The sequence below is a fragment of the Acinonyx jubatus genome, chromosome D4 (genome assembly GCF_027475565.1).
Source record: "Acinonyx jubatus isolate Ajub_Pintada_27869175 chromosome D4, VMU_Ajub_asm_v1.0, whole genome shotgun sequence".
Taxonomy (NCBI): domain Eukaryota; kingdom Metazoa; phylum Chordata; class Mammalia; order Carnivora; family Felidae; genus Acinonyx; species Acinonyx jubatus.
Window position 1 is genome coordinate 38,094,092 of NC_069391.1, and position 116,846 is coordinate 38,210,937.

General features: G+C 38.5%; 1 protein-coding gene and 1 pseudogene across 1 annotated transcript; one reads left to right on the plus strand and one right to left on the minus strand.

Moving 5' to 3' along the window:
- Positions 1-1,132: 1,132 nt before the first annotated feature.
- Positions 1,133-116,290, minus strand: UBE2R2 (ubiquitin conjugating enzyme E2 R2). Its single transcript, XM_015073288.3, has 5 exons — positions 115,637-116,290; positions 32,676-32,762; positions 21,127-21,224; positions 6,969-7,103; positions 1,133-4,505 (listed from the first exon to the last, which is right to left on the minus strand). Exons 1-5 carry the CDS (start codon positions 115,811-115,813, stop codon positions 4,286-4,288), a joined length of 717 nt encoding a protein of 238 aa, XP_014928774.1. The 5' UTR covers positions 115,814-116,290; the 3' UTR covers positions 1,133-4,285.
- On the plus strand, positions 81,382-81,912 carry LOC106976100 (60S ribosomal protein L27a-like; annotated as a pseudogene).
- Positions 116,291-116,846: the final 556 nt, after the last annotated feature.

A 116,846-nucleotide genomic window follows, 5' to 3' on the forward strand; every position in this document is an offset into this window, starting at 1 on the left:
AAAGTTCATTTTGATAAGGCAATCTCTGTTTGTAGGGCCCGGTCAACAGGAATACTAGGGCAGGGTAACTTCTTTTCCAGACGTCAGCTGACATTAAAATAGGAAACAAAGGTAAGAACTGAGGATATTTTTCTCATGGCTGGAGGGAGAGTTTGGACAGCTAATCCTCCTTTCCATCCTGTGTCCTTCATCAACCAAAGAGAATCTTGATTAATAGTGAAGGGATGGGATTGAACAGACTAGTGAGTTGGGGTGGTTTGAAGTAGGTAAGCAGGTCCTGGGCTAAATACCTGCTCCACAAAGTCCCAAGCAGCCATTCACCTGGGGCCAGGATTCTAGTGCAGCTCCTTCCTCCTGCTCCCAGGCCATCAGGGAGGAACCAGGGCCATCCACCATTCCTGTTTCTGACACAAGGCAGGTCGCCCCACCATAGCACTACTATGCTCCAACGTAGAGGTGTTGCCAGAGGCTTTATAGCCTCCCATTTCATTCCTAAATAACCCCCTCAGACTAGACTAAGGAAGCAGCAAACAGAAGTGGTGCCTCAAATACTGGTCAAGTCAGTGTGCCAGAACCAGCCCAGGGTCAGTCTTCACCTTTTCTGCTTGTGGCGTCTAAAATCAGTGGTCATTTCATGAGTTGGGGGTACATGCTGCTGTTGCCCACAGCTTGAGCTCCTGACCAGGAAAAAGGTAAGTGCTCCACAAGTGAAACTAAACAGGGACTGTAATTACATGATATGATCTCCTGCCTGATTTCTGCTTATTAGCAGCAGGAAGTTCAAAAGACAAATGACGATGAAATCAAAATGCTTGCCTAAGGAGGGCAGTGGAAGCACCCTCATCCCTTCACCAGCCTATGTGTATCAGCAGGTTGTACCCTACTTAATAAGAATTAAGGTTAACAGATGTTTGTATCTCTAATAACCTTTCCTTAAAAAACTAGTAAGGACTGGGAATGTTTATTCTGTGAGGAGGTGAGTTGAGCAGAATATCCTAGAAGGCAGGTGAGTGAGATTCACTTTTGGTTTTTAATTTTTCAGCTGAGTCATGGGTGTAATCTTCAAGGGAACAGTGGAAATATTGAGACCAGCTTTTAGTTTTCTTTAACACAAAGAAAGAAGAGGGTCATCCCATGGGGAAGTAGCAATACAGGTATATTTTATTTCACATTTTATTAGTAGACAGATGGGCAGAAAAAGACAAAATAAACCACTAAAGGGGAAGTTCAACACAAAAATGCATCAGATAATCTTTTCTCATAAGTTAAACTGAAGAAAAACATCTACAATTTCAGCTAAGAAAACTATTAAAGTCAGGTGTGTCCTGCTGGTTTCAGAATAGTTGAAAATTGCATCTGAATCTTTTTGTAAATGTAAACCATTTTTCAGAATGGGAGGGGTGGGGAGTTAACTTTCAGTGGAGAACTACACACTTTCCCCTTCAGTCTCTTACTGCATATGTCCCAAACATAAGGAAACCAGCAAATAAAGAAGCAAGTAATCACCAGGGAAGAGGAAAGAAGGGACTACAGAAAGGTTTGGCTAATAGAAAAGAACTCTGGAATGATACGAAATAGAGGGGGAAGACTTTGAGAAGCAACAACGGAATCGTGATATTACTTTCTCCAACCAGCCTCAAAACACACAAACCTGAAGAGCATCCAGAGAGGCCTCCACTAGAATCAAAAGGAATCTAAAAATGCAGGATTTTGAATTCATGTCAACACCAAATAATCACAACTGTACTTACAAGGTTGTGGCCTGAGCCTGAGACCTCTACTCTCAAAAAGAAAAAAAAAATTACATGCTCAAGTTTTCTTTTGCCACAGGATGTGTTCTCAGGACAGAGCTCTGGAACCAGCATCTGGGTTTTACAGGTCAGTCTGAGTTCTCAGAATGTCTACCTGCTAGCCAATCAACACATGCCAGTCTTTTCTGGAATTGATTGTACTCTATCAGAGGCAAACCCAGCCCTCAACAGTAACACCCCAAAGGGCTGAGAGGTATGACCTCCACCTGGCTCTCTGGCTCCCTGAGTCAACGTGCAACAGAGGCCAACAGGGCCTAACGGGACAGGGCTGAGCAACACAGCACCTTCCGCAATGCCAAGGCACCTGGCCTGCCCTGACAGAGAAATGCTTTCGCGGTAAGGGGTAAAAGAAAAGCCTTATAGGGCTCCAAGAGAGCAGACCAAGCTACCAGCTGTAAACGTGTGTGGGGCTGATGGGGTAATCCGAGCATTATGAGACTTTGAGCTCCAGAAGATAGGCAGATTATAAGCATGAGGTGTTAAAAAGCTAGTTCCAACATCTTTCTATGAGAATGTGCGGCCAGTGTTTTGTCACAAAGAGCTGCTCTGTTCTCTGAATCTGACTGGAATCACTAGATTCAGGGGTGTAGGTAGTCCTAGCCCCATGGGGATGGGACAAGAGATTCTGGGACCAGGCTCAACACTGTCCCATATGAACCTTTGTATGTTAACATCCCCACTTAATAAATACCAAATCAAACTTTAGAGGCCAGAGAGGTCTGCTGGGCATTAGTCAGCAAATGTTTGGAGTTTGAAGAGCTAATGAAAACCCTGAGATCAGAAAGGAAGGAGGAGCTAAGGAAGTAAGCATCACCTACTCTGTTCTAGGATCCATCCTACCCCTGTCCCTCATCAACCCTTTGGTTCTTTCTGAGCTATGATCTGAAGAAGTTGACACCAGTGCACAGGGATCTGGAGGAGGATCGTAGCCAGTCTCTGCTGTATTTTCCTTCCGAAGTCTAATTTTACATTATAATGATTTTCCCCACTGAAAGAACACTGCCCTCCTATGAACTGGCCCACTCCCAAATGAAACAAAAATCACGGCCAAGTTCTGAAGTCCCTGGTTGGTGAAGGCTGATGGATCTCAATATTGATTGAAGTAACACGTGATTGAGACCGGGGAAGTCAAAGCTGCAGCACAGTTGGAAGATCTAGCGTTGCCCAGACACTGCCTGCAGCCAATTCCCTCGGCCCTGCTAAAAGAGTCAAGGCAGCCCAGGGCAAGCTCCATGCACAACTTCTGCTTGCCCTCCACAGCCAGAGTACATCGAAAGGAGAGAAAAGTCCAGGTCACATCCAACGAGGAAAGCAGAAACTGGTCACTCGTGTCTCCTATCCACAGCTATCACTATCAGCATAAGCAGCTCAATGAAAACCAAAATCTTAACACATGCACCTAGGATTAATACTGAGTAATTAAAACTGGCTACTTACACTCTCACCATGAGGGTTTTTTAAAAATCTTTGAGGGAAAGGCCATGTTCACATAAGATGTTTTTTTATCCAACAGTGGTCACCAGTAGTTTTGACTTTTTCTCCCCAGCAGCATCAACCAAAATTGGCATAGTGATTTTAAACTCCTTGTTCCCGATCACTAAGACTCCACACACACACACTAGTCTCCACTCTCTCCCCACTCCCTCGGGGTGGGGAGGGTAACAACTCTGTCTTTAAAATAAATAGCAATCAAGTGCTCAGTTCTATGTAAAGTATGAATATTTATTTCAGGCTTTAGATCCCAATCGATTCAAAAAACAAAATCTCATCTTTCAGAGTAGCTGAGGCCCTCTGCAGTGTTAGGATGATTTCCTGGAGGCTGAAGGGTCTCTGTGCCCTTAGGCACACACTTCATCAGGCTTAGCACAAAGTCCCTGATGCCCACTGTATCTCAGCCTTAAGATGGGAAAGGAAACAAAACTCCCCACCATGGGGCTGATCGAATGCACACACACTAATGTAAATGAGCAGCTAAATCTTGGCAAATTTGCTTTTTTTTAAGTTTGTTTTGTGGGGTTTTTATTTTTTTTTTCCATTTTCTTTTGCTACTCAGCATATGCAGCACTTGTGAACTTCCAATGGGTTCCCAGCTTTAAACACAAACGTCTTGATGAAAGACTAATTCTTCAAGAATCTAAAAACAGACCAAAGGTGTTTTTGCCGTGAACACTCTGTAGAGACGAAGTGAGGCGAAAGTTTGGGTTTAAAGAAGAAGAAGAAAAAAAAAATCAATACAGTGATGGAAGGGTAAAGAATGCAAGAATTCAGACATTCTGTGGAGGATTACTTTCTCTCCATTAAGAGGTCCATAAAAAGGAGCAAACTGAGATCCATAAGGGGAGTCAGCAGGAGCCGTGTTTGTTTTTCCCACCCCCGTGATAGGTTTTTGTTGAGGGGCCACTGCTAGGTCCCCACTTGCTCCCCTCCCTTTGGCCTGAGACGGCAGGGCAGTACAGGGGCACTGAAGGAGCACGTCACGACTCCTCATTCCCAGAATCATCATCATCGTAGCAGTCGGCATCTTCCTCCTCCTCATCTTCATCATCGATGTCATCGTCATACAAGTCGTCATAAAGCAAATCTGAGCTGTTGTCATTGGAAGGCACTTTAGTTTTGATGCAGTATTCCGCCAGGGTCGTGGGGACCTTCACTCCATCCTTTTCTGCTTCGGCTTTAGTGGCTGAAACCTGTTTCCTGAAGGAAGATGGTTTATGTTAGTCTCTATCTTGAAGATAGATTTTACAACTGGCCTTTCTTAATCAAGATTTTTTATGATTCAGGTTTCTGAATTTCAGTGCGTGCCTAAAGGCATCTGACAGATACTACACCACAGGTTCTCAGCCCATCAGGTACCATGTTGAAGAACACTCAAATAATAACCTTCTGGAGGGTATTTAGAAGTAGTGGATCTCAGATGCTGGTCAGCCAGGAGTCACCTCAGAGACTTTTTTCCCCTGCCTCGTCTCACACCAAACTCTATGCAACCCCAACCACTCTTCTTTATTCAATAATCCTGCCATTTGCACTTAAAGTAGATTCCAAATAGCCTATGTTAGTTTCCAGTGTTGCATGACAACCTGCCTCCTACTTCATTTCCCACCCAAAACATACAGGCCATCCCTGGTTTGTTTTTTTAGTAACTTGAACACCGCCTGTTCTGTGTAGATCACTTGCTCTTCTCCTGATTTACTAATTTGGCTACTTATGTCACTCAGATCTGTACTTAGAAATGGACTGTTCTAACAACCCAATTTAAAGCAGTCACCTAGTCATTCCTTTGCATTATGCTACTTAATCATTAGTATATTTTCTATGATCCCCATTTGTTAATTTTTCTGTCAGTTTCTTCCTCTTCCACCCAAATGTCAACTTCACTGGAGTGGAGACCTTGTATTTCTTACTTTTAAAAAAAATGTTTGAGAGAGCATGTGTGCACACACACATGCAAGTGGGGGAGGGGCAGAGAGAATCCCAAGAAGGCTCCACCCTCTCAACACCCCTATAGGTGCACTCATTAAATGGTGATTTGCTTACAAATTCTTATCAGTAAAGTGTGAGCTCCTCAAGGAGAAAGACTGCCTTAATGACCTAACAGTACCTGACATGAAGCTGATGTGTAATAAATGTGTTAAGAATTAGAGAATGAGATAAGCCCTTAAATTAAGAAAGCCTGGGTGGCTCAGTTGGTTAAGTGTCCGAATCTTGATCAGCTCAGGTTATGGTTTCATAGGTTCATGAGTTTGAGCCCTGCCTCAGGCTCTGCACTGACAGCATGGAGCCTGCCTGGGATTCTCTCTCTGCCCCTCCCCTACTTGTACACTCTCTCTCTCAAAAACTTTACATGTGTATACACACACACACACACACAGACACACACAGTCTACTCCAGCTCCTTTAAATCTCCAGGTTTTTACTATTTATAGTAATTTATCTTCACTCTTTGGTATACACCAATCACCTAAGTGGCTGCTAAAAATGAAATACACATGCCCAGATTTTATCCTTATAATCTTATTAAATGACTATGGATATGAAAGAGGGTCTAAAGGTGATTCTAGTGGGCAGAAATCGTGAAGAAATGCTGATCTATATATATTATTCAGCTATATTTTCTGTGCAGTTTTTTTTTATACATCACATGGCATTGTGCTGACTAGAGTTATAAAGAGGGACTCTATTTGTATAAATTCTAGTGCTTACTAAACTATTCACAGAATGTGCTGGAACTGTCCTTGGGGTTCTATTTTAAGGGTATAAAATCTAACAGTACTAAAGGGAAATGAATCTGTTGCAATTCAAGTACCAATTCTTGGGTACTGTTAAAACCTTGTCCTACTCAGGATATGATCGAGAGCTGACTGGTTGAGTCCCAATAACTTCTACTTTTTTCCCCTTTTTTATACAGATGGAAAAACTAAAGACCCAAAAAATTAACTGATAAAAAAGTCATATGAGGGATGGCGAGCTATAGGTAGACTCCAAATCTCTCACTAAGAAGAAGCTTCTAGGACTCTGTTCAACCATATACTATTGTTACTGATAATAATGATACCCAGAAGATACTTGCTGGTATGGTCAAAAGGGCCAGTAAACTATAGGGCTTCATTAAAAATTTTGAAAACGGGGGCGCCTGGGTGGCTCAGTCGGTTAAGCGTCCGACTTCAGCTCAGGTCATTGTCTCAGAGTTTGTGAGTTCAAGCCCGACGTTGGGCTCTGTGCTGAGAGCTCAGAGCCTGGGGCCTGCTTCAGATTCTGTGTCTCCCTCTCTGCCCCTCCCCTGCTTGTGCTCTGTCTCTGTTTCTCAAAAATAAATAAATGTAAAAATTTTTTTAACTTTTTGTAAACAAAAACATCTAGAATGTCTGGAAATACTTTGGGTATCTGCTACACTTAACGGACATGCTGAAAATACTGAACAGTGTCCCTAGAATGATTCAGAGGCAGAGTCTGCAAACTTAAGTGACTGAGAACCTGGAGGTTCTGGTTCCCAGGAAATCAGATCTGCAGCATTATCTTCCAGTGTGTGCTCCCTCAAATGCCAAACTCATTAGGCTCAGGCAGAAATATCTTCCCAAACAATATTTAAGTTTGATTTAAACCTTGGTTCTGTATGAAGACTTAAAGTAATCAAAAGGAAGGTAAAACAAAGCACCTTACCTAATGATTTCAGCATATTCTTTGTCTTTTCCTTTACTGTCCCTCCATTTCCTGAACATAACCGAAGCATCCACATTGGCTGGGGAGAAGGTGTTGGGCTCATTGAGCAATGAGATTACACTTAACAGGATAGTCCTAGAAATAGAAAAAAAGGGGGGGAGGGGATCAGCTACAAATACTCATGTTTACAAGATCCAAAAATATTGTGCCTTTAAATTTAAGACTATAATATTTGAGACCTTAGGGGAAAAGAAACAGAATTTTGTTTTGTTTTCAGTACTCAGCTGGTAGGCTGAAACAAGCTGATAACTAGGACACAAAGAGGAAATCTGCAAGCCTATCACAGAGGTCATGTGGCAGGGCACACAATAAAACTCTGTAGAAGACATGCACTGTCTTCAATTGGCTACATGTTCCAATCTGCTCCCAAAGTGGAAGCCTGAAAGCTTTTCAAATAACATTTTAAAAACTACAAATTAAGCGCAATAGGAAAAGAAAAAGCAAAAAATATTTAGCTTTAAGGCCATCCTTTTGTGGGCAAGGTTAAAAATGACCCTGCCCCACAAATCCACTTATCATGGCTGCTTAAGAGGATCTAAAAAAATGATAATACACACAAACGTATTTCCTTTCCATACTTAGGGAAGGAAGACACTTAAGCAGGAGAATGGAAGAAAACAACATCCCAGGCACGGAAGAACTAGTTTCTATTTACTAAGCACTTTGTGTGTGTGAGAGGCACCAACTGTGATGTTGGATGTGCAATAGTGAGCAAGTTAGATGTCGTCCCTTATCTCCCAGGGTTTCTACGTCTTGGAGTTGTTAAGACAGGCAATTTTCATCCACAGATAAAAACCAGACACTTTAACCACAGGGAATAAAGTTTCTGTAGAAAAATAACCAGACAAGGCTCCAAAAAGGCTTTAAATTATTCCCAAGGTTCTTTTCCCTACAAGCTACATGCATGTATGTAAAGAAAAATTGGGGAGGAAAAATTAATTTTGTATCTTTTCTCACTGGCGTGAGCTTATAGGTTACATTGTTGGAAAACAGTCTTTTGCTCCTGCCCCAAGCAAAAAATAAAGGGATTGATTCAGGCAATTTAGATGTTTGGTTTGATGAAACCTTTTCCTAAAAAGAGTAAAGAGTTTGTTATGTGATTATACAAGTGAAAGGCACTTTCACAGAAAACTTTCCCATCTAGTTAAAATCCATTCATCATACACACACCCCTTTCTATTAAATTAACTCTTTGCCCCTCCCCACAAAGATCCTTCTGGATTTCTTCAGTAATTACATTATAAAATAAAGATTACCAAAAACTTATCACTGCCAATGATGGGAAATGGACATAACATCCTAGAAGCAAGAAACAAACAAGGGGGTAGAACATTCCATAAGGATTGCCTCAGAAGAACATATCCAAAACCTGTTAGGAAGATAAGGACAGGACAAAGTGTGGTATAGAGAGGGGGAAAAAAGAGCTATAAGTGGTCTAGATCTGCACTGTCTGCAACTTCCTATGATGATGGAAATGCATAATCTTTTTATCCAATATAACCACCAGCCACATGTAGTCAATGAGCACTGTGAAAGGTAGCTTGTGCAACTGAAGAACTAAATTTTTGACATTAATTTTAATTAATTAAAGTAGTTATGTGTAGTTACGTAGTGGCTACCACATTGGACAAGACAGGTCTAGGTAAGTCGTATTAACTGAATTGGGAAATTTGTCCCATGAGTAGTTTAACCAAGTTGATTTCCTTATATCTTGTGTTTATTTTAATAATAAAATGTTAGGAAATACAATTTTTAAAATGGTGAAATATTCATTTCTATCAAAAAGAACTTCTAATACCATATACTTCTAAATGGAAATCCATGATGCTTTCAGAAGAAGTGTCAGGTACTATAGTGGACTATGAAAATAGTTTAACTCAGCAAGTTTTCACTTTCATTTTCATTTCTTCACTTACTCTGGACAGCAGGATCTTGTTTTTGTTTTTTAATGAGGAATCCACTCTGTTGGTTCTGGTGGGGTTAATGGGTTAATCTTCCCTTACTATCACGCAAAAGCTTCAGAGAAACAACCTACCTAACCACAGCAGCAGATTCTCTCTCTCATCATGATGCTGGATTTGGGGGTGTGCATGTAACCCAAGATGGGCCAATCAGAGCCTTGGTAGGGAACTATGATGTTCTAATAGCAGAAAGGCAATTTTTATTCCTGATTGGACTGACAATTGTGAGAATAAGGAAAGTCTAGAGCTGGTAGCCATCTATATTACCACGTGGTGAGAATCTACCTAATAGCAAGGCCAATACAGAGCAAAGCAGAATTGAGACTTTTAATCTCTAACAAAGATTCTTGATGCCAATTCATATGCAACACCCTAGTTATAGGTGAATTATATACTGTTTCCCATGGGATAGGTGGGACCTGGGATAACTTTAGCCTCTGTAGCAACAACATCTGGCCAAAGAAGTATCCTCAGTTTACTACTCTGATCTATAAATATAGTAATTTCATGTTTTTCTATGTATCATGACTGGAAAAGATCTGGAAGTAGTGTCATACATGGTCTAGCACTTGTACCAAAATAATTTAACACAAGCATTATATCTGTAGCATATGATAGACAACTCTGTTAAGTATTATTAACCCTATGTTTTTAAAATTTCTTTTAATGTTTATTTGAGAGAAAGCACAAGTGGGGATGGGACAGAGAGAAGGCCAAGCAGTCTCCATACTGCCAGCGCAGAGCCTGATGAGGGGCCTGATCCCACACACTGTGAGATCAAAGGGATGCTGGGGTGGCGCAGTTGGTTAAGCGTCCCAACTTTGGCTTAGGTCACGATCTCACTGTTCGTGGGTTCGAGTCCTGCATCAGGCTCTGTAATGATAGTGTGGAGCCTGCTTGGGATTCTCTCCCCCTCTCTCTGCCCCTCCCCTGCTCATGTGCTCTCTCTCAAAAATAAATGATTAAAAACTAGTATTAAAAAAACAACTCAGGAGATCAGACCTGAGCCAAAATCAAGAGTCAGAGACTTAACTGAATGAGCCACCCAGGTACCCCTAAATTTTTTTTAATTATCTTTACACTCATCATAGGGCTCAGACTCATGACCCCAAGATAAAGAGTCGCATGCTCTTCAGACTAAGCCAGCCAGGCGCCCCTTAATCCTATCTTTATAGAATGGAAAAACTGAACTGCTAAATCCATACTAGTAGAACATACAAAACAGAACAATTCTGCAGCTATTCCAATGGTTACGGTTTTTTGCTGCCATCTTTTGTGGTTAGTTTAAGTGTTAGAAAATCTTTATTCATATATTCTATTTTTTTTTTCAGAAGGAAAAAAGCAGAAGATAGAAAGGAAAGAAAGACCAAATAATGAAACTATCAAATTAATACAACACAATAAAGAAGTCATTAAAGCCCACTAAAGAGAGATTGTTTCCTTCAGATCATGAACAAATGGGATAGGATCTAGAAAACAACTACATTCTTTCAAAAGTCTCATTTTGTCTTATGTAAATTCACAGTTCCACATGAAGCTTTTTTTTTTTTTTTTAATGTTTATTTTTGAGGGAGAGAGAGAATGTGTGTGCAAGCTGAGGAGGGGCAGAGAGAGAGAGAGAGAGAGAGACACAGAATCTGAAGCAGGCTCTGTGTTGTCAGCGCAGAGCCCCAGTGTGGGCTCAAACTGAAAAACCATGAGAACATGAACTGAGCCAAAGTCGGATGCTTAACCGACTGAGCCAGACACCCCTGAAATTTTGGTTTTTAGATGTAACATGGAGTTGCGCTTGTCCATTTAGACAATCTGTGGCATTCAGACGTCAATTTCTTGGATTGGCAAGAGACTCTGAGGACCCATCCCCAGACTCCCTTCCTTCCTCCCTTTATGCTCTTCTCTACTGTAGGTTTAGAGGAATAGGTAGGTCTGGTTGTCCAAATTCAGAACTATAAATTTTTAACATGTGTTACAATAAAAACAGACCTATTCAAGTAATAATTTGGGATAAAAATGAGGAACAGCGTTCTTGTTTTCAATTATTGGTCAGTTCTCACGACCACCACCTTTCCCGGATTTATAGATACTCAAAGAAATAATGTGCTCCCTCCATCCCTGCTTTAAAAGCCAGGACAAAGGACTATGGTAGGAGTTTTTCAACACGGGATCTAGACCAAAACTTAAAAGTTCTAAAAGGAGAGACATGCAGACAAAAGGACAGGCAAAACCATTCCATTTTCTATAGTTTTCAAGTTCATACTTCTGATCTTTTAGGTTGTTTTACAATCTTTGTCAGATTCGACTAATAAATTAAAAATACTGTTTAAAAAATACTGTTTGAATAAAAATAAGCTTGAAAAAAAGGCTTTTAAATAATAAAAACACCAAAATAAAATGAAGACCAATTAAACACACACACACACAAACTACTAGCCAACAGCAAATTAGTAAGTTGTGAAGTTCTAGAGCTCAGACATGTTATAAAAACAAGAAAACTAAAGTAGTACTTAAGGGAGATAAATGAGAATTAGACATCTATGACCCAATGAACAATATTGTATTTGTCCCTTTTCAACATATAGACAATGGTCAAGGAGTTGGGTCTGACCCCCATTTCATAAAGTTCTATGCCCAACAGAAGACTTGAACTCACAACCCTGAGATCAAGAGCCACATGCTCTACAAACTGGACCAGCGAGGCATCCACTACCCCCTCACTTTTTTGACCTTTCTTTGTTAGCTACTATGTCACCACAAGTACAACTTTAGGAGGGAAGGCAGAAAACTGGCCCTAGTACAACAAATTAAGACCTGGCTCATGGATCTGCCTGCAAACTACAGAGGAAAAGTTTGGAATTTTGCAGGATTAAAGATTGGCGTTTTTCTTCAAGTATACATACATACCCTCTAGGCAGTATGAGGTAGAAGAGGTTCATTCTTAAAAGCCTAAACTTACCTTGACTCTTAAAACACATACACATGGGGCGCCAGGGTGGCTCAGTCAGTTAAGTGTCCGACTTCGGCTCAGGTCATGATCCCACAGTTCATGAGTTTGAGCCCTACATGGGGTTCTGTGCTGATAGCTCAGAGCTTGGAGCCTGCTTCGGATTGTGTGTCTCCCTCTCTCTCTGACCCTCCCCCACTCATGCTCTTTCTCTCAAAAATAAGCAAACATTAAGAAAAATTAAAACACATACACAGAGAAACAATGACTGATTGAGATTCTTAGGTTTTACAGATAATGGCCTAATTTGATGAAAATTGATAGGCAACTTTGGAGAAGGGAAGCCCAGTGCCTGACTCTTCTAGTTAACCTACATCCCTTTAATCTCACATTTATAGCATTTCAAAAGATGAACCCATAACACCAGAAGATGGCCCTTAGTTAAAACTCAGTCCTGGGGGCGCCTGGGTGGCTCAGTTGGTTAAGCAGACGACTTCGGCTCAGGTCATGATTTCGAGGTCCGTGGGTTCAAGCCCTGCGTCGGGCTCTGTGCTGACAGCTCAGAGCCTGGAGCCTGTTTCAGATTCTGTGTCTCCCTCTTTCTCTGACCCTCCCCTGTTCATGCTCTCTCTCTCTCTCTCTCTCTCTCTGTCTCCCTCTGTCTCAAAAATAAATAAATGTTTAAAAAAAAAATAAAAAAAAAACAAAAACAAAAAACTCAGTCTTGGGACGCCTGGGTGGCTCAGTCGGTTAAGTGTCTGACTTCAGCTCAGGTCATGATCTGGCTGCTTGTGAGTTCAAGCCCTGCATCGGGTTCCGTGCTGACAGCTCAGAGCCTGGGGCCTGCTTGAGATTCTGTGTCTCCCTCTCTCTTTTTACCCCTCCCCCACTCACACTCCATCTCTCTCTCTCTCTCTCTCTCTTAAAAATAAACACTAAAATAAAAATTAAAAAACAGTCCTTATTACATATTTTCAAGACGTAAGTGGGATTTGAAAAGGACATCATGGCAGATAAGTCTGTTATGAGTGGGAAAATGTGATAGCTTAGACGGTTACATATTACAAATAGCTTCTGTTTATGTCTCTAAAGCAACTAACAAATGTAATAAATGCTTCCTCCTGTGCAATCCTGGAACTGCTGCTGACTGATACATCCCTGCAAAAACACATGGTAGGAATGAGGGTCTCAGACTACACAAAAACACAAAGAACATTTTTAAAAGGACATTTTTAAAATACACAATATATATCATATGCACAATCTGAAACTACCAAGTTGAGTGCAGTGGAACTCAATGTACAAATATCAAGGGAGCAATAAATGAAATCATCCTGGCCCCAAATGGGACTGTCAGGAGCCCTAGGAACAGCAATGCTACAGCCATTTCCCCTCACCTTGCCTACTTTGTCATCTAATGTTTGGGACAGTCCTTAGCTCCCTTCCCTTTCAGCAGGTCACTGAGAAGATTAAACAGGAAAACATTCTATCCTATTCCTGACAGATGCTTCTCCATGATGTAGTAGCAAAGAAAACACTATGCAACCATCCTTCAAAAGAAACCAAACCTCCACCAAGATGACTTTCCTTATCTAAGAGCCTGCAGCAGGTATAGCAGATAGTTCTGGGGATGGTGCTTCAGAGAAAGCAGTTGTGAACTCTACTGTTTGACAGCCAACCCCAAGCAAAAGCACTCACTTGGTTCCAGACAGAGCATGGATTGAAGAATATTTTGTTTCTTACACCAAGAAGAAGAGGCATTGTATGGACTCCTAATTGCTGACATGTGGCAACATCAGGGGTCCCTACCCTCCCAACTCCATTCTTCGCTAATGCCTACTCCTTAAATCTTCCCAATTCCATAAGGAACTCTAACCTGCCTAAACTTAATCCTATGCACCTGGGTGTAATAGGATGTTCTCTTCCAGAAAGTGCTGGCTTTCCTCTATGCCTCTATGAGGAGGCAAACTACTGAGCCTTTAGTGGACACAAGTTGGCTGATGCTCTGGATCCCTATAATTGTAGTGATCTTTTTCCTACTTTCCCCTCTACTTTTACTACTCACTAGGTCTTGTGATATCTATTGAGTTAGACTCTTCAAGGTAACTGGGATGCTTTATTCCTCTTCAGGTTGCAAAAGCTTTCCATGTTTAAGTTTTCTAAATATGTTCACTGAGGTGGTGAATGAAAGACCAGTACAGGTGGTCATGAATAAGTCCAAACATATGTAAACATGGGACCGCTTTCAGATAACACTGCCATATAGCAGTCAAGACCCTAAAACAGCTGGAGCTGAACCTTATGCCACCTCCACTGCTGTCTTGCTTTGGCCTCCCATAAACTGGATATGGAGTGCAGAACCCTTAGTTGCACAACTGCTAACTCTAGAGAGTTTAGCAGCAAAGGAATATAAAAGAAAATCCTGAGCACCTCATATTTTGCCTCTTGATATTTCAGTGCGATACACTGACCTGTGAGAAATATGTACAATTGCTAGCTGAAGAACCCCCTTGCCTCACAGTAAGTAAGAGAGAAACAAAGGAAAAGGAAAAAAGTATTTCACACCCACTCATTAGGTAGAGCTTTCCTGACATTACAGAGTTCTGGGCACTGTCAGGTGTTCCAGGCAGATGAAGTTCCAATAATGTATGGAACCTACGTCTCCCTAGAAATTCACAAACACCAAAGCCTCTGTTCATTTTCCCACCCCCAAGATCATCACATTGAAGGAACGTCTATGATTACATGAGGCTAAGAGACAAAAAAAAAAGTCTGAGAAGGTAACTAAAGATTACAATCCATGGGCTCCTGGCTGACTCAGTCAATAGAGCATGTGATTCTTGATCTTGGGATTGTGGGTTTGAGCCCCACTTTGGGTGTAGAGATTGATTAAAAATAAAATCTTAAAAAGATATTCCAACGCAAATACCTTTTTGAGCTGTGTATGAAGATCAAAGGGGCAATCAAGAAAACTAGTCCTGGTTATAAAGCCTCTAAACAAAAAAGCATAAAAGCAGAGAAGGCAATCTCTGAGATGAAGTCTAAGAAATGCTTCTAAATTGGGGCTCAAGTGACCTGAGGGCCTAGAGAGAGAAAAAATGATGCTGCTCCCCAAAGTAACAACAGTAGTTTTTAAGAGGAAGATTAGTATGAAAGGAGTTTCCTGTCCCCAAAGGACTGAATCAAATGAAAAACAGGTCTACCTTGAAAGAAAAAAGGTTCACAATATTTTAAACTGAGACAAGGTGAATAATATATTGTGTACTTATGCAGGAGAAGGTAAAATATCTTGAATTCCAGTGGGTAATGGCAATATCCATTAAGGTAGTACTAAAATGAAATGAAAAAAATCGTTTGGGGCTTTATATTATGAAGAATGGGGATGCCTGTTTTCTCAAAGGGGGACAAGATGTAAGCATGTGATTCAACATTCAACCTCCAAAAGTAAGAATCACTTAGTACCATACAGCTAACACTTCTTTTTGACTAGGGTTACTACTAGTCCTGAAAAACAAGCACCAAAATAATACCAAAAGGACAACCCTGCATTTTTTGTTCAATTTTTCAACAAGTCTTCCAACATATTTACTTAACCCTTTTAAATACACTGTCAGTTTAATTACAAATGATGTGTTTCTTTTGAAAGCCTAACAGTCTCTTAAACAATTATGTAGAATGAAAGAGCTGAGAAATATGGTAGCCAAACATTTCCCCAGCAACAATAAATATAGCAAAATAATGTCCACAATATCATAATCCTTTGAGGAAAGAAAGTATGATCCTGAAATCTTATGCCCAAACTGTCACTTGAAGTATAACTGCAAAACACATATATGCACACCCATACACATAGCATGTAACATTTTGAACATGTAAGAATTCAGGGAATACAGGGGGCTCTAAGGAGCATTTTCCTGGAGAAATTACTAATGGACTAATTCAGCCAATTAATAGATCAAAGGAAGTAAAATAATGGACAGCAAACAGTGAATTCATTTAATGGCAGGAATAAATTTTAAAAACCAGGATCACGTTACAAAACAGTACAGACTATAAATCTTATAACCTTCTGATGATAAATATGTTCAAAAGTGATAAAGAAAAGGGGGAGAGAGGATGGGAGGTAAAATAAGTATACTGATTTCCTTTTCTTTTACTTGGATCTAAGTGTCAATATACCAGTTGAGGCTGAAAATAAGAGGTAAGTATAGGTTAAAGGAACAAATAATCAGCTAGAACTGTTGTATGGTGGTAAGGGATAGGAGGGATGAAGAAGTAGAAGTACATGAATTCTGCTAATGATCATAAAAGATCCTATGTAAAGCAGTAGACTTTAATATACTCATGCACCTGGGGGTATATCAAGTATCACATCATTTCTCCTTTCCAGCGTTCCTTTTCACAATTGCCCTTTACAAAAGAAGTGCACACTTTCCACATATCCATATATTCCTAGGGTGCAATGCCCAGTAGTAATGAAATGTAAGGGGTATAAAACAAAGAGAAATTTACAAATAAAGCCAACTGTTTTTCCTTTCACATAAATAATTTTGTTAGAAGTGTAGAGTGATGTTAATACAAGCATTTTGGTATGTGATGGGAGTACAATAAATTCATATGTATAGACTAGGGCTGCTGGAATTATATTTTCATTAAAATGAACTTACTATATTTTCATTAAAATGAACTCTGGGGACCTGGGTGCTCAGTTGGTTAGGTGTCCAGACCCTTGATTTTGACTGAGGTCATGATCTCATGGTTTGTGAGATCGAGACCTACACTAAGACTGCTTAGGATGCTAGCACTCTCTTCCCTCTCTCTACTCACCCCCGCCTCCCGCCCCACTGGTGCTCACTCCCTCTCTCTCGCAATTAAAAAAAAAGAAAGAAAGAAGCGGCGGCGGGGGGGGGGGGGGGGGGGGGGGGCGGCGCGCACCTGCGTGGCTCAGTTGGTTAAGTGGCTGACTTTGGCTCAGGTCATGATCTCACGGTTCATGACTTCAAGCCCGGCGTCAGACTCTGTGCTGAAGAGCTCAGAGCCTGGAGCCTGCTTCAGAGTCTGTGTCTCTCTGTGTCTCTGTGTCTCTCTGCCCCTCCCTGCTCATGCTCTGTCTCTCTCTCAAAATAAATAAACATTAAAAAAATTTAAAAAAAGGAGAAATGCATCATGCTTGAAGGAAAGTCCTATTAAAGTAAAGCATAAAGTACAAGGAGTATGTATTGATTCCTTATTTCATAGACATAAACTTATGGCAGGGCTCTGTGCCTGATCAATATGAGAATTAGAATTCAGAAGCATGATGGTTTCAAAGTTAGGTATATCAACATATTTATTTAATTAAAAAAGGGAGTCACTTCTTTTCTGATTTAAAAAATTACAGGCAAGATGTGGTGCACTCCAAGATATATCTATCTTCTCAACGTATATTGTTTTGAACAAGGTACCTAAAGGAATGAGTAATGAGCATAATCAACAGTAATTTGATATGCTTGAACACTCTTTGGTATACACTTTCCAGAAAGTGGGAAGGAAACTTGATAAAAACTTGTAAGAAATTCTTGTGTAGGGGCACCTGGGTGGCTCAGTCAGTTGAGCGTCTGATTTTGGCTGAGGTTGTGATCTTGCAGTTTGCGAGTTTAAGCCCCATACTGGGTTTGCTGCTGTCAGCGTTAAGCCCACTTTAGACCCTCTGTCCCCCTCTCTCTGTCCTTGCCCTGCCTGCTCTCTCTCTCTCTCTCTCAAAAAAATAAAACCTTTAAAAAATTTTTAATAAAGAAATCCTTGTATAAGTCAAGAAGTGTTTTTTTTCTGCTTTTAACCAAAGTAGAGTTCCTTATTGAGCTACTAGACTTTAGAATGATTAAAAATGACTAACAAAATGAATAAATAAATGGGGGGAGGGGAAAGATCAATCTCCTATGCAGAAGAATTTGAAATAATTTATACAGATATCTCACCCCCATGGAAGTATAATTTCTCATTCCTTACATGTGGGCTGCGCCTAAGACTTCCTTCCTTCAAAAGAGTATAGAATGGAAAGGGGAAAAACAAGTAACTTTATAGTGGAGAAATCTAAAAACAGTCTCAGCTAGGTGATGAACATTAACATCAATAGTAATAGGTCATGTTAATATTAGGTACCTTTATTACAAGGTAACAAAAATATATTTTACCTCTGTGGTCTTCATAACCCTACTCTAATAATCAGGAAAACATCAGAAAAATCCCAACTGGGGGACATTTTTATAAAATACCTGATTGGTACTCCTCAAAATTGTCAAGGTCATCAAAAACAAGAAAAGTTTGAGACTGTCACAGTTGCCTAAGGAGACATGCCTATTAAATATAACATGGTATCATGCATGAAATTCTAGAGCAAAGAACAACATAAGATAAAAACTAAGGAAATGTGAAAGAGTATGGACTTTAGTTAACAATAATGTATTAAAAGTGGTTCTCTAACTGTAATGAATGAACCACATTAATATCAGATGTTAATAATAAAACTGGCAGGTGCAGGTATATATGAGAACTATCTGTACTACCTTCACAATTTTCAAAAATCTAAACTATTCTAAAATTTTAAGTCATTTAAAGAGAAAACATCAATAACAAAACCACAATGAGATACCATGTCCACCCACCAGGATGGCTATAAAAAAAAAACAAAGATAATAACAAGTCCTAATGAACACGTGGAGAAATAAATTTTCACATAATGTTTGTAGGAATGTACTATTTACTGCAGTCATGTTGGAAAACAGCCTGGCAATTCCTCAAAAAACTAAACGTTGAGTTATCATATAACCCAGCAATTCCATTCCCAGGCATATATACCCAAGGAAATAAAAACATGTATATGTAAAAACTTGTACATAATGTGTATAGCAGTATTCATAATAGCCAAAAAATGGAAACCCAGAGGTCCATCAACTGATCAATGGATACACAAAGTGTGGTATAAACATTCAATGGAATATCATTCAGCCATAAAAAGGTATGAAGTGCTGATATATGCTACAACGAGGATGAACCTTGAAAACATACTAAATTAAAGAAGCCAATCACCATATACTGAATTACTATTCTTATAAAATATCCAGAATAGGTAAATCTATATAGACAGAAAGTAGACTGGTGGTTTCCTAGGGTTTCAGGAAAAAGGGGGAAGTGGGGGTTGAGTGATAATGGAGTGTAAATGTGAAGACGAATGAATTTCTTTAGAGGTGATAAAAATGTTCTAAAATTGGGGTGCCTGGGTGGCTCAGGTCATGTTCTCATGGTTCATGAGTTCAAGCCCTGTGTTGGCTCTCTGCTGACAGTTCAGAGTGTGGGGCCTGCTTCGGATTCTGTGTCTCCCTCTCTGTCCCTCCCCTGCTTGTGCTCTTTCTCTCGAAAATAAATAAAATATTTAAAAAAATTTTTTTAATGTTCTAAAATTGTGGGGATACTTATACAACTTTGTACTATATTACACTTAAATTGGGAGAACTGTAGGGTAATGGAAATTATATCACAATAAAACTGTTTTGTTTTTCTAAAGACTGACAACAGATCACTCCGTGTTTTTTGCCAAATAACTCAGAATTAAAAGGATTTAGTTTCACTGCCATATAAAATTTTACTCCATTATCATATGTAAATATGGTCTCTTAATCACTGCATCTAATATATGTTTATGTTACATATGTTTATTGTCACATGTGTATATATGCACATACACACATATATATGCTTGTATATACACAGGTATATATATTCTTGGGTGTGTATATTAGCATATATATTATTCATATATCATATATAAAATTGAAGCTACATTTCTTTTTTTATTAAAAAAATTTTTTTTAACATTTATTTATTTTTGACACAATGCGAGAAACAGAGTGCAAGCAGTGGAGGGGCACACAGAGAGAGAGACACAGAATCTGAAGTGGGCTCCAGGCTCTGAGCTGTCAGCCCAGAGCCCGACGCGGGGCTTTAACTCACAAACTGTGAGATCATGACCTGAGCTGAAGTCGGACGCTTAAATGACTGAGCCACTCAGGCTCCCCAAAGCTGTATTTCTGTCTCACTCTAGCAAAGTAATAATTATTCATAGACACATGGACTAATGAAAACAAATGTCCATCTACCTGATTTAAAAAAGCATTTCGAATAATTAGCAAATGTACATAGTAAATTGGAAGTGTATACTTACGTTGTTTTTAATCAACTGTATATTAATAAAGTAATTCAATATAGAAATAAGTTTAACTACAGCCTTGTCACAAATAATTAAAATATATTTATATACAGATTTTTATTGCAGAAAAATATAATGATAAACAATGTAAACATAACAATTACAAGTTAAAACTCATGGTTCTTTTAAGGGTTAGGTGACCAACTCCCACACATATAGACCGCTATAAACAAACAGATGGTTAATATCTACTTATACAGTTCAACAGATGGAATCAAAAGAAATATACAAGCCTTTCAAATCATTAAGAACCACCTACACAGTTAATAAAACAAACAAAAAACCCAGGTAAATGAAAGCTTTTTTTTTTTAATGTTTATTTGAGGGAGAGGGAGAGGGGGAGGGAGGAAGAAAGGGAGGGAAGGAGGGAGGGAGGGAGGGAAGGAGGAAGGGAGGGAGGGAGGGAGGGAGGAGACAGACAGACAGACACAGAATCTGCAGCAGGCTCCAGGCTCCGAGCTGTCAGCACAGAGCCCAACACGGGGCCGTGAGATCATGACCTGAGCCAAAGTTGGACACTTCACTGGTTGAGCCATCCAGGAGCCCCAGAAGCCCTTTTTAAAGTAGTACAACATAAAGTCATTTGAAGTTTGTAAAGACTTATATGATAGATTTCTCTGCAAAATATAGTAAGAACCCTAGAATAAGGAAGCAACTCATCCAAACATGGGCATCACAAGATCCAAAGATGCAGGATGGAACTTAAATAATGTTAAGAGGAGGAAGTCACACTAGAAAAATTCTTTCAAGACGAACATAAAGAAATGAGTAAAATATGCATTATTGCTCTGTAAATGGGACTCTTCAAAATGATGCATACATGTTACTTAAAGCTCTAGCAAAAAACAAAAACAACAAAGTACAGAAAGGATTCTTTTGTACTTGTTAAAAGATAATATCCAATCTTAAGAGCCATCTAAAAACCAGATTATTCCTTATGTAGCCCCTTACCTGACATTCTGAGTAGGATTCCACCTTTCGGAGGGCAGTTCTCCACTCTGTGGGTCATCTACAGGCGGATGAAGAATCGAAATGCATACATCTCCATTCTATGAGACACAAACATCACATTCAGAAAGTACTCAAAAATATGATATAAAAAAGGGACATCAGTTCTGCTAAATTTTCTTTTATTTGTAGAAAACTTGTTTTCTCATCATAAGGGGAGAAAACAATTCTTTTTCTTCATGTTTGCAATCAATGTTAAAGAATTATTAAGTGCTTTTTTGGGGCACCTGGGTGGCTCAGTTAGTTAAGTGTCTGACTTCGGCTCAGGTCACGGTCTCAACATTTGTGGGTTCGGGGCCCCGTGTCGGACTCTGTGCTGATAGCTCAGAGCCTGGGGCCTGCTTTGGATTCCGTGTCTTCTTCTTTCTCTGCCCCTCCCTCACTCACGCTCTTAATCGCTCTCTATCTCTCAAAAATAAACATTAAAAAAAAGTTTTAAAGAAAGAATTAAGTAGTTTTTATATTACAAATATTCATTCTGACTAATCTCCCAGATATATCTTAGTTTAAAAAGTAGCACTACTTATTTACTTGTTTGTTTATTTATTTTTATTGTCAATTTGGCTAATATACAGTGTGTACAAGTGTGCTCTTGGTTTTGGGGGTAGATTCCCGTGGTTCATCACTTATATACAACACCCAGTGCTCATCCCAACAAATGCCCTCTTTAATGCCCATCACCTAGTTTCCCTTCTCTCCCACCCTCCCCATCAACCCTGTTTGTTCTCTGTATTTAAGAGTCTCTTATGGTTTGCCTTGTAGCACCATCTTTCTAAAAAAACTCATTTAAAAATAGACAAACATGATGAACTGAGATCCAAGAGTCCTGAGAAGCAACAAAGTATATTTTCAGATACATCTGAACCTAAAGTACATAAAAAGAAACAAACAAATCCCCCTCAAATTTGCCTTGCTTAAAATCTGCCTAGAGAGATGCTAAAATCACCTGTAACATCAATCAATGGTTTTAATAATTATGGTTTATATAAACTAAAAATATGCCTCCCAACAATATAATTTTAACTCCCTCAGGATATGGATAAAACTCATCACTATGGTTATAATATTTTGGTTCATAAATTTAAATTATAGGACCTAATTCACATGTACATTTAAGTCAAACACATATGTATTGCCTACCATATGCATCATAGACTGTTTTTCAATAGAAAAGACAAGGCTGAGTAAGATATAGTCACCAATCTCAGTCTAACATGAAAGATAAAATTCAAAATTTTAAACAGAAATATAACTATAGAAAGTGTAAAAATCTTACGCATACAACCCAAATTTAGACACATACATAAAATACACAACCACATCAAGGTAACAGAGTATTTTTAAAAGGAGAATAAAATTTTAATAAAATCAATACCAAATACTAAATTCTAAAACTCTGTACTATCATTAGATGCTATGAGGAAGGTTAAAAAAAAAAAAAGAAGGCACAACAGAAATCACGAGAGAAACTAGGATATTAGTGTGGAAGAACAAAAGGCTTATTGTTTCAGAAAGCTTTGAGATGGATTTTGAGTAAGAAGTACAATTTTAACAACTTAAGAGAAATTTAGACATCAGTTAGCCTAGATAAATAAACCAACATCATAAACAGTAGAACAAAATATGCTTGGGTAGTTGTATTTGTTTTACGTTGCTACTCTAACAAATCACCACAAACTTAGTGGCTTAACACAAAACAAAAAAAATATTATTTTACATTTCTATAGTCAAAGTCTGACACTGTTCCAACAGGGCTAAATTCAATGTGTCAGCATTAATGCTCTGCTTCCTGAAGCCTGTAAGACACACTCTCTTTCCTTGCCCTTTCTAAGCTTCTAAAGGCTACCCACACTCCTTTGGTCTTGGCCCCCTTCCTCTAATCCTCAAAGCAAAAAGTGTTACACTTCTCTGAGCCTTTCTTCCATAGTCTATCTCTCACTCTCATTTTCTGCCTACCTCTTCTACTTTAAAGGACTCTTTGGGTTACATTGGGCCCACCCGGATAATCCAGAATAATCTCCTTATTTTAAGGTCAGCTACTGATTAGCAACTTTAACTTTTCTTTAACATATAAGCTAACATACCATAGGTTCTAGGGACTGGAATGTCCAGGGATATGGACATCTCTGAAGGACCATTATTCTACCCACCACAGTAGTGAAGAACCCACTGGTAATGAAATAAATATATGGTACAAAAATTAGACCAGAGGAATATGTTACTTTGTTCAGAGTTTAATATGTATATACATAAAATTTCTGAGTAGTGGAACAACATATATAGATTTCTACTTAGAAACAACAAATTAAAAGATGGGCATCTGAAGGAACCTGGGTCGATCAGTCAGTTAAGCATCCAACACTTGATCTTGGCTTGGGTCATGATTTCACAGTTTGTGTGATGGAGCCCCACGTCGGGCTCTGCACGGACAGCACAGAGGCTGCTTGGGATTCCCTGTGCTTTCTCTCTCAAAATAAATAAGCATTTGACAAAACCTAATATTTTCATGATAAAAACACTCAAAAAACGATAAACAGAACTATTAACATTATAAGGGGCATTTTTTTAAAAAGTCCACAGCTAGCATTATAGTAAATGGTGAAATCTTTCCCTCCAAGGATCAATAGGACAAGGATTAGAGTACCTGGGTGGCTCAGTCAGTTAAGCAAACGACTCTTGATCTCAGCTCATGTCATGATCTTACAGTATGTTAGATCAAGCCCCGCGTGGGGCTCTGTGCTGACAGCGTGGAGCCTGCTTGGGATTCTCTCTCCTTCTTTCTCTATGCCCTTCCCCGACTCATGCTCTCTCATTCTCAAAATGAATTTTAAAAACATTAAAAAAAAAACAAAAAACAGGACAATGGTAACTATTTTTACCACTGCTATTTAACACTGTCCTGGAAATTCTAACCAGAGCATTAGACAAGAAAAAGCAGTAAGAGACATACAAAGTGGAAAGGAAAAAGAAAAATTATTTCAAAAATGACAAAGAAAATTCCAAAGAATTCACAAGAAAGGCACTAAAGCAAGTAAACAAATTCAGCAAAGTTGTAGGACATAAGATCAACATTCAAATATCAGGTTTATTTCTAAATACCAGCAATAACCTAAACAGGATAACCTAAAAAGGATATTAAGAAAACAATTCCATTTATAATGGCATCTAAAAGAACAAAACACAACCTAGGAATAAATCTAACCAAGGAGGTGAAAGACTTGTACACAGAAAACTATAAAACACAGCTCAAGGAAGTTAAAGACCTAAATAAATACATCCTGGGTTCGTAAGTGGAAAGACTTCATGATAACACGACACTAACTATTCCCCAGTCTGATCTACAGTTTCAGTGGAATCCTAATCAAAATCCTGGCTTCCCCTTACCAGAAATTGAAAACCTGATCCTAACATTTATATAGAAATTTAAGGGATCTACAATAGCAAAAAACAATCTTAAAGAAAAAAAAAAAGTAAAATCAAAGACTCACACTTCCTGATTTCAAAACTTACTATAAACCTATAATCAACAAGACAGTTTAGGACTGGCATAATGAGAGACCTACAGACCAATAGAACAGAACTGAGAGTCCATAAATAAGCACATACATCTATGGCCAATTGATTTTTGATGAGGATGCTAAGTCCATTCTATGGGGAAAGAACAGTCTCTTCAACAAATGAATTGGGATAACTGAATTTTCAAGAACAAAAAGATGAAGTTGGATTCCTATCTCATACCATATACAAAATTAACTCAAAATGGAAGATCTAAGAGCTAAAATTATAAAACTCTTTAAAAACCAAAACAGGGGCGCCTGGGGGGGCTCAGTCGGTTAAGTGTCCGACTTTGGCTCAGGTCATGACCTCACGGTTCGTGAGTTCGAGCCCCGCACTGGGCTCTGTGCTGACAGCTCAGAGCCTGGAGCCTGCTTCGGATTCTGTCTCCCTCTCTCTCTGTGCCTCCCCTGTCCATGCTCTGTCTCTCTCTGTCTCAGAGATGAGTAAACATTAAGAAAAAAATTAAAAATAAAAAAAATAAAAAAAATAACATAGGAGTAAATCTTCATGATCTTGGATATGGCAATGGATTCTTAGATATGACACCAAAAGCATGAGCAATAAACCAGACTTTATCAAAATGAAAAACCTTTGTGCAAAGAAAATTATCAAGAAAATGACAAGACAACCTACAGATAAGAAGGAAATATCTCCAAGTCATGTATTCGGTAAGTGTTTAATATCCTTAATTATATAGAACTCTTACAACTCAAAGACAAAAAGATAAACTAGTCTATTAAAAAATGGGCAAAGGACGTGAACAAACATTTCTCCAAAGATGATATATAAATAGCCAATAAACACATGAAAGCATGCTCAACATCATTAGGGAAATGCAAATCAAAATGACAATAAGATATCACTTTACATCCCTTAGGATGGCTATAATTGAAACAAAAATGAAAAATAACAAGTGTTAGTAAGGATGTGGAGAAACAGGAACCCTCATCCATTACTGGTGGGAATGTGAAATGGTTCATCTGCTGGAGACCCGTCTGGTAGTACCTCAAAGAGTAAAATACAAAATTACCTATTTGATACCATAATTCTAGGTATATAAACAAGAGAACTGAAAGAAGGACTTACACAAGTACATATATACACACGGGCACAGCAGCACTATTCTCACATCCAAAATGTGGACAAAGATCAAATGTCCATCAATAGATGGATAGATACAATGGAATATCATCCAACCATAAAGAGAAATGAAGTACTGCTACATGTTACAACATGGAGAAAATTGGCTAAATGAAAGCCAGACACAAAAGGTCACATATTGCATGATTCCATTTATAAGAGATATCCAGAATAGACAAAATATATACAGACAGAAAGCTGGGTGGTCATTGTCAGAGACTAGGACTAGAGTGAAATGGAATGGAGAGAAAGTGCATTGTGCGTAAAGTGTTTTATGCAGGAGTGATGGGAATACTTTATAAATAGAGGTGTTAGCTGCACAACACTGGGACCACGTACTAAATGTCACTGAATTACGTTCACTTTAAACAGTTAATTTTTTAGGGGCACGTGGGTGGCCCAGTCAGGTTAGGTGACCAACTTTGGCTCAGGTTATGATCTCACAGTCCGTGGGTTTGAGCCCCACGTCAGGCTCTGTGCTGACAGCTCAGAGCCTGGAGCGTGCTTTGGATTCTGTGTCTCCCTTTGTCTCTGTCCTTCACCTGCTCACATTCTGTCCCTCTCTCTCAAAAATAAATAGACATTTAAAAAATAATAAACAGTTAATTTTTTAGAGTGAGAGTGAGCGGGGAAGGGGCAGAAAGAGAGGGAGAGAGAATCCCAAGCAGGCTCCATGCTGTCAACACAGAGCCCGACACAGGGCTTGATCTCATGAACCATGAGATCATGACCTAAGCCGAGATCAAAAGTCAGACATTCAACCAACTGAGCCACCCAGGAGCCCCTAAATGGTTAATTTTATGATGTGAATTTCACCTCAATAAATTATTATTTTAAAAAGGATGGGGGAAGTTCTAAGTCTCTAGAACGGCAGCTGTAAAACGTAAAGTGAAGGCTATCTAGCCTAGGCCCTCTCCAAATCCAATTAAACTGAAATCTCCAGTATTCTTTATTCGTAACAACTTCTCCACAGGATTCTGATATGAAGCCAAATTTGGGCACATCACTGCCTAGAAAAACCTTTTTCCTGTACCTTAAAGTTATAGAGAATGCATAAGATCTGCAAATCCATGAATATAACTACATAAATATATATTAAATCTTGCTTGTCACAGATTACTTACAAATCAGATCCCAGCTGGTAAAACATTCCTTCTGGGTGTGTCTGTGAGGGTGTTTCCAGGAGATGCAAGAATTTCTATCAGTAGACTGAGTAAGGAATATCCACCCTAACTGGAGTTAAGTATCCTAATGGGGCAGGCATCATCCAATCTGTTGAGGTCCTGAACACAACAAACAGGCAAAAGACCAATTCTCTCTTAACCTGGAACACTGGAACTCTGGGTTCTTGGGCCTTGGTATTCTAGGACATACACATGCAGCTCCTTAGTTTCCAGGCCTCTGGATTCAATCTGAATTATACTCCTGGCTTTCTTGGTTCTACAGCTTGCAGAGACTGTGCTATTTCTTAGACTTTATAACCATATGAGCCAACTCCTATAAATAAACCTCCTCTAATACATATCTCTATATATCCTATTGGTTCTGTTTCTCTGGAGAACCCTCGCTAACACAGCATTATTGTTGCTTTTATCTGGTCTTTTCTTAATGCTAAAATATAATTGATGACTAGAGCTTTACTGTAAAGGACTCTTGGATATATGCAGTTCTTTCAACTTTTAAAAAGCTGATTATAGGTCTCAACCATTTTCACTCCTAATGCATACTATCCATCTAAATAATTACAAAGATCATAAACTATGTGTAATTAGGCCCATTCAACACTTACAAAGCCTAAACTTTATTATTCCAAACAGTTATGGTTCTGCAGACTTGGCAAAAAACCTTATATAAGATACCAGACAGCTAGCCTGTTCTTTACTCAAGCCTTCTAAGGACAGAGAGATAAAGCAGAAGAGTCTTCAGAAACTAACCATGCTGGCACCTTGATCTTGGACTTCTAGCTTCCTATTCTGTGAGAAAATATATTCCTTTTCTTTAAGCCATCCCCTCTATGGTACTGTTATAGCAGCCCAAGCTAAGACAACATGACTTAGGAAAAGCATATTAAAACAGTAGGGTCTATTTTTAATCATTATTAAAACAATAATATTTAAACATACCATGCCCTAATGACAGTGGAATAGTAGCCAAATTGATACATCTTTATAATGCTGGAAGCTATACAAATTAGTATAATGATTTGAGAATAATCTGGGTTCTAGAATGAAGAATAACTCTTCAGAACCAGAACCATAAGTGAAACAGCAAAATATTTTTATTACTGGCTGTCAAGCAGACTAAAAGACACCAACATACATGAACTTTCATTTCATGACTGCACTGGTTGACATTTACCTGTGCACACTATATAGGAAAGATGACTTGTATACTCCTTCATAAAAAAAAACATCTGAAATCTTTATATTTTTACTTTTTTTTTAAATTTAAGTAACCTCTACATGCACCATGGGGCTCAAACTCATAACCTCGAGATCAAGAGTCACATGCTCTTCTGACTGAGCTAGCCAGGTGCCCCTATTATGTTTTTTAAGTAAAGCTTCATACTGTGTTTCACAACTCACTAGTACTAAAAAGATCAAATAGTGTGTGCTTTCCACTCAATTTTGCAGTGAATCTAAAACCACTCTAAAAATTAGTCTATTCTAAAAAAAAAATTATTTTTTATTTACTAAATTCTAAAGAACAGAGAGATTCTGAGTTGCCATAGCTGTAAAGTTCACAGTGCATTACAGGGTGTATGAAAGCCTCATTTTAATACATGGCCAGACAAATGGAGTTTGTTGGCTGTCTACTTCTGAGAACGCAGTTACATGTAACCATGAAACTATTTTTGAGTTCACTCAACATATTACAAAGCAGACAGGAGTAGATACATAGTAGTACAATCACTGATGACAAGTTCATATTAAATTTCCTTTGTTCTCCAAGTTCCCCCTTGATATTTATAAATTTCACAAATATGGCAATGATAAAGGTAATGTTAAAATAATTGAATTCATTCATATATACTGCAGCGTTTACTTCTTTTGGGGCCGTAGTAATGTGTACATTGATGTATTTAGCAAAACTGTAACAAAAGCTCTTGTGATTTTTAAAACTTCACATAATAGGGGCACCTGGGTGGCTAAGTCAGTTAAGTGTCTGACTCTTGGTTTCATCTCAGGTCATGATCTCACAGATTTTGAGCTCAAGCCCCACAGTGGGCTCTGCGCTGATAGAGCGAAGCCTGCTTGGGATTCTGTCCCCCTCTCTGCTCCTCCCCCGCTCACTCTCTATCTCTCAAAAATAAAAATAAACTTTAAAAAGTTATTTTAAAAAATAACATTATAACTTATTTTCTAACAATAATAGTCTCTACAATATTTATTTTTAATGTTTGTGAAGTTAATGTAGCAAAAACTTCTTTTAAGTTTATTTTTTTACTTTTTTTTTTAATGATTATTTTTGAGAGAGAGAGACAGCGTGAGCAGGGAGGGGCAGAGAGAGGGGGAGACAAAGAATCCAAAACAGGCTTCAGGCTCTGAGCTGTCAGCACAGAGCCTGACACAGGGCTCCAACCCATGAACCGTGAGATCATGACCTGAGCTGAAACCGAGAGTCAGACGCTTAACTGATTGGGCTACCCAGGAACCTTCCCAAAACCCTTTCATCAAGTCCCTTTTTCTGGCATTTGAATAGCCTTCTACTTTTGTATTTTTGATTGGTTTGTTTCACTGCCCCTCCCCCATCTCTAATTCTATTACAAATAACACTGCAGTAAACATTTTGATGACTACAGCAATTTGACCTCAAGGTCCACCACGTGTCTACCACAGGTGACAACGCAGGTAGGTGAGAGCAACAACCAACAAGAATATCCCTTTGGCCAAGAAACATGAGCCCCAACCTTTAGAATCACAAATACGGACATAGGCCCTCAAAAAGTTCAATTCTGATAATCATTTCCAAAGTGTAGCAAAATAAATTAACTTATGTGAGAAGAGTCTCTCTCTGTTTTTTAAAGATTTATTTTATTTTGTTTCATTTCATTTTAGAGACAGAGTGTACGAGCAGAGAGAAAGAGAGAGAGAGAGACAATCTCAAGCAGGCTGCATACTCAGTGCAGAGTCTGACATGGGGCTCAATCCCATGACCCTAAATCAAGAGTTAGACGATCAACCCATTGAGCTACCCAGGCACCCCAAAGATTTTATTTTTTTACGTAATCTCTACACTCAAAGTAGGGCTTGAACTCACAACCCAAGGATCAAGAGTCACATGCTCTGCTGACTAAGCCAACCAAGCGCCCTATAAGTCTCTTATGACCACCATGACTATATCAAATTAAATTCCTAACCACACTTTATCACTTCTTTAAAAAGAAAACATTAGGGGCTCCTGGGTGGCTCAGTCACTCAAGCGTCCAACTTTGGCTCAGGTCATGATCTCATGGTTCATGGGTTTGAGCCCCACGTCAGGACTCTGTGCTGACAGGTCAGAGTTTGGAGCCTACTTCAGATTCTGTGCTTCCTTCTCTCTCTGTTCCTCCCCTACTCGTGCTCTGTCTCTGCCTCTCAAAACTAAATAAACATTAAAAAAATTAAAAAGTAAACATTTGTGGCATGGAAAACAACTGCATATTTATAAGATACAAATGAATTATTTTCCCATTGAAAATTTGATTATATGAAAAAAACTTTTTAAAAAATAATGATCCAATGCTAAGTCTTGAGACAGAACTAAATAGTCTACTTTAATAGTGAAAAAATAGTCGAAAGGGAAGGTTACATACACTTTATTCCTTCACAGTTTTGAATCCTTTTCCTTGTTTTTTGTTTCTTTTTTTTTTTTTTAACATTTATTTATTTTTGAGAGACAGACGCAGAGCATGAGCAGGGGACAGTTTGTTAGCACAGAGTCCGACGCGGGGCTCGAACTCCTGAACTGCAAGACCATGACCTGAGCTGAAGTCAGACGCTCAACCGACTGAGCCACCCAGGCGCCCCTTTTGTTTCTCTTTGAGAGGAGTTTGGGATTAGGTAACTTCAGAATGGAAACAAGTGAACACATGGCTTTTAGGTGAATTAGTTCTTAATAGCAAAACAAAAGCTTGAGTCTTCTCACTTCACTCATGCTATATAAAATCCATAAATACTACATGGACAGAAACACAGAAGTATTTCTACTTGCGCTGAACTCGTTTTGAACTTCTTAAACAGTGAATTGTTTCTATAGTCTATCTCCTACAAGGGGTAACTCTGTTATACAGAATAGTATTAAGGTATTCACTATTGTTTATAAATATTGTGATTATCTCAAATACTAAAGACATTAAAGAAAACAAATTCTGGGAGCTTATTTCTGGAAATGTAACTACACATCACCTTTTGAGCACCAGTTTGTCTTGTTTAAAGAAAAGAAAGGCAAAGATAATGCCTTGAAGAAAAAGTAAATTGTGTAAAACAATAAAGCTGCTTGCTCCAGTGTGCTGATTTATATGGAGATCCAAATTCAGGGTTCAGAGCTCTAGAGCAAGTTCTTCATTTCTTGCCTACAGGCATTATGTTGCTCTGTTTCTGGAGCAAAGGAGCGTCCCAATATCCACCAGAGCAAAAGAAGGGACTATATGACTAAGGCTGCAAATTTTAAAAAGGAATTTTAATGCATGGTCCACAGCTTCAATAAAGTAAGACCACCTCAGAGCCTTAATACAATGAAAAAGATTACAAAATGGTAAAGGAGTGGACTATAAGGATATTTTAGAGGTCCTTTACATAATGATCCTGAGAAACAAAATGCATCATTCCAGCATGGTTATAGATTAGCCCAAAGCTAAGTGTCTTTCACCAACAAAACTAGAAATCACTCCCTCAGGCATGTGAAATGTTCCGTAGAAGAACCTCACCTTGGATTTATTCTAAAAGAGGTTCTCAACTGCTCTGAAGCAATTACTAAAAAGAGGCCAGTCCAAATGTAGTAGGATAAATTCCCCTGAGAAGCTCAATCTGTGATCATAGCAACAGGTAACCCTTGCTGTGAAGCTAGAGGATAGTAATTTGTATGACTTTATACACTAAATTTTTAAAATGCCAATCTTAACACCTAGGCAGTATAATCTTAGGAATAGCAACAATGATTCAAAGTCTCAATCTTAAATATAATAGGGGTCCCTGGGTGGCTCAGTTGGTTGAGCATCAGACTCTTGATTTTGGCTCAGGTCATGATCCCAGGGTCATGGGATCAAGCCTCACATCAGGCTCCATGCTGAGGATGAAGCCTGCTTGAGATTACCTCTCTCTTTCCCTCTGCCCCTCTCCCCTGCTTGCATGCCCCTCTCTCTTAAAAAAAAAATCTAGGGTTGCCTGGGTGGGTCAGGTGGTTAAGCATCCAACTCTTGATTTTGGCTCAGGTCATGATCTCACAATTTGTGGGTTTGGGCCCCTTGTTGGGCTCTGTGCTGTGTCAGCATAGAGCCTGCTTGGAATTCTCTCTCCCTGTCTCTCTGCCTCTATCCCAATCATACTCTTTCAGAATAAATAAGCTTAAAAAATTTTTTAAGCTTTATATATATTATATATAAACATATCTATGTGTAGAATACACCGGTATTATGAAACAACCTTCAATTTGGAACAATTAAACTAGAGACTAGTAACTACAAGTGGGGAACCATGAACACTCCCTTGCGGCTACAGCATAACTACCACAGCATACTGAGATGCATAGGTTATTTTGCAGGACTGTATCTAAAAAATGAATCTTCAGAGAAATTCACAACATATGTCTCTTACCTCATAAATGTTGGGGTGCCACATTTTGGTCAAGAATCTGAAGGTAGGTGGTGAATACGGGTAGTCAATAGGAAATTTAATATGCGCCTGAAAAGGAAAAAAATGAAATGCTAATAAATGAGACTATAGGTTTTTCATCTGCCTAATAATTCACCCTATTATATCCCAGTGAAATTAAACTTTCTATGGAGTAAACTCTTAGGATTAACAACTACTCATATACATTTTGTTAGCCCCAATGTCAGAGTTACTATTAATGTTCTTATAGCGTTTTTTCAAATATTCATAAGAGCTTATATTAAATCACCCAAACTCAACAGTCAAATAATTTTTCATTACATTAATATGAGTGAAAAATAGTAATAGGTACAGGTATGTCATACTAATTGCTACATTTATTTTTAACACAAAAAATAACTAATACAACCTTATGGTACATAATACAGAACAAAAATCATTTATAACTCACCTGATTTAAATACTACCCAGAAATAATAAATGCTAATATTTTGATACAGCTCCTTCCAGCAGTTTTTTTGGTATATACATGTTTGTTTCTTTACAAAACTTATTTTCAAAAATTTGAATATACTGAATTTTATAATTTTTCCCCATCCGTATCATACATTTTCCTACAAAATAGTCTCTAAATAGATGATTGTTAGTATCTGTGTAACATTCCATCATATGGATATTAGATAAATCATTTTAAATAAATGATTTCTGTATTTTGGGACATTTGGATTGTTTCTTACTCTTTTGCTATTATAAATAACTGCAGTGACTATCCTTGGCAGTATACCATATTTCAAATATGAAGAAACCCAGAAAGACACTCATTTAACAGTACAGTAAAAGAGCCTGAGAAAGAGATAGAAAGGACAAGCTAAGACTAAATAAGCTACAAAACCCAGTAATCATAGCAAGTCAGGACCCTCAAAAATTCTTCTCTTGATAAAAGCAATAAGAAAATTGGCAAAAATTTTAAGACTCAATTCTTCAGAATGTAGAAAATAACCAAAGGTTTGCAATAATTCAAGGAGACTCTATTCAAGAAAAAGAGCTGACCCTCAGTAAGAACATTGGAACTTTGTGGTGTTTTAACTTGTCCCAGTCCCATGACCTGCTCTCCAGGAGCTATGGTAATTAAAACTAACATATCACATTCAAAGTGAAGACAAGCAGTCACAGAATGTGCTGAAATTTCTTCCAAGCCTTAATCCCAAAGAACTGTCACTACCTGACATTTTTGATGGTTCCCTAGAAAAATTCACTTGCAAGACTGTCTACGTTTGACCTGATCTATAGCTTGGGCAGTGTCAAAATAACTTTCCATGGGTGTGTTTGCTAACAACAACGACAGGCAAATGCTGAACTTTAAAGCTGCTTGTTAGGTCAAACAACAGACTAACCAAAAAATTTAATGAGAAAAGCAAGGACAGGGGCGACTAGATGGCTCAGTCCATGAAGCATCCGACTTTGGCTCAGGTCATGATCTCACTGTTCCTGAGTCTGAGCCCCGCATCAGGCTGTCTGCTGTCAGTGCAGAGCCCACTTCGGATTCTCTGTCTTCCTCTCTCTCTGCCCCTCCTCTGCTCGCGCTCTCAAAAATAAACATTTAGGGGCACCTGAGTAGCTCAGTCGATTAACCATCTGACTTTAGCTCAGGTTATGATCTTGCTGTTGGTGAGTTCAAGCCCCTCACCAGGCTTGCTGCTGTCAGTGAAAAGCCGCTTCGGATCCTCTGTCCCCCTCTCTCTGCCCCTTTCCCACTTGTGATCTCCCAAAAATAAACAAACATTAAAAAAAAAAAAAGAGGAAAAGTAAGGATATGAGATGTGCATAAGGACTTTGAAAAACTCTAACAAATTCCCAAGAATCTAGAATACTGGCCCATATGTAGGGCTGTGTATGCCCAGGCTCTACACATGTTCAGGTAAGTCATGAGAATTCATCAGAAGGCCCTAAACTGGCATCTCTGGCTATACTGAAGGATCTGTACAGATCTGTACAAAGGCTAAGGCAGAGTTCAAAACTGCATAACTGAGTGTTAAAGGCATGCTTCATTCAATATGCACACAGAACTCTTCTTATAATGCCCAGGAGACTTCTTGGTATCAGGAAATCAAATCAAATCAAACTAAGGAAATTGCTGTCCAATCATTAGCTGATCATTAAACTAACCAAGTGGAGACTTTACTGGCCACATATAAAAATATAGACAATGGGGCGCCTGGGTGGCTCAGTCGGTTAAGCGTCCGACTTCAGCCAGGTCACGGTCTTGCGGTCCGTGAGTTTGAGCCCCGCGTCGGGCTCTGGGCTGATGGCTCGGAGCCTGGAGCCTGCTTCCGATTCTGTGTCTCCCTCTCTCTCTGCCCCTGCCCCGTTCATGCTCTGTCTCTCTCTGTCTCAAAAATAAATTAAAAAAATGTTAAAAAAAAAAATTTTTTTTAATAAAAATAAAAATAAAAATAAAAATACAGACAAAACAGTGGTGCCTGGGGGGCTAGGTTGGTTAGGCGTCCATCTTTGGCTCACGTCATGATCTCACAGTTCGTGAGTTTGAGCCCCACATCAGGCTCTCTGCTGTCAGCACAGAGCCTGCTTCAGATCCTCTGTCTACCCACCACCCCCCCAAAACTAAATAAACATTTTACACACACACACACACACACACACACACACACACACACACACACACACACACACATGAATATAGACAAAACAGAACTGGGTCAGAAAAAAGCCACTAAGCAAGGAAACAATTACAATGATGGCAACAAAAAATTCTGTTGCCACATTGTATTACTCAAACATCCAGTTTTCAACACAATACTATAGAACATGGCAAGAAAGAAAACAACACAAAGTATGGCCCATACACAGGGTAGAAAACCGATCAACAGAAACTCAAAGTCCAGATACTGAATTTACCAGGCAAGTTCTTAAATCAGCTGCATTAAATGTTTAAAGGATTAAAGGAAGCCATGGCTAATGAACTAAGGACAGTATGGGAAAAAGGTCTCAGCACACTGAGAATATCAATGAAGAGAAATTATTAAAAAAAGGGAATAGCTTTTGAGGGGGGAAAAAACCCAATAGGAATTCTGGGGTGGCAAAGTACAATTATAATAACCACAAAAAGCTAAATGGTCTGAACAGATTTGAACAAGAGGAAAAAACAATCAGTGAAACTGAAGATACATCAATTTACGTTATTTCATCTAAGAAATAAAAAAAAACAACTATGCCTCAGAGACCTGTGGGACACTAACAAGCATACCAACATATGCATACTGGGAATCCCAGCAAGAAAGGAAACAAAGGAGCAAAAAGGAATATTTGATGAAATAACTGCCCCCAAAATCCAATTTTAATGAAAAACATTAAGCCTCATAAACAAGTTCAACAAACTGCCAATAGAATCAACTCAGATTCACATTTAGAGGTATCATAATCAAACACTACTGAAAACCAAAGGCAATCTTCAAAGCAAGAGACACAATTGATCAAGCAAAAGAGATCCTCAATAAGACATCATTTCTAATCAGAAACTAGGAAGCCAGAAAGCAGTAAAATGACATTAAATGTGTTGAAAGAACAAAACTTATCAACCAAAATTTCCATAACCAGCAAAACTCTTCTTCAAAAACTGAAGGTGTATTAAAAGATTACTAGATGGGGGTGCCTGGGTGGCTCAGTCGATTAAGCGTCTGACTTCGGTTCGGGTCATGATCTTGGAGTTCATGAGTTCCGCTCTGTGCTGACAGCTCAGAGCCTAGAGCCTGCTTCAGATTCTGTGCTCCGTCTCTCTCTGCCCCTCCCCCACTCAGACTCCATCTCTCTCCCTCTCTCTCTCTAATAAACAAAAAATAAATAGAATTAATTAAAAATAAATAAAATAAAATGAGTAAGATATTACTAGATAAGTGTGGAGCGCCTGGGTGGCTCAGTCGGTTAAGTGTCCAACTTTGGCTCAGGTCATGATCTCAAGGTTCGTGGGTTAGAGGCCCAGATCAGGCTCTGTGCTGACAGTTCACAGCCTGGAGGCTGCTTTGGATTCTGTGTCTCTTTCTCTCTGTGCCCCTCCCCTGCTTGCACACACACACTCTCTCTCTCTCTCTCTCTCTCAAAAATAAAGAAACATTAAAAAAAATTAGGGGCACCTGGCTGGTTCCATTGGTTAAGTGTCCAACTTCAGCTCAGGTCATGATCTCACAGTTCATGAGTTTGAGCTCTGCGTTGGGCTCTGTGCTCACAGTTCAGAGCCTAGAGCATGCTTCAGATTGTGTCTCCCCGCCCCACCTCTCTGCCCCTCCTCTGCTTGCAATCTGTCTCTCTGTTTCTCAAAAAATAAACATTAAAAAAATTTTAATTAAAAAAATATTATTAGATACATGAAAACTGAGAACTCATAATTATAAATGTATCTTTTGGTTTATAACTCTTTTTCCCTTCTATCTAATTTAAAAGACATTTACAGGGGCACCTGGGTGGCTCAGTCAGTTAACTGTTCAAGTTCAGCTCAGGTCACAATCTTGCAGTTTGTGAGTTCAAGCCCCACGTTGGGCTCTGCCCTGACAGCTTGGAGCCTGAAGCCTGCTTCGGATTCTGTGTTTCCCTCTCTCTTTGCCCCTCCCTTGCTAGGTCTCTTTCTCTTTCTCTTTCGGTCTCTCAAACATTTAATGAAATTTTTTTAAAAAACAATTACATAATGTAATAATTATAAATCCGTTGGGGCACTTGAATGGCTCAGTCGGCTGAGTGTCTGATTCCTTTTCTTTTTTTTTTTTTTTTTAATGTTTATTTCTGAAACAGAGAGAGACAGAGCATGAGTGGGGGAGGGGCAGAGAGAGGGAGACACAGAATCCAAAGCAGGCTCCAGGCTCTAAGCTGTCAGCACAGAGCCCAATGTGGGGCTCAAACTCATTGACTGTGAGATCATGACCTGAGCTGAAGGTGGACACTTGCCTGACTGAGCCACTCAGACATCCCAAGTGTCTGACTCTTGATTTCCACTCAGGTCATGAACCCACGGTTGTGGGATTGAGCCCCATGTCAGGCTCTGCACTGAGTGTGGAACCTGCTTGGGATTCTCTCTCTTCCTCTGCCCTTCTACCCTGCTTGCATGGTCATTCTGTCTGTAAAATTAAAAATTTTGTTGATGGGGGTGCCTGGGTGGCTAGGTTGGTTAGGCATCTGACTTCACGACTCAAGTTATGATCTCACAGTCTGTGAGTTTGAGCCCCGGGCCGGGCTCTATGCTGACAGCTCAGAGCCTCGAGCCTGCTTCGGATTCTGTTATCTCCCTCTCTCTATCTGCCCGCCCCCTTTCTCTCAAAAATAAATAAAAACATTAAAAAATATTTAAAAAATTTTTGTTGATGGGCACATAATATATAAAGTTGTAATTTGTATGGCAATATTAAGAAAAAAGTAAAGGGGACGGAGTTGTAAAGAGCTAAAATTTTTTTATTTTTTTAATTCAAGTATAATTAACATATAGTTTGTATTAGTTTCAGAAGTACAACATAGTGATTCAACAATTCTGTACATTACTCAGTGCTCAAAACAATAACTGTACTCTTAATCCCCTTCACCTATTTCACCCATCCTCCCCCCATAACCACCAAATTTATTCTCTACATTAAAGAGTCTACTTTTTTGTCTCTTTTGTTTTCTTTCTTAAATTCCACATATGAGAGAAATCACATGGTATTTGTCTTTCTTTGACTAACTTATTTCACTTAGCAATATATCCTCTAGATCTATCCAAGTTGTTACAAATGGCAAGTTTCATTATTTTTTATAGCTAAGTAATATTCCATTGTGTGTGTGCACATGCATAAATGTATACACACACACTCCACATCTTCTTTATCCATTCATCTATGGATAGACATTTGGGTTGCTTCCTTACCTGGCTACTGTAAATGATGCTGCAATAAACATAGGGGTGCATATATCTTTTTGAGTTAGTGTTTTCATATTCTTTGGGTAAATACCCAGTAGTGGAATTACTAAATCATATAGTGATTCATCCTATTTTTAATTTTTTAAGGAATCTCCACAGTGTTTTCTACAGTGGCTGCACCAGTTTGCATTTCTATCAACAAAGGTTCCTTTTTCTCCACACCCTTACCAATACTTGTTTCTTTTTTTGTTGTTTGTTTAAGATGTTCATTTATTTTGAGAGAGAAAGAGTGTGCCCACAAGAGCACAGGGGAGGGGTAGAAAGAGGGGGAGAGACAGAGATTGAACCAGGGCTCGATCTTACAAACCGTGAGATCATGACCTGAGCCGAAATCAAGAGCTGGATGCTTAACCAATCGAGCCACTCAGGCACCCCATCTTGTGTTTTCGATTTTAGTCATTCTGACAGGTGTGAGGTTATATATCACTGTGGTTTTGATTTGCATTAGTGATGTTGAACATTTTTCATGTTCTGTTGGCTATGTGTGTGTTTAGGAGCAAAATTTTTGTATGCTATTGAAATTAAGATGGTATTAAATGAACTACCACAGTTATAAGGTATTGATTGTAATCCCCAGGGCAACCACTAAGAACTCAAAAACTGAATACCCCATAATAATTTAAAACACTCAAAAAGGGAAATTCCTCAATTTGGTAAAGGGCATTGATTTAAAAAACTCTAACATCATATCTAACAGTGAAATACTGAACGCTTTCCCCCTAAATTCAGAAATAAGATATGGATGTCTGCTTTCACCACTCTCACCACTTCTCTTCAACATTGTACTGGAGATGATAGCTAAGGCAATTGAGCAAGGAAATTAAATAAAAGGTATACTGATTGATTGGAAAGAAAGTAAAGTTATATGTATCTGCAGATAACATGAGCTTATACATAAAAAATTCAAAGGAATCCACTCAAAGTCATCAGAACAAGTAAACAGGTTCAGCAAGGTTGCAGGATAAAAGATCAAGATAGCAGCATCAATTATATTTCTATATAGTAGCATTTAATTAACTGAAAATGAAATGAAGAAAATCACTTATAGTAGCATCAAAATAAAACACTTAAAAATAAATTTAATGAAAGTGGTACAAAATTTATACTCTGAAAAATACAAAACACTGTTGAAAGAAATTAAAGACATACACAAATGGAAAGATATTGCATATTCATGGACAGCAAGACTTATTCTGTTAAGATGGCAACCCTCCCCAAACCGATCTTCAGATTCAACATCATTTTATGGAAATTCCAGCTGCCTTCCTTATAGAAATGGAAAAGCTGGTACCAGAATTCATATAAGGTTGTAATTTAGGGGACCCAGAATAGCCAAAAGAGTCCTGAGAAAGAGCAAACACAGTTAGACAAGAAGAAAAAAGAAGACAATGAAAAACTCTTGTGATTAAACTCACAGTCCAGAGAGAGGCAAAGGCTCACTGAGACTAAGCCCTAATCATAGGAATATAGAATGCACTTCCTCCACCCACTACCTCACTACCATTTTACTAAGGTCTATTTACTGAGTTCCTTATAGCTGGGTACATCATATCCAACTATCAAGAAAAAAATCACAAGGCATACAAAAAGGAAAAAATAAAGAGAGCAATTATCACAACCAAATATGGCATAGATTATTTGGTTAGAGTTATCTGGCATAGAATTATCTGACTGGGAATTTAAAACAACTCTAATTAATATTCTTGGGGCACCTGGGTGGCTCAGTCGGTTAAGCGTCCAACTTTGGCTCAGGTCATGATCTCACAACTTGTGGTTCAAACCCCGCATTGGGCTCTGTGCTGATAGCTTAGAGCCTGGAGCCTCCTTCAGATTCTGTGTCTCCTTCTCTGCCCCTCCCCTGCTCATGCTCTGTCTCTCTCTCTTTCAAAAATAAATAAGCATTCAAAACATTTTTTAAAAAATTACTTTAGGGGCGCCTGGGTGGCTCAGTTGGTTAAGCGTCCCACTCGGCTCAGGTCATGATCTCATGGTCCGTGAGTTTGAGCCCCGCGTCAGGCTCTATGCTGACGGCTCAGAGCCTGGAGCCTGCTTCAGATTCTGTATCTCCCTATCTCTCTGAACCTCCCCCCATTCATGCTCTGTCTCTGTCTCAAAAATAAACATTAAAAAAAAAATTACTTTAAAACAATTTGAATGAATGAATAAATGTATATGAGCATTAAAATCACAACGAGGGGCCTGGGGGTTCAGTCAGTTGAGCATCCTACTCTTGATTTCAGCTCAGGTCTTGTCCTGGGGCTATGGGATTGAGCACCATGTCAGGCTCCACGCTGAGTGTGGAACTAGATTGGGATTCTCTCTGTCTCCCTCTGCCTTCTCTGCTCCTGCTCTCTCTCAAATAAAAATAAATAAAATAATAACAATCACAATAAAGCTACTTATTTTAAAATAATGCAGCTCTAATGTAGCCACACCCCAGTAGCAACAAGGACATCCAGTTCCTTGGATCTTGGTTTTTAATTACCATCCCCTAACAAAAGGAACCAGAGTTCTTCAGAGAAATACTCGATTCTAGATCTGGGGCAAGGAAAATACAGGATGAGCCTAGAGCCTCTTATACTGTGTGAAAATAAGGTATGCTAAAGAAAAAATATGTCAAAAGAACATAGGAGCCAACCTGAAAGAGCTCCTAATGGCCAAAACTAAAACAATTCACGGTCCTGGGTAATTACCTGAAGTACAAAATTACTATAAATGAATGCATATTGGTATAAACTACCGAATGAAAAAATATAAGGGGAGATGGGATAAGTTCCTTACAGTACTACTCCAGAAAATTTATGTAGATAATCCCAGTCAGAAAGTAAAATTTAATTCCCTTTCCCATGAGCATGAGCTGGACTTAATGACTCCCTTCCTAAGAATAGAGTATGGAAAGGAAGAAATACTAACTTTAACAGTGTAGAAACCTTGCAGACACCACCTACACCAAGTGATCAAGGTTAACATCACTGGTGCTAAGTCACGTGGAAATCATGACCTCCCTGATACATGGTGAGAAACACAATTCACCTCTGTGGTATTCTTACCCCAAAACTCACAATCCCAGTTTAATCATGAAAAAAAATATTAGACAAACCCAAACTGAGAGACATTCTACAAAATATCTAACCAGTTCTTTTCAAGATTGTCAAGGTCACAAAAAAGCAAAAACAAAGACCATCAAATATTGGAGGAGACTATGGAGATGGAACAGCTGTATGCAATATTGTATCCTGGACTGGATCCAGGTATAATAAAAGAACATTAGGATTGGTAGGGAAAAATGGATTGTGACTCCTAATGGGTATAGGGTTTCTTTTGAGGGTGATGAAATATATTAGAACTAGATGGTGGTGATGGTTGTACAGTCTTGTGAACAGAAGGAAACTATTGAACTGTATACTTTGAAAGGGTGAATTTTATGATATGTAAATTACATCACAATTTATTTAAAAAGGATGTTAGTGGAAAAACTGGTAGGGAAAAGAATAAAGTTGGAATGGCTTTATGAAATATGAGAGAAAGCACACTTTAGAATAAAGAATACTGTCAGGGATGAAAAGGGCAATCTGGTTACTAAAGGGGTCAATTCACAAAGAAGAAGTAACAATTCTAAAAGTGTATGCACCTAAGAGCTTTAGAATACAAAATAATTAGAAAGTTATATCACTGAAAATAAAAATTAAAAATCCTAAATTATAGTTGAAGACATCATCATCTCCCTCCTTCTAAGTAGAAGCAGACAATAAATTAGCAAGGATATAGAAGACCATACAGCACCAACAACATCCTTTTCATGGGCACATGAAACATGTACCAAGATATGTCATATTCTGGGCCACAAAACATATCAACAAATTTAAAAGAAGATCATACAAAGCATGTCCTCCAAACACAACTAAATTATACTAGAAATCATTAACAAAAAGTAAAATGGAGGGGTACCTAGGTGGCTCAGTTGATTAAGCATCTGACTTCAGCTCAAATCATGATCTCATGGTCTGTGGGTTCAAGACCCACATCAGGCTCTGTGCTCACAGCTCAGAGCCTGGAGACTGCTTTGGATTCTGTGTCTCCTTCTCTCTCTACACCTCCCCAACTCATGCTCTCTGTCTCTCTGTCTCTCAAGGATAAAGATAAAAAATAAATAAACTGGAAATACCCAAATATTTGGAAATTAAATAACAGAACAAGCAACCTGTGGTTTAAAGAGGAAGCCAAGGGCTAATTAGAAAATTTTTTGAATTAAAAAAAAAAAAAAGAAAACATTTTGAATTGAAGTTTGAATTCGAATTTCCATTGAATATGGAAACATGACATGAAAATTTATGACACCTAAAGCAGTACTCAGAGAAAAATTTTTAGCATTAAGTATTTATATTAGAAAAGATGAGAAGAGGCAGGATAACTGATCTAAATAATATACAGAAACAGAGTTAGGCAAAACAAGGAGAGGGAGGAATATGTTCTAAACAAAATAACAAGACAAAATCTAGAAAAAAGAACTAAATGAAATGGAGATAAACACTTCAGATAAAGAGTGTAAAGAATGGTTATAAAGATATTCCTCAAACTCAGGAGAAGAATGGATGAACACAGTGAGAACTTCAGCACAGAGAAAAAATTTAAAAAAAGACCAATTAGAACTAAAGAATAAATGAAATGAAAAAATACATGACAGGGAATTAACAGCTGATAAGATGATACAGAAGAATAGATCAGTGATAAGACAGGGTTCCAAAAGGAACAGAAAAAAGAAAAAATTATAAATATGAGGATATTTTAAGGGACTCCTAGGACAATATCAAGCATACTAACATTTGAATTATAGGGGTCCCTAAAGAGGAGAGTAAGAAAGGGACAGAAAATCTATTTGAAGGAATAAGGGCTGTAAATATCCCTAACCTGGCAAAGCAAATACATCCAAGTCCAGGATGCACAGAATATCAAATAAGATGAAACCAAAGAGGGGTGCCTGGGTAGCTCAGTCTGTTGAGTGTCTGACTTCAGCTCAGGTCATGATCTCACAGTTCGTGAGTTCAAGTCCCACGCTGGGCTCACTGCTGTCAGCACAGAGATGGCTTTAGATCCTCTGTCTCCTTCTCTCTCTGCACCACCCCCCTCTGAGATAAATAAACATTAAAAAAAAAAAAAAAAAGATGAGCCCAAAGAGACCTAACCAAAACACATAATCAAAGTGTCAACAGTTAATGACAAAGAGAGAATCTTAATAGCAGCAAGAGAAAAACAACTAATTATATACAAGGGAACCCCCATAAGACCATGAGCTGATTTCTAAGCATAAACTTTACAGGCCAGAAGGGAGTGTCAGGATATATTCAAAGTGCTAAAATGAAAAATTAACCGAGAATACTCTACCCAGGAAGGATGTTAATCAGAACCGAAGGAGCGATAGGAGCTTCCAAGACCAGCAAAAGCTAAAGTTCATCAAACCAAACTAGCCTTATAAAAAATGTTATAGGGATGTCTTTAAACTAAAATATAAGGGAGGACCATTAATAGAAATAAGATAATTATGAGAGAAAAAAAATCTCACTGGTAAAGGTAAACATATAGTAAAGGTAGCACAGCAACCACCCACATGGTTAGTATGAGGGTTAAAAGACAGGGGTACCTGGGTGGCTCAGTCGGTTAAGTGTCCAACTTCAGCTCAGGTCATGATCTCACAGTCTATGAGTTCGAGCCCCGCATCAGGCTCTGTACTGATAGCTCAGAGCCTGGAGCCTGCTTCGGATTCTGTGTCTCCCTCTCTCTCTGCCCCTCCCCTGCTCATGCTCGGTCTCTCTCTGTCTCAAAAATAAATAAAAACATTAAATAAAAATTTTTTAAAAAAGACAAAAGTAGTAAAGTCATCTAGACCTATAATAATTTGTCAAAAGATACACAAAATAATTAAGATGTAAAATATGACATCAAAAACATAAAACATGGGGGTGGAGTGGGGAATGCAGTGTTTAGAACGTACTTGAATTTAAGTGACCATAAATTTAAAATAGACTGCTTTACATACAGGATGTTATATATGGACCTCATGGTAATCACAAATCAAATATCTATAACAGATACACAAAAAAAGATGAAAAAAATACAGGGGCTCCTGGCTGGCTCAGGTATAGAGCATGCAACTCTTCATGTCAGGGTCATGAGTTCAAGCCCCACATTGGACACGCAGCCTACTTAAAAAACAAAGAAAGAGGAGCACCTGGGTGACTCAGTTGGTTAAGTGTCCAACTTCGTTTCAGGTCATGCTCTCACGGTTCATGAGTTCAAGCCCCTCATCAAGCTCTGTGCTGACAGCTCTCTCTCTGCTTTGGATTCTGTGCCTCTGTCTCTCTCCGCTCCTTCCCCTCTTACACTCTCTCTCTCGCTTTCTCTCTTCCTCAAAAAAACAAACATTGAACACTTTTTTAAAAAAAGAAAGAAATATAAACATAGCACTAAGAAAAGTCACCACATCACAAGGAAAGATAGCAAGAGAAGAAAGGAACAGAGAACTTCAAAAACAACCAACAAACAATCAGAATGGCATAAAATACACTGTTTATCAATAATTGCTTTAGATGTAAATAGATTAAATGCTCCCATCAAAAGACATGTGGTGGCTGACTGGATTCATAAGACCCATGGAAAAAACCAAAAACCCAAGACACACACACACACACACACAACACACACGCATGCACACACGCACACACACATACATACACACTGCCTAAAAGAAATTCAATTCAGATCTAAAGGCCTACAACTGAAAGTGAAGGGATGGGGCAGCCTGGGTGGCTCTGTCAGTTGTGTCCGACTTTGGCTCAGGTCATGATCTCGCGGTTCATGGGTTCAAGCCCTGCATAGGGCTCTCTGCTGTCGGCACGGAGCCTGCTTCAGATCCTTGGTCTCCCTCTCTTTCTGCCCCTCCCCTGCTCATGCGCGAGCTCTCTCTCTCAAAAATAAACATGAAAGAAAGAAAGGAAGGAAGGAAGGAAGGAAGGAAGGAAGGAAGGAAGGAAGGAAGGAAGGAAGGAAAGAAAGAAAGAAAGAAAGAAAGAAAGAAAGAAAGAAAGAAAGAAAGAAAGAAAGAAAAGGGATGAAGAAGATATTCCATGCAAATGGAAATAAAAAGAAATACTTATAGGGACAAAATAAACATTAAAGCAATGACTGTAACAAAAGATTACATAATGACAAAGGAATTAACAAGAGAATACAGCACTTGTAAATATCTATGTACCCAACACACAGGGACACCCAAATACATAAACATTAACAGATATAAAAGGAAAAAACTGACAGTAATACAATGAAAACAAGGGATTTTAACACCCCACTAACATCAACAAATAGATCATCCACACAGATAAACAGTACGGAAACACTGGCCTTAAAAGATACATTAGATCAGGGACACCTGGGTGGCTCAGTTGGTTGGGCGTCTGATCTTATTTCAGCTCAGGTCATGATTTCATGGTTGGCTCATGGGATCAAGCCCAGCATCATTGGGCTTCATGCTGACAGCATGGGGCCTGCTTGGGATTGATTCTCTTTCTCCCTCTCTCTGCCCTCCCCAGCTTGCACGCTCTCTCTCTCAAAAGAAAGAAAAGAAAGAAAGACATATTAGACCACAGTACTTAATAAATACATACAGAGCATTCCATCCAAAAACTTAAGAATAAACATGCTTTTCAGGTGCATACTGAACACATTAGGCCACAAAATAAGCCTCAACAAACTTAAGATTGAAATCACATGAAGCATCTTTTCAGACCACAAAAGTATGAAACTAGAAATCAATTATAAGAAAAACACTGGAAAAGAACAGAAATGCATGGAGTCTAAAAAACATGCCAGTAAACCAACAAATCTGAGTCAACAAATAGATGAAAGAAGACATAAGAAATACCTCAAGATAAATGAAAATGGAAACACAACAATCCAAATTTTCTGGGATAGAGCAAAAACAGTCCTAAGAGTTTTTATAGCAATACAGACCCACCTCAAGAAACAAGAAAAATCTCAAAAATACAATGTAATCTTCCACCTAAAGGAACTAGAAAAAGAAGAATAAAGCCCAAAGTTAGTAGAAGGAAGGAAATAACAAAGATCAGAGTGCAAATAAGTGAAATAGAGACTAGAAAACAATAGAAAAGATCAATGAAACTAAGAACTTCTTCTTTGAAAAGATAAACAAAACTGAGAAACTTTTAAAAAGCCAGACTTTCATCAAAAATAGAGAAAAAGCACAAATAAATTCAGAAATGAAAAGGAAGTTATTACCTATACCACAGAAACACAAAGGATCATAAGAGACTACTATGAATAAGTATATGCCAACAAATTGGGCAATCTGAAAGAAATGAATAAATTCCTAGAAACATACAATCTTCCAAAAATAGAAAATAGAAAATCTGAACAAATTACTAGTAATGAAATTGAATCAGTAATAAAAATACTAGCAAAAAATAAAAGTCCAAGACCAGATGGATCCCAGGTGAATTCTATCAAAGTTTTAAAGAAGAGTTAATACCTATTATCCTCAAACTATACCAAAAAATAAAGGAGGAAGGAAATCTTCCAAACACATTCTATAAGGCCAGAATTACCTTGAGACCAAAACCAGACAAAGACACCACAAAAAAAGAAAACTACATGTCAATATCCCTAGTAAACATAGATGCAACTACCCACAACAAACATAGATGCAAAAACCTGCAACAAAACGTTAGCAAGCCAAATTCAACAATACATTAAAAGGATCATACACCATCATCAATTGGGATTTATTCCAGGGATGTAAGGATGGTTAAACATCCGCAAATCAGGTGCCTTGGTGGCTCAGTTGGTTGAGCATCTGACTCTTGGTTTCAGCTCAGGCCATCATCTCTCAGTTCATGGGATCAAGCCTCCACGCTGTCAGCACAAAACCTGCTTGGGATTCTCTCTCCCCCACTCCCCAACTTGCACTCACTCTTGCTCTCAAAATAAATAAACTTTTTAAAAAATCTCCAAGTCAAGCAACATGATACAGCACATTAACAAAATGAAGGATAAAAATGATACGATCATCTCAATAGAGCAGAAAAAGCATTTCATAAAATTCAACATCCATTATGACAAAAACTCTCAATAAAGTGAAGACAGACGGTATACACTACAACATAATAAAGGCCATATATGAAAAAGATATGACAAAGCCACAGGTAACATCATTCTTAATGGTTAAAAGCTGGAAACTTTTCCTCTAGGATCAGGAACAAGAAAAGGATGTCTACTCTTGCCACTTTTATTCAACATACTATTGGAGGTCCTATCCACAGCAATCAGACGAGGAAGGAAGGAAGGGAGGGAGGGAGGGAGGGAGGGAAGCCATATTGGAAAAGAATATGTAAAATTTTCACTATTTGCAGATAACATGATATACCATATACAGAAAACCCTAAAGACTCCACCAAAAAGCTATTAAAATAAATGAATTCAGTAAAGTTGCAGTAAACAAAATTAATATACACATAAATCTGTTACATTTCTATATACTAATGAACTATCAGAAAAGAAACAAGACAACAATCTCATTTACAATTGCATCAAAGAGAATAAAATACTTAGATATAAATTTAACCAAGGAAGTGAAAGACCCATACTCTGAAAACTATATGAAAGACACTCATGAAAGAAACTAGGAACAACACAAATAAATGGAAATATATATGTGTTCATGGAATGGAAAAATACTGTTAAAATGTCCATACTCCCAAAGCAACCTACAGAGTCAACCCAATCCCTATCCAAGTACCAATGGCATTTTTGACAGAATAATTCAAAAATTTCTATGAAACCACAAAAGAGCTTGAATAGCCAAAGCCATCTTGAGAAAGAAGAACAAAGCTGGAAGCATCACACACTCTCTGATTTCAATATATACTAAAAGCTATAGTAATCAAAGTACTAGTATGGCATTGACACAAAAGCAGACACACAGATCAGTGGAACAGAACAGTCAAGAAATAAACTCACACTTACACAGTCAATTAACCTTCAACAAAGGAGACAAGAATATACAATGGAGAACAGTTTCTTCAGCAGGCAAAACTGGACAACTACATGCAAAAGAATGAAATTACCATTTTTTTATATCATACACAGAAATAAATTCAAAAATCGAATAAGTTAAATGTTTTTAATACTGGACACCTAAAACTCCTAGAAGAAAACATAGTCAATAAGCTCTTAGACATCTGCCTGAGCAATATTTTGGAGGGGAGCTATCTCCTCAGGCAAGGGAAACAAAGCAAAAATAACAAATAGACTACATCAAACTAAAAAGCTTTTGCACAGTGAAAGAAATCATCAACAAAACAAATAGGCAACCTACCAAATGGGAGAAGATATTTGCAATTGATATAACTGATAAGTGGATAATACCCAAAATATATAAAGAACTCACACAGCTCAGTATCAAAAAAGCAAACAACCCAATTAGAAAATGAGCAGAGGGGTGCCTGGGTGACTCAGTCGGTTAAGCATCTGACTTCAGCTCAGGTCATGATCTCGCAGTGTGTGAATTCAAGGCCTGGGTCAGGCTCTGTGCTGACAGCTCAGAGCCTAGAGCCTGCTTCAGATTCTGTGACTCCTTCTCTCTCTGCCCCTACCCTGCTCACTCTCTGTCTCTCTCTCTAAAAAATGAATAAACATTAAGAAAAAAAAAAATGAGCAGAGGACCTGAATAGACATTTCTCCAAAGACATACAGATGGCCAACAGATACATGGAAAGACTCAACATCATTAATCATTAGGGAAATGCAAATCAAAATGAGTTATCACCTCACACCTGTCAGAATGGCCAGCATAAAAAGACAATAACAAGGGTTGGCAAGGATGTGGAGAAGAAGGAACCCTTGTACACTCTTGGTGAAATGCAAAATGGTGCAGCCACTATGGAAACCAGTATGAAGTTCACTCAATCACTCAAAAAATTAAAATTAGAACTACCATATGTGATCAAGCAATTCCACTTCCGGGTATGAAAGAAATAAAGAAGGAAAGAAGGAAAGAAGGAAAGAAGGAAAGAAAGAAAGAAAGAAAGAAAGAGAGAGAGAGAGAGAGAGAGAGAGAGAGAGAGAGAGAAAGAAAGAAAGAAAGAAAGAAAGAAAGAAAGAAAGAAAGAAAGGAAGGAAGAAAAAATGCTAATTCCAAAAGGTATGTACGCACCCATGTTCATTGCAGCATTATTTATAATAGCCAAAATACGGAAGCAACCCAAGGGTCCATTGATAGATTAATGGATAAAGAAGATGTGGTATAAATACAACGGAATATTAACTATAAAAAAGAATGAAATCTTGCCATTTGCAACAACATGGATGATACTTAAAAGGTATTATGCTAAGTAAAATAAGTTAGGCAGAGAAAGGCAAATACTGAATCATTTCACTTATATGTGGAATGTAAAAAAAAAAACCCACAAACAAAACAGAGAGAGAAACAGATTTATAATTATAGAGAACAATACAATCTGGTGGTTGCCAGAGAGGAGAGAGGCAGCAGACAACATAGGGGAGAGGGATTAGAAGACACAAATCTCTTGTTATAAAATAAGTAAGACATGGGAATGCAATGTACAACATAGGAATATAGTTAATAATACTGTAACACTTTTGTATGGTAACAAATGGTAGTTCAATTTATTGTAGTGATCACTTTGTAACATATATATAAATGTTGAATCCCTATGTTGTACACCTGAAACTAATACAATATTGTATGTCAACTACACTTCCGTAAAGTAAAAATAAAAGATGAACGGTCTCAATTCAATGGTGTAAACTTCTGCTTAACAAAACTTAGGAAAATAAGAAATTAAACCAAAAGCCAGCAGAAGAAAATGAATTAAGATAAAAGTAGAACTCAATGGAACTGAAAAATGTGGAAACTGCAGAGAGACATTAATAAAACCAGATCTCTGAAAGATCAAGGAAATGGACATATCTCTAGACAAACCAAAAAAAAAGAGAGTCTACAAATACCAGTAGTAAGACCAGAAAAAAGTGACAGCACTACTAATCCTACCAATATTAAAAGAATGAGGAAACATTACACATGACTTTATGCTCACAAAATTCAACAAATTCTATGAAATAGACAAATTATTCAAAAAGCACAAAGTACCAAAGGTACTTAAGATGAAATATATAACCGGGGCGCCTGGGTGGCTCAGTCGGTTAGGCATCTGACTTCAGCTCAGGTCATGATCTTACAGTCTGTGAGTTCAAGCCCCATGTCAGGCTCTGTGCTGACAGCTCAGAGCCTGGAGCTTGCTTCGGATTCTGTGTCTCCCTCTCTCTCTCTGCCCCTCCCCTGCTCATGCTCTGTCTCTGTCTCAAAAATAAATAAAAAAACTTTAAAAAAATATTTTAAAAAAAGATGAAATATATAACCTAAATGGTCCTATATCTACTAAGAAATTGAATTTTGGGGTGCCTGGCTGGCTTAGTCGGTGGAGCACGCAACTCTTGAATTTGGAGGTTGTGGGTTCAAGCCCCACGTTGGGTGTAGAGATTAAAAACAAAATCAAGAAAGAAAGAAAGAAAGAAAGAAAGAAAGAAAGAAAGAAAGAAAGAAAGAAAGAAAGGAAGGAAGGAAGGAAGGAAGGAAGGAAGGAAGGAAGGAAGGAAGGAAGGAAGGAAGGAAGGAAGGAAGAGAGAGAGAGAGAGAGAGAGAGAGAGAGAGAGAGAGAGAGAGAAAGAAAGAAAGAAAAAAAGAAAGAAAGAAAGAAAGAAAGAGAGAGAGACTGAATTTGTATTTAAGTCTTTACACAAAGAAGTCTCCTGAGCCAGACATCAATGATGGCAAATTCTATCAAATATTTAAGGAAGCAGGAACACTAATTTTAAACAAACTCTTCTAGAAGATGCAATAAGGGTAAATAATTTCCAATTCATTCTATGAGGCCAGCCACACCCTGATATAAAAACCAGACACACACATTACAAGAAATTAAACTTCAAACCAATATCCTTTATGAACAAACATATAAAAATCCTCAACAAAATACTTACAAATGGAATCCAGCAATATATTAAAAAGAATAATAAATCATGACAAACAGTGTTTTATCACAGAAACTCAAGGCTGGTTCAACATTTAAAAATCATAATTGATTTAACACTGGGTAAAAGATGTGTATTTCAACAGATTAAAGAGGAAAAAACATGGGATCATCTCAATAGGTACAAACAAAGCATATGAAAAAGTAAACATTCAATTCATGATTTAAAAAAAAAACGTTGGCAAAATAGGAATCCTACAGCTAATGTCACACCTATTAGTGGAAAACTGAATGTGCCCCACTATGAGATGGTAAGTAAGGCAAGGATGTCCACTCCTATCACTCTTGTTCTTATTCAACATTGCACTGAGGTCTTAGCCGGTGCAATCAAGCAAGAAAGGAAACAGAAGGCATACATGTTAGAAATGAAGAACTAAAACCATCTCTATTCACAGATCACACGATTGTCTACGAAGAAAATCCCTAAGAATCTACAAAAAGAGCTCCTAGAACAAATATGAGTTTAGGAAGGCTGCAGGATACAATGTGAATATGCAAAAATAACTATTTCTATATACTTGCAATGAACAAATGAAATAAAAATAAAAATACAGCACTGTGAAACACTAAATAAAATACCTAAACCATTATATAATAATATATACAAAAGCTTTACAAATTATAAATACCAAAAAACAAGTTCTTATAAAAGTTTTCTACAAATGCCTTAAGTGATCTCAACCAAAAATTTTTATCCTATAAACATAAGAAAGATAAGGCCAAGGTGCCTAGGTGACCCATTTTCCTACAGCTCTATTTACATAACTAGAATCCTGGAAAAGATTTATAGAAAAACTTAGTATTTGTTTTTACACTTATTAGGCAAACCCAAGATCCTTTAAAATACAATCAAACAAAAGCAAACAAAAATACAGAAAAGCCTTCCCAGGGGCGCCTGGATAGCTCAGTTGTTTAAGCATTGACTTTGGCTCAGGTCATGATCTCACAGTTCATGAGTTTGAGCCCCACATCAGGCTCCGCGCTGATGGTACAGAGCTTGCTTGTGATTCTCTCTCTCTCTCTCTCTCTCTCTCTCTCTCTCTCTCTCTCTCTCTCTCTCCTCTTTTACCCCTTGAGTGCATGCTCTCTCTCTCTCTCCCTCAATATATAAACTTAAAAACAAAAAAACAAAATACTTTCCCAAAATGCTGTTAAGTGGGGTCCAAAAATTTCAGGTGCTTAAAATGTGGAGCTACAGGGGTGCCTGGGTGGCTCAGTCAGTTAAGTGGCCGACTTCACCTCAGGTCATGATTTCGCACTCCGTGAGTTCGAGCCCTGCGTCGGGCTCTGTGCTGACAGCTCGGAGCCTGGAGCCTGTTTCAGATTCTGTGTCTCCCTCTCTCTGACCCTCCCCCATTCATGCTCTGTCTCTCTCTGTCTCAAAAATAAATGCTAAAAAAAAAAAAAAAATGTGGAGCTACATTCCTAAGAGTTAATTAAAAGACCAAGGAGCCAATTGACAACCACATTTTCGCCCAAATCTGTATTAATGAATGGTTTTCAACTATGTAACAGGACAAGGTACATCACACCTGCTCAGTGCTATTGAAATACTGAACTTGATCTTATCTTTAAACTTAGAATTAGCAATTAAATAAGAATTAAAATTCTTATATCGAGGAGTGCCCAGGTGGCTCAGGCAGCTAAGCTCCTAACTCTTGACTTGGCTCATATCATGATCTCACAGTTCATGTGAGTTTGAACCAGCATCAGATTCTGCTCTGGCTGTGCGGAGCCTACTTGAGATTCTCTCGCTCACTCTCTCACTCTCTCTCTGCCCCTCTCCCACCTCAAAAATAAATAAATAAACTTTTAAAAAATCTTATATTGAAAATACTGAAGTAGCAAAAATAAGTATAGAAATCTAGATGCCTCTCTCTGGTCCATCTTTGTATTATTATATGCTTTTCAAATTTTTCTATTTGTTTTGATCTTAAGGTTCAGCATTCACTAATGGGCAAAACATGACTAAATAAAACCCTGTCTGATTAGCTTTGAAATCATAAGGAGGCAAAGTAGTTATTAAACTAGTTACACAGGCATGCATTCCTTGTACTTAGAAGAATAGATACAGATGTTAACAACCACTTCCTTTATTTACAGAAGTCTCTCTCCACAAACAAGTTTAAAGGTATGAAGCAGGGAGAGTTTGATCACTATGTTCAGTTGCTATTCTCTGCCTTCTACATTTTCTGTGCCTGAATATTCCGAAGATCCAAAGGTAAGGAAAATTCTTGAATATTCATTGGGGCTCAAAAATATTTAGAATATTCTCAGACTCCAACTAAGTCATTAAATAAGAAATCAAGTGCTGGTTTCCAAATGACCAAGAAGCAGTAGGAGAACAAAATAAATATAAAACATCTTGGACCACCCCCAAATACCCAAATAATAAAAACCCAAATCACTTCTTAAGATTTAAATTATAAATAAGCTTATTTTCCCGCTATTCATTTAAAATCTTATTAAGCATTTCCAGGCTGGGTACTGAGAACCTATAGATGAAAATATTCATACACACACACACTCAATCCAGCTAAGAAAGAATCACACTATAAAATATACAATGTTATATGTAAAGAAAAGTAATTAGTCTGGTGGGAAAAAACAGGAAAGACTTCATGTCTTCAACATCTACTGAGCGCTACTATGGCTAGGTGTTGCCTGTGTAAGTCCCTGGATAGGTAAAAGCAGAGGAAGCAAAATGAAGGCACCAGGTACAGAGTGACAGCTAGTACTAAGGATAGATAATGGTTGGTCAGGTATGGCTAGTGGAATGCTAGGTGGTAATGAAAGGAGATAAAAGAAGACAGGATGAAGACAGGTTGAAGCTTTGTTTAGGTGATAGTGGGAAGCTACAGAAAATAATATTTAATCAAAAAATAATGACAAGATGTATATTTTAGCAAAATGACTCTGAAAAGCACTGAGAAGGTGGGTTGGACAGGATAAAAGAGGTAAGTTAGAAGACATTTCCTAGATTTTCCACTAATCAATCTCATCTCTAAAATCTGTACATACTTTAGAAAGCTTCACTAATTATTATGTAGTTACATAAGCTATATCTAGATAAATTCAGACTGTGAAATAGTCAGTGCAAGTGAAATAACTTGCACATAGGAAGTTGGGAATTCTACAATAAGTTGAAAATGTAACCTCCTCTATCACATTTCTATAGGGAAATTAGACTATCCATTCTAGAAACAGAAATAATCAATAAAATTTTGTAGCCAAATGTCTAGGTCTCCCAAAATGTCTTCCTAGACTACTAAATATATTGAAAGAAATCCTTACAGAGTAACTAGGTATAGCTGCACTAAAATTTATAAAGACCTATGATATGCACCAATATGAAAAGCAGAATAGAAGAGTTATAGTTAAGGGTATATCTGCAATAGAAGCTAGACTGCCTGGGTTTGAATCCCAACTCTGCCACTCATGAACTATTATTTCAAACAAGATACGTAACCTGTGTCTCAGTTTCTGCATCAGTAAAATAAGGTTTATAGTACTTATTAAACAGCTTGGTTTGAGGATTAAATGAGTTAATGCTTATAAAATGCATTAGGACAGTGGCCAAAACATAAAGATTAAAAAAAAATAAAACATAATGAAAGACATAGGAGTTTTACTACCGGTTTTATGGATTACTAACTTTTTCCATTGTAATAATAGTATTATGATTACTTTTTTAAAGAGGCCTTTATGCTTTAGAAACACATTATGAAATATTCACAAATGAATGATATGATGTCTGAAATCAATTACAAAATAATGGGGGGAAGGGGATAAGGTACATATAAAATAAGATTTTCTATGAGTTAATTTGGAAGCTGAGTGATGGGTATACAGGAGTTTATTATACTATTTCTCTTTTCATACTATGGAAAATTTCAGACATAGAAAAAGCTAAAAAAAAAACAAGAATGACTAATACACAATTATTTTTTAAAAGCATTATGATTCTTTGCATAATCAACATTATCATACCATTATAACAGCAATAGATGCCACTATTAACCAAATAAATATGGTGGAACTTGGCAAGATGATTATAAAGTTCATGTAAAAGAGAAACTATATGAAAATAATACTGTTTTGGACAAAAACCAGTAATGGCAGGGATGGGAGGGGCGGGGATACACACTAGCAGACAGAAAAGCAACCTATAAAGCTATAATAACTAAAAAAGGAAATGAGTGGGGTGCCTGGGTGGCTCAGTAGTTAAGCATCTGACTCCTGATTTCGGCTCAGGTCATGATCTCTCAGTTCCTGAGTTCAAACCCTGCATCAGGCTCCACACTGTCAGTGCAGAGCCTGCTTGGGATTCTCTCTCGCCCGGTCTCTCTGCTCTTCCCCTGCACTCACTCACTCACTCACTCTCTCTCTCAAAAATAAATAAATAAACCTTATTTTAAAAAAGAGGAATCATGGGGCATGTGGGTGGCTCAATCGGTTGAGCATCCAATTTCGGCTCAGGTCATGATCTCACAGCTCGTGAGTTTGAGCCCCACGTCCGGCTCTGTGCTGACAGCTCAGAGCCTGGAGCCTGCTTCGGATTCTGTGTCTCCCTCTCTCTCTGGTCCTCCCCCACTCATGCTCTGTCTCTCTCTCTCTCTCTCTCAAAAATAAATAAACATTAAAAAAAAAAGTTAAAATAAAAAAGAGGAAATGAGTCAGGTCAGTGATACAGAGTGGAACAAGTTACTAAGAAAACAATAAAGGTGGGGCACTTGGGTGGCTCAATCAGTTAAGCATCTGACTCTTGAATTCAGCTCAAGTCATGATCTCATGGTTCATGAGTTTGAGCCCTGCATCGGGCTCTGAGCTGTCAGTGCAGAGCCTGCTTGGGCTTCTTTCTCTCTCCCTTTCTCTTTCTGCCCCTCCTGTGCGCTCTCTCAAACAAACTCAAATAAATAAAGGCAACAATTCAAATACGTAGGGGAAGGACTCAACACAAGAAAGTTGGGGAAAATGACTCTCCCTCTGGATGAAGGGATGAAGATGTTTATAAACACTGGAACTAAAAATCAAGACTTCACTTTCAAGGAAAAAAAAAAGATCAAACCTCACCTCTAAGACAAATCAACAACACTGGTGAAGATCTGGATAATCCTTGATCTCAAGAATAAAGGTTCATATCCTAGTGGCAAAAAGATTGATTGTTCTGTAGCCATAATAAAATAACTATCAGAACCAGTTTTAAGTTGCTTAATCCACACCTGACAGTTCTACAGCTATGGAACAAGAACAAATTTTGTCTTTAAATATTTATTTATTTTGAGAGAGAAAGCATGCCTATGCATGCAGGGGAGGAGCAGAGAGAGACAGAGAAACAGAATCCCAAGCAAGCTCTGCACTGAAGCCCAGCGTGGGGCTCAAACCCACGAACCATGAGACCATGACCTGAGCCAAAATCAAAAGTCAGATGCTTAACCTACTGAGCCACCCAGGCTCCCCAACAAGAACCAATTTTAAACTCACATGAAAACAACTTGGTGACTATATTTTTGCAACCCAACCTATCAGTGACAGCCCCTTGCTTCTAAAAGCCAGTCAACTGGGAACATACTTTAACAAACACACTTCTGAATACCAACCAATCAGTAACCATCTCACCCAAGTAATCATGCTTCCACTATTGATGCCAACCCACCATGGCTACAAAAAATAAACTGATCCCTAAACTTTATACTTCTCAAAACATGTACAAAGATCAGTAGTCTGCTCTACTTGGACAGACTGTGATTGACCAGTAAACCTCTTTTAAGCAAGCAATAAACTCACATTTGTGGGTTCTGGTTCAAATACTAAATAGTGGTAGTCTCTTTTGATACTCTGTTCTGTAGCTATTATAAAAGATGTAACAGACCAATATATACCAACAGTGAAAAATGCCCAAGATGTGTTAAGTAAAAAAAGGTAAATGGCAGTATATAGGCTAATGCTACTTAAAAATAATATACATCATATATAACATGTAAAAAGTAATATATGTATGGGTTTGCCTCCCTCTCTGTTTGAAACTATTTTCACCTTCCCTTCCCCCTTGCTCTTCTGTTAAGTTTCTCAAGTTCCACATATGAGTGAAAACATATGCTATCTGTCTTTCTCTGATTAACTTATTTCACTTAGCATAATACCCTCCAGAATAAACTGAGGGTTGATGGGGGGGGGGGGGGAGTGGACAGGGGAGAGGGGAAAATGGGTGATGGGCATTGAGAAGGGCACTTCTTGGGATGAGCACTGGGTATTATATGTAAGCGATGAATCACAGGACTCTACCCCTGAAGCCAAGAGCACAATGTATACGCTGTATGTTAGCTAACTTGACAATAAATTATATATTAAAAAAAAAAAAATCTTTATCTTGCAGTTAAAAAAATAATATATGTACTTGAGGATATTTATATTTTCACATATATTGTATGTAACATATAGAAAAAAAGCTTTAAAGATATATTTGTATCTACTGACAATGGTTATCTCTGGGGAAAAGAGCAGTGGTAGAAGTGAGGGAGGGAATGAGGATGGGCGAATGGGTCACTAAAAGAACTAGCCTAACTTCTATATGACTGATACATAAACATATATTACTTTTATAAATAGAAAAAAAAAGATTTTTATTCATGACTTTCTATATATTTCTATATACCTACTTTGCAATGAAAATTGACATTTGGGTTGGGGGGTGCCTGGGTGGCTCAATCGGCTACATGCCTGACTCCTGATTTCAGCTCAGGTTGTGATTTCTCGGTTTGCAAGACCTGACCCAGGCACCCTGAAAATGTGTAAATATGAAATATATGAGCTATAGCTAAGTATTCTTTTGGAAATCTGATATCCTTTAGGGAGGTTTGTAGGTCACATGTGGAATGTGACACATTCCAACATCTTTATTTTGTAAATTACACACTGCATATACAGAAGCACTGGTTCTTTCTGCAGAAATATTTTCTAAGTTATCATTAAGTTTTTGTTTAGTCATACTACTGTATCTTTTTAAACTGTAAAAATAGAGGGGCACCTAGGGAGGCTCAGTCAGTTAAGCATTTGACTTTTGATTTTGGCTCAGGTCAGGATCTCATGGTTCGTGGGTTCGAGCCCCATGTTGGACTCTGCACTAGCAGTGTGGAGCCTGCTTGGAATTCTTGCTCTCCCTCTCTCTGCCCCTCCTCCACTTACTCTCTTTCCCTCTCTCTCAAAATAAACATTTAAAAACTAAACTGTAAAAACAGAAGTAATAATTCTTATTTAGGAGTAAGTCCAAAATCACCCAAAAGACATTTCACCACTGCTGTGCTTAAGGATGAAATCAAAATAAAATAACTAGAAGTTAGGGGTGCCTGGTGGCTCAGTGGGTTAAGTGTCCAACTCTTGATATCAGCTCAGGTCAGGACAACAGTTCATGAGATCAAGATCTGCATCAGGCTCTAAGCTGAGCGTGGAGTCTGCTTAGGATTCTCTCTCTCCCTCTGCGCATCCCCTGCTCACTGCTTGTGCTCCCTCTCAAAATAAATCAACAGTTATGGGGTGCCTGGATAGCTCAGTCAGTTAAGTGTCTGACTTCTGCTCAGGTCATGATCTCACAGTTCATGGGTTCAAGCCCTGCATCAGGCTCTGTGCTGATAGCTAGGACCCTGGAGCCTGTTTTGGATTCTGTGTTCCCTCTCTCTCTGCCCCTCCCAGCTCACACTCTGTTTCTCTCTCTCTCTCAAAAATAAACAAACATTAAAAAACTTTTTAGGGGCTCCTGGGTGGCTCAGTCGGTTAAGCGGCCGACTTCGGCTCAGGTCATGATCTCGCAGTCCTTGAGTTCGAGCCCCGCGTCGGGCTCCGTGCTGACAGCTCAGAGCCTGGAGCCTGTTTCAGATTCTGTGTCTCCCTCTCTCTGACCCTCCCCCGTTCATGCTCTGTCTCTGTCTCAAAAATAAATAAACGCTAAAAAAAAAAATTAAAAAAAAATTTTTAAATGAACATTTAAAACATAACTAGAATTTAAATATAAATTAGATGAAAATAGCATCTATAATATTTAGATATCTCCATTTATTTCTGAAACTGTTAAGTAAATGTACTAGAGTATAAACTTTAACCAAGTTTACATACACACAATCAAGTTATCTCAAGTTCACCTTTCACAAATTTTTTCATGAAGTATAGTTTTAAATTTGGCCTGTATGTGGCTATATCAAGAAATACAAGGGGAGCTGGGTGGCTCATTCGGTTGAGCGTCCGACTTTGGCTCAGGTCATGATCTTGCGTGCAGTCTGTGAGTTTGAACCCCCATCTGTGCTGACAGCGCAGAGCCTGGAGCCTGCTCCAGATTCTGTGTCTCTGTCTCTCTGCCCCTCCCTCACGCATGCTCTGACTCTCTCTCCCTGTCAAAAGTAAATAAGCTTTAAAAAAAAATTTTTTTTTTTTAAAGAAACACAAAAGGGGCGTCTGGAAGGCTGAGTCACTTAAGCGTCGGAACTTGATTTTGGTTCAGGTCATAATCTCAAGGTTTGTGAGTTCTAGCCCTACATCAAGCTCCACACTGACAATGTGGAACCTGCTTGGGATTCTCTCTCTCTCCTCCTCTCTCTCTGCCTCTCCCCTGCTTGCACCTTCTCTATCAAAATAAATAAACTTAAAAAAAAAAAGAAATACAAGAAATAAATCTGAAAAGTCATACTTAAAAATATTCATTTATTACAGAAGTAATTTAAACTCTGAGAGACTCTTTTTCATGCAACTCCATTTATCTTTCTCATGACAAGTACCTCCAGAATAGTTTCTGTAGCATTACTACAAATGCCTTCTCTGAAATGCTCAGGCTATTGCTAACTGTACCCTCAATGATATCCATGAACTCGACATCTATTTTTAGTTATTCAGACACAATGAACATTTACATGAATATTCAATCATTCAACATACTATTGAAAAACAATCCTGTTCCCAGGTACCAAATATGGGAGGCAGGAAACAAAGGTATTTATAACACTATTCCTAACCCTGAATGGCTATGGTCGAACTGAAAAGACAGACATGCAAATAAACGATTACAAATTAAGGGCCTTAAGATGTCTACTAGGTGCTAAAAGAGCACTGTGAGAGAAATGATTAACTTTGCCTAAGATGATTAGGAAAGATTTACAGAAAGGTGATACCTGAGGTAAACTCCTTCAAACTGAAAAGGGACTTAAAGGCAGAGAGAAAATAACGTAGAAAGGTTTACAAATGAAAACAATGGCATAGACAGTAGGAATGAACACAACACTTACTTTGAGATATCCAGGAAGTATAATCAATGAGACTTAGTGACTGATTTGATTTGGGGACTGAGAAAGAGAAAAATTATGGAGGACTCTCAGATTTCTGGACTGAGGAAATAGGTGAACAACAATAAATGGCAGTGATGATAACACTTATAAAGTGCTTAAGTGGTAGGCACTGGGCTAAATGCTTTACAAGCACCACTTCATCTCATCACTCCATTGGGAAATTACAAGGTAAGAAGTATATATAAGCCACAAATGCAGATGACCTATTAAATGAGGAACAGATTATTTTCTAGTCCACATCTTTGACTACCAAGAAGCATTTCCCCATGTTTTGTCTTCCTGAACAATTTTATTTCCTGGACTTCTGTAACTCCACTGTCTCCTGATTTTAAGCTTTTCTGTCCATTCTTTCTCATTTTTCTTGATGTGGGAAACAAAGGCACAAGAAAAAAATTAAATTTCCTTACAACTTACAGTCCACTGACAAGTCCTTGGGACAGGCAGGGTAACATTCCTCTAGGAATGTACGTTAAAACTTTGCTAAAGGCAAAAGGCAATCTTAGCTAAACGTTAGCCTGACCTCTAGGATCCTGTAAGTCTACTTTAACATATAAAAATTCCTTTGGAAACTTCCTTTATCTCTACCACCCAAGATATATTTTAGCAATCATCCTCCAAGCATATGGCCCATTGATACACATCTGAAGAGTCAGGGTCTCAGGACTAAGGGTTTAGTAGACAGTTAATGACCTTTTCCTAACAACAGCTAGCCCCCTCAAGGGGCTAGAAACCTTGCTTCCAAAATTCCTTAGAGACTTAAGCTATCCCTAACCCCCTCCCAATTTAAAAGTATATAATCAGTCACATGTCACAACCCCAGTGCAGCTCTTTCTGCCCACAGCTCTTGTCTCGGCTCCGTGCTTTAATAAAACCACCTTCCTCCACAGAAGACATCTCAAGAATTCTTTCTTGGCCCTCGGCTCCAAACCCCAACATTTCCACATCACTTCTTAGGTTGTCTTAAGATCTTTTTACCTTAATGTGCTGTCACCTTCCCCAGCTCTCTATTCTCCCCACAAAATGTGAAACATAACAAAATGAAAAAAAAAAAAAAAAAATAGGCAAAGAAAAAGAGGCCCTAAGATGCATAACCAAAAAGTAATAGCCAGCCCCCTCAAGGGGCTAGAAACCTTGCTTCCAAAATTCCCTAGAGACTTAAACTACTCCCTAACCCACTCCCAACTTGAAAGTAAAACAATGTTAATATATGTAAATGAAATATACATTGTCTTGGCACAGAATTTTGATAATCCCCAAAGTGCAAATGTTAAAGTAATTTTGTTATCTCACTAATTATTTTCATATGAAAATTTTAGCCATGACAAAAAAAATAAATAATGCAGTATATTCAAATTATTCTTGTTACCTTGTTATTAATATACAATTAAATAGGTTAAGAAAAAGGTTCCCGGTCCTAAAGACAACTATACTTGGTAATAGCTCAGTTGACAGCAAATGTAGAGTGTTTACTGTTGCATTTGGAATAGTGCCTGGAGTTAGTGTGAAATGAGGACACTCCCACTGCTGAGTTTTTCTGCTATGTCATCAGCACACATCTGCTATATAGGATATGTTTCCAACATAACAGCAAAAGCAATCAAAACATGTTTTCTATTAACTTGCTGTAAGTTTCGAAAGTCTGCCAACGACCAACACAAACTTTTAAACTGTTCATTAACAGTATGTGAAGAATAAAGTGAGAAGCTATACCTAATGATGCTGTAATAGATGCCACAGGCAAGTCAGGAAATAAGTATGAGTCTTTACTGATTAAAAATCCCAATCTAAAAATTTTATTTTTTAAAATCTTTTTACATGTTTATTTATTTTTGAGAGAGACACGCACAGTGAGAGTGGCAGAGGGGCAGAGAGAGAAGGAGACACAGAATCCGAAGCAGGCTCCAGGCTTCAAGCTGTCAGCACAGAGCCCAACGCGGCGGCTCGAACTCACAAAGCATGAAATCATGACTTGAGCTGAAGTAGGACGCTTAACTAACTGAGCCACCCAGGTGCCCCCCAATCTAAAAAGTTTAACTGAGAGTTGTTATAATACTCAACATAATTATCCTAAAATTAAGATGAAATATAAATAACAATAGAAAATCCCTGAAGTTCTTACTGAATTCTAAAAAGTAAACTTCAAGGGTGTCCGGGTGGCTCAGTCATGATCTCACAGTTTGTGGGGGAGCCCATGTCAGGCTCTGTGCTGACAGCACAGAGAGCCTGATTCGGATCCTCTGTCCCCCGCCCAAAAATAAGTAAACAAACAAACAAACATTAAAAAATAAACTTTAGACATTTGAGGAGAAGTAACTTGCAATATTAACAGAAAGTCCTCTGTATTTTTGAATACAGTAATAAAATGTTTCTTTTAGCTTGGAAAGTAAAGCTTTTTATTCCCAAAATAAATGCTACAGGAACCCATGGCACCATCAGCTGGGTTAATGTTAAATGTAATAGCAGAAAAGACATTTGGACTTGCAGTTAAAAATGTGTCAACATGTATATTTACTCTTGCTTCCTCCCAAACTAAGTTTATAAAACAGGTCTTTTTATTTTTTAAAAGTCATAAACCCAGAAGGACAAATGGGAGGACACAAAATAACAAAATTTTAGAAGCTAGAAACCAGAAGGGTAAGTGGTAACTAATTTAGAAGACCAGAGAAAATTTAAACCCCGGCTTGTGGTCAGAAAGCCCACTTTCTCCATTTAACCATGGAAAAACTCAGAAATTTGAGGCACCAAGTGCAAGTGGTGCTGAAAATAGGAGGGCTGGTCAAAAGTCTGTATAAAGAGTAGTCAGATCTCCAGAACCTCTACCCCATGCTGATCAGTGACTAGCCCACACCACTCTAATAGAAGACTAGAGGTTTATTCTCTACCATGGTTGAACTAAGTACAGCAGTGTGGAGAAATCAAACAAAACAGGGAAAATCTCACTACTGAATGGTAAGATCCTGGGTTTTTCTTTTTCTACTGGCTCTGAGAAGGCTAGTAACCAGATCTATAAATGCAAGATAAAAGAAAGGCTTCTTCTCTGAGGTAGCTGACCACTGACCATTTGGTTGGGGGGGGGGGGGGTCAATTATACCTTAATACAGTGGTTTAAAAATAAAAAAGAAAACTGTAAAGATACAACAAATGGGGACTTCCCAAATCAGCCCAGCCTGATCACCATACTGTGACCACCCAACAGGTCACAAAATATTTGCCCTTGCACACGAAGCTGAATTTTCAATCTGCCTTTTAGTACTTTGCTCTTCAATATGAGTGGACAGGATCTGTAGACATTTAAGGAAAGCCTAGAGGCAAAAAACAAAAAGGGAGAGGGGGGGAATCCTCAAAAACAACTTGAAGCAAAAGAAAATGTCAAAAAATAATGAATATTCTTAGAATGTTAAGAAATGATGGGAAGGGAAGGGGAGGGGAGGGGAGGGGAGGGAAGGGAGGAAGGAAATGGTATCCATAACATAAGAACAGGCCAAAGGCAGGGAGGTGACATTCAAACAACAACAACAAAAGAGAGGCTTTTGAAAAATGAAAACTATGATAGCAAAGAGGAAATACACACATGCCCCATATACATATGTGCGCCTGCATGCACACATATAGGCTAGAAGAACTGAAGATACCTCTCAGAAAAGAGAAAAACAAAGATGAAAAATAAGGAGAAAAAGAGATAAACGAAAAGACCAGTTTAGAAGGTCAACATCCACATAACTGGAGTTTAAAACAGACAAAACAAAGACAAAACAGAGGGAAGGAAATTACTCAAGAAAAATTTCTAAAACTGAAGAACACAAGTAGAGTCAACCTACAAAGCACAACACAATAGAATGAAAAAAACCTACACCAAGGTTTCATATCACTGTGAAATTTCAGAACATGGGGACAAAAGGAAATCCTGTGTTTACCCAATGTTATATGTCAATTATATTTTAATAAAGCTGGAAGAATAAAATAAAAAAAAAAGACTCCACGGGGGGAAGGGGGCTGAGACTTCTCAACAGTAACAGTGGAAGAAGACAATGCCTTCAAATTTCTGAAGAAAAACTACCTTAAACCTCTAATTCTAAACTCAGCAAAACTATCACTCAATTATGAAGATCAAGTAAAAGTATTTTTAGACATAGGAGGTCTCATACTTATCAACGGTACCCTCCCTTGGAAACTACTGGAACAGAGTTTCATCAAAAAAAGGAAATCAGAGAGGCACCTGGGTGGCTCAGACGGTAAAGCATCCAATGCTTGATTTTGGCTCAAGTCATGATCTCATGGTTCGTGGGTTCCAGCCCCACAATGGGCTCCATGCTGACGGTGTGGAGCCTGCTTGGGATTCTTTCTATCCCTCTCTCTCTCTCTCTCTCTGCCCCCTCCCGCTTGTTATCTCTTTCTCTCAAAATAACAAAAAATAAACTTTTCATTGATACAGAGAACTTCTTGATAGTTGCCAATCTACCAGAAGCAGGGGTGTGTGGGTAAGGATGGCAGGGATAGTGAACATGGTCAAAAGGAACAAATTTTCAGTAAGTTCTAGGAATGTAATGTACAACATGGGGACTACAGTTAACTACATTATACCTTTTTCTTTATTTTTGAGAGAGAGAAAAACAGAGTATGAGCAGGGGAGGGGCAGAGAGAGAGGGGGAGACACAGAATCCGAAGCAGGCTCCAGGCTCCCAGCTGTCAGCACAGAGCCTAATGCAGGGCTCGAACCCACAAACCGCGAGACCATGATCTGAGTCGAAGTTGGACGCTTAAGCAACTGAGCCACCCAGGCACCCCACTACATTATACATTTGAAAGTTACTCAGAGAGTAGATCTTAAAAGTTCTCTTAAGAAAATGATTTCTGTAACTATATGAGGTGATAGATAACTTATTTGTTAATCATTTTTGCAATATATACACATATCTAATCGAGTTGCACGCCTTAAACTAATACATTACTATATGTCAATTATAGCTTAATAAATCTAGAAAAACGTTACCTAGGAATAAATCTGCAGGAAGATGTGTGTTATCTCTACATTGAAAACTATAAAACACTGATGAAAAAAAATGAAAAAGACCTAAATAAGTAGAGAAATACAAAACATTCACTGACCAAAAGATTCAATATTATTAAGATGTCCATTGCTCCCAAAGGGATCTATAGATGGACTGGAATTCCAATTAAAATCCCAGTAGCTTTTCCTGTGGAAATTCACATGCTGATACCCAGAATTATGTGGAAATACAAAGGATGTAAAATTGCCAAAACCAATGTGAAAAAGAACAATAAAACTGGAGATACAGGACTAGATTTCAAGACTTACCATATGCTCTAATTGTCAAGATTGTTACTGGTATAAGGCTAGACAAATAGACAAATGGAACAGAAGACAGTCTCCAGAAACAAACATATATAAGATCACCTACTTTACAACAAAGCAAAACTGCAATTCAACAGGAAAAAGGATAGTCTTTTCAATAAATAGTACTGGAGGAACTAGATATTCACACAGAAAAAGTAACCTTGATCCTTGTCTCTCACTATTTACAGATGGATCACAGACCTAAGTGCAAAACTAAAACTATAAAGATTCTAGAAGAAAACATAAAATAGTATCTTCACGCTGGAAGTCCTAACCAGAACAATTAGACAAGAAAATTAAATATAAAGCATCAAGCTGGAAAAGAAGAAAATTCTGTCTGCAGACATTATGATCTTATATAAAAACCACTGAAGATTCCACACAAAACACAAACTCTTAGAATAAATGAATCCAATCAAGCCATGTTGCAGAATACCATATAAACATCCAAAAAAATCAGCTGCCAAAAAAAGGTTGCATTTCTACACAACAACGAATCCAAAAAAGGAAATTAGTAAAATAATCTCATTTGCAATAGCATCAAAAAAAATAAAACACTTAGGAATAAACTTAACCAGGGACGTGAAAGACTTGTATACTGAAAACTACAAAATGTTGTTGAAAAGAAATTAAAAATGATACAAGCAAATGGAAAGATAACTTACATTCATGAGTTGGAAAACTTTATATCGTTAAAGATGTATACTAGTGGGAAATAAGGGTACACAACATATAATTCAGCCAAGCAGAGAGAAATATATGACAAGCATCAAGTTTATGAAAGCAAGAAAAGAAATTTAATAGCATTCTATCTATATTCTGTCTTCTACTCCTGCCTAAGTAAACACCAGGGAAAGACACTACATGTTCTTAAGCAAGAGACTGACATATGAGGCAAGTATTTGATAAGAAGTAAGCAGGATAACAGAAGGAGGTAAAATTAACTCACTACATATGAAGGAAGAAAGTCTAGATTTTGACAGTGGCAATGGCAAAAGAGAAAAAGGAACAAATATCTAATTCTTGGCTCTGTTTATTGTATTAAATGACAAGTAATAAAGTTTTATTACAAACAGGAAAACAGATCAGCAAATGATAGTGACAGTCATTTGAAGAAGAAACAATAGACTGAAAAGATTCAAAATCGCTTTCTTCACTAATCCATATCTGTCAAATAATATTAAAGTTTAACATAAATATTTGCCATTGTTTTAAGAATAAAAAGCTTCTCAGACACAGAATAGATCCTCACTAAAACTGCAGAGAACTAAGTCAGATCTTTTCTTGCATTAACTAATTGCTGAAGAATAGCTTGTTAAAACTTCACATGGTGTCAACTCATATTGTGTTTTACCACACCACCCCAAAAAAGAAAAAAAAGTATGTGTCAGACATGCCAAACAAATCAAAAATGGAAATTTGATGTTATGCAACCATGAATCTGTGAAAACTCTGATTTCAAACACACATGAATTCGAGAATGAACAAATGTAGCATATAAAAAACTCATTTAGAGAAGGTACTGGCAGCAATGTTTTTGCTTAACCAAAGAGTGGTAGGTCATAGTGCTATGGAGTATCATGCCATGCCACCACAAGATGTTGCATCCACACACTCTCAAAAAGGTACTTGCCATTCACTACCTGATTAATGACAGAAAATGTTAAGGGAGGGAAGGGAGGAAGGGAAAGAAAAAGAAAAAGAAAAAGAAGGAGGAGGAGGAGGAGGAGGAGGAGGAGGAGGAGGAGGAGGAGGAGGAGGAGGAGGAGAAGGAGAAGGAGAAGGAGAAGGAGAAGGAGAAGGAGAAGGAGAAGGAGAAGGAGAAGGAGAAGGAGAAGGAGAAGGAGAAGGAGAAGGAGAAGGAGAAGGAGAAGGAGAAGGAGAAGGAGAAGGAGAAGGAGAAGGAGAAGGAGAAGGAGAAGGAGAAGGAGAAGGAGAAGGAGAAGGAGAGGAGAGGAAGGAAGGAAGGAAGAAAGAAAGAAAGAAAGAAAGAAAAGAAAAGAAAAGAAAGAAAAAAAATGTTAGGAAGAAGCTATTAGAAATCAGACGTTGGAGGTGGGGAGGTGGGGAGGTGGGGGAATGGGGGTGTGGGGGGATAGGGGCAGGGCCTGGGTGCCTCAGTCTGTTAAATGTCTGACTTCAGCTCAGGTCATGACCTCACAGTTTCTGAGTTCAAGGCCCCTATCAGACTCTGCACTAACAGCCCAGAGTTTGCTTGGGTGGGATTTTCTCTCTCTCCCTCTCTCTCTGCCCCTCCCCAGCTCAGTCTCTCCCGAAAGAAAGAAAGAAAGAAAGAAAGAAAGAAAGAAAGAAAGAAAGAAAGAAAGAAATCCAAACTTACACCAAAAGCTAAGATGTCACTAGAAAACGAAGCTTATGCACCAATATTTGGCCTGTCAGGAAAGTGTCATGCCCAATCAAGAGAATTTCCTTCTATAAAATTACTTGGAAAATGTGTATTCCTAAAATATAATTATATTAAAATAAAATAGCCTGGATACCCACAAAAATTATATGCCAGATACTAAGCTTACGTTAAATAACTAAAGTGTATTTTACGTTAGAGTCCAAAATCATTCTGGAAAATAAAATAAAGAAACTTAAATAAGGTCTCAAGTCTTCTATGCCAAACAAAAATGTATGTAAAATTTTATCTTTGGTTATTCAGGGGGAAAAAAACCCTAGCTCTACTAAGTTTTCCAAAATAAAGATGTAAAAGGAAAACCAGTATCCCAAGAGTCCATCCTAGTCTTAAGATTTTAGGAGTCCATTTTAGTAATCTACATAAATCGTTTTTGTAGCACTTTGAAAATATAACCTTCCATGTTAAAATAGCGATATTCTCAAGTGTCTTAAACTATCAGGCAGGGCAGGGATTGTAAACTAAACTTGGGCAGTGAGCCTAAAAAAATTTAAATATAAACTGTCCTTCCTAGCTCAGCTTAGTTTTCCTAAGTATCCAAATATGTCAGCATAGGACAGATATTAATCTACCAAGAGATAAAATATACAAAGAAAAACTACAGTAGCAATTACAAATAATGATGATATCATTAACATTTTCAAACCAAGAATTTATAAAGGCTAATGGTTTTCAAAGTATTTGCAATACTGGTCCCAAATACAGGAAACATAACCCATAATGCATTTTTTTAAAATGTTTTTATTTATTTTTGAGACAGAGAAAAACGGAGCATGAGCAGGGGAGGGGCAGAGAGACAGGGAGACACAGAATCTGAAGCAGGCTCCAGGCTCTGAGCTGTCAGCACAGAGCCTGACACGGGGCTCGAACTCACAGACTGTGAGATCATGACCTGAGCTGAAGTTGGATGCCTAACCAACTGAGCCACTCAGGCGCCCCCCCATAATGCATTTTTAAAAGATATTAAACTCTTCTGTGAACTGAAATGTAAATAGACTATATTTATGACCTACAGATACTCATACTTGGGAGATCCCCATAAAAAGGCCCCAACTTGTCACCTAAGCTTGTTGAGACCCACTAGTCAACCAGGTGCACTTATACACAATTTCCCACCTGCAGCTTCTTAGCAACTCCCTCTTAAAAATTAACCAAGGGCTTAAAAAAAAAAAACAGAAATTTGAGGAAAACCTCCAAAGTGAATGATAAAATTAGAAGTAAAGAAAAAGTAAAAAGCAATTAGGAAAATAAAGACAAAGGCAAAGAACATAAAACGCCATAATATTTTCAGATAATTTTTATTGTAAAAATTATAAAAGGAAATAATAAGGACAGTAAATTATAAAAGGAAAAACTTGGAGAAAAAGAAAGCCTTCCAATTAATAATATGATAACCACAGTTAGAAAAGCATATTGAATTATTTATGGGTAAAATGGAAATGGTATCTAAATATGTTTTAAGAAACTGGACAGAAAAAACAACATTGGCAAAATGTTAATCACTAAACTGGGTGATAGGTACATCAGAGTTCATTTTAAGATTCTCTCCACTTTTGTTCATCTTTACATTTTCCATAAATTTTTTTTTTTTTTTAAATGGAAGGTGTCTGGTGGCTCAGTCAGTTAAGCGTCCAACTCTCGATTTCAGCTCAGGTCATGGTCTCACAGTTCATGGGATCGAGCCCCACCTTGGGCTCCACACTGACAGCACAGAGCCTGCTTGGGATTCTTTCTCTACCTCTCTCTCTCTGCCTTTCCCCTGTTCATGCACACATGCTCTCTCTCCCTCAAATAATCTTAAAAAAAGAAGAAGAAATAAAATATACTGCTTAGGAGAAAATAAAAATATGAATAATACTTAAAGTACATAAAGTAAAATACATGTATACTGAATAACACACATTTTGTAGGAACAAGTACAAATTAAAAAGTACACACCAGAATGGTTGCCTAGGGCAGGAGGAGTGAAATGGAAGTGGGGTATAAAGATAGAAGCAAGTAACAAGTGGTAGTTAGCATAAACCAATGACAAAAATGGGCTATAAACTGTGGATTATGATTAACTTAACCTTTTGCACCTAAGATACAAAAAGAAAATGTTAGTGGGTAGATGAAGGAATCAGAATAAATCGGAAAATAATCCAGAAATGGTGATAATACGTAATAGAATTAAAATAGAAAAATTAGGGGCTCCTGGCTGGCTCAGAAGGGCATACGACTCCTGATCTAGGAGTGGTGAGATCAAGCCCCATGATGGGTGTAGAGATTACTTAAATAAATAAAAAAATTTAAAAATAGAATAATTAAAGACAAGACTTGCTTTGGAAGAATCCTTTCATATACACAGAACAAGTCCTGGTAGTAAGACTTAAACACGGGTTGAAAATTTCTATGAAGGGCTAGAAAACAGTTCCTACATAAATCATCTACTTAATATGGTTTCCCTTATTCCTGTGACAGCTGAGCCTTCCATCTTTCTCTCTGTTATTAATATTTTCTGTGATTAATACTTGGGGCACATGGGTGGCTCAGTCGGTTAAGTGTCTGACTCTGGATTCTGGCTCAGGTCATGATCTCACGGTTCCTGGGTTTGAGCCCCACATCAGGCTCTGCACTGGTAATGTGGACCCTGTTTGTGATTCTCTCTCCTTCTCCCCTCTCTGCCCCTCCCCTGATCTCTCTCTCAAAATAAATAAATAAACTTAAAAAAATACTTTATTAATACTTCATACATGTTAATTTGGAGAATATGAGAAAATATAGATTTTCAAAGCAGAGAAAATAAAAATCACCAATAGTACAGTAAATATATCCACCCGCTCACCCCTATACTGACAGAGGCAAGCGTAAGGCCAGGAAGAGAAAAGTAGGCCACCTGTCTTAGAAAGCAAAGAGATAGAGAACAGGTCTTCTCATACCCAGTACTCACTTGGCCCAAATTCACCAGATTGTGTCAAAGAAGCTGGCATCAACTAACCACACCTAAAATTGCTACCAATGCATGAAGTCCTAAGCAGCCAGATTTGTCACATTTATATTATACTGAAGTGGACAAATGCCACCAGGTGGCACAAAACTGCAGCCAGGACCAGGTCAGAATTGGATGAAGCAGCTGGATCCCTATAACTTCAGGCCAGCCAGAAATAACACTAAGCTTATATTTTATGTGATTAAATTTTTTGAACTCCACCCTATCTCATTATGGTAGAGTTTTACTCACCACCAACCAGATAATCATCCTAAACATTCTGAAATATGACCTTCCAGATTTAGATCACATTTTAACACTTTAATATACCATTATATTAAAATAAAATCAAACTACATCATTTATACCAATGTAATATATATGCATATAGTTTTATATCTGAATGCATACCATCATTAGCCATTGAATAAAATAATAAACTATGAATCCATACAAACATAAATAAATTGAAAGCTGAGTAGGAACTGAATGTTTATATAGCTTCAAAATAGTTTCCCACAAAATACTTATCCACTACAAAGGAGAAGAGTAACTTTATAGAAACCTGACATATCTTCTAAGTGACCAAAGTGAACATCCTCAATAATGAGACAAATCACAATCATATGCCACCTGAAATAAACATGACGAAACATTACTAACTCAAATTGAGGGATATTCTACAAAATAGGTGTCCTGTAACCATCAAACCCATCAAGGGCATTAAAGTCTAGAAAAACACAAGAAATTATTAGAGTCTGAGACAGATTATAGGGACACAACTAAAAGCAAAAGCAACACATGATTCTGAATTCTTCTACTACAAAGAACAGTATTAAGAAAATTGGCAAAATTGAATGGGGCTTGAGGATTAGATGGTACTAATGCCTCAACATTAATTTCCTAATTGTTAATAGTTATATTGAGATTATACAGAATAATATTGTTTGTAGAAAATAAACTAAAATATTTAGAGAAATGGTGGGAAATTAGACACTGAGAACTTACTATCAAATGGTTCAGGAAGAAAGTTCTTGGAGCTTTTCTCCAAGTTTGCCATTGTTAAAAAAAAAATTTAAGTGATTCTTATGAGTGCCTATCAAAGAATATTCATAAATACATTAGAATGGTTGCCTAAGAGGGGGGTGCCTGGGTGGCTCAGTCAGTTAAGCATCCAACTCTTTAGCTCAGGTCTTGATCTTACAGTCCTGAGTCCAAGCCGCATGTTGGGCCCTGTGCTGGCTCCATGCTGGGCCTGAAGCCTGCTTAAAAAAAAAAAAAAGAAAAAGAAAAAGAATGGTTGCCTAAGGAAAAAGAGGGAAGGAGAAGTGAGAATGGGAATAAAAAGAAATGGCTGCATACCTACCTACCAACTACCACCAAACAAACAGGAAAAGGTCTGGTATGGGCAAAATAATGATAAAGAGCCATGAACTGATGAGTATGATTATTAACACTAGGAACAACAACAAAAAACTGGTTTAAATAAATACTGGCAATATGTGACTGAGTCTGAGGGTAGAATTCACCTCAGGCATGGCTTTATGCTGAAAGTAAACATGGAGGCAACCAAAGAGTCACTTACTCTTCACTTCTAAAACAGCTGAAAGAGACTGCTTTTGGGAGTAGGGATGGATACATGTAAAACTATATATATTTTAATTATTTTTGTAAATGAAAATTAAATTTAATTAAAAGGAAAAAAGCAAGTGTCAAATCAGTAATATGACGGCAGTAAGAAATCTGGATTAGCAGGATTTGGAGGGACAGGGAAATTTTAAGAGGTTAAGAGTAAGCCAGAAGTCAGGAATCCAGATCAGCAGGTCAGTTCTGTCATCAGACACCAGGACTGAGAAGAAATTTGTTATTGCAAAGGGCATCTAAACCATGAGTTCTGTAGCTCATGACGCCAGCTGCTATCAGAGCACAGCTGGTCTGGTATTATGAGATGAAGAGTAAATACAAGTGACTGAGAAATGAAGTAACTAATGCCACCCTCGTTACCAGTTTCTGATGTAATTGTCCTTGCAGCTATTGCCACTTTTCGACACCCACAGAATCAATGCATCCCTAACTCCCAGGAACAACCTCTGGGCTCCAACCTCTTTCCCCCAGCCCAAATGCCAGCATGTGCTCCAACTCTAATTCTGAAGTTCTTGTTCTAAAAGTATATTTCGTTTCTTCTTGCAATGGCCAATGTCTTTCTGAAGGCTATACTGTTCCAAATTCCAGCAGCAGGGGTCTATCTGATCCCCTCATGAGACAACATCCTGACAAACCGTCTTGTCTGAACATCCAACTATCCTGCTTTGGGAGGCTTGGGCAAAATACAATTAAGACAGACAGACTTAATAAGCTACAAAATCAGGAATACAGACTAATCTGCATAACCTTGGACTACTAAACGCCCTGTGAGCCTTAGTTTCCCCACATACATAGAACTGTCCAGTAATATACCGCATGGGATTGCTATAAGAAATAGTGCAGTAGCAGCTCTCACTCAGTGAGTGCTTACTATGTGCCAGGCACTGTTCTAAATTCTTTACATGTTAATTCACTTAATTCTTTTTTTTTAATGTTTGCTTATTTTTGAGAGGTGGAGAGGGGCAGAGAGAGGAGGGAACACAGGATCCAAAGCAGGTTCTGTGTGGACAGCAGTGGGCCTGATACGGGGTTCAAACTCACAAATGGTGAGATCATGACTGAGCTGAAGTAGTACACTCAACTGACTGAGCCACCCAAGAGCCCCTATTAATTCATTTAATTCTTAAAGCAACCCTGTGAGGCAGGTATTGTCATCAAACTCCTTATTACAAAGAGGAAAATGAATAAAAAGAGTTTTAGAACCCTGCACAAGGTCATACAGCTAGTAATTAATGGAAGTCTGGATATTACATATATGTATATTCCCCTTAGCACAGGGCATGGTACATGTTAACCTCTTCATAAACAGTAGTTATAAGGGTGCCTGGGTGGCTCAGTTGGCTAAGCATAAACAGTAACTGTCATTATCTTTGTTAATTCTCTGTTGAATTATACAATTTTCTCAGATTAAGACTCCTTAGCCAGGGAGGCGCCTGGGGGGCTCAGTTGGTTAAGTGTCTGACTCTTGATTTCGGCTCAGATCATGGTCTGCACCAATAGCATGAAGCCTGCTTGGGATTCTGTCTCCCCCACACCCCTCTGCCCCTCTCCTACTCATGCTCTCTCTCAAAATAAATAAATAAACTTAAAAAAAAAATCCTATTTGAAATAGCAACAATAAAAAACAATTACTTAGCAATAAAATTGAATGTACAAGATTAATATAAAGAAAAAGGATGAGGATACTCTTTAAAGACAAGGAAAGTACACAGTAAGTAAAAAAAGGGGTGCTGCAAGTTAAGCATGATACCGTGAAAACAGTATCTAGACACAGACATTACACCCTTCACAAAAATTAACTAAAAATAGACCATAGACGTAATGCAAAACACAAAACCATAAACTAGAACATAACACAGAAGAAAAATCTAGATATCCTTGGATTTGGCAATAAATTTTTAGATATAATGCCAAAGGCCCAAAAGAAAGAACTGATAAGTTGGACTTAATTAAAATTAAAAAGAGTTCTGTGTAAGATGCTGACAAGAGAATGAGAAGACAAGCCATACACTGGGAGAAAATACTGGTGTAAGACACACGTAACAGGGCTGCCTGGCTGGGTCAGTTTGTGGAACATGTGACTTTTGATCTTGGGGCTGTGACTTCAAGCCCCACGTTGGGCATAGAAAATACATTAAAAAAAAAAGGCACATGGGATAAAAGACTACTCCAAAATATACAAAGAACTCTTAAAGCTCAACAATAAGAAAATAACATGATTTAAAAACAGGTAAAAGATCTGAACAGAACTCTAAGGACACACAGATAGCAAATAAACATATGAAAAGATTTCTCAACATTACACATCATTACAATTACAAATTAAAACAATGAAATTCCACTAACACCTATTAGAATGGTTAAGATCCAAAATACTGACAAAATCAAATGCTGACGAGGATGTGGAACAACTAGAACTCTTATTCATTGCTGGTGGGAATGTAAAATGATATAGCCACTGTGTTGGGCAGACTCTTACAATTAAACATACTCATACAATCTAGCAATCATGTTCTTTGGTATTTAAAACCCAAATCAGTTAAGGGGCCCCTGGGTGGCTCAGTCAGTTGGGCGTCCAACTTCAGCTCGGGTCCTATCTCATGGTGCGTGAGTTCGAGGAGCCCCACATCGGGCTCTGTGCTGGCAGCTTGGAGCCTGGAGCCTGCTTGGGATTCTGTGTCTCCCTCTCTCTCTGCCCTTCCACTGCTTGTACTCTATCTGTCTCTCTCTCAAAAATCAATAAAAAACAAACAAAAAACCCAAATCAGTTGAAAACTTATGTCCACGCAAAAACCTGTACGTAAATATTAACAGCAGCCTTATTAATAACTGCCAAAATTTGAAGCAACCAAGATGTGCTTAGTTGGGTAAATGGAAGCAAACTATGGTATATCCAGACAATGTATTATTACTGAATGCTAAAAAGAAATGAACTATCAAGCCACTAAAAGTCATGGAGGATCTAAAATGTCTATTACTAAATAAGAGCCAATGTGAAAGGCTAAACACCAAATGATTCTAACTATATGGCATTCTGAAAAAGACAAAACAATAGAGATAGAAAAAAATCAGTGGTTGGGGGTGGGAGGGATGAACAGAAAACCACAAAGGATTTCCAGGACAGTGAAAATACTCTACATTAAGGATCATACATGTCATTACACATTTGTGAATGCACAATGCCAAGAGTGAGCCTGAATGTGAAATGGAACTGTAGGTGATTGTGAGGTGTCAATGTAGGTCCACCAACTATAACAAGTATACCACTATGGGAGAAGGTGGGAGAAACTGATAACGGGGAAGGCTATGCAACTCATGGGGTCAGTTGTATATGGGAAATCTCTGTACCTTCCTCCCAATTTTGCTGTGAACCTTAAACTGTTCTAAAAAAAAATAGTCTTAAAAAAAAAAAAGTACAGGGACACCTGGGTGGCTCAGTCAGTTAAGCATCTGACTCTGGAGTTCGGCGAAGGTCATGATCTTACGGTTCATGAGATGGAGCTCTGTGTAGCATGGAGTTCGCTTGGGATTCTCTCTCTCCCTCTCTCTTCACCCCTCCTCCACTGGCTGGCACACACACATGCTCTCTCTCTCTCTCTCTCTCTCTCTCAAAATAAATAAAATTTTTAAAAAATACAATTTACAAAAGAAAAAGAAAAGAAAACCAAATAAATAAGAGGTCTGAAAGATATATAAAAGAAGCTCTGAATAAATGAAAGGTCATAGAAAGATTTTAATATTGTCAAGATGTCAACTCTTTCCAAATTAACTGTTAAATGTAATGCAATGACTAAAAACAAACAAACAAAAGGTACTAAACGAATTTTGGGGAGACCCAGCCAATTTGATCCAAAGGTTTCTACAAAAATAAGGAAGAACAGCCATGAAATTTCTCAGGAAAAACAAAAATAATGAGTGGAAAATAACATTAATAGACAAAAATGTATTCTAAGCCAAAATAAGTCGAAGTAGGTAGAGATTAATGAACAAACAGAAACAGACCCAAGTAAATGGGAATCTGGATTATGATAAAGGTTGCATTACAACCAGTAGAAAAGAATATTCAGACTAACTTTTTGCTGTAAGTGCCCTTTTATACCTTATGAGTTTTGTACCATGTTATCTTTTTTTAGTATTATAGATTGAAGTCATAGCTCCTATTTTTGCTCATCCTCAGACCCACTAAAAGTTAAAATATAGGATTTTTTTTTTAAAGCATACACCCACAAGGACAAAGACAATGCCCAAAGAGACAAAGCAATTAAATTTTGGACAGTAGAAAACAGATGGAAAAGAAACAAATTATTCCAACTGGCCAGAGAAAGCTGTCTTAAACTGGCAGTGGAAAAACAGAGAACCAACATTATACATACAACGACCTCCCCTCCCCCAAATCTTGAAAACTGGAAGCATCAAGTAGCTCTGGAAGTGGGAATAGAAGAGAGCGAAGAGAAGGAAGGCTGCCTCAAGGTTTCTTTATAAAGCAGTCAGCTTCTCAAATCCCCTCCCTGACTTATGCAGCTGGATGCTCTTGCCAGAAGACAGACGCTTTATTCTCTGGAGAAGGTCAAAGTCTTTGAGTTGGGTAACATCAGGCTCAGTGTAGGGCTGTAACTCCATGCTGCAATCAGGCAAACAGTGGGCAGTAAGTAAAAGATAATATGCTATAAGCTGACAACCCTAGTCATCTTCCTCAGGTGGCTCACAGAAAGTTGGTAGTTAGTCTCTTACTCTCCAGACAGAAAACCGTTAAGGGCCTCCACTGAGGAAACTCACAGGCCCAAAAGAAAGGCCTAAAGATAGTGACATTAAGAGGTTCCATTAGAAAAAGGCTAGCCAGATCATATGTTAAAAGTTGCCTGCCATCCATGCACTCAGAACTTGGCCAGCTTTTTGGTCACTCAGATATTAAATAGGAGACAATTCTCCTTCCAAGTAGGATACAGTAGGTCACAGACCAATGTTCTCACTGCAATGGTGCAAAGTGGCAGGGAGTGAGGGCAGTTTGCAAAAATCACATTTTTGGAAAGAATATGGAAACTGACAAAAGTAACAGGACCTATTTGAACTAAAATTTCAGAAAGAGGAAAGTCTTTCTTTTATAAGCCAGAAACAGATGGCCATTTTATTCATTTTCTTTTTCAGTGGTAGAGGGCATTTTGCCAATTGAGCAGGGGGAGGGGAGTGCTGAAAAAGGAGACTGGGCATTGGTAGGGGGACTCTAAGAGAAAGAGAAATCAGTTTTTGGTGGTCACACAGGGTTGGAATGAAGGACAAGTGCTTAAAACACATGGACAATTTTCCCCTGGCTCTAGGGCATAGACACAAAAACACAATCTCCCTTCAGATTTTATAACTGCATGGTGTCAGAGGTTTTATAAGAAGCTAACTCAGAACTTCTGAAGGACAGAATTCCATCTCCTGTAGTCATCCAAAGCTGAGAAGACATAAATTCACCTCTCTCAAAGAAAAGTCCAGAGGAGCATACCAGAAACACTAGGGCAACCAGAGATGAACTAAGTCTTACTAAACTGTAACCCAAGCCCCAGTCTAAATTAATCCTTGCCTGGTTTGAAAGGAACAGCCTGACAACCTATCTTCCTAACAGAAGGAAAGGGGAAAGCACCTTTGGATAAAGATTACCTCTGCCTCTCTATGGTTCTTTTATATGCATTCTCCAACATATAATAAAAAACTGACATATAGAGAGGCAGAATAATGACTGATAATCAAGAGAGGAAAAAGGTATAGAAACAAATCCACAGATGACCCAAGTATTCGAGTTAGTAGCCAAGGTCTTTAAAATGCCACCGATTAGTATGTTAAAAGAAAAAAGAGAAAAAGATGTGAATTAATTTTTAAAATAAACTTCCACCAAATAACTTGAATCTAGTTTAAAAAGTCTAAACCTGAAATAGAGTATCTAGAACTGGGGACTCACTGGGTAGATTTAACTGCAGATTTGGAACAGCATCAAACAGGATTAGTGAACTCAAATTCAGGTCAATAAAATGTTCACAGTGAAGTACAGAACAGGAAAAAAAAAAAAAAAAGGACAGAACAGAGTGTAGGAGATAGGTAGGACCTAATTACAAAAGGTCTAATCTATAAATGGAGATGAGACAGAACAAGGTAAAAGCAATATACAAAGACATAATGGCTAAGAATTTTCCAAAACTGATGAACTACACACAAATTTAAGAAGCTCAGTGAACTGGGGTACCTGGGTAGCTCAGCCAATTTAGCGCCAGACTCTTTAAATGTTTATTTTTGAGAGAGAGAGAGAGAGAGCGAGCGCACGAGTGGGGAGGTGCAGAGAGAGAGAGAGAGGGCGACAGAGGATGTGAAGTGGAATCCACACTGACAGCAGAGAGCCTAATGCAGGGCTTGAACTTGCAAACCATGAGATCATGATCTGAGCCACCCAGGGACCCCCTGATTTGGGCTCAGGTCATGATCTTATGGTTCGTGGGTTCAAGCCCTGCATTGGGCTCCGTGCTGACGGTGCAGAGCTTGCTTGGGATTCTCTCTCTCTCTCTGTCCCTCCCCCATTCATGCACGTGCACTTGTGCTCTCTCTCTCAAAACAAATAAACTTAAAAAAAAAAAAAAAAAAGCTCAGTGGACCAAAAGCAGGATAAATGCCAAGAAAACCACATCTAAGCACACCATAAAATGTTGAAAACAGAGAATCTTAAAAGTAGCCAGAAGAAAAAAAGATATTATCTTAAAGTGGCAATCATAGTACTGATAGCTGACTTGTCAAAGGGAATTCAGGAAGCAAATACAATGGAATATTATTCAGCCATAAAAGAAAATCCTGCTGTTTGGGAGAAGATGGATGAACACTGAGGGCATTATGCTAAGTAAAGTTAAGTCAGACAGAGAAATACAAATACTGTATTATCTCACTTAGTTGTGGAATCTAAAAAAGCCAAAGTCACAGAAACAGAGAGTTGATTGATTGGTGGTTGCCAGGGCTTTGGGATGGGGGCGAGAGTGGGGGTGGGGATGGGGATGTTGGTCAAAGGGTACAAACTTCCAGTTGTAAGATGAGTAAGTTCTAGGGATCAAATGTATAGCATGGGGGCTATAGTTAACAACAATGTACTTGAAAGCTCCTAAGAGAGTGGATCATAAACGTTCTCACCACCGTAACAACAAAAACCTGGTAATTGTGAGAGATAAAGGATATGTTAACTAACCACGTTGTGGTAATCATTTTGCAATATAATTGCACTGCACACCCTAAACTTTTACGTAACTTAAAGTTATATGTCAATTTTATCTCAATAAAGCTAGGGGAAAAAAGAAATTAAGGAAGCCAGAAAACAAGAAAATGATTTTGGAATACTGAAAGCTTCTTCTCTGGCCCACCCCCACCCCACCCCCCCCACCAAAAAAGCTACAATTCTACACCCAGAAAAAAAAAAAAAAAAAAAACTTCAAAAAATAAAGATGTTTTCAGGCAAACGAAAGCTGAGATAAATTGTTGCCAGCAAATTTGCACTACATCATTTATTAAAAGCAAGTTCCTCATGCTGAAGGAAAACATCTAAGATAAAAGTACCACTGCAGGGGCACCTGGATGGATCAGTCAGTTGAGCATCCAACTCTTGATTTTGGCTCAGGTCATGATCTCATGGTTCATGGGATCAAACCTGGTGTCAGGCTCTGCGCTGACAGCATGGAGCCTGCTTGGGATTTTCTCTCTCCCTCTCTCTCTGACCCTGCCCCATTCGCACTCTCTCTCTCTCTTTCAAAATAAATAAGTAAACAAAAAACAAAAAAAGTACCCTGCAAGAACTGATGAAAAACAGTTGAAAGGGAAATATGTGGTTAAACACAAAGAGTATTTGCGATGCCTAAAAACACATAAAATTCAAATTTCACTCTTTCTTCTGGGCCACCGATATCCCATCCAGACTGAGGAAGACCCAGAAACTTCGGGGCCACGTGAGCCACGGCCACCGCTGCATCGGCAAGCACCGGAAGCACCCAGGAGGCCGGGGTAATGCTGGTGGCATGTATCACCACAGGATCAACTTTGACAAATATCATCCAGGTTACTTTGAAAAAGTTGGTATGAGACATTACCACTTAAAAAGGAACTAGAGCTTCTGCCCAACTGTCAACCTTGATAAACTGTGGACCTTGGTTAGTGAGCAGAAACAGGTAAATGCTGCCAAAAATAAGACTGGAGCTGCTCCTATCATTGATGTGGTGCAATCGGGCTACTACAAAGTTTTGGGAAAGGGAAAGCTCCCCAAACAGCCTGTCATCGTGAAGGCCAAATTCTTCAGTAGAAGAGCTGGGGAGAAGATTAAGAGTGTGGGGGGAGCCTGTGTCCTGGTAGCCTGAAGCCTGAAACCACATGGAGAGAGGTTCATTAAATACTAACAAGTACTTTTCAAAAAAAAAAAAAAAAAAAAAATTCAAATTTCAATGTCCATAAAATAAAGTTTTATGGGAACACCATCACACTCATTTTTTTTATGATTGGCTTGGCTGTTCTAATGCTGCAATGCAGAGTTGAGCAGCTGCAATAGAGACTATGTGGTGCCCTCTCACACTGCTGCATCACGGTGCACTATAAATTGCAGTGATGTAGTTGTATCTGACAGCATGGAGTGTCACACATACTGCTGTACATGACATTTTAATTTTATTTATGAGTGCATAACCCATCATGTCAAAACAAGAAAGTGCACTTTAAATGTCACACATCAAGGCACAGTGGAGTATGTTTTGTCATCAAATTAGATGGCAAAGCATTGTCATTATTATGTAATGACACTATAACTATGCTAAAAGAATACAACATATAGAGACATTACCAGATTGTACTCATCATAAGAGTTCCCAACTCACAGGAAAGCATTAGAAAATCAGAAAAATTTAAATTATCTCATATTAATTTCTTCATAAAATGAAAAAATGAAACTGCAACCACACTATGTGTGTGAGTAGCTCATTTGTCAGCCTAGCAAGGAAAGCCATTTACTAATGGTGAGTTAATTAAATAATGTTTGATTACAGCAGTCAAGGAAATGTGTCTAGAGAAAACGAACTTGTTTAAGATTATTAGCCTTTCCAGAGAGAACAGTTGTTCAAGCAAGTTGAGGATATTGGGAGCAATAGCAATAGTCAATTTAAAAACAAGGCAAATGATTTCTAGCAGGTTTCCTTGAATACAGATGAGTTAACAGATGTTGCAGATTACTTATCAGTTATTTATTTGATCAATCAATACAGAGTTTGAGTAACTAAAAAATTAGCCTCTATGAATGCCTATGTGAAACTACTAGAGTAAAGAGTATTTTCAAACTTAAGAAATCATTAATTCAGTATAACCTGAAGTGGAATCTAAGAAATGCTACAAGCAATGGTGGTAAAATGTGTGTGGTAAGAAAAAGGCTTAGTGGGGACAAATTAACAAAACTTGTGAAAATGTAAAATGTATAAGGTATTTCAAGACTATGGTTATTCACTGTATTACTCAGCAGCAGGTATTCTCAGGAAAATATCTGAACCCATCATGTCTTATAGACCAGTAGTGCCAAAAGATAAATTTCATTTGCTTTCGGGGATTTCACCATCATTGGTTCCAAAACAGAAGCTGAATATCCTGACTTGTCCCACCACTCAGCAGTTCCATGGCTTGGTAGTTTTACTGCCATTTTTTGAGCCCAAGGAATGGACTCAACATTTTTCTAAAGAAAAAAAATCAGGGGGCACCTGGGTGGTGCAGTCGGTTAAGCGTCCGACTTCAGCCAGGTCATGATCTCGCGGTCTGTGAGTTCGAGCCCCGCGTCAGGCTCTGGGCTGATGGCTCAGAGCCTGGAGCCTGTTTCTGATTCTGTGCTCCCTCTCTCTCTGCCCCTCCCCCGTTCATGCTCTGTCTCTCTCTGTCCCAAAAAAAATAAATAAATAAACGTTGAAAAAAAAAAAATTAAAAAAAAAAAAATCAGCCGCAACCATTATTGTAGAACACCAAATGGATTTGAAAATTTAGCTTTTGCTGAAAACTTGGATTCTTGATGAACTTAAAATCAGCAAAAGACTGCTTATATAAGAAACATACTGCAGGTAAAGCCTAAAATATTTTAATAACTAAAGCTATTAGAATCGTATATAATGGCAAACTGCTTTATATGCTTCCTGTTCAGTCAAAAATTAAGGTCTCCATTCCCACACAAATTTGCAAAATATCTATTTTCTGAGCTCAAAGGACAATTTCAGCAGTGTTTTTTGGACCCTAAGTAAAATAGAAAATTCATATTTTATTTTATTTTTTAATTTTCTATTTATTTTTGATAGGCAGAGAGAGACAGAGCACAAGTGGGTGAGGGGCAGAGAGACACGGAGACACAGAAGTCGAAGCAGGCTCCAGGCTCTGGCTGTCAGCACAGAGCCCGACGCGGGGCTTGAACTCACAAACCGCAAGATCATGACCTGGGCCAAAGTTGGACACTAACCAACTGAGCCACCCAGGCGCCCCAGAAAATTCATATTTTAAAATCAATCCATGTATAACTGTGCAACTGAGGAGCTTCAACCTAACCTACAATTGGAAGTGACTAATCTGTACTATAATGATACGCTGAAAGACAAATATCAAGAATCTAACAGAATTTTATAAATGCCTTCCAAACGATAAATTATTTCCATTAAAATCATATACTCACGGATTGATGTTTGTATTTGGCAGTACCAATCTGTGTGTAGACTTTTTGAAAAGAAAATCTCATTAGAGATCAACATTAACAAATGAACAACTGCAATCAATCTTAATGATAATAGCTCTGAACCCCAATTAAGCATTATCTAACCCCCAAAATTAATTCCATTCTTCTCATTAGACCTACATTATAAAAAATTATACTCAACTATTTACATTTTGAATTTTGTCAATAGGGTTTTGTGGAAGTTTGGTTTCTCTCGTTATGTAAGTAACTATGTAATAATAACTTTGATTTTTTCCTTCTGGCCTACAAAGCCTAAAATATCTGCTATCTGGCCTTTTACAGAAAAAGTATGTCAACCTCCGAACTATGTATATAGTTCCACTGAACTCTATAATTGCTTATAGAACTAAAAATAGGTGCAGATTAAAAGAATACAGTATGTAATATCAATGTAATCTGATGGTATAGATAGTACAGCTCTACAGAGGAAATGGAGATAGCATATGCAAAATAATTTATGCAACTGCTCAGCAATCATATGGCTAACAGTATTATTAGTATTGCTATTCTGAGACTACTGTATAATGTGGGATAAAACAAATGAGTAATTAATAATGTGATATTTTAGGGGTGCCTGGGTGGCTCAGTCAGTTAAACATCCGACTTAGGCTCACTCAGGTCATGATCTCGTGGCTTGGGGGTTCGAGCCTCGTGTCGAGCTCTGTGCTGACAGCTCAGAGCCTAGAGTATGCTTCAGATTCTGCGTCTCCCTCTCTCTCTGCCTCTCCCCCACTCGCCCTCTGTCTCTCTCCCTCTCAAAAATAAACATTAAAAAAATAATGATGATGACATTTTAATCCGTTATTCCCTATATCCTTAAGAACAGAATTTTGGGTATGGGAAAAAGGATATATAGATGTCATATAAAAGAGATTAAGTCTTAAAATGTGTGTGTGCGTGGCTGTGTGTGGAAAGATGTACATACATCACTCCTAACTCTGTCCTAGACAAAATGATAACTCAGCAATGCACATACCTAATGCCCAGATGACATTCTCAAATATCATTTTCCACTAATAACTAGGGTGTCTTGGAGAAACCAGGTAGTTACCAATCTGGAGCAGGAAATGTAAAAGATAAGCCTCAAACACTTGGTCATACCCTATAGCAAGAATGCTATAAAGAACACCTGGAGTGGATCAAGTTATTCAAGAGCTAATATAGTAGGCTTCAATTGGCCAACAGTAAGACAATCTGAGAATCAATGATGTTAATAATTACCATTGATTAAAACCCATCAGATGTTTGAATTCCTAAATTCACAATAACACTATTTTAAAAATAGTTCTTAAAGGATAATAGGGAACTAATCTGCTATCTTGAAAGAGATAAAGACATAGAACCAAGTATGTATCCTGTAGCTCTGGATAACTAGTAGATAAGCAGAAACATCTTTTTTTTTTTTTAATTTTTTTTTTAACGTTTATTTATTTTTGAGACAGAGAGAGACAGAGCATGAACAGGGGAGGGGCAGAGAGAGAGGGAGACACAGAATCCGAAACAGGCTACAGGCTCCAGGCTCTGAGCGGTCAGCACAGAGCCCGACGCAGGGCTTGAACTCATGGACCGTGAGATCATGACCTGAGCCGAAGTCGGACGCTTAACCGACCAAGCCACCCATGCACCCCAGAGAAACATCTCTTAATAAAAGTATCCCAACGAATAAATAAAAAAGAAGTAACAGAATGTTACTGTTTTGCAACTATCAATAATTTAATTGATCTGGGCATAAAGCCCAACTGCTAACATGACAATAAGAGAGAAAACCAGTAACATAACTCCTGATTAAAGAACACAATACTGCCTATAGCAATGCCTAAAGGACTGAACCAGAGTCTGACCAAGGCTGTGAATCCAGCTACCAATTTGTAATAAACACAGAGGATGAAGGAACATGCTTAACTGCAACATGAGATGTGCAATCAGTAAAATTCAAACTTTGGCCAGGGTTCTTCAAGAGAAAAAAATGTAAAGAGAGGCAGAGGGGTAAACTGTAATTTAAAAAAAACTTAAAAAACCCAAAATTTTTAAAAATGAGTAACACGATAGTCTACGAATGCATACTTGGTGATAAAACTATAAAGAATAAGGAAATGATTACGAGTCAGAACAATGGTTATCTGGGAAGGGGAAGGGGAAGAGGTTATAATCAAAATGGGACATGGGAAGGATTCCTGGATAGCTGAAAAATAGTTCTATTTTTTGACCTGGGTGCTGTAGTCTCATGAATATTTGCCTTATTTAAAAAAAAAGGGGGGGTGTTGAGGGGGCGCCTGGGTGGCTCAGTCAGTTAAGCAACTGACTTCAGCTCAGGTCATGAACTCACTGTTTGTGAGTTCAAGTCCCACATCGGGCTCTGTGCTGACAGCTCAAGGACTGAAGCCTGTTTCAAATTCTGTGTTTCCCTCTCTCTCTGTCCCTCTCCCACTCACACTCTGTTTGTCTCTCTCTCTCTCAAAAATAAATATTAAAAAGGCGGGGGGGGGGGGGTGCCTGGGTGGCTCAGTTGGTTAAGCATCCGACTTCAGCTCAGGTCATGATCTTGTGGTCCGTGAGTTCCAGCCCCACGTTGGGCTCTGTGCTGACAGCTCAGAGCCTGGAGCCTGCTTTGGATTCTGTGTCCCACACTCCTCTCTGCCCCTCCCCACTCATGCTCTGTCTCGCTCTATCTCTCATAAATAAATAAATGTTAAAAAAAATTTTTTTTAATTAAAAAAGAAAAAAAGTGGGGTGCTTGGGTGGCTCAGTCATTTGAGCGTCCGACTTCGGCTCAAGTCATGATCTCACGGTTTGTGGGCTCATGCCCCATGTCGGGCTCTATCTCCACTTGCACTCTGTCTGTGTCTGTCTCTCTCTCTCTCTCTCAAAAATAAATATTTTTAAACAAGAAAAGGGAAAAAAAGGGGGGGAGGCACCTGAGTGGCTCAGTCAGTTAAGCATCAACTTCAGTTCAGGTCATGATCTCGCAGTTCCTGAGTTTGAGCCCCATTTCCAGGCTGACAGCTCAGAGCCTAGAGCCTGCTTGGGGTTCTAGCTCCCTCTCTGCTCCTCTGTCTGTCTCTCTCACTCACACTCACACACACACACACACACACACACACACACACACACACTCTTTTTCTCTCATATTTTTTAAAGTGTGCACGTGTTTGAGATTTTCTGCTTATTTTACAAGGATTAAATATGTAAAACAACAATACTATTATTGCCTTAGAGGTTTATAAGACATGTGTAACTAAAATGTGATATCAGTAGCACAAAGGGTAAGGAGGACAGACTGGAATTCAATTGTTATGTGGTTCTCACTTTTTTTGAAAAGCACTAACTCAGACTAAAATGTAGTAAGTTAAGAATGCAAGGGTGTGTGGGTTGCTCAGTGGTTAAGCATCTGACTCTTGATTTTGGCTCATGTCAAAATTCATGGTTCGTGGGATGGAGCCCCACATTGGGCTCTGCACAGACAGTGCTCAGCCTGCTTGGGATTCTCTCTCTCTCTCTCTCTCTCTGCCCCTCCCCTACCTGTACACATGTGCACTCTCTCTCAAAATATATAGACTTAAAAAAAATAAAGTATGCAGACTGAGGGGCACCTGACTGGCTCAGTCAGAAGAGCATGCAACTCTTGATCTCTGGGTCATGAGTGTGAGTTCCACCTTGGGTATAGAAATTACATACATACATACATATTAAAAAAAAAAAAAAAAAAAGAATGCAGATTGAAATATCTAGGGCAGTGGTTCTTAACCAGGGGCAATTTTACCCTCCAAGGAGACATCTTGTAATGCTTGAAGACTGGTTGTCACAACTGAGAGACGGCTGCTACAGGTACCTAGTGGGTAGCAGCCAGGGATGCTGCTAAACATCATACAACACACAGGATAGCCCCCTACCCCACAACAAAAAATCACTGGCTCCAAATGTCAATTGTGTTAAAGTTGAGAAACTCTGATTTAGGATAACTGCTAAAAACAATTATAAGAATGTATAACAAAGAAGAAAAAATGGAGTAATTTCACTTACATGAAGTTGAAAAATAGGCAAAACTAAATTATGATAGAAATCATCAAAATAATCAGTGGCTGTAGGGTATTTTTAAGTTTATTTATTTGGGGGGGGGGGGGTAGAGACAGAATCCCAAGCAGGCTCTGCACTGCCAACACAGAGCCCAATGTGTGGTTCGAACTCACAAACTGTGAGATCATGCCCAGAGCTGAAACCAATAAAACCAAGAGTCAGACGCTTAACTTACTGAACCATCCGGGTGCCCCCTAGGTTTTGTGTGTGTGTTTTGTTTTGTTTTTTAAGTAAGCTGTATGCCCATTGTGCGGCTTGAACGCAGAACCCTGAGATAAAGAGTTGCATGCTTTACCAACTGAGCCAGCCAGACACCCCTAATTAATGGTTTAGGGGAGTGAGGGTACAGACTTGGAAGGGGTACAAGAGTGCCTTTTGGAGCACTAAAAATGTTTTCTCTTGTTCTAGGCATACACTTTACTGTATATTAAACCTCAACTGAAAAAACAAAAAAACAAAAAACAAAAAAAAAGACTACTGAGCAGATAACCAAAGATTACCAGACTTAAGGTAAAGTCTTTAACATGAATCTTTCTTATCAAAAACAACCTGGGGGGCTCCTGGGGGGGTTCAGTCGGTTGAGCGTCCGACTTCGGCTCAGGTCATGATCTCACAGCTCATGAGTTCGAGCCCTGCGTCAGCCTCAGAGCCTGGAGCCTGCTTCGGATTCTGTGTCTCCCTCTCTCTCTGCCCCTAACCCACTCACATTCTGTCTCTGTCTCTCTAAAAGATGAATAAACATTTAAAAAAAATTAAAAAAAAAAACAACGTGGAAGAAACAGTCTATGAGGGAAAAATAAGCTTAAAAAAATAAATCAGCATCTACCGCTACATAAAAATATACAATGTCTTCAGAAAGTTCGGAGAAAACACTGCAACCAAGACTCAAAAACAATGTTATTTTTAAAAATCAGGTATCGGGGCGCCTGGGTGGCTCAGTCGGTTGAGCAGCGGACTTCGGCTCAGGTCATGATCTCGCAGTCCGTGAGTTTGAGCCCCGCGTCGGGCTCTGTGCTAACAGCTCGGAGCCTGGAGCCTGTTTCGGATTCTGTGTCTCCCTCTCTCTGACCCTCCCCCGTTCATGCTCTGTCTCTCTCTGTCTCAAAAATAAACGTTAAAAAAATTTTTTTTAAAAAGATAAAAATAAAAATCAGGTATCAAGATAGAACTCTTTAAATAAAAACAGCAGAGATAAACATACAGAAATTCTACTCTTAGGTATTCTATTTACCCAAGAGATAAAAATGAATGTCCACTAAAAGACCTTAACAAAAATGTTCATAACAGCTTTATTCCAAGTAGCAAAAACTGGAAAAATGCCTATCAAACAGAGAAAGAGATAAACAAATTAGAGTATATTGATACAATGGAATACTACTCATCAAAAGGAACAAACTACATGTAACATATGTGAATCTCAAAAACAATATGTTGAGGAAAAGCAGCCAAACCCAGGAATACATACTGTATGATTTCATTTACATAAATCTCTGAAACAGGCAAAAATAAAAGCTATAGTGATAGCAAACAAGAGTAGCTGCCTGGGATGATGTGGGGGAAAATTACTGGGAAGGGGTATGAAGGAACTGTCTGGAATTACGGAAATGTTCTATAATTTCACAGAGGTGGTGACTAAATGGGAATTGTCAAAATTAATCAAGCCACACCCTTAAAATCAGTACATTTTACTGTATGTAAATTATACTAAAAATGCTACATAAAACAAAAATGAATAACTCCACAGAAGGGGTGAAAGATAAAGGTGAGTTAATTATTTCTTTTTAAGTTTATTTATTTTGTGACAGAGTGTGATCTGGGAGAGGGGCAGAGATAGGGAGAGAAAGAATCGCAAGTAGGCTCCTCGCTGTGAGCAGGAAGACCAAAAAGGGGCTCATACAAACTGTGAGATCATGACCTAAGCCACAATCAAGACCCAGACGCCTAACCAGCTGAGCCATTCGGGCACCCAAGATTTTTTTTTTTTTAAGTAATCTCCACACCCAGTGTGGGGCTCAAACTTACAACCCTGAGATCGAGCCACATGCTCCTCCTACTGAGTCAGCTAAGCACTCCAGGTGAGGTAATTTTTTTAAAGTTTTTATTTATTTTGAGAGAGAGAGAGAGAGAGAGAAGGGGGGGCCATGAGTGGGGGAGGGACAGAGAGAGAGGAAGAGAGACAGAATCCCAAGCAGGCTCCACACTGTCAGTGCATGAATTTTATTCTGCATAGTTGCCTCATGAGATCATAATCTGAGCCGAAATCAAGAGTAAAAGTATAAAAACATGGGGCACCTGGCTGGCTCAGTGAGTAGATCATGCAACTCTTGATCTTGGGGTAATGAGTTCAAGCCCCACATTAAGGGTAGAGATTACTTAAAAAAATAATGAATAATAACAAAAATAAAAACACAAAGAAACTGAAAATCAGATAAAAAGATTTTTTTTTTTTTTTGACAGGGAGACAGTGAGTGTAAATAAAGGAGGGGCAGAAGGGGAGAGACAGAATCAGCAGGTTCCATGCCCAGCAGACAGTGAGAGATCATGACCTGAGTTGACATCAAGAATTGGATGCTTAACCAACTGACCCACTCAGGCACCTCAAAGACAATGTAAATTAGAGATTAATCCAGGCAATCCAACATCCACGTAACAGGCACTTCCAAAAGATAACAGCAAAAAAAATTTATAGGAGAAAATATCATTGAAATAACTCAAGAAAATTTTTCAATGCTGAAGAACACGAATTTCCAGATTAAAAGTACCCATCGCAATGTGAAATTTCAGAACAGTGGGAACACAAAGATGATCTTGCAAATTTCCAGAAGAAAAGAATTCACATATAATGGGCAGGATTTAGAATGGTTCTGAATTTCAAAAAGCCCTTTTGGAACCAAGAAGATAATAGAGCAATAGCCTCAAAATTCTAAAGCTATGTGATTTCCAACCTAGAATTCTATACCCTGCCAAGCAACTCAAATTCAGTAAGAGCTCAAGTTAGAATAAGAGCTCTAGAGGCACCTGGGTGGCTCAGTCGGTTGAGTGTCCGACTTCGGCTCAGGTCATGATCTTGCAGTTCGTGAGTTCGAGCCCCGCATCGGACTCCGTGCTGACAGCTCAGAGCCTGGAGCCTGCTTCAGATTCTGTATCTCCCTCTCTCTCTGCCCCTTCCCTGCTCATGCTCTGTCTCTGTCTCTCAAAAATGAATAAACGTTAAAAAAAAAAAAAAAGAATAAGAGCTCAAAAATTCATGTGCTATGCACACCTCCTCAAAAACATCTACTGAAGGATAGGATATACCAAAACATGAGAATGAACCAAAGACACAGACAATAAGGTAAACAGCCAATATAACACAGGTAGGAGCATGAAACACCCAGGCTGATGGCAAAGACAGTAAACTCAGTAAACAGCTATAAACTAGATACAGAAGGCAACTATGCAGAATAAAATTCAGAATACTTCAGGAGACTGATGAAAAGTAAAATGATACAGCCGCTTTGGAGAACTGTCTGTAATTTCCCACAAGATTGAACAGTTACCATATAATCTAGCAATTCCACCCCTAGATACACACCCAAGAGAAATGAAAAGAATATCCACACAAAATATGTACATAAATGTTCACAGAAGCATTATTCATAATAGCCAAAAAGGAGAAACAACCCAAATGTCCATCAACAGACAAATGGATAAACAAAATGCATTATGTCCATACAATGTGATTTTATTCAGCAACAGATGAATTTTCAAAACATTGTGCTAAGTTAAAGAAGTCAGTAACAAAAGATCATATATATATATATACGTGTATAAATGTATCTGTGTATATATGTGTATATATATGTATATATACATACTGTACAATTCCATCTATACAAAATGTTCAGAACAGACAAATCTAGTATATGTGCTGCCAAAGCAAGCACTAGAACAGGCAAGTCTAATACACAGAAAAAGTAGATTAGTGATTGTTTAGGATTGAAGAGGTTGCTGAGAAAGGGGGTATGACTGCTAACGGTTAAGAGATTTTCCTAGGGGAAAAAAAACTGGAGGGGTGGGGGTCCCCTGGGTGGCTCAGTCGATTAAGTGTTTGACTTGATCTCAGATCAGGTTTTGAGCTCATGATTGTAGTTCGAGCCCCACAGTGGGCTCTACACTGGGCATAAAGCATACTTAAAAAAAAGTTTTCTTGGTAGGTGATGAAAATATGCTAAAATTGGTTGTAGTAACAATGATTGCATAACTCTGTAAATATGCTACAAACCACTGGATTAAACACTATAAGTGGCAGAATTACATGGAATATAAATTATATCTCAATAAAACTATTACAAAAAAAATTCTTGGGATTAGTGGTAACTACATAGAAAAGTAAATGAGTAAGCAAAATAAGGTAACTATATGGAAAACAAAATATTATATGGGAAATAAAAATATTTTGGGGGCATCTCGGTGGCTCAGTTGATTAAGCATTCAACTCTTGGTTTCGGTTGATGTCACAATCTCATGGTTTTGTCAGTTTGAGTCCCTCGTTGGGCTCTGTGCTTGCAGTGTGTAGCATGCCTGGGATTCTTTCTCTCTCCTTGCCCCTCCCCCACTCACGCTATCTCTGTCTCTTTCAAAATAAATAAACTTTAAAAAAAAGTAATATTTACTACTTTTAAGTAATGAAGATCTATAATTATGATATAACTTTAGGAAGACTGGAGGAATATATGTGCGTGTATGTGTAACATATATGTTAGAGGGAAAGAAGACAGTGGAGGGATTTAAAAAGAAATCCTTATCTTCTATGGCGGGCAATCACAGATAATAAAATTTAAAAATCAGAGAGTAGTAATAGAAGCACAGTATTAAGGAGGTTAATGCCAAAATGATCAGCTATAAGAATTTTTTTTTTTAACGTTTATTTATTTTTGAGACAGAGAGAGACAGAGCATGAACGGGGGAGGGGCAGAGAGAGAGGGAGACACAGAATCGGAAGCAGGCTCCAGGCGCAGAGCCATCAGCCCAGAGCCCGACGCGGGGCTCGAACTCACGGACCATGAGATCGTGACCTGAGCTGAAGTCGGACGTTTAACCAACTGAGCCACCCTGGCGCCTCAGCTATAAGAATTTTAAGTTCTTTTGTGTGGAGTGATGGAAATGAAGAGGCAGTGTCTGGGGACTATTTTATGAAGTAACTTTGCAAAATTCATTTAATTCTTTAAATTACAGACAGGTAAAACTTTGATTTTTATAAAATTTTTAACTCAATACAAGCAATTTAAAAGTTAAGAAGCTATTAGAAAATTGGGAAGATATTCAACAGAGGGGAAGTGGATATTTTTGTGATCATCTTCCATAGCAAAAAAAAAAAAAAAAAAAAAGAAAGAAAGAGAAAAAGAAAAAGAAAGACTGCTTTTAAAGTACAAAGATTAATGGTATTAAGTACTAAAGTATATACTTAAAAATGGCTAAAATGGAAGGGGGCACCTGGTTAGCTCAGTCAGAAGAGCACAGTACTCTTAATCTCAGGGTCCTGACTTCCATTGGGTGTGGAAACCACTTAAAAAAAATTTTTTTTTAATGTTTATTTATTTTGATAAAGGGAAAATCCCAAGCAGGCTCCTCACTGACAGCACAGAACCCAACATGGGGATCGATCTCAGGAACCATGAAATCATGACCTGAGCCGAAATCAAGAGTCAGACACCGAACCAACTAAACCACCCAGGTTCCCCTAAGAAAAAAAAAAATGTTTTTAAAGAAGGTTAAAATGGGAAATTCTATGTTAAGTGGTTAGTACAATTTTTTAAATGAAAAAATGGAAAAAAAACACCACCACCTCTGGGAAATACAACCAGGGATATGGGAAGGGATAGAGTAGTAGGCATGATAAAACTTTTCATTTAATATGATCCTACATGATGCACATGTTATTACTTATAAAGTGAAAAATACCACTCAAAACAGTGTTGCTAACACTAACACCAACTAACATTTACTGACTGCTTTTCACATAGCAGGCACATTCTAAGTACCTTCACATGTACTAACATAATACTTAATTCTCACAGTATTCCTAACAAAGCATATGCCACATTCCCCTTCATCCCATTTTACAGAAGAAACTAAAGGCCTACAGAGGTTAAATAATTTGCCCAAGATCACCGGTTCAGAACCAGAACCTAGCTGTCTTACTCTAAAGCCCAAACTTTAATCACTATATTATAATGCCTCTGTATTAATATTAAGGAAGAATGAGATTTAGCAGAAAACTCAAAAGGTTACTAAATACTAAAGTACATAATGCCTACTCTCTAACTCCACTGGGAAATATGAACAGTTTTAAGTTTTAACCCTGAGTCTTCAGTCTCTAAAGCTGCTTGTAGGGACTAAAATCACAACCCGTAAAAACCCAAGAAATTAGTTGCACTAAATAGCACTTACCAAAAAAAGAAAAAAAGAAAGAAAAGTCTAACTACAAGCCTTTACAACAGAAAATAAACATAATTCAACTTTTTACTCACTGCCTTCTACTTCATTAACCCACGAGGGCATACAACAAAGAATAACACACACTATTCTTTTTTTTTTTTTGAGGGAGAGAGTGTGAGCAGGGGAGGAGCAGAGGGGAGTGGGGAGGCGGGGGGGGGGGGGGGGGGGGGGGGGGGGAGACAGAGGATCTGAAGCAGGCTTCACGCTGATAGCAGAAAGCCCCATGTGGAGCTCAAAATCATGAGCATGTCCTCAGCCTAAATCTGATGCTTAACCAACTAAGCCACCCAGGTGCCCCAACACACTATTTTTTAGCTCTCAAGTAAGATGTTCTTCAGATCTTCATGGTTAGTTAACTCTGCCCCTTATGAGAACATTCCAAAAGTCACATTTCTTCAGAAATATCTAAATTGTCACACACACAAAAATTTTTAATAACCTCTTCCTCACTTCAGACCCCTACTTAACTATTTTACTCTTTTCTCCTTAGCGCTTAACCACTTTCTAAGATGCCATATACTTTTTGTTCATTGTCTATCTCTCCCACTAGAATATAAGCACCATGAGTCAAGGGTTTTGTTCACTGTACCCTTGGCACCTACAACAGTGCCTGACACATGTAAGCACTCAATATTGGTAAACAAAAGTATACATAAACAAAAATAACAAATTTTAAATGTTCTCCATATTTCTGAAGTTAATATTTATAGTTTTAATTATATATAAGAATAACATAATGATGATTTACCTAGGCCCCAAATCCTTCTCCAGGTGTTTGTAGAGCATTACATGAGAAGCTAAAATATTCAACTTAGCAATACTTTTTCCTAGTGTTCTCATTTACTAAATTACTGCTTCAGAAATACATTAGACATGTTATGAAGTAATTTCCTTGCCTGAACAAAAATCACAACTATCAACTACTCATTAAGAACATCATATGGGGGGGCGCCTGGGTGGCGCAGTCGATTAAGCGTCCGACTTCAGCCAGGTCACGATCTCGCGGTCCGTGAGTTTGAGCCCCGCGTCAGGCTCTGGGCTCATGGCTCAGAGCCTGGAGCCTGTTTCCGATTCTGTGTCTCCCTCTCTCTCTGCCCCTCCCCCGTTCATGCTCTGTCTCTCTCTGTCCCAAAAATAAAATAAACGTTGAAAAAAAAAAAAAAAAGAACATCATATAGGGGCACCTTGGTGGCACAGTCAGTTAAGTGTCTGAATCTTGATTTCAGCTTGCATCATGTCCTCATAGTTCATGAGTTCGAGGCCCACATGTGGCTCTGTGCTGATGGCGTGAAGCCTGCCTGGGATTCTGTCTCTCCTTCTCTCTGCCCCCCTCCCGTTTGTGCACTTGCACACTCACTTGCTCTCTCAAAATAAAAAATTAAAGAAAATTAGGGGTGCCTGGGTGGCTCAGTCAGTTAAGATGGGACTTGGGCTCAAGTCATGATCTCGCAGTTCATGGGTTCGAGCCCTGGGTGGAGCTCTGTACTGACAATGAGCAGCTGGAGCCTGTTTCAGATTGTGTCTCCCTCCCCCACTCGTGCTCTGTCTCACTCCCAAAAATAAATAAAGGTTAAAAAAAAATTTTTTTTTAAGTAAAGAAAACTAAAAAATAAAAAGATCACATAGAAAAATCCTTGGGAAAAAATTATATACACTATTAACATAAAAATTCCAAAGCTTAAAGAACACCTCTGGTTATAATTTCACAGGTATGTGTCATGGTTACATGAGAAGATGGTACTTGGTGGTAGAGTAGTCACATAAACATAACAGTGAATTTTAAAGTACCTCTTTTTTGGCTAATAAAAAAATGTATTAATATATAACTCTGGAACATAAAGTCATTCTACTTATAAAGCAAAACACAGAATCACACTGAATATCAGGAATAGGAACCTTGTTTTACATCAGAATCACCTGGAGGGGTGCCTGGATGGCTCAGTCGGTTAAGCGTCCGACTTCGGCTCTGGTCATGATCTCGCAGTTCATGGGTTCGAGACCCACGTCGGGCTCTGGGCTGACAGCTTGGAGTCTGGAGCCAGCTTCGGATTCTGTGTCTCCCTCTCTCTCTGTTCCTCCCCTGCTCTCACTCTGTCTCTCTCTCTCTCTCTCAAAAATAAAGATTAAAAAAAATTTTTTTTAAAAATCACCTGGAAACACACACCAGATTCCCATGTCCCTCCCCAGAATATTCTCATTTCTTTCTCAGATATGTGGTTTACAAATACATTCTCCCAGTTCATGGCTTGTCTTTTCATTCTCTTATCTGTGTCCTTCACAGAAAATAGTTTTAAATTTTGATGAAGTTCACTTCATCAATTTTTTTCTTTTCAGGGATCATGCTTCTGGTGCTGTATCTAAGAGCTCTCGGCCAAACTCAAGGTCAAGAAGACTTTTCTCAAGGCTTTCTTCCACGGGTTTTAATGCTTTGTGATTTATATTTAGGTTTATGATCCATGCTGAGTTACTTTTTGCATAAAATACATTATATAGGTTGAGGCTTACTTCTTTACATACAGATGAGCAATTTTTGCAACACCATATGTTGAAAAGACTGTCCTTTCTCCAGTGAATTATTTGCACCTTTGTCAAAAAATCAGTTGACTATATGTAAGTCTATTTCTCAGTTCTCTATTCTGTTTCTTTAGTTCAATATATCACACTCTCTTGATTAGTATCCTTTATACTGCATCTTAAAATTGGGTATTATGAATTTTCTAGCTTTGCTCTTCTTTTTCAAAATCGTTTTGGCTAATCTAATCCCATTAACTTTCCATATATAACTATGTAAAACCAAGGCATAGTAGCCAAGTCTTTAATGGTTTCCTAGCCCTCTAGAAAATTAGCATTTTTACTATTGCATCTTATCTTGTCAAAATCAGTTCCAAATATCTTCTCTAAATGTAGATGGAGATGTTCATAACTTTTGACCCAATATATCCAGTATCAGAAACTTATGTGAAAAACACACAAATATAGATATAAAGATGTATTCAAGACAGTATTGTTTAGGGGCACGTGGGAGGCTCAGTCAGTTAAGTGTCCAACTTTAGCTCAGGTCATAATCTCACAGTTTGTGGGCTCGAGCCCAGCATTGGGTTCTGCACTGAGGGCAGAGCCTGCTTATGATTCTCTCTCTCTCTCTCCCTCTCTCTCTCTGCCTCTCCTCCAATCACTCATGTGTGTGGCGCAGTCTGTCTCTCAAAATAAATAAATAAACTGGAGGAAAAAAAAAGATAGTATTTTTTAGAAAGGAAAATAAATCCCCAGGTCCAATAAGAGAGAAAAGGTTAAATAACAGCTGGGAAAATGTTCAGAATATATTAAGTTTAAAAAATGAATACACAGTATCTGATTTTTGAGATGAACTATAGCATATTCAGAAGAAAATGTATTACAAGTATTACTTCTAGGGGTGCCTAGCTGGCTCAGTCGTACAGCATGCAATTCTTGATCTCGGAGGCACAAGTTCAAGCCCCATGTTGGGCACAGAACTTAGTTTAAAAAAAAAAAAAAAAGTATTACTTCTAAGTAACATCAATATAAGTGACGTTTTCTTTATAGCTTCAGGAACTTTTAAAACTTTCTAGGGGCTCCTGGATGGCTCAGTCAGTTAAGCATCCGACTTCGGCTCAGGCCATGATCTCACAGTCCGTGAGTTCGAGCCCCACGTCCAGCTCTCTGGTGACAGCTTGGAGCCTGGAGCCTGCTTCAGATTCTGTGTCTCCCTCTCTCTGACCCTCCTCCGTTCATGCTCTGTCTCTCTCTGTCTCAAAAATAAACAAACATTAAAAAATTTTTTTTAACTTTCTATAATAAACATGTATTGAATTATAAGTGGGGATTAACATTTTATTTTTTGAAAGGAGCTACTACCATTTTCGCAGTAAAATACAGGTAACTCTGTATCAGCCCGTAACTTATTTGTATGAAGTTTGTTCACAGACTAGGAATCATCCACACAGACAATGTTTTAGAAGAGTTTACTCTAAACCCCACAAATTCTTCTAGCCTACTGTCATGACAGTGACAAATACAATTTTCTCCATGCTTGTCTTCATGTTTAACTTTGGGTAGATTTGTAAGCACAAATTAATATTTTAAATTACATCATTAATAAATGACACATGGGAACAATATTTGCAACAAGCAACCTTCTTTAGGCACACAGCCTTTATCCTAGTTAAAATAAATAAAAACAAAACCTAACAAAAATGGGCAGAGGACAAGTATAGATAACCTGCATATACATTACAAATGGCCAATGACATGAAAGTAAGCTAAATTTCATTGACAATTAAGAGAAACAACCATCATAAAAGCTGATTTATCAGAACTGCAAATTTTATAGTTTGACAATACCCATAAAAATTACATCATGGAATAAAAATTAGTATTTCTGAAGGATAATTTGACTAGTAAAATTTAAATACATATATCCTTTAATCCAGGCAATCTATTCAAAAAATATAAAGATATGTAAAAATGTCCCTTTTCAGCTTTGCTTGTAAGAGTCAAAAACTGGGGTGCCTGGATGGCTCAGTCAGTTGAGTGTCCAACTTCAGCATAGGTCATGATCTCATGGTTTGTGAGTTAGAGCCCAGTGTCAGGCACTGTACTGACAGCTCAGAGCCTGGAGCGTGCTTCAGATTCTGTGACTCCGTCTCTCTCTGTCCCTCTCCCAATTGCGCACGTGCGCTCTCTTTCTCAAAAATAAACATTAAAAAAAATCTGAGAATGATTAATTGCCCATCAATAGACAGTTGAATAAAGTATATCCTTAACTGGAGTATTGTGCAACAGTTACAATTAATGAGACAATCCACAAATACTGATCATGGAAAGATCTCCAAAATAAACTATTATGTTTAAAAACAAGATGCAGAAAAAGCTTTTAAGTATAATTAAAATTATAGTTTAAAAATGCATAGTTATGTTTGTACATGCATAGAATATTTTTCTGAAGGATCACATGTCAAACAGTCAAGTGATTTTTAAGGGAAAGACTTTCATGCTGCTTGAATTTTTTCCTAGAAAAACAATAAACTAATGCCCTTAATAAATGTCCCTCATTACATCTTTAATGTTATAAAATTTAAATTCCTGTATAATACCTGCATAACAGATTTCACTCCATCAAGAAATTAGTATTTTTCTCCACCAAATTTACTAACCTAAATTTAGCTCCATAAGATATGAGAAGGTGAGATATGACTAGATCCTGCATGGGAAGTTTTATGAATTTAAACAGAGAAGAAACACTGTGGAAAACATAAGTGGCTACCTAGGTTGGGGGCTAGAACTTTCCATGACTATGTCTGGTGATCACCAGTGTTAGAAACATAGTAACCTTCCATTACTTTTAGTATTATAATAATATCCTTTACTATGTAATAAAACATAATTATTACCAGTCCAATACAATAGTGAATTCCTTAAAAGCGAAGACAGCAGTTTAGCAGTTAAATATATTCAACTGGCAAAAAATAAGGTTTAAAAAAAAAAGAGAGACAAGTGTTGGTCAAGATTACAGAAATTAGAACCCTCACAAGCACTGCTGGTGGGAATACAAAATGGTACAACCACTTTGGAAAATAGTCTGAGTTCCTCAAATGATACAGAGTTCTTATATGACCCAATAATTCAGAGAAATGAAAATATATGCCCACATTGACACTTGTACACAAATGTTCATATCAGTGTTATTTTCAATAGAAAACAACTCAAATGTTCATACGCTGGAACATTATTTAACAATGAAAATAAACGAAGTACTGATACATGCCACAACATATGAATTTTGGAAACGTTATGCTAAATTAGCCAGTCACAGAAGACTGTATGTTATAGGATTCCATTCATATGAAATGTAAATCTGTACGTTTATTGAATAAGCAAATCTATAGTCACAGAAAGTAGACTGCTTGCCTAAGGCTTGGGGAAAAATGAGGAGTGACAACTAATGGGTATGGAATTTCTTTTCTGGGTGATGAAAATGTTCTAAAGTTGATTGTCATGAGTTGTAAAACTCTTGTGAATATACTAAAAAAAAAACACTGAATTGTACATTTAAGTAAGTGAATTGTATGGTGTATGAATTGTATCTCAATAAAACTGTTATCAAAAAAAAGGCGGGGGCACCTGGCTCAGTCTCTTAAACATCCAACTTCAGCTAGGGTCATGATCTCCTTCCTGGTTTTTTAGTCTGAACCCCGCATCCGGCTCTCTGCTATCAGCAAAGAGCCTGCTTTGTATCCTCTGTTTCCAGCCTCTGCTCCTCCCTCTCCTCAGAAATGAATAAACATTGAAAACAAACATTTAAAAAAAGGAGAAAGGATAATATATCGATTAAGAAAGTCTTAAGAGGCATATCAACCAAATGCAATTGTGGATTTTCTATGGGATCCTGATTCAAACTAATTTAAAAGTTTATGAGACAACTGGGGAAATCTGCATATTAGATATTAAGGATTTTTTTTTAATTGAGTATATTTGACACATAATGTTACATTAGTTTCAGGTGTAGGAATTACTATTAAGAATAATGCAATTATGTTTTTAAAAAGAGTACTTATTTTTTTAGGACTCCAGTATTTACAGATCAAAGAATAGGATATCTAAGTTTACCTTAAAACAGTTTAATTGGGAAGAGTGTAGGTTAGAGGGGGTGAACCCAAGAAATTTTCAGGTCATTCATAGTGAATGGGGTTTTAAAATAGAAGTTGGAGTTCCCTGGACTAAAGAGAACAAGAGAAAAGTTGAAAAGGGCATTCCAGACAGATAAATAGCTTAGGCAATGGCACTGTCAAAAATTATCTATGGAGAGCTGCCTGGCTGACTCAGTTGGTGGAGCTCTGATCTCAGGGTCATGAGTTCAAATCCCATGTTGGGTGTACAGATTGCTTAGGCAAACTTAAAAAAAAAAAAACAAACTTAAAAATTACCTATGGAGCAAGAACTGGAAATACAGTTGAAAAAGTAAGTAAGAACCAGATCATGAAGGGCTTTGTATGTCACACAAAGAAATTTTTACTTCATTTTGTGGAAGATAGTGTCTTTTTCTTTTCTTTTCTTTTTTTTTTTTTTTTGATGGTGGAGACAGGTCAGATTAGAACTTTAGAAAGAGGGGCGCCTGGGTGGTTCAGTTGGTTAGGTGTCCGACTTCAGCTCAGGTCATGATCTCACAGTTTGTGAGTTGGAGCCCCAAGCTGGACTCTGTGCTGACAGCCTGGAGTCTGGGGCCTGCTTAGGATTCTGTATCTCCCTCTCTTTGCCCCTCCCCCACTCACTGTCTGTCTGTGTGTGTCTCTCTCTCTCAAAAATAAAAAAATAAAAAAACTAAAAAGAAAAGAACTTTAGAAAGGTTATTCTAGGAGCATCATACACTGGAGGGGCATAAGACAGTAAAGAGGCTACTGTCACAGTCTGAGTGACAACTGAGTATAACTTACATGGTGGCAGCAGGAATGAAAAGGAAGAGCTAAATACCAGAGACATGAGATACTAAAAATAATTGGATATGTGAAAAGAGGAAGCAGAAATCATCTTAAACGATTTCCAGCTTCTAGGCTCGTGTGGTTGGGTAGACAGTGTCAATCAAATATCCAGGAAAGTGAATACAAAAGAGGCTTATGAAAAAAGGTAGAGACCAGTTTAGTGTTTACTTTTTAGTATAATTAAAACATAATTAAAAAAAAAAAAAGCCATACTAGCAGAAATGTCTAACAGGAAGGCAAAAAATTAAGGTCTAATTAAAGATGTATACACTTTAGGACATATTTGGTAGCTGAAACAATAACCCAGAAGAGTTTATAATAATTCACACACCACAGAAATTTAACCTACTTTAAAAGTTTCCTCCCTACTCCACCTTGTTAATAATTAATTTATTCAAGGTATATATGTAAACAGTACATGCTAGGTATAGTTAATCTTTTATTTAGGAAACTTTATGTATATTGGGGGAAAGAAAAATATAGGTACATATTTGGCTAAACTTTACCAAAATTATTAACAAAATGCATGCACATAGAGTATTATCAAAGTATAAGCAGAGCTTTAAAAATGTAGTCTTCTAATTATTTTTTAAAGCATCAAGAACCCCATAAGAATATTCATAACATTTATAGTCGCTCTTTTAAAATCCTCCACTTTATAAGAAATTCCAAAATGCACTTCTAGTTTTAAAATTTCTTTTTAATGTCTTCTGATACTCTAAAAAGGCTAAAACAGAACTGGGTTTAATTATTTTGTTTTATTTCTCTTAATTTTCCACATGAGGCTTAGCAATCTTTATCTTCATGAGACTACAGAGGTCCAGGTTGCTATGGTTGGCAGGTTTTGGTAATTAATGCCTCTCACTATCACTGTTCTAAAATTCTTAACCTCTTCTAAACAAGTTTTATAGTATTTAAATTATAAGAGGAGCCCTACACAAAGATTATCATTTGCTATAATACTATATAACCAAGATTTCAATCTTAATTTTTAGCTAATCTTCAGTCATCACAGGATGCCTGGGTGGCTCAGTTGGTTAAGCATCAAACCTTGGCTCAAGTCATGATCTCACAGTTTGTGGGTTCAAGCACCACATCAGGCTCTATGCTGACAATGCAGAGCCTGCTTGGGATTCTCCCTCCCTCTCTCTCTGCCCCTCCCCAACTAGAGCTTTCTCTCTCTCTCTCTCTCTCAAAATAAGTAAATAAACTTAAAAAAAAAATCACTTAAAAAAAAACTTCAGTCATCAAGAACATTAGATCTAATTGAGGCAACCTGGCAACTATAGATAAAACGTCAAAATCCAAATAAAATGCAATTTCTTCCCAAAAGGGAAAGCACAACTAAAGTAACTGTGCAGTCTAAATACTTAGCCACTTTAGTCTACCACATGTCCTAGACTACAGGTTGAATCACTTAATGTCTATGGAGAAAATTCAGATACCAGTAATTCCTCGAAATTGCATGCAGAATTTGGAGGAAGGGGGGGCTGCCATTCTCAAAGGATGTGACTCCCCAAAAGATAAGCATTTATTCTTTTATCTTTTAGGTCCTATGGCAAATGCTAAGGAAATTCAAAGATCCAGTGGCATTTCTTTTTTTTATTTTTTAATTTTTATTTTGAGAGAGAGTGAGAGCGAGAGCGAGTAAAAGCAGAGGAAAGGGGCAGAGGGAAAGACAGAATCTCAAGCCGAGGCTGGGCTCAATCCCACCACCCTGGGATCATGACCTGAGCCGAAATCAGGTCAAGTTGGACGCTCAACCAACTGAGCCACCCAGGCACCCCTCCAGTGGCATTTCTTTTTTTTTTTTTTTTAATTTTTTTTTTTAACGTTTATTTATTTTTGAGACAGAGAGAGACAGAGCATGAATGGGGAAGGGCAGAGAGAGAGGGAGACACAGAATCGGAAACAGGCTCCAGGCTCTGAGCCATCAGCCCAGAGCCCAAAGCGGGGCTCGAACTCATGGACTGCGAGATTGTGACCTGAGCCAAAGTCGGACACTTAACCGACTGAGCCACCCAGGCGCCCCAATCCAGTGGCATTTCTTAAAGAGCTCATAATCTAAGTTCACCATTTGATAATAGAAAAAAAAAATTTTAAGTTAGAAATAACTGATTTCCTTAATACTTACACATCCTCAAGTAACTTTTCCAGTTTTACCACTTACTAGTACTATTTTTAATTTAAGGAACCTTTCTGTACATAACTTATTCCATAATTTATCAACAAAAAAATCTTCAGAAAAAAGTTACATAAGGTGGAGATTTAATTCAAAACTCAGGAAGTGCACTCATTTTAAAGCCCTTTTAATACAAGATTCTTTGAATCTCAAATCTAAATTCTACATAATTTCCATATCTTCAACAAGACATTTCTTTCTTTGTGTAGCCAATTTTGTCATTCTTATTCAGAGTAAATGTTGAAATATGATTAACAAATTCCAAAGAACTAAGGGTGGGAACCCTGAGGACATAGTTATACTTTTTGTTGTTGTTGTTGTTTAACATTAGCACTGAAGTTTTTCCACAGGGCTTAGTCCTTAACAGCTTGAAGACATCATTATCTTTGTTTAGCCAATGGGGGAAATGGCAGTTGAGTGATTAAGATCAAGATGGGCCTAAGTAATAAGTGTTTTGATTTGTTTTTTTTTAACTCAACTACCAGAATTCAAATGAGCTTTGCCCCCTCCAGAGCAAATACCTCAGGAGGCTGGCTATATACCCACTCCAACAATGCTACGCCCACAGTGCTCAAACAATTCAGAATTTTTTGAGAACTGCTTTCAAAGCTTATTGTACAACTTCATACTGTCTTTGTTAGTGGCTAATCTTTACTTCTCTGTAGTGTGGACTTTACTTTGTTGCATTTAATATCCAAAACTGATTCAGTGAGATTCAACTTGGTAAATAGGGTAAATAACCTGAGTAATACTATTTTTGAATCAAAAATGACATGTGTGGGGTGCCTGGGTGGCTCAGTCAGCTGAGTGGCCAACTCTTGAACTCATGAACCATGAGATCATGACCTGAGCCAAAATCAAGAGTAGGACGCCTAACCTTGACTGAGCCACCCAGGTGCCCCTGGTTTCTAAATTTTTAAGTTATTCTATTTCTACAAAGGATTGCTACATATTGCCCCAACTGCTATAACTTTGCCAATTCTTAATATTATTTTATAAATGAGGCTACGGTTATTTTCAACAAGACAGTAATTATTCAATATTTACAATCTGAATTACTATGTGTGTTACTAAGTGAGCCACACTTAGTATAAATTAGGATATTAGGATAAATTAGGATAAATTCATGGAATTTATCCCTCAAATTAAACATCAGCTGCCCATGAAGCAAATACAGCAAAGCAGGTAAATAATGAATTATGAAAGTTGGAAATGCAGACACAGAACAGATGAAAACTATGGTACTAATCTAAAGATGCTAAAAAAAATAAAAAAATAAAAAAAAAAATAAAGATGCTAGAAGTAGGAATATATCACTTTAACACTCAAATGAAGGAACAAAAAAAGTTTTAACCTTAAACTGCTCAAGTTTCCTATGGTGCTTGAATATAGTAAGAAAAGTATTACAGCATTGTGCTTTAGGTTTTTTTTTTTTAATGTTTATTTACTTTTGAGAGAGACAGAGACAGAGACAGAGACAATACAGGTGAGGGGCAGAGAGAGAGGGAGACAGAGGAACAAACCCAAGCAGGCACTAACAGCAGAGAGCCTGATACGGGGCTAGAACTCAAGAACCATGAGAGCATGACCAGAGCCAAAGCTAGACTTCAATAGACTAAGCCACCCAGGTACCCCTAAGGCATTATTATTATTATTTTTTTAATATGAAATTTATTGTCAAATTGGTTTCCATACAACACCCAGTGCTCATCCCAACAGGTGCCCTCCTCTATGCCCATCACCCACTTTGCCCTCCCTCCCACCCCCCATCAACCCTCAGCTTATTTTCAGTTTTTAAGAGTCTCTTATGGTTTGCCTCCCTCCCTCTCTTTTTTTTTCCCCTTCCCCTCCCCCATGGTCTTCTGTTAAGTTTCTCAGGATCCACATAAGAATGAAAACATACGGTATCTGTCTTTTTCTATATGACTTATTTCAATTAGCGTAACACTCTCCAGTTCCATCCACATTGCTAGAAAAGGCCGTATTTCATTCTTTCTCATAGGCATTATTATTTCAAATGCATAAATCATGGGGCGCCTGGATGGCTCAGTTGGTTAAGTGTAGGACTCTTGATTTTGGCGCAGGTCATTATCTCAGTTCATGAGAGATCTCACAGTGCATGAGAGATCTCACAGTTCATGAGATGCAGCCTTGCATTAGGCTCTCCACTGACAGCACAGAGCCTGCTTGGGATCCTCTCTCTCAGCCTCCCTCTGCCCCTCCCCTGCTTGCTCTCTCTCAAAATAAACAAACATTAAAAAAATAGTAATAATAAATAAAAGTATAAGCCAATACTGCATTAAGAAACGTAAATCCTCCCCCTATGACCCAGCAATTGCACTACTAGGCATTTATCCACGGGATATAGATGTGCTGTTTCGAAGGGACACATGCACCCCCATGTTTATAGCAGCACTATCAACAATAACCAAAGTATGGAAAAAGCCCAAATGTCCATCGATGGATGAACGGATAAAGAAAATGTGGTCTACATATGTACAATGCAGTATTACTCGGCAATCAAAAAGAATGAAATCTTGCCATTTGCAACTACGTGGATGGAACTGGAGGGTATTATGCTAAGTGAAATTAGTCAGAGAAAGACAAAAATCATATGACTTCACTCATGTGAGGACTTAAAGAGACAAAACAGATGAACATAAGGGAAAGGAAACAAAAATAATATAAAAACAGGGAGGGGGACAAAACAGAAGAGACTCATAAATATGGAGAACAAACTGAGGGTTACTGGAGGGGTTGTGGGAGGGGGGATGGGCTAAATGGGTAAGGGGCACTAAGGAATCTACTCCTGAAATCATTGTTGTACTATATGCTAACTAATTTGGATGTAAATTTTTTAAAAATCATCAAAAAAAAAAAAAAAAAAGAAATGTAACTCCTATCATCCTCCCACCATCATTTCTGTGAGAGATATAGTATCATTTCTAATCCCAAAAGTAGTTTTCTCAGACTTCTATTTCTCAACAGTGGCACTAACCCACTGGCCCCTTAAAGTAATTAGAAAGTTACTATTAAAGGAACAGTTTTGCCAATTAAAAAAAAAATCATTCTGCAACAGGATTTATCATTCTCTAATTGAAGTAATCCAAAAACAAAAAAATCTCCTTTTTCCAGTGAACTTAAGATATAAACCAATGTCATCATAACAATCTTGACCCATAATTTGGAGGGGCAGATATTACCCTTGTGACCTTTAAACTTAAGTAAAATTTTAAATAGTTCCTTATAAAAACTCCATAACTCTGATTTTCTTTTTTACAATATTTACTTATCAATTCTGAGAGCACATGCACACATGGGCAAATGAGAGCAAGGGACAGAAAGAATCCAAAGCAGGCTCTGCTCTCACGGTGCAAAACCCGTCAGGGGCCGACCCTATGAACCGGGACACCACAACCTGGGCTGAAATCAAGTCAGATATACTCACTGACTGAGCCACCCAAGCACCCCCATAAATTTGATTTTCTTAAAGCTCCACTTTTATACCTTCAAACATATCCTAAGTGGCAAAAGATCTCAGTAAAAGAATAACACAGGCTTCAGAGTCCAGCAGTCTGGTACTACAATTTGGTATTTAAACTTTCTAGCTGAAGACCCCTGGACAACTTAAATGAGCTATGACTCATTCTTCCTATATGAAAGTAACAGTAACCACACCTCACACGATTATGAAATATTCCTATAAAGGATGTGGCACATTGTAAGCCTCAATAAATGTTAGGTACTAATATCTATAATACTGTACTTAGTAGTGTGTATCCACAATTAGATATGGCATTCAAAGTTTTTAGTACATTTGTGTGCTTGGTTTTTAATATGTTTTAAGTATTCATTCTACTTACCTTGCCAACAGGTTCACAACAGTAATTCAATTTACTATTTATGTTATAACAAAAACATTCTTATATTTGTTATTAAAACAAATCAAGTATAGTATTTAAAGTGGACTATTGTCTACAAACCTTAAATATGTATCCCAAAATCTGAGTTTTCCAATTTTAATATGGAATAATATTTATATATAACAATAATAATATATATATATTAATAATATATATATACCTTGGGAATCTGAACTAAAATTATCTCTTTAATTTCGTATCTATCATTCCTTTCACTTCAGAATCACCTCACTTAAAGGTACATAAGCATAAACTCTGAATAACAAATTTCTTACTGAATAAAGTTGAAATAAAATAGTTCTGTGTTGACAGAACACATCCAAAGAGGCTCAGTCTTGCTCTAACATCTCTGTAGTTGTATGTGAAACAGTCCAAAATAAGTTCAGGAACATAAAAGAATTAGATCTTTTAACTATGACCTTCCAGCAAGGTGGAATTCTGTAGTCCTAAACCCTGAATTTATAACTCTTCCTGCTATTTCCCCCTAACTAGCAGAGTTGGACCAATTTGTTAGATGGCCTCCTTTATTTCACTTGTCTCCCACAAGACAGGTTCTTCTGGAACCTTAAACTAGGATTAGTAATACTAAATTGCAAAGATGGAACAGACATTTTATCATGACAGATTGTCATTATGTTGACAAATGCTCTAATGGGCCTCCAAACTTTAAAAGGTTTGATTTAGGGGCACCTGGGTGGCTCAGTCGGTTGAGTGTCTGACTTTGTCTCAGGTCATGATCTCATGGTTCAGGAGTTCAAACCCCACATGGGGCTTGCTGCTGTCAAGCCTGTCAGCAAAGAGCCCACTTAGGATCCTTTCTCTCCCTCACTCTGTACCCCCCCCCCACTTGTGCTCTCCCAAAAATAAACTAATATATATATTTTTTAAATAATAAAAATAGGGGCATCTGGGTGGCTCAGTCAGTTAAGCTCAGGTCATGACCTCAAAGTTTGTGTGTTGGAACCCCACATCAGGCTCTGTGATGACAGCTCAGAGCCTGGAGCCTGCTTCAGATTTTGTGTCTCCCTCTCTCTTTGCCCTTCACCTGCTCACACTCTGTCTCTATCTAAAAAATAAACATTAAAAAATAATAATAAAAATAAAACAGTGCCTTTTAAAAAAAATAATAAAAATAAAAGGTTTGATTTAAATTACCATTTACAATTGTGTGAATAATACCTACACCTCATATTTTAAAGTCTACACAAAGATTTTTAAGATTATTCATATAAGGTCTAAGGTTACCTATCCTAACACTTTCCTTACTCTCTATAAGTTACTCTTCATACAGTGCTTTGCCTTTGATGAATACTCAGTATTATTTACTAACACAAATCTCTGAAACACAAGAATCAACATGCTGCAAACAAAATATTAACTAGGGCTCAAATTCTTCATTCAAAAAGAAACTATACTTATTTTATCAAATTTAAGACACTGATGCTAGCATTCAAGAAAAAATTTATTACAAGATTTCAATGGGAGGTTCTCTCACAACTAGATCTCAAGTGCCACCTGGCTGATGGGATTTAAGACTTCATGGGGGTGCCTGGGTGGCTCAGTTGGTTAAGCATCTGACTTTGGCTCAGGTCATGATCTCATGGTTGGTGAGTTGGAGCCCCACATCAGGCTCTGCACTGACAGCAGAGAGCCTGCTTCAGATCCTCTACTCCCTCTCTCTCTGTTCCTCCCCCAAACTCGCTTGTATACTTGTGCTCTCTCTCAAAAATAAACATTAAAGAAACAACAACAAAAAAGACTTCACGGATTTTAAGACACATCCCAATTTCCAACAAGTTAAAAACTAAAAAAAAGAGGAAAAAAAATTTTGGAATCAGCTTAATATGGTAAAATATATATATATATTCTATAAAATACTGAGATGCGGGGCACCTGGATGGCTCAGTGCATTGAGCAGCCAACTTTGGCTCAGGTTGCAATCTCACAGTGTGAGTTCGAGCCCCTACTCAGGCTTGCTGCTGTCATCACAGAGCCCACTTCAGATCCTCTGTCCCCCTCTCTCTGCCCCTCCCCCCTCTCAAAAATAAAAAATAAACATTAAAAAAAAATGCTGGGGCACCTGGGTGGCTCAGTTAAAGCATCCGACTTCGGCTCAGGTCATGATCTCACAGTTCGTGGGTTCAAGCCCCACGTTGGGATCTGTGCTGACAGCTCAGAGCCTGGAGCCTGCTTCAGATTCTGTGTTTCCCTCTCTCTCTCTCTCTCTCTCAAAAATAAATACACAATGGGGCGCCTGGGTGGCTCAGTCAGTTGAGCATCTGACTTCGGCTCAGGTCATGATCTCACAGTTCTTGAGTTCGAGCCCCGTGTCAGGCTCTGTGCTGACAGCTCAGAGCCTGGAGCCTGCTTCAGATTCTGTGTCTCCCTCTCTCTCTGCCCCTTCCCTGCTCATGCTCTGTTTCTCTCTGTCTCAAAAATAAATAAAAACATTTAAAAATAAATAAATAAATAAATAATAAATACACATTAAAAAATAAAATAAATACGGAGATGCTATACTTATGCCATGGTGGGGGGAGGTGGTAGGAGGAACACTAAAACTACTAAATTTACTACAGTAGTGCCCCAAACCACTAGACATTAACTATGTTTCCATTTATAGTGTTGCCTTAGTTCACTCAGCACTCAAGACAAGTTCAACTTCCAGAAAAGGTTACAGCTAAAAGCACTAAGAGGTACTCATTCTCAAAGTAACTGAGAAACAATTAAGAATTGAGATATTGACAGACTCATCATACAACTGTTTAAAAAAAAAAAAAAAAGCACTATGCTTATAATTTTAAAGTTAATTGTTAAGTTGCCTATCCAAATCCTTTAAAACAGGAATTCTTAACCTGTTAGTTAACCCTCTGAAAATGTATACAAACTGGGGTGTCTGGCTGACTCAGTTGGTAGAGAATCTGACTCTTGATCCCACGGTCATGAGTTCAAGCCCCACTCTGGGTGCAGAGCCCACTTTAAAAAAAGAAAAAGAAAATGTATGCAAACCAGTTTATATGTGCTAATGTTCTCCCAAAGAAAATGGTTTCTCAAAAGGATCCATATAACAAAAAGACTAAGAATCAACGTCTTCCCTTTTTTAGGTTTATTTATTTATTTTGGGAGAGAAAGCCCGTGCACGTAGAAAGAGCAGAGAGAGAGAATCCCAAGCAGGCTCCTCATGATCAGTGTGTGGAGCCTGATGCAGGGTTCAAACTCATTAACTGTGAGATCATGACCTGAGCCAAAATCAAGAGTGGGGCACTTAACCAACTGAGCCACCCAGGCACCCCAAGAATCACTGTCTTAAAATAACTGTTTCAATTTTATATTAAGAATTAGTCACAGGGTGGCTCAGTCCATTAAGCATCCAACTTTGGCTCAGGTCGTGAGCTCACGGTTTGTGGGTTCTGGCCCCAAGTAGAGCTCCGTGATGACAGCTCAGACCCTGGAGCTTGCTTCAGATTCCGTGTCTCCCTCTTTCCCTGCTCCTCTCCTGCTCATGCTCTCTTAAAAATGAATAAACGATAAAGGAAAAAAAAGGAAAAGAAAAAATTAGAGTCACAACATAGAGTATGCTATAATCGGAAGGGCATTGCCAGGCACTAAAAGTAAGCCTGGCAAGGTTTTTTGTTGTTGTTGTTTTGTTTTTTTCTGAGGGGGGCAGAAAATAGATTCATTTATTCTAGAACAAATGAAAATAATGCATAGCCATTATTTTAAAAAACTATCATTGAAGAGTTTCTTTAGGGGCGCCTAGGTGGCTCAGTCGGTTAAGCATCCAACTTCAGCTCAGGTGGTAATCTCACAGTTCATGGGTTTGAGCCCAGCATCAGGCTCTCTGCTGAGCCTGCTTCAGATCCTGTGTCTCCTTTTCTCTCTCTCTCTCTCTCTCTCTCTCTCTCTAGCTTAAAAAAAATTTTTTTTAAGTTTCTTTAATATAAATCAAGTGTTAAGTCTGATAAAGAAGCTCCTACTACAGAAAATTTTGAGTATATAGTACTTTGTAAATTATCAGTTTGAAGTTTTCTACAAATGGAAGGCACCTATATTTCACTCTCAAATACTGAATAAAATTAAAACTACAAAAGGTTAACTGCAATATTTTAAGTTTTCTGTATCATTTAAACTTTTATGTTACACACCTCAGGAAAGAGGCACTATCTTTCTTTTTTTAATCTCTCCACCCAACATGGGGCTTGAACTCAACAACTCCGAGATCAAGAGTCACATTTTCTACCAACCGTGACAGCCAGGTTCCCCCTTAGGCACTCTCACTTTCTGATCTCTAGACTCACTGCTACCATGCTTTCAGATAAATAATGCAGGAGTTCCAAGAAGGTTCTAGCCCAAAGCAGCCATTCTAAGTTATGATCATTAACAGGAGTTACTTGAAAAGACAGTACTTTTTAAAGGAATGAGGTAAACTTGTTAAAAGTCATCATTAACTAACTGCTCACTTGATCAACAATTTATTCTTCCATTGACAATAAAATTCCAACTTGCTCCACAGTAGCAAAATTACGTTCAGAGGTATTCTCTATTCTAAGCTATATTCTACTTTGTGTTTTGTAATGATTGATCCCTAGAGGAAAAAGTCGAAGCAGCAAAGAAGTTCACTCGGTAAGTCTAAGAGACCAAGAAACTGGACAAAAAGCAAGGCCAAGAAAGATTTTAGAATATCCAGAAAAACAGGCACAAGAAACTACCTATGCCTATCATACATCCAACACCACCACCCCGCCCCCGCCCGCCCAAAGCTAAGAATCACAGACTTGAGATTTAAAAAAGACAACATGAATCCAAAATAAATTTGTGAAATACAGGTCTCACAAGTCTCTACCACAACAGATGCCATAGTTAGAACAGACTGGAGCCAACTATTTCACGGTGAAAAAGATCAGTAAGAAGCCTATTAATATGTAAAAGTTAAAGGAGTAACATGGAAAATTTAAAGAATGGTGGTTCCACTGCCTTCAGAAACTACAATCCAAAATAGAAAAAAGAATTTAACTTGAAAATAAATTATACTAAATGTTCAAGAACTATCTGATAAGGGAGAATAGTGGTAGAAAAAGGTCTGTGCCAACTTTTAACTGCAGCTGTAGTGGAACACACTAAAAGCCTTGTTTTAAGACAAAAGCAGTGAAATAAAAAACAATGGTTTTAGACCTATCACAAGTGTCAACTGCTCATGACCATAACTTTGGCTTTTTCCAATGAAAGACTTTTGGGATAAAGGGCCATACAATAAGGAATAAAGTATAAGAAAACAAAATTGACAAAATTCTCACACAAGACTAAAACATAAAACCTACCTAAGAATTTTCATACATTTTAAAATATCATAATTGAAGATTAAGAAATTAACATATACAATGAAATTCAACCATTCTTTCTAAAGAGGATTGAAATTACAAAACACCTAACTGAAATCAATGTAGGGAATCCTACATTTTAAAATTAAAATTAAAAGTTAAAGTTAAAATTCCAGTAGGGAATCCTCTCCCCATACTACTTCTTTCAAACTGAGAGGATTCTCCACAGTCCTTTTCCTGTTCTTTCAGCAAAAAATACAATTTGCAGCCCATTATTTCCTTTCACATAGTTGTTTTTTTTTAAACACTGAGATGGAGATCATTCTAATTAGTACCCACTCACCTTGGCTATCCATTACCCCAAACAATGACACTTTATGGAAATTTAAACTTTATGCCACTGAATTTAGCCAGCTGATACAGCAATACCTTCTTCAATTTGTCACTAATAACTTGTACATTAATACATGCATCTAAAAAAGTACAGTGTATGGTGACCACAAAAGATTAAGCATACAGTTCGTAAGGGTGCTGCTCTAAAAATGTATTTTCACTAGATATTCACTGATTATCACAGGCATGAATATTAAACATCCCCGTCAATTCTTCACATTTTCTACAAAGTTGACCCAATTTCAAAGCTGACACTGAAGTTTCTACCTTTAGAAGGATAGAAAAACAAAAGTAATTGGGTAGTCCTAAAAATGTACATCATAACTACATGACTAAGATACTCACTTAAAACTTATGCCAAGACAGCCCCTCCCTTCAAAGCAAACCAAGATTGACTCACACTGCTCTATTTTACTTAATTTTGGAAATAAAATTAAATGGATTCCTTAGCACTAATTTCCTGTCTGCCTCCACCATTTGAAACATTCCACCTTCAGTCCGTGATCATCCCCACAAAAATGATAAAATAAAAACAAAAACAAAAAACTCTCAATACCTCCAAGTTATTTACGTTGGAATAAAAAAAAGAAAGAAAGAAAATCAATGGATTCAGGAATAATAACCACTATCTTAAATCGGGGGTGGCTATGGAACAGTCCTACTCAGTGAAACCATCTCACCTCAGATGATACTTTTCATCTGTGAGACCACCCCATCTGCTAAAGCTAACCACCTGGGTAAAACGTTTCAATTTTGTCTCTCTTAAGTGGGAGACGATCAAGCTCCTGTACACGTTACACCGTCTACAGATATTTCTACATGCGGGGGGGGGGGGGGGAGTAAAGTTGGTGGCAGGGTGAGGACAAAGGGCATTTGAAACACCATTAAGTAAACAGAGAAAGGAGAACAGAAAGGGGGCTAAATCAGCGTTCCCTCCAGTAAGATAATGGCCAGAAAACGCAGGCACCCTTATTTACCACCCCTAGGGTCCTATTCATTACCGCCCACTGGAATGTAAAGTTGTAACTACCACCACGCAAGAAGCCCATCAAATCCTCAGAGTGTCAGGTCACTAGGCAGACTCTGGAATGACAGACTAATACCCTTCCCCCACCCCCACCCCCCAAAAAAGAAAGGTCCAACCCAGTAAGTGCAGGTCACTCTGCCCTCTGGGGCAGTTCCAGCCGGCGCGGGGAAGGTTCGGATGGGAAGACGAGAAAGGAAAGCCCACCTTTCTTCCCACACACCCCCAGCTGGGGAAACAAAACAAAGACAGCCCTCCTCCGCCGGTAGCCACTACCCTAGCCAGAGAGGCTTTCCTATTTCCCGGTGCAGTCTGGCCTCCCGCCCCCGCCCCCATGACAAAGAAAAGGCACTTGGTGAGCAAGGCCTTCCTGCTTCCACGGATGGGGGGAGGGGGCTGTCGAGGTGAGGAGCCCCCTCTACACACTCGCGCTCACACTCTGGGCCCCGCAAGCGACAGGGAGCCAAGGCCTCCGCCTGGGGAAGTCAAGGCTGGGAGGGGTGGGGGTACCTTGAAGTAGCCGCCTTCGTAGAGGGTGTTGGGGGGTCCGAAGATGGCAACCTCCCAGTTGTAGAGGTCGGACTCATCCACCAGGGTGATCCGGAAGCCCTCCACCGGCTCCTCCTGCAGGGATTTCAGCTCGAGCATCAGGGCCTTCTGCGAGCTGGTCATCTGCTGCTGGGCCATCGCGGCGGCGGCGGCGCCGGGCCGGAGCCCCAGTCCTCTCGCACCGGCCGGGCCGGACCAGGCCCCTCCCCTCCGCTCGTCCTCGCCCGGGCCGCACCGGGCTTGTCTTCACACACCCGGCGGGCCGGACCAGGCCCCAGACGGCCCGTGGGCCGGCCCGAGTCCTCCTCACACACGACGCGGGCCGGACCGGGCCCTTTTCCTCACACTCGGGCCAGGCGGGGGGAGGGGCTGAAGGAGTTAGGGGAATTCGCTCCCGGTCCCGGGCCTCCCCCCCCCGGGGGGGGCCTCAACTTGGCGGGGGGGGGAGAAGGGGTGGAAGCGGAGGAGGGCGGCAAAGGGCCGGCGATGGTGAGGGGAGGGGGCCGAGCCGGCCCTGGAGCGCCGCGCTCGCTCGCCCTCTCGTTCTCCTCAGGGGCTGCTGGGGCCGAAGGGCGCGCGGGGCCGGAGGGCGGGGGGAGCGCGGCGCGCTGGGGTCTCGCGGCGGCGGCGGCGACGGCGGCGGCGGCGGCGGCTGCGCGGGGGGAGGGGCGACGACGGAGGAGGTGGAGAAGAGCTAGAGCGCCTCGCGCCGCGGGAGCGACGGAGCCGAGAAGAAGGAGGGAGGGTGAGAGGGAGGAGGGGCGCGCGCCGGGAGGGAGGGCGGCTCTCGGCGGCTGGCGGCCCGACGCGCGTGCGCACGCCCCTCCCTCTCCCGCCCTGCTCGCCCTCCTCCTCCTCCTCCTCCTCCTCCTCCTCCCCCTTCCCCGCCTGCTCTCCGCCACCAGGCGCGGTGGCGGCGCTTTGTGACGCTGACGCGTGTCCCCCGCCCTTAAAGGCTAAGAGGCTGTGGGGGCGGAGGGTAGCCACAGGGGATGCCCTTGGCCCCAAATGACGGTTGTGCGGCTCGACGCCGCGATTCCTGGGGAGCTCCCGGGAAAGGACCACTGGTCCTAGAGTTGCCCAGCGCCTTCCCTTCCTCTCTGTATGTGTATCCACAGGCTTCGCAGCCATCCTCCGACGAACTCTGTTCCTCTGCAGGTCCCTCCCCGTG

What these genes read in the sequence shown, in the direction of transcription:
- UBE2R2 (XM_015073288.3), bottom strand. Translation starts at nt 115,813, where the DNA reads ATGGCCCAGCAGCAGATGACCAGCTCGCAGAAGGCCCTGATGCTCGAG. An exon ending in ACGAAGGCGGCTACTTCAAG is followed by an intron (nt 32,763 to 115,636) that starts GTACCCCCACCC and finishes TTTCCTTTTCAG; the next exon opens with GCGCATATTAAATTTCCTAT. An exon ending in AATCCTACTCAGAATGTCAG is followed by an intron (nt 7,104 to 21,126) that starts GTAAGGGGCTAC and finishes TTCTATTTCTAG; the next exon opens with GACTATCCTGTTAAGTGTAA.